The sequence below is a fragment of the Pan paniscus genome, chromosome 7, assembly GCF_029289425.2.
Source record: "Pan paniscus chromosome 7, NHGRI_mPanPan1-v2.0_pri, whole genome shotgun sequence".
NCBI lineage: Eukaryota > Metazoa > Chordata > Mammalia > Primates > Hominidae > Pan > Pan paniscus.
Genome location: NC_073256.2, coordinates 107380903 through 107525081, shown reverse-complemented (window position 1 = coordinate 107525081; position 144179 = coordinate 107380903). Strand labels below are relative to the sequence as shown.

General features: G+C 37.0%; 2 protein-coding genes across 4 annotated transcripts; one reads left to right on the top strand and one right to left on the bottom strand.

The window, feature by feature from the left end:
• Positions 1-46850: 46850 nt before the first annotated feature.
• CALB1 (calbindin 1) lies at positions 46851-70384 on the top strand. The gene is made up of 11 exons (XM_003821142.5): positions 46851-47131; positions 47648-47724; positions 51309-51383; positions 60508-60591; positions 60691-60747; positions 63777-63854; positions 66297-66352; positions 66438-66477; positions 66605-66658; positions 69061-69132; positions 69475-70384. The coding sequence occupies exons 1-11, from the start codon at positions 47053-47055 to the stop codon at positions 69586-69588; spliced, it is 786 nt and encodes a 261-aa protein (XP_003821190.1). The 5' UTR covers positions 46851-47052; the 3' UTR covers positions 69589-70384.
• On the bottom strand, positions 63453-130524 carry DECR1 (2,4-dienoyl-CoA reductase 1). 3 transcript variants are annotated; one of them, XM_034966328.3, is made up of 11 exons: positions 127871-130524; positions 112144-112346; positions 110510-110567; positions 110304-110390; positions 108421-108568; positions 92542-92641; positions 86687-86759; positions 84494-84640; positions 77741-77803; positions 77591-77642; positions 63454-63713 (listed from the first exon to the last, which is right to left on the bottom strand). In XM_034966328.3, the coding sequence occupies exons 1-11, from the start codon at positions 127937-127939 to the stop codon at positions 63664-63666; spliced, it is 1050 nt and encodes a 349-aa protein (XP_034822219.1). In that variant the 5' UTR covers positions 127940-130524; the 3' UTR covers positions 63454-63663. The 3 variants fall into 3 exon arrangements, with proteins under 3 accessions (XP_034822220.1, XP_034822219.1, XP_003821191.1); XM_034966329.3 differs by lacking the exon at positions 77591-77642 and having other exon boundaries at positions 63453-63713; XM_003821143.5 differs by lacking the exon at positions 63454-63713 and having other exon boundaries at positions 77476-77642.
• Between the last annotated feature and the right edge of the window lie 13655 nt (positions 130525-144179).

Genomic DNA, 144179 nt, shown 5'->3' with positions numbered 1-144179 from the left:
ATTTAGTTTTTAGTGACATATTTCTGCAATTCAGAAGATTCTTTCTTTGCATGATTAAAATTAATTGAGAAAGCTTATGTTAATTAAAACTGAATGTTAGCTTATTTTTATAAACTTTGAAAACAGAGAGTGTTTTCTAGAATTCAGTCTCAACTTCAATATCAGAGGGAACGTAGTTTAAGCCATAACTTTCACCTGTGGAAACCACTTCATCAGAAGAATATAAACCAATATTCCTTGTCAGATGGGTTTCCCTAAGATTCAATTTTGCCTAAAATGGGCACATTAAGTCATTTGTAAACACTTGTGAAGGTCATTTCAAGGTATATAGATATATTTTAACATCAACCCAAAAGCCTAAGATGTATCCATTAGTCTCTGAAGATGAAGCAAGGATTTTCCCAAGATGGCATGAGTCAGTCAATTTCTTTCACTCTTAAAAACACAAAAGTCTCTTCAACAGCACAACTAAAGTGGTACAACTGAGTCACTAGTCTCTGCATAATACAACAGAAGACTTACTGAACAGTGCTTCTAGCACATAAAGTAAAACATTGAGTTATCTACATTTCAAGCCACAGAAGTATTTCCAGCTTGAGTGTCACTTACCCCAACCAAGTCAGAGTCTTTTTTTTTTTCCCCACCATTTAGTACAAAGTAATTCCTGGCAAATTGCAATGTATTCCTCCAAAGTTTACCCCCTGAGATTTTTATCCCAGGAGTTTGATGTTAACACAGACTTCCACAGAGGTTCCAGCTAGAGTCACTCCCTGGTATTTCTTGCCCCATCTTCATTAAGCATTGCAAGACTTGTTTCAACAAGTCTTCTGTTTTCTGATGTTGTACCTCTCATGGGCTTTATTTCCAAAAGTTATTAAGTTTCATTTATAACACATATAAATGTATCTAACCAGGTGATACTTGTTTTATCTCGGTTTTCATCAGCTGCAATAAAACATGACACAAATATTTTAACTTCTTCCCTCAACTTATCCATTAGCTTCTTAGCTGTTTCTTCAAGATCTTGAGCTCATATTTCAAGTTGGAATGAGCTTGCCAATCTAAACAATTATTTATGTTTAAGACGCATAATTTTCTGTGTCTTTATACTCTTTGATAAACTCCCCATCTATAAAAGGAGTTTCTGATGCCAAGGTAATTTTTGTAGGTAATACTAGAAAAATTGATAGCAATATGACTCAGATATTTTAAAATTCAGAAGCAAACCAACTAAAAAAAATTTCAGAACCTTTTCTCAAATCATTATGTTTCTCATCAAACAAGGTTTCCATTCATCAATCATATTTCTTATTGTGATTGCTTACATAATAGTATTAAAAGCTGTATTTTTTTTTAAAAAACACATTTTGCATATTAAACAGATAGGAATAATCTTCACTTTTGGAAAGAAATATGCTCTCTGCCATATGCTCTCCTCTTAGATTATTATTTGTTTTCTCTCTTTGATAAGGTATTTGTAAAAGAAATCATCTTTCTTTCTGCAAAAGAACATGACAATACAAATGCAATAATATATGGCAACTGAAATTCAGTCTCTTTATTAGGAGGGCAAAAAGGAAACTACATTCACTCTGCTACTGAATTTGAGCCTAGTGACGTCAGATCTTCTGATTCTCCAATGAAAGGCAAAACCTGAATTTTCTATAAAACCACCCAACTTTTACAGGTTCAGAACAAATTCCTATAATGTTTAAAATATTGTTCAGTCTAAACAAAAGTCAGAACAACATTCTGGCTTATGGTGGGTCATGTTTTTACATCACATAAATTCAGCCCCTTGTCCAACTTCCCTACATCTCACCTCAGATTGGGCTGCAGAGCCTGATTTCATAAATTCTTAAGTACATCAGTTATGTGTGGCCACTATCCATTGAAAGCACTGCTTGACATTCAAAGAAATAGTGAAAAAATGAATTTATCCAATAACTTATCAATGTTACATTAACATACTATCATCAGCATACATTGAAATATTTCAATGTGTTAAAGGAATTTTAATCAAGAACAATATGTCAATCATGGCCTATATAACCTGACTCACAAATTAATAGAATAAAGATCAAAACATTATTCTTATCCATTAAAACAAATAATAATTTTTTCATCACATAGCCAAAAACAGTCTGAAGAGAGCTTGTTTTACAAATCCTACACAATAGTTTTTACAAATCCAGATACATGCACAAAAAATATCAGACTATTTCATTCCATGAGAAACAATGTGCAAGGACTGGCTTTCTGACATTCTTCTCCAAATAGGGAGACAAACTAGCAAATAAATTATTGAATCATAATGAACTATCTGCATGGTCTTCAAATTCAACTATCATTTAACATGTAAACATTCAGGACCAATAAGGCCCAGGCGATAAAGCCTTAAGGAAAGGCCAGGTATTCAGCTTGGAGAACCCAAGTAAGAGTAAAAAAGAGTAAAAAAATAAATTTGATAAAATATTATAAATATATGAAAAATGTTTTACACACATACACACACACACAGTTTGTCTCCAAAAGACAGAACATATTATGTACTGTATTTACAAAAAAAAAAAAAGGTCTTGAAAGTTACATTTTCTGTTAGCTACCAGGATCCAAGAATATCTTCTCTTAAATTCAGAAAGAGCCTTATATATCATTAAACATTTAGTCTCAAGGTCGACATTATGTCATACAAAAAAAACTGACCAAATGTGACCATCCCTTTCTTCTAAGACAAGATTTCATCCTGGGATACATTGACAGACATCCTGAATTCCTGAGGTCCCTGAAAGTATGGATAAAATTTTGTGTGTATGTAAATTTTTCTAAGAACAGAGCTTACAGTTTTCGTGAATTTTTTTTTTTAAATAACTGAAAACATCCCATTGGTTTTAAATCATTATTGTGCTAGGAGCTGTAATGAAAGAAAAAATTTGATCAGTATTTCTGATTAAGAACCTAAGATAGCCAAACCTTATTTAAAAAATAGCTTTCAAGTAAGTCATTAATAATTATTTGGCTGGGTCCTCATTAAATATGCAGTAAAGAATTAGGGCTGTTCAATAAATTCATTAGAAAAAGTAGTGAAGTATTGAAAAAATATATGGATTGAGGAGCCAGACAGACCTATGTTCTATCCAAGTTCTGCCTCTAATTAACTACATGACAAACAAGGTACTTTAACATTCTGAGCCACTATTTCTCCCTCTGTCAAAGGTAATAATTCCTACCTCAACAATGACTACCTTACAGAGTTTCAGAAGAATTAAAAATTCTAACAGTTCCTGTGCCCAGTAGTAATTCAATAACAGTAAGTTTCCTTTCTCCTTTCTTTCCTACTGATTACCTAAAATATCTACTACATTCATTCGTGGTAACTGTGAAGGCCAAATCTAGGTAACTTGTAAAAGTGGCTACAGGATGTAAAAACACCTCAACAATATCCACCAAAATAAACAAAGGGAACCTAATATTCTTTCAACAATGCTAAAGCCAAGAAAGGCCCCGTTCATGTGACAACTCTAAAAACTATTAACAAAGAGCAATAAATATTTGACTGAACCTAGAGAGTAAACTGTCACTTATAAGCCTAAGGCTGAGTCACAAAAGGGAAATGGAAAACATTTTCAAGGGTAGTATTCCCTAGCTGGTGGAAGAGACTGCAGAAAAAAATTATGAAGTCAAGAGAGTACTTTTCCTGACCAAAACTGGCTTTGGGATGCAACTGGAGAGACTAAATTGAAGGATTTCAGGACACCCACCAGGGCCCCTTAGATAAAGGGTGTGGCCACAGTGTTTGCACTCAGGGGTCCCTTGGTATGGACAGACACAAAATAAAGTGGAGTTTTGCCACCTGAAAATATCCACAACTACTCTTGAAGTGGGCAAGTGTAAGATGAGGCCAAGGGCAAAAATTAGACTACATTGTCTCCCAATGCCCGCAAGAGAAAAAGCTGCCATTAATCTGTATGGAAGTGAGAAAATAAAGATCATTGCCCTTACATATGTATACCGCCAGATTTCTATTTAAGACTGTACTTTATATTTTCCTACTTCAGAGAAATTAAGATGTTCTTTCTTTTATAAATCTGTGATAATAGTAGATAGAAGCTTCTCAATTAACTTATACTGCAAATTTAAAAATTGACAATATTATGTCTGCACAATTTTAAAAAATCTTATTCTCTTTGGAAACACACAGTCTATAACTACTAATCCACATAGCTACCAAGGGACAGCATGCCTGCCAACATTTATTATCAATTAATCTAAATTCATCATTTTAATCATTATTAATATGACCAGACAACAGAAGTTTCCCAAAAATGTGGGGGGAAAATACAGAAGGCAAAAAAGAAATTGACCACACTGGGTGATCAGAAGAAATAACTACTAGTGAATATGCTAATTCTGGAAACAGGACAGAACTTTAAAAAAGTTCTAATTAGAATTCTCAATGAGATTTGAAAAAAATAATATTGCTTTTTTGAGAGTAAACTGCTACAAAAGAGCGCAAAAGGAGAACAAACACTTTTTAATAATTAGAAAATTGATTGACAGATTAGATAAATCAATAGAAGCAATGATTAGCAGAAAGAGTATTGCTCTGAACACCAAGTCTATGAATCAAAACTTGAGAAATTCTTCAAGAAAAGGATTATGATCCTAGAATTATGTATGATATGTCAAACTATCACTCCTGAGTGAAAGTGAACATTTACTCAAGAAACGAATGAATGAATTATAGGTATAAAGCATTACAAACCTATTAAAATTGTGAAAGCTGGTAGCAGATGTTTCTCCCCTATGTGGGCCTGACTTCAACTGAAATTAAAAAAAAAAAAAATTAATGCTATCTTTCTCTGCCAGAGCCCATTCAGACTACAGATGAAGCAGGCCCTACCCCTGGTAGCCTACAACAAGTTAAATAATAAGAGAAGGTCCATAAATCCACCAGCTCTCTCATTCTTTGGACAGTATAACTCTGAAATGTGTTTTCTACACTGGCTCCCACAACTGTCCCAGAGTGATTAAGCTGCAGTTGCTCAAAATGACAAATGCTTGCTAACACATCCTTTACTGGCTTTCCTACCTTCTCTTTACCAATTCCCCATGCCTCTACCTACACTTCCTAGAAATGACTTGCCCTTGAAATCCTGCAAGCCAAGCTGAGATTACACTTCTGCTCCAAACAATTAGTCAAAATTTATAAGAAAAAACTATAATCAATGCAAGAAAGAAAACCACAAGCACAAGTGGAAATTTTGGCAGACCTCCCTGAGAATTTGATAGAAAAAGGAGACGTGAGTAACAAATGGCAAGTTTGATATAATGAGTTGAATAAAGGAGAATATTATCAAAGATCTGCCCTTCCCATACAGCAGCAAACCAAGAAGACTTGCAGAAAAATTCAAAGAACAGATCATTTCTACCTTATTTAAACCATTACAGAGAAGAAGGAAGTTTTCACTATGAATTTTATGAAGCTACTATAACCTTAGTTCTAAAAACTAGTCAAATTTGCATGTCTACCTGTAAGCATGCACTCACACACTAACTATAAAGTGATATCATTTGAGAGTGCAATGAAAAACATTCTAATGAAAATGCTAGAAAATCAAATCCAAAATTATATCAAAAACCTATTACCACATGATCAAGCTGACTTTATTCCAAGAAAACAAGGATTACACAATTTAGGAAATCTAATACTGTAGTTTGTTATATTGATATGTCAATAGATTAAAACCGTACATTTGTTTCTATAGATGATAGAAAGTCATAAAATATATCTATCCCTGTATTATGAATAGAGCTTCCTTAATGTGATTCAGACTAACAGAAAAAAGAAAGCATCATCATCTCTAATGGTGAAAATGAGGCACTTCTATTCAAGTCAAAGAGAAAACGAGAATATTTGCTGTCACTTCCATTACCTGACATTGCTCTGAAGTTTCCAGTCAACACAATGAATCAAGAAAAAGAAGAGAGGTAAATATAGGAAAGCAAGCAAGCAAATTATCAGGATTTGCAAATGATATAATTATCTATCCAAGAAAATTGAGAGCACCAAATGAAGAACTTAGCAATAATAAAGCGTAGTAGATGACTAAATTACAATATTAGTACACAAAATTAGTAAATCCTGCTAGCAATAATCAGATGTTTGAATGGAACAGCCCTATTCATAGTCCTATAAAAAATAAAAACATTATTCCTAAACATGAACCTAAAAAAAAACTATACCACTATAAAATCTCTGTGAAGAACACTATAAAAGTTTACTGAAGGGCATAAAAAGACTTTCTAAATAACGTTCATGACATACGGATTCTTAGATGGGAAGACTCAATTTTGTAAAGATGTCAGTTTTTTCCAACATAATTTATAAATTTAATGCACTGTAGTTCCCTATAGAAATAATGGGGAGAATGGAACTTACCAAACTGATTATTAATTTCCTAAGGAAGAATGTATTTGTGAGAATGACCAAGACACTGTAGACAAAGAAAAATAAGTGAGAATTTGTTCTACTGAACAGCAAGATTTATAAAAAGCTATAGTGATTAAAACAATATGTCACTGGCACAGAAAAAGACAAATAGATGTAAAAGATAAAATAGAGATCCATAAATGTATGAAAACTTTTGTATTATAAATGTGGCACTTCAAATCAGTGGGGAAAAAGGATAGATACATATAACAATTTTGAAACAGCTGGCTGAACACTTGGAATTAAAGTTTTGTGTGTCTCAGATAAAATCCAGGTATATGAAAACTTAAATAATTTTAAAAATAAAATTATTATAATAAAACAAAGGGGAATCATATTTTAATATTGAAGAAGAAAAGCAAAAAGTTATTTCTTAGGTAATAAAAAATACAGAAACCATAAAGTAATGTAACTATGTATTTAAACTTTTATAAGACAAAAACATTATGAATAAAATTTAAAAACAAGTAAACAGAAAAATATCACAATATATACAATAGACAAACAACATTCATAGTATATAATGAATGAATAATGTCCTATAACAAAACCCTAATATTATATTATTTAGTAATATGATCATAATATATAATACCCTATTAGGAAATTAGGCACAGATTAAAAACAAGCAATTTACCGAATAAGGAAAACAAATGACTGCAGGAAAAATTTTTCATTAGTTATTATAAAAATATCAAAATTCTGTTGTCTTTCAACCTGACAAATTTGCAGTTTTAAAAAGTTTTAAAATGTTTTAAAATATTTTAAGGTAAAGTGCTAGCAAGGATGCAAGAAAACAGACACATATATTTTTTATGGAAATGTAGTGTGAAAATAACTTTCAGGACAGCCATCTCAATATCTTTCCAAATTACATACTATTTAATTTAGCAGTTTATTTCTGAAAATATATTACAAAAATAATAGGACAAAGGTATATGCACAAAGATGTTTATTGAGACATAATAGCAAAGAACATTAACTGGGATGTTGCTTGTGGAAAAACATGAAATAAGTTCTCAAAAAGATCAAGCACCCTTTTGTTTTAACACGGTAAGCAGTCTACGAAATGCCTTTAGTCGAAGAAGCATCTTATATTCATTTTGTAACATTGTGATTATATACACATAAAAAATACGAATAATTTTAAAGGATGGAAGTACCCTAAAAAATTAACAGTAAATAACATTATGAAGTGGAATTACAGGGGGATTTTATTTTTTTCTGTTTTTAATATTTACCATAATTTGTATTACAAAAATATTCCATTTTTAAACAAAAATGAATAAGAAATTCCAAATTTTATGTATTTTTTCTTTTTCTTTTCTTTTCTTTTTTTTTTTTTTTTTTTTTGAGACAGAGGCTCACTCTGTCACCCAAGCTGGAGTGCAGTGGTGCAATCTGGGCTCACTGCAGCCTCCGCCTCCCAAGTACAAGCGATTCTCGTTCCTTAGCCTCCTGAGTAGCTGAGACTACAGGTGACCACCACCACACCCATCTAATTTTTGTGTTTTCTTAGTAAAGTTGGGGTTTTGCCATATTGGCCAGGATGGTCTCGAATTCCTGGCCTCAAGTCATCTGCCCCCTCGGCCTCCCAAAGTGCTGGGGTTACAGGCTTAAGCCACCACACTAGGCCTAAAATTGTAATATTTTTTAAAAAGCCATCTGACTGGCATCTTTATTCCTAACTGCTCTTCCAATGAAATCGCTGCTCTGCATAAATGTTTACATTATCCATAAGCAGTGTAAAATAGGGGATTTTTTTAGAGCTTGTGAATACAGTTGTGACTTAAAAGAAAGCACATATTTGATACTGATCCAGTCTATAGCTGAGTTTTAACAGTTTTGAGAAACAATATCTACCAACAAAACATCTATAGTTCCAAGATATTTGAAATTCTTAGCAAACAGACTATGCATACAACAGAAAAAAATAATCAAGGGTTTTTTTTTTCATTTTTAAACGTTAATGTTGAGTAAAAGTCAGCAGATGATACAATAAATGACAATATTTTGTAGATAAGAGAATGACTGATTTTAATATTAGGCGTTTCAACCAGTTTGGACACAGCAACTCATTTGCCCACTTACATTTCCTAGCTACCCAAGGAGGTCATTTACAAGATCAAAGGATCTGAGTTTCATTAGATTGATCAAAAGATGCCGTATATGTACGTTCTTTCACAGACAGCCATTAGCGTGAATGAAAAGAACATGCTTATGCCAAATAAATATATTTTCTTTGTTAGTCTGATAGAACTAACATGAAAGTACTACAATATTTTTACTTATACTAAAATTTTACTGACACCACAAAAAGACATGCAGAATATTTTTTTCATACACAAAGGAGTACTTCTAACACAGTGTATATTAGCCTAGATACAATGTAATTCTATAAAATCGAATCAGCCAGCCAACCAAGTGAACTTTTGACATAAATACTCTTAAGTCTAGAAGTGTGAAAGCTTTTTATGTTCCAAACATTTATTTACCCCCTCAAATGCAATAGTTTGTAAAAACAGCACTGTCTGCTGTGTAAATAATGTGTATAGTCTTTGAAAGTTCATAGTTACATAATTATCCTTTAAAGCAATCTCAGGTTTTGTCATGGTAGGCTAACAAAGGAGTTTGTATGAAAAATATAAGAAATGTTCATTTAAAACCGTTTATTTATAACAAGTTCTCCAAGAGCAGAAATACTGAGTGGAATATTTTTTTCTGGAAGATACAGGACTCTATGTTTGAATTCATTTTGAATTATAAACAATTTAGTTGTATAAACAAATTCTTTGTTGATGGTTTTCCTCTATTTAGTAAATTAATTTGTGGATGTAACCCAGTCACAATATAATTTTCATAAGCAATATTTTCAGCAACTATGTCTACCAAATAGCCAAAGTGTCCATCTATTATTCTGATTAAATGATGAAAAAAGCAGCCAATTTGATTTTTATAAAATAGGTTAAACATGTATTTGATTTTAAAAGCAAAAGCAAGAGGGTTATTGAGTACATTTCCACTGTCAACTTCTCTGACATTGGTTAACTCTGTCTAATCGTTTCAAGATAAAGTTGTTACTTAGGTTGGGTGTATTTAAAGGTATTGTGGAAGAGTAGATGCACACAATAAATGTGAGGTTAGTCAATTACGACAAAGCATATAGCCGAAGAAGCAAGAGAATACCAAGAGAGCACATGCACCGTTTCATTTAAGTCTTTCAACAATGTAGATAAGTCTTACTATTCTGTACTTCGAAGGAGGAAACCAGCATATGAAAAACGGAATAATCTTTCCAAAGTCACAAACGTGATAAATGTTAGATTCAATTTTAAAACCACGACCCCAAACCTCTTCATGCTGCCTCCACAAAGCTCAAAGCAGTAGGTAATGTAGATGTTTTTGACAATATGAATTTATTTTATCTTTATATTTATTTGACTGTTACATATGAATAATTATATTTACAAACTAGTACAAGTAGGTGGAGCCCAAGTTTCCTTGGTTAACAAGCAACAGGGCTCAGACTGGAGTTGAAAATATGAAAATATTAGCCTACTTCTTCCATGCACTTGGCTAATAATCTTTTAAATTCTGTACAGTGACGGAAAAATAACAAAATATTAAGAGAATGAAACCCTCTTTCCAGGGTCAGGTAGTTTATTCAAATTCAGAGTACCCTGGAGAGAATTGCTTTGCCTATCTCAGACTCAGTTTCCTAAACAGGAAAGGATGCTAGATAATGAATATTTTATTGCTATCTCTGTTTTTGCTAAGGAGATAATAAAAGGAAAATTGAATTAATTTAGACATTCAGGAGAAATTATGACATTTTAAATAAAATCTCTTCCTCTCAAGAGTTAAAAAATAAATAAAAATAGCTATTATGTTGCTCCAAAGTTACCATAACTTGATAGAAGAAAAGGAAAGAAGGTACAATGACTGGCTTAACCTACCTGATTCTCTCCTGGGATTTAACAGCTCTTCTGGGATTCTAATCAGTTGCTTCTTTCCCCCTAATATTAATACCCTAGTGGCATACAAGAGTTACTGCATCTTCTTACAGGGAACAATTTTTCCATCAACCTGATTACTCCTTGTACATTGCTTTGTTTTGAACTCTTTGAATGAAGCATGGTATTCTATAGTATTCTAGCTTCCTATTGGTTGTGCTACCCTGCCTAGTTTTTATTAAGCAATGCAATCTCGACTTTTTTCTATCAATAAGAAATCACAGACTGGAGAAACTTACTTGCTAATTTACACTAATGATGATGAGGACTACTGAAAATTATCACATTTTGTGGATTAGAAGGTAAATGAACATGATAAAAATTAAAGATATTGCCCAACTAAATATACATTTTCTCAACAATTGCTTGGTTGGAATTATTTACATAAACATCCTTTGATCTAATCTGTACCAAGATAGTCAAATATCACCAAGTGTTAGTATGTAACACTTTCAACCATTTAATCTTTTCTAAGCAATGGGGTGAGACACTCCAATTTTTCTGAGAAAAAAAAAACAGTCCCCACATTTCTTTTCTCCAGCAGAGCAAAAACAAGAGGAAAGAGGCTTGAATTCTATTAACAAGGAAAAACTCATTTTAAATGGTTGTTAAATGCTGGAATAAGGATAAAGGTAAAAAAAAAAAAAAGATCAAAGATAGGTTTTAAGTAGAGAATAGACTTTCTGTTTCCTAGAAGGATTCAGTTACCATTCAAAGACATCAATTCCTACAAATCTAAAAAGCCTTAGTCTACATTAACACATTAAAAGATGGGCCTTACCTATCTCTTCAATTTATAGGCAAGGAAAAAGACACAGCAGGATGAAATGGCTGCTCAACACCATATCATGAATTTGGGAATCACCAAAATTAGAATTTCAGGAGTCAGACCTATATTTTTCCACCTTGGAAAACATACTTTTCACTATCATCGTTGTCTAACTAAGTAAATAAATGGCGCTTGTGATTTGGGGAACATGGGTAGCAGAGCGGATAAAAACTCAAATCACACTGCTGTACCACTCCAAAAAATATTGGAGCTATGTTTTTGTTTTCACTCTTTTCTCTTTACGTAAATCTTATATCGCTCTAAGACTCTTTACTCTTCAGAGACCTGATTATACAGCCACTGGCACAGCTTGCCTGGATTTGTAAGTTGTACTAAAGAAAAAGGACTTTGAGCTCCAAATGTAAAGACATATGAAAGAAGCACAAGTTTCCAATTTGTACAACATCAAGTATTGAAATTATTAATGACTTTTAAAACTAAGACCAAGGAGTTAATTTTGTCTCCAATTTGATAAACAGATTTCTCAAAGAATTAGCAATCACATTCACCTAATATAAATTTGAATTCCCGCTATTATTTGGAATAAAGATAATTGAAGCTGTTATCAAAGGATTCACCCAAAAAGGACTTTTTTTTTTTTTTTTTTTTTTTTTTGAGGCAGAGTCTCGCTCTGTCGCCTAGGCTGGAGTGCAGTGGCGCACTCTCGGCTCACTGCAAGCTCCACCTCCCGGGTTCACGCCACTCTCCTGCCTCAGCCTCCCGAGTAGCTGGGACTACAGGTGCACGCCGCCACACCTGGCTGATTTTTTGTATTTTTAGTAGAGATGGGATTTCACCGTCTTAGCCAGGATGGTCTTGATCTCCTGACCTTGTGATCCATCCACCTCGGCCTCCCAAAGTGCTGGGATTACAGGCTTGAGCCACCGAGCCTGGCCAGGACTTTTTAAGTAAGTGTTACAGTAAGTTCAGCGTATAGCTGCCTCCTTTCCTATGTTAAGTCCAGCCTGAAGGTTTCACACAGTGAACTGTAACCTAATTGGATGTGTAAACCGTCTGTAATCTATTCTGGTAACAAGTAGCTGAGTCCCAACCAATCACAGCAGTCATGCTTCAACCACTGACAGGCGGCCAACTGTTCAAATTCTATTTAAATAAGGCAAATGCGAAGCTGTAACCAATCCAGCTGTTTCTGTGTCTCACTTCTGTTTTCTGGTCATCACTCTCCTTTTCCTGTCCCTAAGTCCTTCTCAACTATGCAACAGTACTAGAGTTGCTCTGAACCCATCTAGTTCAGCAGGCTGCCCGATTCAGGAATCATTCTTTGCTCATTTTAACTCTGTTAAACTTAATTTGTCTTAAGTTTTTGTTTTAACATAAGTAAAATTCACAGCAATAAAAATGGGAAAATATATAATGGAGAAATACAATCTAAAAACATGCACTTATTTTATGGCAAACTCTAGACAGAGAAACTTAAAGGTATTTTAAGGTGGAAAAGAACAATAATAATCACAGTAATAATAATAATAATAGCAAGGTAAGAAAATAGTGCCTTCACTTAAAAAGAAAGACATTAACAGGAAGTAAATTGGCTAAAAGGTTTATATATACATCAATTCATATATGTATACACACATATGTATGCACGTAGATATATGGGTATACATATATATGTAGACTATATATGTATACATACATATACATAGATACACATGGTTTGTGTGTATGTACGCATACAGACTAAATAGTTAAATAAATCCTCTTCATTCTAATTCTCATCACATGTCAATCCTTTATCACTAAATCCTAAATTTTACATTTTTAAGACTCTATTAGCCAACAAAGTTCCTAACCACCCTATATGACTTTTAGTTACTTAATCTTCGCCTGCATAAAACATTATTTATAAAAATTATATAAGGATCGCAATTTGAACATAAAAGAATATTGAAAAATCTAATCTTCTGGCCATTAACAAACAAAAAGTCCTGCAGCGATATTGCTCAGTAAATCCTTAAAAGTAAAAAAACAAAACAAAACAAAACAAAACAAATACCACTGCTTTGCCAATTCTCTCATTTTGCAATTCATGATAACTGCAAAGGGAAATAATTTTTCCTTCACTGTTTATACTTTACACCCACCAATGTTAATGAAAATGACACTTGAGAACAAATGCCAAATTGGTCTTTAGTGTTGCTGGAGCCCCCAGTGTGGCTAGCTGAAAATATGCATAGCTGATGACATGGCAAATAAGTCTCATTGGGGGTAATTCCACAGCTGAAAAACAACAAATTTGCATTAGCAAATTCTAATTACACTGACTAATTTCCTTATCATCCCCTATGGCAATACAGACCTTTTTCAAGTTCACAGGAATCAAGAGATGAACTAGTTAACCTTTTAAGGGTGTGTACCTTAGTTTTTGGGGTTTTTTCCATATAACACTTTATTGAGATGCCCATCATATAATGTATTTGCTTTTGAATCACATTATATTATTTCCATAATAAAGAGCATTTGGAATTACACAATCCAGAATCTCCAGTATTTAAGAATGCTACTACCTATGGATCTCCCTAGTTCTAACATGTGGCTAAAATGAATATATTCTCAAAGGATAAATATGACTTCTCAGATACAGACAAGTGCATAATGGAATATTGTATTACATACATGTAGGCAAAAATTTATATTTCATTGAGATCCAAATGTTCATAAATCATTCCAAATACTTTGTTATAAATTCACACACACATTTATTTTATATAAAGGCCAATGCTTTCTTTTTTCCTGTCTAGGATACAGATAAATTATGTGGGCTAAATATTAGACACATTTTTATAACTGATCATGAAGTTTTTAGCAGGCCAAACACAATATAAACATCGTGAAAACACAGCCCAGCCTCCTGGGCTCTTATAAGCTACTTCACACTCCTTTACAACCCCACATCCTCCCTCTGCTATTCTTAATCTTCTTAATCTTTACTGTGTAAATAAGAAAACACTGCATAATGGAAGAATCATGGAATACATCTTCAACCTGTGATGCATCAGTGCCACAACTCTCTTCACTAAGGAAGACTTTCTGAAGCTGCTGGTTTCCAAATATCAGATATTTAGAGTTGAAAGAGACCTTTTAAATGTTAGTGCAATCCCTTTTCTGATTTTTTAATTTCATCTACAACAGCTAATGACACAGAATATTCCACTTACTACGAATCCCACTGTCCAGATTCCATTTCTGGACAGTTCTGACTTTCACTCTTTTTCTCAAATTTTGAAATTAAAATCTCTAAATGTTTTATCCATTAGCCTTAAAGATAACTTTTTAATAAAAGGTAAAAAGGCATACAGATTTTTTAGAACATTTTAAGTGCTAAAGAAGCCAACAACTCAGAAAGCCACTTAACGGGTTAAAAAAAAAAAAAAAAAACAAGAACAGCCAACTTTTTGTAGCCAAAGGATCAAAAACAATGGCAGCCTAAGAAAACAGAAGACTTACTACGACCAAACAAAGAGAGAAAACTATGGCACACCCCAGACCTGCCAGCAAAAGCCAAGAAAGGAACATAGACTTCCACTCTTATCCAGCTATAACAAGGCACCCCTCCCGCTGGGGGGTGGGAGGTTAATCAGAGAAGTTGGAGTTGGGGAGCAGGACTTTCATCCCACCTGACAGTAACTCCCACCCCCATGATGTCAGTGGAAGACACATGTGGGCAGTAAACAGCCTCCCCTTCCCTCCCAACCAGAGTGGTGTCAATGCAGCCAGCGAGGATGTTTGATTCCCACCTATATCCACCAACAGAGAGACACTCTACCCCTACTCTAGGGTTTCAGTGGAGGCTGAGGGGAGACTTGCACTTCTACCTTCCAGAGATAGTAATGAGGCTGCAGCCATGTTTGCCCACAGCTGCAGTGTCAGAAAAGACCTACTACATCATAAGATTTAAATCAAATCCACAGTGTCACTACATCATGCCAAAAATATGCAGGATACAATAAAAAATCTCCCATCATACCAAGAATCAGGAAAATCACAACTTGAATGAGAAAATACTATCAACAACACCAACAGAGAGGTGACACAAAGGGTAAAGTTATCTAACAAAGATTTTTAAAGCAGCCATCACAAAAATGCAAAGAAATAGTTCTTGGCAAAGAAATAGGAAGTATAAAATATAATGTATAAAATAGAACCAAGTGAAATCTCATAAGACAAAAAAAAATCAAAAAATCTCAGCAACAGCCATAATATCAGAATGGAGAGGACAGAAGAAAGTATTGGTGAACTTGAAAACAGAATAATTAAAATTATCCAAATTAAGGAATGGAGAGAAAATAGACTGAAAAAAAGTTAAACAGGGTTTCAAATGGTACTATAACAAAAGATTTAACAGTTGTGCCATTGAAGTCCCAGAAGCAGACGAGAAAAAAGGTAGGCCTGCAAAAATAATGAACGAAACAATATTATAGTTGAAAACTTCTCAAATTTGGCAAAAGATATAAACCCACGTATTTAAAAAGCTAAACAAAATCACAAACGAAATAAACCCAAAGTAATTTACGCCAACACATATCATACTTAAGCTTTTAACAACCAAAAGACAAAACAGTTAAGAACATCTACAATGTTAAAATAAGGGAACTCCAAGTCTGAAACCAGCAAAGTATGATCTTGCAGCTTAGTTGAATCATAAATATTTAGATGGGGAGCAAAGAACTAAAATTAAGTGACTGATAGTGTAAAGAAATTGTAGGGTTAGGGAGATTCTGAGGATGGCTAATGGCTGAGGTGGGGAAGGCTGGAAAAGTCGTAGAGGATATAGAGGATATATACCTGGTTCTGCAAATATTAGTTGTAACATGAGCTTCGTTTCCTAAACTCTAAAAGAGTTGTGCTAGAAAATTTCAAAGATCTCTTCTATAATAATACTAAGATTCTAAGTTCTGCTCACACAAGACTGAAAGTATCCCATAGTAAAATGAGCTGCAGATTTTGTGAGTATAAAAGCATGCATTGGAGTTGAGGAGGTAAGGTTCAGTTGCAACCTACAAAAGGAAAGGTTATAAAAAGTATTGCTGGGTTACAATAACCAGTACATCTGCTTGTCTTTTTATCTGTAGTCTCCATCCCAATATCAGATCTATTCTGATCTAGTCTCTAGCAGTGAGTTCTGGGATGAATGGAACCAGCTTGAACTGGCTCTCAAGAGCCACTTGTTAAATATCCAGAAAAAAAAATTTTGCAAGCCAGTTGTTCAATTATTGGTAGCATACAGCCATGGTGGGAGTATTTACACCACAGAAATGGGCAAGTACTACAAAATAGAGCATTTTATTCCAAGAGCAGTTTACTAGCATACCACTGAATGGCAATTCTTCTTCCACAGGCTATAGATTTATTCTTATTTTGGCCCCTGCCTACCTCTCCAACCTCATATCTCACCATCAACTTCCGTCCATTCCCCCACATTAAATTCTCTCAGCAATACTTAAAAGATGCAGGCCCAGAAGCACCTTATGCTCCCTCTAAGCTCTGTGCTTTTGTACATGTTGTTCCCTTTACCACCACCACCATCACTACATCCACCATCAGCACTAACCCCCAAATCTACCTTCGACTCTACTTTTGCCTACATAATTCCTTCTTGTGCTTAGATACCATCACATCCAGGAAACTTTTCCTGCCACGGTTGACTGGATTAGGTACCTTCTGTGTTCTCCCATAGGGCTCTATAGTATCTTTCTATAACACATATCACATGGTGTTGAAATTCCTTGTTTACTTCTTTGTGTTTCTAGCTAAAGAAAAAACCCCTTGAAAACAGGGAGCGCCTGATTTAGTATTGCATCCCCAACTTATATACAGTGGAGGGCACATAGTGATTGCTGAAAAATTGTTGCTGAATAAAAACTTTATTAACAAATTCCAGACCAGTATTTGCTGTTCAGTTTCATTATCACCCATGAAAAACATTTCCAATTATGTAAGTGGAATGGGTTAGAAAATATGATTTGCTTTTGGAAAGTCAGTTGAAATTCAACTTCATTAATGTAAATATATTTCATAAAGTGAAAAATGGCTCTATATATGCTCACATATCTACATATATACTTAGTGCATGTTTATCTACTTATAGATAACTCTGCTTATCTTCAAATAATTTTTAAACAATGCTTATCATCATTAACATTATAATTATTGGTGCTTTAGTTAATTTGCATTTCCATGACACCAAACACCACGGTGCTGAGTGCTGTGCATATAAGAACATTCTAATTGCTTTCCATCTAACTAACAAGATATTTGTTTAGTGCTCATCAAGACTCTCCCTGGGCACATACATGATGTTAAAAAGGAAAAAAAGAAAAAATAATGAAAAACGACACTTTCCTAGAGGAATTAAATCTTTCAATCTGATTCAGCTCTGCGTATACCAAAACTTCATTATTCCCAGAAACAAAATAGAGAAGAATCCAACTTTCCAATGCTCCCTAATGGCCAGGGAACATTCTTAATGTTTTGTTTCCTGAAAATGCAAACACAAAGATCTTAGAATAAAATTTGTTTTGTGTCAGATGGATTTTCAGTGTTTCTTTCTCTCTTTTTTTTTTATTTGTTACTGATTAGCATATTTTACTCTCATTTTTGTTGAGACCTTAAAATACTCCTTTTTCATCTCCCTTGAAGACATTTTTCCCAGGAGATTTATTGATTTTGTGCCATAGCTAATTGAAAGGGGTTTTGATAACCTAAGAGTCACTGAGACTGCACTCAGCTTTGGCAGTCACAAAGTACCTCAAAAATGTACTTATCGCCTATGATCAACAGACCTCACTTTGCTTCACGCTGGCATTGTTTGCAATGTGGAAGTCAAAAGGTCATTCAAAATGGCACCTGTGGTTAATGAATTATGACCCATGAATGGAAATTAACAATAACCATCCAATAATCATGCACCAGTAAAATCACCATGGAATTTTTCTAACATAAAGGGCATGGGAATGGTTGCCCTAGTCAATTATAATGTATCAGGATTAGATGCATCTTAAGATAAGAATCTTGAGTCTAAATTGAGCACTTTAATATGTTAACCTTAATAGATGCTTATTATAACTGCATTAAACACTAGCTACTTGAACTGGCTAGCATCCCACCAAGCACTTTACATATGGTTCTTTTTTAATTCTTACAACAAAATGAGGTAGAAACCACCATTTTTCAGATTTTAGAACTACTCTTGACCAAGGTCACACAATTAGCAAGTAGCAAAATCAAGATTTTAAGTAGGTTTTCCTAACTGCAAAGCCTGTGCTTTTTCGATTACCCTGCAGTGCTTAATCTGGGATAAAAGTTATCTTTTAATGTACAATAGGGTAACATTTAAAAATGCTGAATTGTTTAAACTCCCCAAACTCTCAAAAAGAGATGTAAGTCCACTATTGATATTGTTATGAATTTTACCCATGTATGCTGTTCTATCTCCCTTTCTACATATTCAACTTCAACCCACATCCTCCCTAACACTAGTTAAACCAGAAATAAATGCATCTGGAATCTACTATTTTTCTTTCCCTAAACAAAACAAAAAAAAAGATGACATTTTGGGCTGGATGACTAAAAAATTTATTTTAAAGAAAACTGAAACTAAAAAAATATACAAAATATTTTTTATATTCTGATATCCTAGCTTTCTCATGTACAAGAACAGTTAGTTGGCATACCGGCCTGCTTCATGCCCACATTTACAGATTGTCATCCCTGGTAAAAAAATTTTTAATCATAAAAACAGACGAATTGTCTGTTAGCATAAGTGACAGTAAGACGTCAGCATTTTTTTTCTTTTATTGACACAGCTATAAACTCTTTTTTCTTAGAGGGTTCATTGGAAAAAGTAAAAAGAAGCCAGAGTTAAATGCCCACTACCATGTAAACCAAAAGTACATTCATAAAATACAACAGCATAAATTGGCTCCTTAAATTTTTTTATACAGGAGAATCTGATTGGATGGAGCGACTGGGAAACTTGACTTAAAACTTGACTGAATAGCAAGTAGACTGAGAATTACGTACTAGGGGTTGTTAAAGCCCCAGGAACTTGATTATAGCTACTGAAGAAATTTCAAAGTAAAAACAAAGTTTCCTCTCTTCCAAAATTCTAATGATGGGTTTTCTGGTTTTGCATGTAAGGAGCTTGGAAACGACCACTCCATCCAAACAACAAGTAAAAAAGTTAAATAGATTGAAAAAACAACTCTTTTTGTGTATGTAAGAGCAGTAAGGTCACTAGATTAAACTGCTGATCCCAAAACTGGAGAAACAGACAGGCTAAAAGAGGGAGTCACAAGTTTCTGGAGCAGAGAATGACAAGTGGAAACTGTGGAAAGGCAGGAAAACCTGAACTGTAATTGACAAGTTGCTGGAGACTCAGTGCAGACAAGTCTGAGGGTTAAAAACTCCAGAGAGACACCATCAATGGGCACCCCCTACAACACACACACACACACACACACACACACAATATTGTCAGATTCACCTCTAAGAGCTCCCAGATTTCTAAGTAAATATCGGAGAAAAATCCCCTCTTGCTCTTCGCCGGGGTGGGGGAAATTGAACCATTCTGAAATAAGCCAGAACACTCTGTTCTTCTTAACAAAGCCTGCCCTCAGGGGAAACTAGTTAACCAGACACTAACTTGCTGGGGTATTATCAGAGCCTAGCTGACCTGGGGAAAAACAAATCTCTAACTCCAACACACTCTAGCCTTCTATGTGAAGGAAGAGAAACACCCAACTCCTCCAGCCCACTCTAACCATCCTATCCAACCTAAGGGAGGAGGAAAAAACCTGAGAAACATTTGTGAAGTTCACAGGCCAGAAGCACAGGCTCACTAAAAGACTGAGACATATTCATGGAACTATAGAATGCTTCCCTTCCCCACACACCTTGCCACCACATTATTAAAGGCCTATTTATAGCAGTTTTTTCTACCCAGTACATGATGTCCAACTATCAAAAATAAAAAAATTATAGGGCACACCAAAAGGTAAGAGACAGAGCAAGTACCAAAGCCAGACATGACTGGGATATTGGAATTATCAGACCAGTAATCTAAAACAACATCAATGAATATGTAAAAGTTCTAACGGATAGACGGCTTGCAAAAACTGATGGACAATGTAAGTAGAGAAACAGAACTCCTAAGAAGAAACAAAAAGAAATGCTATAGATCAAAAACACTGTGACAGAATTAAAGTATGCCTTTGGCAGGCTTATCAAATAGATACAACTAAGGAAAGAATCTCTGAGTTTGAGGATATATTAACAGAAACTTTTAAAATTGAAAAGCAAAGAGAAAAAAAGTGAAAAAAAACCAGACTATCCCAGGACTATGGGACGATAATAAAAGATGTAACGTACTCATAATGGGAATACAGAAGAAGAAACAGAGAAAAGAACATAAGAAATATTTGAAACAATAATGTTTGAGAATTTCCTCCAAATTAATGTCAGACATAAAACCACAGATTCAGGAAGATCAGAGAACACTAGGCAGGCTAAATGCCAAAAAACAAGCAAACAAACCAAAAAACAAACTACACCTAGGTAAACCATTTTCAAATTACAGAAAATCAAAGGTAAAGAAAAAAACCCTGAAAGAAGCCACAGGAAAAAAGCAACTTGCCTGTAAAAGGAACAAAAAGAAAACTTGTATTCAGCTTTTCCTCAGACACTGTGCAAGCATGGAAAAATTTGAGTGAAATATTTAAAGTGTTGAGAGAAAAAACACCAACCTAGAATTTTGTATCCTTTGAAATTATCCTTTAAAAGTGAAGGATAAAAGAAGACTTTCTCAGACAACCAAGAATGAGGAAATTTGTTGCCAGTACATCTGCCTTGCAAAAAATGTGAAGTTCTTCAGAGGGAAGGAAAATGATATGTCAGAAACTCAGATCTACATATAGAATAGAAGAGCATTGAGGAAGGAATAAGTAATGTAAAATAAACATGTTATTTTCTTAGTCTAACAAATGTTTGTTCAAAATAACAATAGCAACAATGTGTCTAATTATGTACACTTTTTATATATATACTTATGCATGCTAATATATGTGAACTGAATGACTACAATGAATCTGGGGATCAAATGGAGGAATTAGGATTATTTTGTTACTATAAAGTACTCACACTATCTATAAAGCACTATGGTGTTATTTGAAAGTGGATGTGGATTAGTTGTCAATGTATATTGAAACTGGATGTGGATTTGTTGTCAATGTATATGGAAAACTCTAGGGCAACCACTAAAAACAAAGTTTAAAAAGAAGTATAACTAATATGCTAAGGAAGGAGAGAAAATGAAGTCATATAAAATTCTCAATTAAAACTATAGAAGGCAGAAAAAGAATGGAAGGCAAAGAAAGAACAAATAACAAGGGCAACAAATAGAAAACAATAACAGATATGTAGATATTAATCCAACTATATCAATAATCACTTTAACATCAATGGTTTAAGAGACAGATGTTGTCAGAGTGGATAAAAAAAAAAAGGCCCAACTCTATGTTGTCTGGAAGAAACCCACTTTGAATATAAAGACATATAGATTAAAAGTAAGAGGATGAAGAAAAATATACATGTAACACTAATCACAAGAAATCAGGAGTGGCTGTATTAATTTAAGACAGAGCAAACTTCAAAGCAAGGACAATTATCATGGATAAAGAGCAGTACACAATGATCAAGGGGTCATTCTGCAAGAAAATATAACAATCTTTAATATGTATGTGCCTAACAACACAGCATCAAACCACATGAGGCAAAAAATGATGAAAATGCAAGGAAAGGAAAAATAAATGAATCCACTATTATAGTTGGAAACTTCAACATTCCTCTATTTGAAGTGGACAGATCCAGCAGACAAAAAAATTATTAAGGACATAGTAGAACTCAACACCATCATCAATTAACTGATGTAATCAACATTTATAGACGACTTCATTTAACAATAGCAAAATACACATTCCTTTGAAGCTCACATGAAACATACACAAATAAAAAGCACATTCTGCACCAGGAAACATATCTTAACAAATGTGAAGGAACAGAAATCATGAAATGTCTGCTCTCAGACCACGGTAAAATTAAATTAGAAATCAATAACAGAAAGATAACAGGAAAATAAAAAATGTGTGGAAATTAACATACTCCTCTTTTATTTATTTATTTATTTATTTATTTATTTATTTACTTTTGAGACAGGATCTCACTCAGTGGCCCAGGCTGGAGTGCAGTGGTGCAATCATGGCTCATTGCAGGCTTGACCTTCTGGGTTCAGGCAATTCTCTCACCTCAGCCTCCCAAGTAGTTGGAACTACTGGTGCACACCACCATGCCCAGCCAATTTTTTTGTGTTTTTTGTACAGACAGGGTTTTACCATGTTGCCTAGGCTGGTCCTGAACTCCTGAGTTCAAGCAATCCTTCTGCCTTGGCCTACCAAATTGCTGGGATTACAGGTGTGTGCTACTATGCCTGAGCTACCATAGTTTTTAATAACACATAGGTCACAGATGAAATCTCAAGAAAAATCTAAAAACATTTGGAACTAAATAAAAATGAAAACACAACAAAATTTTTAAGATGCAATGAAAGTAGTGCATAGAGGGAAGTTTATAGCATTCAATGCATATAGTAAAAAGCAAGAAAAATAGAAAATAAATAATCTAAGTTTTCACCCTATGAAATTAGGAAAAGAAGAGCAAATTAGATCTAAAGTGGGAGAAAATAAACAATAAGAATGAGAGCAGAAATCAATGAACTGAAAAGAGGAAATCCATAAAGAAGCTCAACAAAACCAAAAGCTAGTTCTTTGAAAAGATCAATAAGATCAATATGACTCTTGCCAGGTTAACTAAGAAACAAAAAGAGAGAACACAAATTATTAATATCAGAAATAAAAGAGGGGACATGACAACAGATCCTCTGGACATTAAAAGGATAATAAGGGAATTCTTTTTTTTTTTTTTTTTTTTTTCTGAGTCTTCCTCTGTCACCCAGGCTGGAGTGCAGTGGCGTGATCTTGGCTCACTGTAACCTCCACCTCTCGAGTTCACGCCATTCTCCTGCCTCAGCCTCCCGAGTAGCTGGGACTGCAGGTGCCCGCCACCATGCCTGGCTAATTTTTTGTATTTTTAGTGGAGACAGGGTTTCACCATGTTGGCCAGGATGGTCTCAATCTCCTGACCTCGTGATCCGCCCACCTCAGCTTCCCAAAGTGCTGGGATTACAGGCGTGAGCCAACGCGCCTGGCAATAATAAGGGAATTCTATGAACAACTGTATGCTCATAAATTTGTAATCTAGATTGAGCCAATGAACCAATTCCTTAAAAGACACAATTTGACAAAACTCACTCAAGAAAAAGACGATCTGAATAGACTTTTATTTATTAAAGAAATTGTACCAATAATTAATAACCTTCCAGAGCAAAAAGACCAAGACCTGATTAGTTCACTGGTGAATTCTGTGGAATATTAAGGAAAAAAATTGTATGAATTCTCTACAATCTCTTTCAGAGGATTGAAGCAAAAATAATATTTCTTAACTTGTTCTATGAGACCAGCATTACCCTAACACCAAAACCAGAAAACAACATTATAAGAGAAAACCACAGGCCAATATATCTGGTGAACATGGATGCAAACATCCTCAATAAAATACTAACAAACTGAATTTAAGAACACATCAAAAAGATTATACTCCACAACCAAGTGGGATTCATCCCTAAGGTGCAAGTTTGGTTGAACATACACAAATTAATCAAAGTGATACACTGCATTAACATAATGAAACATAAAAAACCCCTTGATTATCTTTATAGGTATAGAAAGCATTTGACAAAGTTGAACACCCATATGTAACAAAAACTCTAAACAAAATATATATGGAAGGAAACTTCTGCAACACAATAAAGGCTATTTATGAAAAGGCCAGAGATGTCATAATCAGTGAGGAAAAACTTAAAAGCTTTTCCTCCAAGATCTGGTAAAAGGCAAGGATGCCTACTATTACCACTTCTAGTCAACATAGTAATGGATTGCAAGAGCAATCAGTGTAGAAAGATAATCCAAATCAGAAAGGAAGAAGTAAAATTACCCATTTGCAAATGATCTTATACGTAGAAAATGCTAAAGACTCTACAAAAAAAATAAAAATCTATAGAAACTAATAAACAAATTCAGTAAAGTGGCAAAATGCAAAATCAATATACAAAAATTAGTTGCTTTTCTTTACACTAATAATGATCTAATCAAAAAAGAAATCCAGAAAACAATCCCACTTAAAATACATCAAAAATAAAATGTTTCAAGATAAATTAAATCAAATAAGTGAAATATCTGTACACTGAAAACTATAAAACCTTGATAAAAGAAATTAAGGAAGGCACAAGTAAATGGAAATATATCCCAGGTTTATGGATTAGAAGAATGAATCTTGTTAAAATGTCCATATAACCCAAAGCAATATACAAATAAAACATAATCTCTATCAAAATTCCAATGGTATTTTTTCACAAAAATAGAAAAAAATTCTAAAATTCATATGAACTGTAAAATACCTTTTTTAGTCAAAATAATCTTGAGAAAGAACTAAGTTAGAATCATTACACTTTCTCATTTCAAATTATATAACAAAGCTTTAAGTAAGCAAAACAATATAGAAACAGACACTTAGATCAATGAAACAGAAAAGAGAGCTAAAAAAAACCCAACCATATGGGTTGATGTATGCAGCAAATAACCAAGGCACACGTTTACCAAGGTAACACAAACCTGCACATCCTGCACATCTACCCCAGAACTTAAAAGTTGAAGGATAAATATTTTTTTAATGGGCAAAAATCTGAATGGACATTTCTCTAAAGAAGGCCAAAGGGTACATAAAAAAGTCATCAACATCACTAATCATCAGGGAAATGCAAATCAAAACCACAATGAGATATCATCTCTTACCTGTTAGAATGGCAATTATCAAAAAAAAAAAAAAAAAAGAATGGCGATTATCAAAAAGTCAAATGATAAGTATTGGTAAGGATGTGAACAAAGGCACACCTTTGTAAACTGGATGGTGAGAATGTGAATTGGCACAGACATTATGGAAAACAGTATGGAATTTTTTCAAAAAACTAAAAATAGAACTACTCCCATATCCAGCAATCCCTGTTCTGGGTATATATCCAAAGAAATTGAAACTGGGATCTGAAAGAGACATCTGCACTCCCAAGTTCATTGCAGCATTATTCACAGTAGCCAAGGTATGGAAACAACCTAAGTGTCCTTCAATGGATGAATGAATAAAGAAAAAGTGACTATTTTTCAGACATAAAAAAGAATGAAATCCCATCATGTGCAGCAACGTGGATGAAACTGGAAGACATTATGCTAAGTGAAATAAATCAGGCACAGAGAGACAAAAAAAAAACAAAATATATATGGTTAGCTAATTTTCAACAAGGGCACCACACATACACGATGGGGAAAGGATAATCTTTCAAAGAATGATGTTGGCTACAGTGGATAGCCACATGCAAAAGAATGAATTTGAACCTTTATTTTATACCATACACAAAAAATTAACTCAAAATGAATTTAAAACTTAAACATAAGACCGAAAACTGTAAAATTTCCAGAAGAAAGCATAGGAATAAAGCTTCCAGACATTGGTCCAGTGATGATTTTTTAGATATCACAAAAAACCCTCAGGCCACAGAAGCAAAAATAAATAAGTGGGGCTATGTCAAACTAAAAATCTTCTGCTTATCAAAGAAAAAAATCGACAAAATGAAAAGGCAACCTACATATTTGAAGAAAATATTTACAAACCATATAACCAGTAAAAGAATAATATCCAGGATAATATAAGGACCTCATACAACTCAACAAAAAATAAAAATAAATAATCCAATTAAAAAATAGACAAAGAATCTGAATAGAGAGAAGAAATACAAATGGCCCAGAGGTGTATGAGAAGATTCCATTCACCACTAATCATGAAGAAAATGCAAATCAAAACCACACTGAGATACCACCTCACACCTATTAGAATGAATATTATCAAACAGGCAAGCGATAAGTGTTAGAAAGGGTGTAAATATATAACCAAAAGAAATGAAATTGTCATTCTGTAGAGATATTTGCACTTGCATGTTTATTGGAGTATTATTCACAATAGCCAGAATATGGAAACAACCTAAATGTCCATTGATGGGTGAATGGATAAATAAATTGTTGAATGTAATAAAATATAATATAATGTATACACACACAATGGAATATTATTCAGATTAAAAAAAAAAGAAGATCCTGCCCTTTGCAACAACATGAGTGAAACTGAAAGACATTATGTTAAGTGACATAAGCCAGACACAGAAAGAAAACTACTGCATGATGTCACTTATATGTGGAAACTAAAAATGCTGAATACATAGAATAGAGTATAATGGTGGTTATAGGTGGAAGGAGATAGGGAGATGTTGGTCAAAGGGTCCAAAGTTACAGTTATGTTGGATAAATAAGTCTAGAAATCTAACGTAAACTATGATTACTGTAATTAATAAATACTGTATTGTGTAATAAAATTTACCAAAGGAGTAAATTTCAGGTGTTCTTAGCACACATATACACACAACAAGGTAATTATGTGAGAAATATGATGTAATTTGTTTCACTATAGTAATCATTTTAGTATATATAGGCATATCTTGTTTTATTGTATTTATTGCATGCCTCAGATCCTGCACTTCTTACTAATTAAACGTTTGTGACAACTTTGCTCCGAGCAAGTCTATTGGCACCATTTTTCTAACAGCATGTGCTAGCTTTGTGTCTCTGTGTCACATTTTGATAACTCTTGCTATGTTTCAAACTTTATTATTACTATGTCTATTATGGTGATCCATGATCTTTACTGTTACTATCATAATTGTTTGGGGGCACCATAAACCACACCACATGCAATGGTAAACTTCACACTTGATCTTAGCCAAAAGGCGGAGAAGCCATTGAGACGACAAACTTAATCAATAAATGTGTGACTTCTGACGGCTCTACCAACCAGCTATTTCTCCAACTGTCTACCTCTCCTCATACTTTCATATTCACTGAGACACAAGAATACTGAGATCAGGCCAATTAAAATACCCCTATAATGGCCTCTAAGTGTTCAAGTGGAAGAAAAAGTTGCACATCTCTTACTTTAAAACATAAGCTAAAAATGGGTAAGCCTAGTGAGGAAGGCACTTCAAAAGCTAAGATAGGACGAAAGCCAGGCCTCTTGTGCCAGGTAGTCTAGTAGTGAGTGCAAAGGAAAAGCCTTTGAAGAACACTGAAAGTGGTACTCCCACAAAAAACACAAACGATGAGAAATCTAAATAGCCTTGTTTCTGGTATGGGAAAAATTTTGTTTGGTGGTCAGGATAAAAAGATCAAACTAGCCACAACATTTCCTCAAGCCAAGGCCTAATCCAGAGCAAAGCCTTCACTCTCTTCATTTCTACGAATTCTGATAGAGGTGAGGAAGCTGCAGAAGAAATGACTGAGGATAACAGAGGTTGGTTCATAAGGTTTAAGGAAAGAAGCTATCATCATAACATAAAAGTATAAGGTGAAGAAGGAAGTGCTGATATAGAAGCTGTAGAATGTTATCCAAAAGATCTGACTAAGATAATTGATAAAGGTGGCTACACTAAGCATACACTAAACACAGAATTTTTTTTTTTTTTTTTTGAGACAGAGTCTTGCTCTGTCACCCAGGCTGGAGTGCAGTGGCACGATCTTGGCTCACTGCAACCTCCACCTCCCTGGTTCAAGCAATTCCCCTGCCTCAGCCTCCCAAGTAGCTGGGATTACAGGTGTACACCACCAAACCTGGCTAACTTTTTTGTATTTTTAGTAGAGATGGGGTTCACCATGTTGGCCAGACTGGTCACGAACTCCTGACCTCAGGCAATCCGCCCACCTCAGCCTCCCAAAGTGCTGGGATTATAGGCGTAAGCCACGGTACCCAGCCAACAACAGATTTTTTTAATGTAGACAAAACGGCCTAGTATTGGGAGAAAATTCCATCTAGGACTTTCATAGCTAGAGAGAAGTCAATGACTGGCTTCAAATCTTTAAAGAACAGTCTGAATCTCTTGTTTAGGGCTAATGCATCTGGTGGCTCTAAATTGAAGTCTACATCTTTTATGATTTCAAAAATTCTAGAGCCCTTAAGAATTGCCCTAAATCTACTCTGCCTATGCTCAATAAATGGAAAACAAAGCCGGATGACAGCACATCTGTTTACAGCATGGTTTACTGGATATTTTAAGCCCACTGTTGAGACCTACTGCTCTGAAAAAAAAAAATGATTCCTTTCAAAATTCCTGCTCATTGGCAATGCATCTGGGCTCTCAAGAGCTCTAATGGAGATGTACATGGAGATTAATTTTGTTTTCATGTCTGCTAACACAACAATTCTATAGCCCATGGATGAAGGAGTAATTTCTAATTTCAAGTCTTATTATTTAAGAAATACATTTCATGATGCTATAGCTCCCAAAGATAATAATTCCTCTGATGAATCTGGACAAAGTAAACCGAAACTTTCTGGAAAGAATTCACCATTCTAAATGCCATTAAAAACATTTGTGATTCATGGTAAAAGGTCAAAATATCCACATTAACAGGGATTTGAAAGAAGTTGATTCCAACCTCTGTGGATGACTTTGATTCAAGACTAGTGCAGGAAGTAACTGCAGACATAATGACAATAACGAGAGAACTAGAATTAGAAATGGAGCCTGGCCAGATGCAGTGGCTCACACCTGTAATCCCAGCACTTTGGGAGGCCTAGGCAGGAGGACTGCTTGAGGGCAAGAGTTCAAGACCATCTTGAGCAACATAGTGAGACCCTATCTCTACAAAAATCAAAAAATGAGGCATGCATAATGGCACATGCCTATGGTGCCAGCTGCTCAGGAGGCTGAGGCAGAAGGATTGTTTGAGCCCAGGAGGCTGAGGCTGCAGTGAGCTGTGTTCATGTAACTGCACTCCAGTCTGGGTGACAGAGTAAGATCTTGTCTCAAAAAAAAAAAAAAAAAATGTGACTGAATTGCTACAATCTCATGATTAAACTGTAATAGATGTGGAGTTGCTTCTTATGGGTGAGCAAAGAAAGTAGTTTCCTGAGATCAGTCTACTCCTGGTAACGATGCTGTGAACACTGTTGAAATGACAACAAAGAATTTAGAAGATTACATCAACTTAGTTGATAAAGCAGTGACAGGGTTTCAGAGGATTGCCTCCAATTTTGATAGAAGTTCTACTGTGCGTAAGATGCTATCAGATAGCATTTCGTGCTATAGAGAAATCTTTTATGAAAGAAACAGTCAATAAATATGGCAAACTTAATTGTTGTCTTATTTTAAGAAATTGCCACAGCCATCCTAAACTTCAGCAACCACCACCCTGATCAGTCAGCAGCCATCAACATCAAGGCAAAACCCCTCCACTGGCAAAAAGGTGATGACTCACTGAAGGCTCAGGTGATCATTGGCATTTTTAGCAATAAAATATTTTTAAATTAAGGCAGGCACACTGGTTTTTTTTTTTTTTGACATAGTGCTATTGCATACAAGAGACTACAGTATATTGGAAATATAATTTTATATGTGCTAGAAAAAAAATTTTGTGTGACTTGCTTTATTGTGAGATTGGCTTTATTGCTGTAGTCTGGAACTGAACTCACATCTCTGATGTATGCCTGTGTATACATATCAAAACATATTATTTACCATATATAAAATAAATATGCTTATAAAAATAACTTAGAGAGATAGAAATTATTTTTAAAAAGAAAAGGATAAAATAGAAATTTGGGGTTGAAAATTACAATAACTAAAATGAAAAATTCACTCAAGAGGCTCAACAGCAAATTTGAGATGACAGAAGGGAGAATCAATGACTTGACAATAGAACTGTAGTTATAATTCAGTCTGAATAGCAGAGAAAAAAGATTGAAGAAAAGTCAACAGAACTTCAAAGGCCTTTGGAACAACATCAACCATACTAAGCATGTGTAATTAGAGTCCAAGGTGGAGAGCAAAAAGAGAAAAAAATAGAAAAAAAAATTAATAATGACCAAAAATTCCAAAGTTTAATGAAAAATATTAATCTACATATTCAAGAAGCTCAATGAACTTTAAGCAGGATAAAGTTTCTACACCCAGATGTGTCATAGTTAAACTGATGAAAGATAAAGACAAAGAAAAAATCTTGAAAGTAGTAAAATTGCTCATCATATGCAGTTAGAAAGAAGAAAAGAAAAGAAAAAAAAGGCAAACCACATATATGATCTGTGTATCTGTGTGTCACTTCAAGTGATACACAGAAAGTGTTTAACAAAATCTGACACCAATTGATAATTTCAAAACTCTTAAACTGGGAAGAGAACCTACCTAAACTGATAAAGGACAGCTATGAAAAAAAACTACAGCTAATATCACACTTAACGAGAACACCAAATGTGATGGCAGTGGCCATCACGCTGGCTGCAGTAAGGAGGCATGGCTCAGGCTGCACGCACCATGGAGCCGGTGGCAGCCCCGCCCCTTCTGAGTTGGAGCTGCAGCTCTTCCCGTGCCACTGCAGCTGCCCAAACCCAGCTGCAGACCCAGGCCTCCTGCTCTATGGAGCAAGCAGAAGCCCCTTCCTCCTGGATGGGACTACAGCTGCCCAAACTGCACCCCTCGATGGGAGCCTCCTTGTGCTCTTGGGGAAGGCCTGGAGCAGGCTGGATCTGCCTTCCCAGGTGCGGCTGCGGCCACCCTCGTAGGCGCAGGACCTGGGCGTCTCTGCAGCCTGCACCCTAGAGGGCTGCAGGAAGGACCCTCCCCCGTCGCAGGTTCGGGGGTGTCTGCTCCCACTGCCTGGCCTCTCTCTGCTTCTGATGCTGGTTCTGATCTTGAAGTCGGGTTGGGGCAGTGACCCGGGGCCTTGAATGGCAGTGGGAGGCAGAAAGAGTCCTGGGTGGAAGGGGGTAGGTCCCCAGTAAGTCTCCACCTTCAGGACAGGGAGGGCCTGAAGGCTGAGGGCCAGGTGGCCAGTCCGCCACCAGAGTGGGAACTCATGGTGCCTCTCTGGGCCCGCCCATGGCCACCCATGGGCCAATCCCCATGCACTTCTTCCCCTCTGAGGTCTATAAGAGCCCTGGGCTCAGCCAGAGCAGTGCAGAGTATGGCCAGAGGACCCAGAGAGTAGAGTTCATGGGACTGGGTGACCAGCTTCAATGAGACGTACCCTCTCTGCTGATAGCTGGAGACAATGGGACGACTAACTGCAGAGAAGAGCACCCTCTCCGCCGAGAGCTGCAGAGACGACCTGCAGGCAGAGAGGAGCTACCCTCTGCGCTGAGAGCTTCACAGACCCGGAGAGACGCCCGCAGAGAGGAGCCACCTCTCCAGGACCTCATCTCTGATGAGAGAGGAGTACCCTCTGGGACAAGAGCTGCAGAAATTACCTGCCGGCAGAGAGGATCTACCCACTCTACTGAGAGCTTCAGAGACCTCTAGAGACACCTGTGGAGAGGAGCCATCCTCTCCAGGGCCTCCTCTCTGCTGAGAGCTGCAGAGACAACCTCTCCAGGGCCTCCTCAGCTGAGAGAGGAGTGCCCTCTCCGCCAAGAGCTGCAGGGACGACTTGCTGGCAGAGAGGAGCTACCCTCTCGGCTGAGAGCTTCAGAGACCTGCAGAGATGCCTGCGGAGAGGAGCCACCCTCTCCAGAACCTCCTCTCTGCTGAGAGCTGAACACTCCACGGGACGACCTGTCCACAGAGAGGAGCTACCCACTCCTCAGAGTTGTTCTAACACTAAGTAAAACTCTTCTTCTTCACTCTTCACTTGTCTGCACACCTCATTCTTCCTGGGTGCAGGACAAGAACTTGGGCAAAGGCGCAGTGGCCACAGAGGTTTCTGGCCAGAAAAATCGACACCCCAGAGATCCCGGAACATTTTCTTCCTAAGAACAAGAACAAGGCAGAGATGTCCCCACCCACGTCTTCTATTCAAATTGTTCCGGAGGAGTCTGAGGAAAACTAGGGGCAGGAAATGGAGGATAAGGAAAAGAAGAGGAAGGGGAATAAGAAGGAGGAGGAGGCAGTAAAGGGTGGGAGGAGGAAGAGGAGGAAAAGAAGAAAAGAAATTCTGGTTTAAAATGAAGAAGTCAAAATGTCTATTGCAGGTAAAATGATCCAATATGTAGAAAATCCTAAGGAAGCCACACACACACACAAAATTACTAAGAACTTGAATGAGTTTTACAATGTCACAGAACATAAGATCAACATAAAAAATCAGTTGTACTTCTACCATACTACCAGTGAACAATCTGAATATGAAATTTAAAAATGATTTTATTTAAAATAGTATCAAATGAATTCAATATTCAGAAATAAATTTAATGAAAGAATGCAAGATTTATAGACTAAAAACTGCAAAATATTTCTGAGAGAAATTAAAGATCTAAGTAAATGAAAAGATAATTCATAATGACATATAGATTAAATATTGTTAACATGGAAATTCTCTAACAAATTGATCTACAGATTCAACACAGTCCCTGTCAAATTATAGCAGGCTTTTGTGTAGAATTGCCAACGTGACCCAAAATTTTAAGGAAATGCAAAGGACCTAACAATGTCAAAGCAATTTTTGAAAAAGAAGAAAAATAATGGAAAATGTACACTACTCAAGGTCAAAATATACAATAAAGTTAATCAGGACAGTGTAGTATCATTATAAGGATAGGCATTAACATTAATAGGACAGGAATGAGTGTCCAGAAATAAATCCTTTTATTTATAATCAATTAATTTTCAACAAATATATCAAGACGAATAAATATAAAGAGAACAATCTTTTCAACAAATGATGGTAGGAAATTTTGAGATCCATATGCAAATGAGTAATCTTAGACCCTTACCTCACATCATACACAAAAATTAACTCCAAACTGATTGTAGATGTAAATGTAAGAACTAGAATGTAAAAACTAAATGATAATTTAGAAAAAAAATTTGTGGCATGGGATTACAATCTCTTAGATGCTACACTAAAACATAAGCCATAAAAAGGAAAAAAAAGATAAATTTTATTAAAACAAAACTTTTGCACTTTAAAAGACACCACTGTTAACAAAATAAAAAGACTAGTAACAGACTGGGGTGAAATATTTGCACATCATATATTTGATGGAATACTTATATACATTATAAATAAAGAGCACTTAATAGTCACAGGAAGAAAAACAACCCAATTTACAAAAGAACCAAGGCTTGAATAGACATTTCACCAAAGTAGGCATCTGATTGACTAATAAGAACATGAAAAGTGCTCAAAATCATTAATCATAAGAGAAATGTTCATTAGAGCCATAATGAGATACCACTACACATCGACTACAATGGCTATACTCAAAAACACAGACAATAACAACTGCTGGTGAGAATGTGGAGAAACTAAAATTTTCAAGAATTGTTAATGGGATTTGTCAGGCCTCTGAGCCCAAGCCAAGCCATCACATCCCCTGTGACTTGCACGTATACACCCAGATGGCCTGAAGTAACTGAAGAATCACAAAAGAAGTGAAAAGGCCCTGCCCCACCTTAACTGATGACATTCCACCATTGTGATTTATTCCTGCCCCACCTTAACTGAGTGATTAACCCTGTGAATTTCCTTCTCCTGGCTCAGAAGCTCCCCAACTGAGCACCTTGTGACCCCCGCGCCTGCCCACCAGAGAACAACCCCCTTTGACTGTAATTTTCCATTACCTTTCCAAATCCTATAAAACGGCCCCACCCCTATCTCCCTTCGCTGACTCTCTTTTTGGACTCAGCCCACCTGCACCCAGGTGAAATAAACAGCCATGTTGCTCACACAAAGCCTGTTTGGTGGTCTCTTCACACGGACGCACATGAAATTTGGTGCCGTGACTCGGATCAGGGGACCTCCCTTGGGAGATAAATCCCCTGTCCTCCTGCTCTTTGCTCTGTGAGAAAGATCCACCTACGCCTTCAGGTCCTCAGACCGACCAGCCCAAGAAACATCTCACCAATTTCAAATCCGGTAAGTGGCCTCTTTTTACTCTCTTCTCCAGCTTCCCTCACTATCCCTCAACCTCTTTCTCCTTTCAATCTTGGCGCCACACTTCAATCTATCCCTTCTCTTAATTTCAATTCCTTTCATTTTCTGGTAGAGAGAGACAAAGGAGACACGTTTTATCCATGGACCCAAAACTCCGGTGCTGGTCACGGACTGGGAAGGCAGCCTTCCCTTGGTGTTTAATCATTGCAGAGACGCCTGATTATTCACCCACGTTTCAAAGGTGCCAGACCACGCAGGGACGCCTGCCTTGGTCCTTCACCCTTAGCAGCAAGTCCCGCTTTTCTGGGGAAGGGGCAAGTACCCCAATCCCTTCTCTCCTTGTCTCTACCCCTTCTCTGCTTTTCTGGGGGAGGGACAAGTACCCCTCAACTGCTTCTCCTTCACCCTTAGCGGCAAGTCCCGCTTTTCTAGGGGGCAAGAACCCCCAATCCCTTATTTCCACACCCCAACCTCTTATCTCTGTGCCCCAATCCCTTATTTCCATGCCCCAACCCTTTCTCTGCTTTTCTGGAGGGCAAGAACCCCCCACCCCTTCTCCGTGTCTCTACTCTTTTCTCTGGGCTTGCCTCCTTCACTATGGGCAAGCTTCCACCTTCCATTCCTCCTTCTTCTCCCTTAGCCTATATTCTTAAGAACTTAAAACCTCTTCAACTCTCATCTGAACTAAAATCTAAGCATCTTATTTTCTTCTGCAATGCGCTTGACCCCAATACAAACTCGACAGTAGTTCCAAATAGCCGGAAAATGGCACTTTCAATTTTTCCATCCTACAAGATCTAAATAATCCTTGTCGTAAAATGGGCAAATGGTCTGAGGTGCCTGACGTCCAGGCATTCTTTTACACATCAGTCCCTTCCTAGTCTCTGTGCCCAGTGCAACTCGTCCCAAATCTTCCTTCTTTCCCCACCCGCCTGTCCCCTCAGTCCCAACCCCAAGCGTCGCTGAGTCTTTCTAATCTTCCTTTTCTACAGACCCATCTGACCTCTCCCCTCCTCGCCAGGCCAAGCTAGGTCCCAATTCTTCCTCAGCCTCCGCTCCTCCACCCTGTAATCTTTTTATCGCCTCCCCTCCTCACACCTGGTCCGGCTTACAGTTTCTTTCTGTGACTAGCCCTCCCCCACCTGCCCAGCAATTTACTCTTAAAAAGGTGGCTGGATCCAAAGGCATAGTCAAGGTTAATGCTCCTTTTTCTTTATCCCAAATCAGAAGCGTTTAGGCTCTTTTTTATCAAATATAAAAACCCAGCCCAGTTCATGGCTCGTTCGGCAGCAACCCTGAGACGTTTTACAGCCCTAGACCCTAAAAGGTCAAAAGGCCGTCTTATTCTCAATATACATTTTATTACCCAATCTGCTCCTGACATTAAATAAAACTCCAAAAATTAGAATCTGGCCCTCAAACCCCACAACAGGACTTAATTAACCTCACCTTCAAGGTGTACAATAATAAAAAAAAAAAAGTTGCAATTCCTTGCCTCCACTGTGAGACAAACCCCAGCCACATCTCCAGCACACAAGAACTTCCAAACGCCTGAACCGCAGCAGCCAGGCATTCCTCCAGAACCTCCTCCCCCAGGAGCTTGCTACAAGTGCCAGAAATCTGACCACCAGGCCAAGGAATGCCTGCAGCCCAGGATTCCTCCTAAGCCGTGTCCCATCTGTGCGGGACCACACTGGAAATCGGACTGTTCAACTCACCTGGCAGCCACTCCCAGAGCCCCTGGAACTCTGGCCCAAGGCTCTCTGACTGACTCCTTCTTGGCTTAGCAGCTGAAGATTGATGCTGCCTGATTGCCTCAGAAGCCCCATAGACCATCACGGACGCCGAGCTTCCGGTAACTCTCACAGTGGAGGGTAAGTCCGTCCCCTTCTTAATCAATACGGAGGCTACCCACTCCACATTACCTTCTTTTCAAGGGCCTGTTTCCCTTGCCTCCGTAACTGTTGTGGGTATTGACGCCAGGCTTCTAAACCTCTTAAAACTCCCCAACTCTGGTGCTAACTTAGACAATACTCTTTTATGCACTCTTTTTTAGTTATCCCCACCTGCCCAGTTCCCTTATTAGGCCGAGATATTTTAACCAAATTATCTTCTTCCCTGACTATTCCTGGACTATAGCCACATCTCATTGCTGCCCTTCTTCTCAATCCAAAAGCCTCCTTTGCTTCCTCCTCTTGTATTCCCCCACCTTAACCCACAAGTATAAGATACCTCTACTCCCTCCTTGGCGACCGATCACCCACCCCTTACCATCTCATTAAAACCTAATCACCCTTACCCCACTCAACGCCAATATCCCATCCCACAGCAAGCTTTAAAAGGATTAAAACCTGTTATCACTTGCCTGCTACAGCATGGGCTTCTAAAACCTATAAACTCTCCTTACCATTCCCCCATTTTACCTGTCCTAAAACCAGACAAGCCTTACAAGTTAGTTCAGAATCTGCGCCTTATCAAACAAATTGTTTTGCCTATCCACTCCATGGTGCCAAACCCATATACTCTCCTATCCTCAATACCTCCCTCTACTACCCATTATTCTGTTCTGGATCTCAAACATGCTTTCTTTACTATTCCTTTGCACCCTTCATCCCAGACTCTCTTTGTCTTCACTTAGACTGACCCTGACACCCATTAGGCTCAGCAAATTACCCGGGCTGTACTGCCGCAAGGCTTCACAGACAGCCCCCAATACTTCAGTCAAGCCTAAATTTCATCCTCATCTGTTACCTATCTCGGCATAATTCTCATAAAAACACACGTGCTCTCCCTGCTGATCGTGTCCGATTAATCTCCCAAACCTCAATCCCTTACTAAAGAACAACTCCTTTCCTTCCTAGGCATGGTTAGTGCGGTCAGAATTCTTACACAAGAGCCAGGACCACACCGTGTAGCCTTTCTGTCCAAACAACTTGACCTTACTGTTTTAGCCTAGCCCTCATGTCTGCGTGCAGCGGCTGCCGCTGCTTTAATACTGTTAGAGGCCCTAAAAATCACAAACTATGTTCAACTCACTCTCTACATTTCTCATAACTTCCAAAATCTATTTTCTTCCTCATACCTGATGCATATACTTTCTGCTCCCCGGCTCCTTCAGCTGTACTCACTCTTTAAGTCCCACAATTACCATTGTTCCTGCCCCGGACTTCAATCTGGCCTCCCACATTATTCCTGATGCCACACCTGACCCCCATGACTGGATCTCTCTGATCCACCTGATATTCACCCCATTTCCGCATATTTCCTTCTTTCTTGTTCCTCACCCTGATCATGCTTGATTTATTGATGGCAGTTCCACCAGGCCTAATTGCCACACACCAGCAAAGGCAGGCTATGCTATAGTACAAGCCACTAGCCCGCCTCTCAGAACCTCTCATTTCCTTTCCATCGTGGAAATCTATCCTCAAGGAAGTAACTTCTCAGTGTTCCATCTGCTATTCTACTACTCCTCAGGCATTATTCAGGCCCCCTCCCTTCCCTATACATCAAGCTCGAGGATTTGCCCCCACCCAGGACTGGCAAATTAGCTTTACTCAACATGTCCTGAGTCAGGAAACTAAAATACCTCTTAGTCTAAATAGACACTTTCACTGAATAAGTAAAGGCCTTTCCTACAGGGTCTGAGAAGGTCACCACAGTCATTTCTTCCCTTCTGTCAGACATAATTCCTCAGTTTAGCCTTCCTACCTCTATACAGTCTGATAACAGACCAGCCTTTATTAGTCAAATCAGCCAAGCAGTTTTTCAAGCTCTTAGTATTCAGTGAAACCTTTATATCCTTTACGGTCCTCCGTCTTCAAGAAAAGTACAACGGACTAAAGGTCTTTTAAAAACACACCTCACCAAGCTCAGCCACCAACTTAAAAAAGACTGGACAATACTTTTATCACTTTTGCTTCCCAGAATTCAGGCCTGTCCTCAGAATGCTACAAGGTACAGCCCATTTAAGCTCCTGTATAGACGCTCCTTTTTATTAGGCCCCAGTCTCATTTGACACCAGACTAACTTAGACTGTGCCCCAAAAAAACTTGTCATCCCTACTATCTTTTGTCTAGTCATACTCCTATTCACCATTCTGAACTACATGCCCTGCTCTTGTTTACACTGCCGGTTTACACTGTTTCTCCAAGCCATCACAGCTGATATCTCCTGGTGCTATCCCCAAACTGCGACTCTAAACTCTTGAAGTAAATAAATAATCTTTGCTGGCAGGACTATGCTGAATCTCCTTAGGCACTCTCTAATCAGATGTCCTAGGTCCTCCCAATTCTTAAGACCTTTTATACCTGTTTTTCTCCTTCTCTTATTCCATTTAGTTTTTTAATTCATAGAAAACCGTATCCAGGCCATCATCAATCATTTTATATGACAAATGTTCCTTCTAACAACCCCACAATATCACCCCTTACCACAAGATCTTCCTTCAGCTTAATCTCTCCCACTCTAGGTTCCCACACTGCCCCTAATCCCGCTTGAAGCAGCCCTGAGAAACATCGCTCATTCTCTCTCCATACCACCCCCAAAAATTTTTGCCACCCCAACACTTTAACACTATTTTGTTTAATTTTTCTTATTAATATAAGAAGGCAGGAATGTCAGGCCTCTGAGCCCAAGCCAAGCCATCACATCCCCTGTGACTTGCACGTATACACCCAGATGGCCTGAAGTAACTGAAGAATCACAAAAGAAGTGAAAAGGCCCTGCCCCGCCTTAACTGATGACATTCCACCATTGTGATTTGTTCCTGCCCCACCTTAACTGAGTGATTAACCCTGTGAATTTCCTTGTCCTGGCTCAGAGGCTCCCCCACTGAGCACCTTGTGACCCCCCGCCCCTGCCCACCAGAGAACAACCCCCTTTGACTGTAATTTTCCATTACCTTTCCAAATCCTATAAAACGGCCCCACCCCTATCTCCCTTCGCTGACTCTCTTTTTGGACTCAACCCACCTGCACCCAGGTGAAATAAACAGCCATGTTGCTCACACAAAGCCTGTTTGGTGGTCTCTTCACACGGACGCACATGAAAGGATTACAAATCATAAAGCCACTTTGGCAAAAAGTTTGAAAAATTTTTTGGAAGTTAAATCTAAATGTATCTTGTGGTTTAACAATTCTATTTCTGATAACCTACCCGGGATAGATTAGAACATTTGCCCACAGTTTTGTATGTGAATGTTCATAGCTGCATTATTTATAATAATGCATAACAGGAAACAATCCAAATGTCTACTAACTGGTAAATGAATAGACAAAATATTCTGTATCTAGAAAATGGAATACTATTGTATAGATACAGCACATAAGTAGTAATAAAAATGTAAGGGATATACAATAGAATAGTGCACAGGCATAAAAAGGAATGTATTAACAGCATTTGCAGTGACTTGGATGAGATTGGAGACTATTATTCTAAGTGAAGTAACTCAGAATGGAAAACCAAACATCATATGTTCTCACTGATATGTGGGAGCTAAGCTATGAGGACGTAAAGACATAAGAATGATACAATGGACTTTAGGGACTTAGGGGGAAAAGTGAGGTGGGGCGGTGAGGGATAGAAAACTACAAATATGGTGCAGTGTCTACTGCTCGGGTGATGGATGCACCAAAAATTCACGAATCACCACTAAAGAACTTACTCATGTAACCAACTACCACCTGTACCCCAATAACTTATGGAAATTTTTTTTTAAAGTAAGGAAATGTTGATACATGTTACAATGTGGATAAACCTTAACAACATTAGAAGCTAAATGCAAAAGACTGCACAATGGATGATTCCATTTGTATAGAATGTCCAGAAAAGTAAAATTTATAGAAACAGAAGTGAATCAGTGGATGCCTGGGGCTGGAGGAGTGTAAGTAGAGATTTACAAGCAGCAGGCCTAATATAAATGCAGGAGGTGAAGGAAAAGTTCTAAAACTGTATTTTGATGGTGGTTTCCCACGCTATAAACTTATTAAAAAATCAATGAATTATACACTTAAAATGGGTGAACTTTCAATAAATCTATTAAAACTACTAAATATTTAAGCAGTGTTCTTCAACGATGCTGGCACATTTGGACCATGTGGATAATTTTAAAATTTATGTCTGTGTCCCATTCTTTGATATTTTGATTTAATATTCTTACAATCGGGCATTGAGTATTTTTTAAGCTGAGTGATTCTAATACGCAGCCATATTGGAGAACCACTGCAATAAAGTATTGTCCTTCCTTGAGGTCATTAATATATGGTATGCTAATCTTACTATTCTAACTCTCAGTTAATTTATTTAACATCTTGTTAAACACTCACTATGTACTAGGCACAATATTTGACACAAAGGAGACAAAAAATTAGGAACACTTCATTTCTGTCTTTATGGACTCATGGACAAGGGAGAAGTACAATCCTAAAGGTATATCAATGTAATAAATTTTATAATAAAAGTAAGTACAAGGTTAGTGGAAGTACAAATAAAGGAATGATCAGTTTTGAGCAACAAAAGAAAAGGTCAAGAAAAGCTTAAGATGTAGTGATTCTTCATCCTGGAAGATTAGAGGGAGAGGAAATGGCAGACAAAAATATTCAAAGAATTGAATATTTGGAGAAAAGCAAGTAATTCAGTACAGCCTTAAAAAAATGAGGTGGGGGGAGAATATTGAGAAAACTGATATCAGAGGACAAAGTGAAATTAGAGGGTATTTCATATGCCATACCATGGGAAACCACTGGATGAAAGGACATGGTCATGTATGTATTTTAGAAAGAGCACACTCACCAGGTGTGTTGGCATGTGCTGGTAGTCCCAGCTACTTGGGAGGCTGAGACAGAGGATCATTTCAGCTCAAGGGTTCTGGGCTACAGTGTGCTATGCAAATTGGATGTCTGCACTAACTTCAGTATCAATATGGTTATCTCCCAGAGCAGGGGACCAACCGGTTGTCTAAGGAGGGATTTAAAGTTGGGCCTTTGAAACCACTTTATAAATAACTGTCCAATAGTTGAGAGTCCAGGCAGGGAAGACAGAGAATAGCAAACTACTCAAAGATACTCTACAGACAGAAGTATTACCCTTGGCGAGAGGCCAAGAGAGAACAAGCTGGCACAGTCTATACCTGGGCAAGGCTGCTGATGGATAATACCCCAAAAGAAAAATGCTGAAGAAGGAAGGAAAGGAAATTTCCCAAAAAAGAGAATAACATGAGCAAAGACATTCTCAAAGTATATAAGATTTTTTAAATTTTGTTTTTTTGTGACTAGAGAGTTGAATATTATAGAACAGTGTTGCAAATAAGGCAGAAAATATATTACAAAGTTCTTTGGAGTCCAGGCTTATGGACTTAAAATCTATTCTTCATGCAAATGGTACCCACTGAAATTTTTGAAGATTAACAAATTTGCTCAAGTTTAAAATACAATCGATTTAAGATGCATGATTATCATATATCAATTTGCCAATTATAGAGCATTGGCTATAAGATGCATCACATATCAGAGATAAAATATGAAAAGTGGAGTTTAAAATTGATGAAAAAATTGGTATCAATGGCAGAAGCCTGATGACTTTAGGTAACTATATAAAAACTTTATAAAATCTGACTCTCATTTTTATATCGTTTTTTCTTTATATATGAGGGGATTCTCTATCTTTGAAGAGCGAAAATATAATTAATGTAAATTAAAATATTTGTAACAGTATTTTCTAGCTTTTGTAATTCAGGTGGTTAGATGAATTTAATGAGGCCAAGGACTTCAAAATTATCCCAAGTGTGCCAGTTAATAACCAGGAAAATCATTTTTGCTCAAGGCCACAGTCTATAATCCTTTCTAGAAATCAATTTTGCAAATGCATACTACTTATCACAAAACTACCAGAGTAGGCACAGTCACAAAATTATAGAATTAAAGAGGTGGAAGAGATCACAGAATTTATAAAGTCCAAACACCCTCAGTGTGTATATCCCCTCCAAGACACTCCCAGTAGAAGCTGGCCATTCAGCTTCTACTTCTACATTCTTCCCTGCAAACTGTAATCCTGTGAGGTCCAAGACTCTGTCTTGCTTACTGTGGTAGCATCCTGAATAATATACTGTAGTCAATAAATATTTCTGAGTAAGTGAATGAGTGTTCTTATGGGGGAATTGTACCATTCATGCAGTAGTACCCATTGCTGTAGAAGAGCTCAAATTTGAGAAGTATTTTTAAAGGGCAGTAAAAGTCCCCTCTGGTGTCTCTGAGAAAATCTGCTACCTCTTCTTATGTAAGCGTTGCAAATACTTGCAGGCAGCAACTCCAAGCCACACTTTCCTATTTCAGTCCACAGTTTGCCACATATCATTGTTTCCAAGACTTTCTACTGTGCCCTATATGAGCTACATTTGGTCAGTTAAAAAAAAAAAAAAAAAAAAAAACTTCTGGCGCCCAGAATGAAATAATTATTTACCTAGCCAGCCCAGGCGACAGACTTCTCTGACCAAATGTATGCAAATCCCTCGCTTTGGGGGAAAAGTTCTTCAAATGGCAGTATCATGCTGATGAGGGATCTTTCAGGGAACACTAATAGGTAAAACTGTGAACTCCCCCAGCAGGCTTCATTCATCTATTAAGGACACCTCCGTGAGGGACTAGGATGCCAAGAGAGAGTGATGCATGATACTCCTCATCCAATTAAACCCATAGTAAAATATTTTGGGGGGTTTTCTTTCCTGAGTGGAGGCTAAGAAAGCATTCATTAAACCTGGGAAGTTCTAAGTCTTCTAATTTGCATAGTGAATTGGAACTGTGGTAGCCTGAATATGAATGGAGATGTGGTGATTCAGTAACATGAAATGGGAAATGCAGTTTAATTACCCCAGAGATTTTTTTTTGGAACATAAATTGCTTCTACTTTTGTAACAATATTGGATTATGAACCCATTCACCTTGATGTTGTGTAATGAAGCCTATAAAGCAAGTCATAAAAATGCTTTGTTTGCAATGCTGTTTTTAGAAACTCCAATCTTATGGAAAAATCTTCTCATTATTGAAAGCATTTGTAGTTCCCCCAGAATCCTAGAAATTAAAAGATTCCTGAGCGCAAGGTCCTTCCTACCTAGTTAATGAACGAGGGAAGAAATATTTCTCAAGTTACCTCAAATCTGTAGATCTGGATCATACAGTTCTTTACTAGTACCATAAAGTATAATTTAATCTAGAAATGGCCCAAATATGCATCTGAAAAGAGATATTGATTTGAAGTGACAGTCCAGGACCAATAACAATTTTAAGGGAAAACACTTTTTATGAAATTACATTTCTGCCATTAGAAAAAATATCTGAAGAATAACAAGTTCACCTTAGAAAACCAAAAGGTAAATTTTAAAAAATTAATATTGAATGAAAATTAAAGGAAGAATAACAATCTACTTTTTACTTATTACATTAGTATAAAGTTTAAAAAGCAATAACATTCATAGTTAATGAGGATAAATCATCCTCAGACTTTGGACATTTGAGTATAAATTGCTACAAATTGAAGCAAATAATTTGGAAATGTGTATTAAAATCTAAAATATGCATTCTATTAACTAAAAATACTGCTTTTGGGACTCTGCCCTGTTGTATTCAGAAACATGTATAGCTAATATAAATGTATAAAGGTGTTTATTGCAGCATTGTGTGTCACAGTGTACTACTAGAAATAGATCCGTATATCTGTAATTATAGTTAATTAATAAAATATTAAACTGTAAAAAGTATACATTAGATGTTGATGTTAATACTGGAGGGATGCCCTTGAATTAATAATAAAAAGTTGAAGGATAATATACAAAACATAGTCCCTTTTCTGTAAAACCAAATAACAACAACAACAAAAAAACCTTTAGATATGGATTTGTATATTTCCATAAGCCTGGATCTTTTAGTGTTGATTACCTCATGGTAGGGGCAGCACTAAACTGCTTTAGAGCTCCATAATCTACATTAGTTCCCTCAAAAGCCACTTCATATAAACATAAAAAGAACACACACAAAAAGTGTGCTTGCTGTTTGGACATAGTTCCAAGGAAGTCTCCCATTTATTTCTCACTCTCTCTCAAGTCACAGCACCTATACATTTCTAAATGGAAATTTGGAAGTTGCCATAGCTTCAGGAAAGTGAATAAGAAAAAAGATTACTTTCATATAAATATTTTTAACTTTTACAAATTGTCTTGTAATACTTTTGGAAGTTAAGATAAAATTCTAAAAAACCAACAAACAGATTATGGTGAAAATGTTTAGGAATTTTTACCACAGTGTGTGGTCTCTTTTTAGGAAGAAAATTAATTTTAATTACTTTTTAAAATAGTAGAAATGTTGTTCTTTTTTCATCAGTTTGTTCAGTCCATATTCCTACATACTTTTTCTAGCATTTTTCTTTGTCTCAGAACTGTATCCAAAGTCTAGACATTGTTAGCTCTGTCAAGACTAGCAAGGGTCAGAGTGATTCTTCAAGTCATTCCTTAGTCACTGCATTCTCACTCTCTCTTCAAAGTTTATTCTCTAGCACTGGTCTCCAAGTTCACACACTATATTTTTCACACAGCAACCCTGGCCACTAATATAGTGACCAATAGGACCATCAGTGAGAATCAGATGAGGTATCATAAGTAAAAATAATGTATGAACTGGAAAGTACTATGGAAGTGAGGATTCCATTAAGAAGATTATTGAAATAGGCTAGCTTCAAATTGATGGGTCTCTGAAAAGGATACTTACAAAAAAACTCCACAAATATAGTACTGGATAGAGCCCTAATCTCAAAAACATAAATTTGAGGGGTCCCAAACTCAATTACACAAGGTTAAGAATATAGAGCTTGGTAAATTCTCTCTCTCTCTTTTTTTTTTTTTTGGAGACAAAGTCTTGCTCTGTCACCAGGCTGGAGTGCAGTGGCGTGATCTTGGCTCACTGCAACCTCCGCCTCCCAGGTTCAAGCCATTCTCCTGCCTCAGCCTCCCAAGTAGTTCAGATTACAGGTGCCCACCCCCATGCCCAGCTAATTTTTGTATTTTTAGTAGAGACGGGATTTCACCATGTTGGCCAGGATGGTCTCGATCTCCTGACCTCGTGATCTGCCTGCCTCGGCCTTCCAAAGTGCTGGGATTACAGGCGTGAGCCACCGCGCCCGGCCGGTAAATTCATTTTAATTCACTTTAAGCTTATATTGGCTATGTGTAGATTTTCTCTTGTTCCTTCATTTTGTTTTAGTACAATTGTAATTAGACATTTGGGATACATTTTTAGTGGACTTCAAGGTCCAAAAGACTCAAAGCCAAATACTCCAGAAGTACTTATGTAAATAAGAAATAATCCAAGTATATAATTAATTATATTAAAATACATAACACATATACATATGTATATATAATACAGAACATATATACATATGTGTGTATACATACATATATATTACATATATATATATACACATAACATAGCATACATTTAGTTAGATAGCTTTTCCAACTCTGATGGTGACTTCCAATTTCTGAAAAATTCTCCAGTAGGGGTTGCTTGAAACAGAAAGAAGGAGACGTGTGTGTTAAGGCGACTGAATGGGGCTGTGGTGGTAGCACTAAGGTACCTACTTATGAACCTGGGTCAGATCCTTCCTTTCTCTTTGTTTTAGCTTACTCACTCCTTCTAAACTGAAAGGCAGTAAACTCTAGTATCTGTAAGATGACTTCCTTATCTAAGATTTTAAGGTTTTATAATTTAACTGTATTACTTTCCAATTATAATTCTACTTCATGCTGAAAAGAAATCCATAATCTAGCTTTTTTCGTGTTGGCAAGGTTAGTTCATAGAAACCATCTTAAGAAACATTGACATGATGGCACAAAATAGAGTGATTATTGATAGCAATCAACTCATTGTATACATTAATCAAATTATTCTAATGCATGCCAAGGTTTCACATGCTTTTTTTTTTTTCAAACAAATACTGAAAAGTCTTGGAGAAATCACACAAGAATATAATAATCATTTATGTGATTTTACCCGTCATCAGCTTTCCCCTTCTATCTGAACATTAAAACCTCTCTAGATAACAAGAGTTTTACTATAATATTCAGGAATAAGATTCTTCCTGGACTAGGAGGATGTAGGGGGAAATGAGCCTCTGTTTTCAGCATCTAATCTCTGAGCAAAGGATCTCCCACCACCTGCTGCTTCCAGCAAGCCCAAACTCTCGCTCCAGCTAGCTTTCCTGGGAACAGAGCAGAAAACTGGAAGGGAGGGGAAGAAGGTTGGTGAGAGCAAGAGGCGGGGAGTGAGGAATGGGAGGCTGGAGGAGGCGTGGCCCGGCTTGGGGCCGTCAGGATAAATACTGAGAACTGGGTGCGGGGTGTAGGGAGAGAACTCTGGAGGAACGCTGAGCTGAGCAGCACCGAGGACAGCGCCCGGCAGCGCCCGCGCCCAGGTCTCCCTCCGCAGCCCTGACTCGCGCACACGCTGAGCTTTTGCTCACTCCCCCTCGCGCGGACACAGACACACGCATATTCACACACCCAGACACACACCCCGCTGTACAATGGCAGAATCCCACCTGCAGTCATCCCTCATCACAGCCTCACAGTTTTTCGAGATCTGGCTCCATTTCGACGCTGACGGTGATTATCTTCTCTTTTTAACTGTTTCAAGACCCGTTTCCATGTCCCTTCCCATTCTTTGCCCTTTTCTGAGCCTCCTGATCCCATTATCCCTCCTTTCTATTCTTTACTTCTTCCCCCTTCTGCCTAATCTTATCTTCTTATCTCCCCGACTGGCCGCCAAACTGTCAACCTGAAAGTTTATATTGTTTCCACCGTAATCCCAAAACCTTAAACTTTTGTCTTTCCAGGAACGGTAATGGTAGGAGAGAGAGAGCAGGGATTGGGGAATGCTGCCCCCCCAAAGTTTCTGTGGCTGCGCTTAGCACCCCAACCATCCTCCTTTGTCCTCAGTGGATCTAAAGTTTGATACCCCAGGAGGGGAGCGCTTCACCGTCTGTACACTTTGCTGGTTAATCAACGTCCAGGCAAGAGAGAGCCTCTCGGGTCGCCAGAAAGATAACTGTCTTGGAAAGTGAACGGGAAAGACACTTGGAATGAGATATCTGACACCGGGGTGCCTCTTTGTCTTTGCAGGAAGTGGTTACCTGGAAGGAAAGGAGCTGCAGAACTTGATCCAGGAGCTCCAGCAGGCGCGAAAGAAGGCTGGATTGGTAGGTTCAAGTTTGCGAAAAAGAAAAAAAGACTTTTAACCCCCAAATTAAAACATTCTTGTGTTTTCACAAAAAGCCAGCAGCGTAAAGCGCTTTCTGGGTAATGTAAACGTTTATTGACTGCGAAAGGCAAGAAAAAACACTTTTCCAACTCGAATACAGAGAAAGGGGAAAGGGGAAAGAGACTGAGAAAGAGAGAGGGGGAGAGAGAGAGAAAGAGAAGGGAGGGACAGAGAAGGGAGGGAAGAAGGGAGAAAGGGAGACAGACAGAGAGAGACAGATTTTCTAAAGGGAAAAACCTTGCTATCTGAAATTGGAGCTTTAAATATATATATATATTCTATACTAGTACTTGCATTAATAGGTCTTAAAAGGGAACTGTGGGTGCATGAGATTCTTTAGCGGATCACCACCTCTACCACTGAGTTTGATTAGGTAATTTTTAAATTCTCTTTTACTGTGTGAGAAATAAGGGGGTGGAAATGCATTTCTGCCCCTTGGTGGTCAAGAAACAGATCTGCAGATTATGGATCTCTTACTCTATCACCAATTATTATTGTTGTGATGTTGATGTAGTTGGGGAGATGAGAAAACATCTTGTCCTCACTAAGGGAAAGTTGCCCAACTTGCAACCTAACAGTGAGAAAGAATTTAGCAAGAAAAGATCTTCATTTCTGTTGAAAGCAAGAAACCCAAAAGGTAGAGAAGTAAAAAGTAAAACAATTTTAAGAATTTCATGTATTGTAAAAAAAGCAAAGTGATACTCTGATGGGCAGCAATCGATGGTGTTTTGAAAATGGCTATGTTCGTTATTTAAGCCATTAGTTAATTAAACAAATAACCATTCTTATTAATTATAAATGACTCCCTTTGGGCATAAATTAACCTGTTAAGAAAATATGTTGTCAGCATAAATATAAAATACAGTCAGCTTTTAAACATAGATGAGATGGTTGTCCAGAGGAAAATGGGTTAAAAATTGTACTACTCTATTGAGGTTTATGTAACACTGCCTTTCAGAAGGCAGTGTTGAATTGGGATGAGTTACACGTTAATGGTCTTTGGCCTTTTTGACTACGTTTAGAAAGAGATTTTACACTACAAATGATGTATATATTATATAGCAGATCACCACCTCTAATATTGAGTGATATATATAAAGTTTAGTAATAGAACTTTTTGCCCTATCTAAATTGAAAATTGTGTAATATACATTTCTGTACAGCATATTCAAAAGAATCCCAGAGGGCTCTAAATGTATTATAATGCACTACAGAACTATCAGTTACAAAAATCATTGACCAAATTGATTTTAAACCAGATTGTGCTCTAGGGATTGTTTTACCCAGATTTAATATTTTATATAATCTAAAAGTATAATAGAATGGAATAAAATAGCATAAAAATGTTTTATATACTTTCCACCCTCCCCATATCTTATATATTGCCATGTAAATAAATTTATGCAATACTGTCATTATAGCTTTATATATCTTTGGCTAATCTAATAAAAGCAATTATCTTCCTCATTTAAAAATACATATTTTAAAATCCGGTTGGAAAAGTCTTACTTTCCATAAAATTTAGAATTAAAACCTTGGAAGATGCTTCCAGCAGGTAATGATTATATTTTATTTTGTGCAGAAGTAATTTTAATATTGAAATCTATTTTCAGCTTAGAAATTTAAATATTCATGAACTTTAAAAAAATATTTTTCTTCCTCTGATTTTAATATTTGTACCTTTTTGTAAGCAATATCTTCATGTTGGAGATTTAGAATTTAATTATTTTTCTCTGTTTTGGAATATTCAAAGCTCCAATTATTAGACTATAATGTAATGATACTAAACAAGCATAGTTATAGGATTATATCAAGTTGCTTAATACCTTGATTCTTGAGCATTTTTCTGGAATGTAAATACAATCTGGATTTTTCTGAATTTAGTATTTTTCTTGATTTGGGTAGTTAAAATCTAAATCAAGATCTGGATTCAGAGTTTCATATAGTAGATACATGTTTCACTATACTACTAACTTCATTGCATTAAACCTACTTGTATATATTTCTTCTCTTTCTTTAGAACATAAAAATTGCCCTTATAAACCAGGCTTTTTGCATTTTTAGCCATAGGATAACAGATTTCATTGCATTAATGGAAACATTGTTTGGCTTTTCATATTAATAACATGAAATTTCAAAATTTTCACTAGGTGAATATAACATTAATGAAATATAACAATGCAATATATTTTCAGAAACTATCCTTTTACACTAAACATAGTGTTTGGTCTTTGTAGTTGCACTCATTTTTATACATTTTTAATTGGTGGTGATTATATGTTTTGCACTGTTTAAAAAATAGATTTTGACATACTTGTCAGAAACTTCACAAAGTAAATGTCAAGTCTGCTCGTGAAAGTAGTGGTATTACACCATTTTAAAATTTAAGGACAGATGCTTTGGTTTTTGTTTACGTTAAGGTGTATGTAAAAATAAAAAAACTGTAGGACCTGATATTCCCACTATTGCCACGGTTGAACACTTTCATTTTCTTACAATTGTTTCTATAACAAAATTAAATAAATACAAATTGTAATTTATCCATAGTAAGTTTTATAAAGACTAAAATATAATTATATTGCTTTGTTATTATTTATTATCTTAGTTCTACTAAAGATGTCTACATTGGTTCCAAACGGCTTTTATAAATACTAGTAATAATGATATTTAGTCTCAATATAGCCCTTTAATTATATTAACCTATCTATCCCCAAAGCAAACTTGTGTGGTAGATAATACCACCAGCTTGTTAGCTATGATGAAAACTGAGACCTTAATTTGCTTTCCCAAGGACGTAGAATAGAACATTAGTAAGGGCTGACCTATTTTAAATAGGCTTCAGCTAATGCAACAGGGCTATTTTAAATGGGCTATGTTGGAGACCCAAGGGTAAAAATTAAACCTCCTGAATACCAGTTCTATGTTCAGATCACTAGTTTATAGTTCATAGCTCTCTAATCTATTTAATTTTTAAATTTATTTAATTGATGAATGCCTCTTTTATGCTTAAAACAATCTTTGCTTACAAAGTGAGTTAATCTTTAACATTCACATTTTTTGCTTGTTCAAAATGAAAACATATATTACTCTCCATAAATAAAACATTATGTTAGAATGAGAAAAATGTTGTAAGACAAGATAGTGTAGCAATATAAGGTAATCTTTAATGAAGCAAGCATTGTTTAAAATATATTGATGGTGATGATTATGTTAAAATTCACTAAAAGTTATGAATGGAATGATTCTGACTACACTTTCAAAGGATAGCATAGTCTCAAAATTAATAATAGAAGATAAATCATATTAATTGAGAAATAATCATGATTACAACTCTTTCATTTGGAACTAATAAATACTGTGTATCAGTTATGCCTTTAATTTTTTTGAGAATAGTTAATCATTATGCATATTTCTAAATGGTTCTAACTTTGGTTTTTCTTTGCAGTAAGTTATTAACACCATCACAAGCATAACTGGGTATTTTTTTTAACAAACCTCCTACCTGCTTTTATATAATTTTAGGAGTTATCACCTGAAATGAAAACTTTTGTGGATCAGTATGGGCAAAGAGATGATGGAAAAATAGGAATTGTAGAGGTAAGGAATTTATGCATTTTTCTGATTTAATTTTAATAAATGAGTTTCAATTTTGAAGTTGTCTTCAAGTCAAGTAAGATATAGCAAGACCCATTCAGTGCAGTTTATTTTACCTAAGTAATACATTATCTTCTGTTCAGAAGTATAAAGTTAAAAAATGTTCACAAATGAAAAACATCTAAGAGTATTCCTAACCCAGGGCCTAAATTTCATATATTACAAAATTGAGACCATGGAAAAATAAAATTGTTTGCCTCTGGTCATACAGCTATTTGCTGGCACAGGTGCAGTTAGAGGAACAAGTCCCTGACTTCTACATGAGTATCAATCACATTCCATTACCCAGCCCCACTTCCATACAGTGTCTAAGCACATGGTCCATCAGTATTTCTTATCACTTAACAGTGTAGACTTGACTTTTAAAATATAAAATAAAATGTTTGCAGTCCCTGTGAAATATTTACAGTCCTTATTTTTCATGGCAAAAAGCTGCATCCTGGTTTGACAGTTGGCCTTCGTAAAAACAGAAGAATTTAACTAGAGTGAGTGAATATTTTATGATCTGTTATAGGTACAGATTTCATGTGAATCTCTGAAAGTTAAAACTGTGGGTGTCACATCTTATCCTTTCACAATGACTTTTCCTATTAAGGGCAACTTATTTTTGTCTGTGAATCAAGGAAGCAAAACCGATTATGCATCAATTCTTCTGCATTCTCAGATTTGTGAAAGAGCTGTTGCTTTCCTTATGTCTACGTTTCCAGCCTGTGGTGTCTTAGCCTCTTTCTTTATCTCAGCAGCCTATTAGAGAAATTGGGTGGAAGCCTTTGTCCAGAAAAATTAATTAGGTCATAATTTAAAATATGCCAAATCATAACATAATTATGTTATTTATATAGTGTTTCTCAGTGTATTAGATTGTGAAGTATTCTGGATCTCAACAACATTTAGTAATAATTTACCTTTGATTCAGAAAAATAACCTGGTTTTCAAATAATTGATCTTATAGGACACTTGTGATGCCAGTGTGAAATACACTTATTTTTAAACAGCTGATACAAATAGAGTTAAGAGAGGACATACTATTATTATCTTTGTAATTGAAAATTTTCCCTGGAGTACATACTTTCCCCTTTACCCGTGTGTAACTCATTACTATATAAATAGATAATAGTAATGGGACTTACAGATAGACATATAGGCCAATTAATCAAGGTATGAAACCATCAAGGATAAGAAAATAACTTTTAAATTAAACATAAATGAGATGAGGTAAATCTAATTATTCAAAACTAGTTTGGAAATATGACATCAGTGAAATTACGGATTGGCTCTTTTAGAGTTTGACATACTTTATAATCCTAGTTAAGGAAAACCTGTCACCTTACATTTAACATACTTCACCTTGAAGGACTCCAGTGGACTCAGCTATTTATTCAATTTCATTTCTTCAGTGATGCTAGATTGTGCAGTAAAAGGCATTGATCTGATTCACATGGATTTTACATTTTTATAAGGATAAAATGGATGAGCATGTTTTGAATCCCAGTTTTACTTTATGTGATACAGTCTAATCATGTATGACTTATTATTTGAGCACTATTTTGAATGAGAGGTTAGAGGCCATTTAGCAGACGCATTGTCCTGGAGGTTTAATGAAGGAAATTTCCTCAGAAGTTTTAGATAAGAAACTGTTACAGGAAAGAAAAGGCTTTCTGTGGAAGGAAAGATACAGAAATATAGGTAACAGAAGAGGACAGAGAAGGCAATGAAGTCTGAAATAAAGAAGTGAGAAGCTTTTATAGCAATAAAAATAATAAAATAATTCACATTTGTATAAAATAAAATTGACAAAGGGTTTTCAAATATGTTATCTCATTTGATCATCATAACTAGAAAATTAAGTAAATTTAAATATAAAATGAAGATCTATTTTATAGTTATAGCATGTGAAGCTTCAATAGGATTTGCCTAAGGTCACAGAAAAAGTAAGAAATAAACGGTAGAACAGTCAGAACCCAGCCATGTTCCCCCAAACTATTCTGCCTTTTTTAAAATAATAAATAATCTGTACATTTTCTGCATTAAAAGGAAAACTTTTCAAGCTTCAGTTGGTTGATTACTTATGGCAAGTTTCTAAGTTTAGCTGGGATGAATAGGGATGCACAAAGTGTTCTGCAGAGAAGTTATTTGGGCAAAGCACTCGAAACATAATTTCAGCAGAACTTTTGATCAGCTGAAGCAGAAATAATTTAAAGGGAGACAAATGAGATACATATAAATGGATTGGAAGGTTTTAGTGTTCCAGGACATGGAACTTTTTGCTAGATGGGACTCTTGGGAAGAACTAGCCAACATTCCTTATTTTAAGGATGAAGAAACTGAAGCCCGAAAAGGTCGAATGATGTATCCAAGGTCCCACTTGCAGGGAGTGACAAATTCTATATACAGACTTAGATCTCATTCCGATTTTAGAACTCTTTTCATTAATCTTAGTTATCAGCCAAGACATAGGAGTAAGGGGTCTGGAAGAGGGCATTAGTTTGAGAGAAGAGAAATGGAGAATAGGAGGAAAAATAGGAGATGGCTTCAATAGTTCATATGCATGTTGGTTCACTGTGTGATGGTTAAGAGTGAAGAAAAGAGAAATTCTGAAAATAATTGGGAAATAGAAATTAAAAGTTACAGATTACATGTAGAAAATGTGGAAAGGGAGAGTAGGAAATGTCTGAACTTATATTTTGCTCTCTACTGTAACCAGAAAGCTGTATTAAATGAAGTTCATCCTTTCTTTTTCCAATTTGACATAAATCACTTGCTTAGAAATCCTATAAATAATATAGAACACAAATACACAAATTCTAGCCAGCTATAAAGGAATGCAAAATCCTATGTTTTCTACAATTTATAATAATCTACCTACTGACATCAAGCACACATTAACTTTGGTGTTCAAAGGGAAAGGAAGATGGATTTACTTATATGTTATGCTCACTTAATAGTTATACTCACAAACTCATCAAAATCTAATCAAAGTAAACCAAATGATACTCATGCAGTGGTCTGCGTCCCTGATGGAACAGGCCAAATTGGTTTGTCTCTGAAAGATGTCATTCAAAAAGATTGGAAAATGTAATGGTTAACTTTCAAAGTTCTAACGTGACAAAGTTAACTGACACTTTCTAACAACATGCATTTGCTATCTAGAAACAAATATGTTTCTTTCTGAACTTTCTAATTTCTTGCCTTTAAATAGATTTAAAAATCCACACAAATACAGTTTAGAAATAACGAGATTGTTAACACAAACTCAAGACAGGAGCATCGAAATTTTGAGATAATTTAACAAATAACGTGATGGTCAAAAAAAATGTTCCAAATTTATTCAGACTAATAGCTCTACTGCAAAGAAGGCTGATTAAAATAATTAAAAAGGAAGACTTAATGATTTAGCAGATAATAGAGCTTTCTTCTCCGGTGTTCACATGAAATATAGGTATTTCTCTTAAATGGGTGTCAAATCTATAAGTTTTTCACCTGATCCTTTTGGCAATGTGTGAGAACCTACCATCCTCTCCATTCTTACTGTTTCTATCTGTCCAGGTCAGTGCATCCATTGAAAAACAGACCTAAAAGCTATTTTAATCCTAAAACTGTAACAACCCTCCCAGGGAAGCAAGCTCTTCTCCAGCCTTTCCCTCTTTTCATCTGCAGTGGGATTTGAGCCTGTGAGTTTAGCCATAGTGAATATAATTTTTCATGGAAGACTACTTTTCCACCACAGAATTTTGGGAAATCACTGACAATGAAATCTGATTTTAAAATTCCCTCTGCATAGATTTTTCTAAGTGATTTATTAGGAATACTTTTTTGATTGAGGATTTTAATGGAGGGTGATGAAGGTAAGGGACAGAGTCTCTAAGCCAAGAAAGTCAGACTCTGCCTTCAAATCTGGCTCCAACTGCAATCTATGTGAGAGCAGGCCATTTACCCTCTTTGAGCCTCTGTTTCCTTGGTAGTGAACAAGGATGACAATGTATTAACTTCATAAGGTTGTTATGATCATCAGTATCAAATAATACATATTGAACAAGTAGATCGACCCTGGCACACTGTAAAAACTCAACAAATGTATTTGCAGTTATTGTTACATATAAAAATAACTTACTACAAAATCGACCCCATCTTCTGAATGCCAAGCCTTTTCCCCCACTTATTATATAATTTGTCAAATTCAAATTATTAAACTGAAAGAGCTTTACATTTTTGATAAAGTTATTTACCTTTCAAATTTCCTGGACTCACTTCTCACTGGCTAGGGAAAACGTTTTTCTGGTTCTCAAGTGAAAAAAAAAAATGAATGCTTGGCTAATACATGTTCAAGAATGTTAACACACCATGACTGTCTTTAAAAGTTAGGAATTCTGCCTCATGTGCACTGTGATATAATTTGTATCACTAATGAAGTTGCCTTTCATGTATACTCTCCTCACAACTAGTACTTAGCTTTATTGTTGTTTTTATCTCCTGCTTTGAAATTGTCAGGGGAAAAGTTGTTTGAAAGTATCTGCCTCCCTATATGGTTCTCACTAGCGGTGACTGTGGTCACCAGCACAGTGCCTAGTATTTAGTAGCCAAATGAGCCACAGCAAGGGATTTCAACTTACTCCAAAACATCAGGCAAAGTCTCTGTATTACGCTAGAAATAAAAGAGAGATGTAAAGACCCCTGTTATGGGTAGAGTTCCCTGGGAAGCAGATCTGAGTGGAAGAGTAGCAATGAGCAGGTTTATTAGGAAGTGCTCTTGGGATCAATACCCCGGGACAGAAGTGAAGAGAATAGATCTGGGCAGAGGGAGAAGCTGGGCTGTGTCACAGTCTCAACGGGGACATCAGCTGACCCTACAGTGAGTTCTGAAGCTGGGATGACCCTTCAGGAATGTCTCTAGTTTTGAGTGAGACCATTGGGCCTTTATATCCCCATGTTGATCAGTCATAGGATGCCACCTCCTTGGGGACACAGCTGTCTTCAGCCCAGGTATTCCTTCAATGGGGCCTCACAGGTGAGGCTGCAGCAACACTCCCAGCACTTGAAGGGAGTTCTGGGTAGCATATCACAATGTCCACCCCAACCCCTATTCACAGCTCAGTAATAAGTTATTGGAATTATCTCCAAAGGAACTTTACCTCCATTTATTTACAGCCTATCCTGATGCTAGACAAATAGTTAATTACCTTTATATATTGCTTCAATAAAATATTTACTAAAATTTGTGCAGTTTCTGGGCCACAAAACAGTAAATAAGACACAGACCCCATCCTCAAGGAGCACGTAGACTAGTAGGGGAGACAAGCAAGTAGAAAGTTGTTGGGTTTTTTTTTCCTACTCTTGATAACAAGCAATCAGTTCTCAGAAATGAAGCTCTGAGGGATTCTACTTATTTCCTTAGCTACCTGCCTTCCACTCATCCCCTTGATATTCTTCACTCTCTTCTCCAACTCATAAAAAAGTTTTGGGAGTTCATAAAAGAGCAGGCAGGCAGCCCAAAGATTACAGAATCACCAATAATATTGTAATAAGAAGTATTGGATACTTCTGTAAACAGCAGTGACTTAGCATATCTGAGAATAAAGCAACTCTACTTAACACCTCCTATATGAAAGACCTTTGGCACATTATAGACATAGTCATAAAGGCTACAGCTGGAGAATTACTGTGCCCAGCTCTGAAACTTGAATATTGATTCATACGCATTGAGAGAAGAACCGAGAGACAACACAGGACCACCACATTGTGAAACATATCTTAAGAAAGATTTCTTTACATTCACTATAGCCACATCCTATATACACATAATAATTTTTATATGCTTAAGACTCCTTTCTAACATTTATAAAATAGGATGGTATCATGTTGAGTGTAACATTAATGGTTCAGTGAAATTAAAACAGATTGAATGTGTTGCACATTGATGTAATCTGTATTTTTAAATAATTTAAGTATAAAACCAAAGCAGTATGGGCAAGAAATACACGTTTATAGTAGACATGAAGAGCATTTTTACTATCTCTGTATCTGACATTCAGGAGACCTCTCAACTTTATGTGAGTTACATGAACTTTTATGTTGAAACAAAGATGGCAATTTCCCTAATTTTACATTTAGTGATGGCTTACTAGTTCATTCATTTGTTTTTTTCTGTTTTTATGTAGTCAGTGAATTTGGAGATGTAAAATATTTAAAGAAAAATTATTCTTTTTTGTTCAAAGCAACACACACTAATTATAAAAATCCAAACAAAATAGAGAATTATGATGAAGATAAGCAAAAAATAACTCAATTCTTTTAAGTAGATGTTTTTAATAAAGTAAAATTACCAACCAATCCACAAGCATTTATTTCAGGCATATAACATGCTAGATACCATGCTGGGCATTCAGGGGATGCAGAAAAGTATTATTCCCTGCCCTCTTGAAATTAATGGTCTAGAGGAAGGTCACGCAAAAATTGTAAGAAGTATCTAACAAGTTGCATACTAATAAATAAAGGACGAGTTGGGGTTAGCTATCTCCTGTTTCCTAAATGAACACTTATATTCATGAAAAAAACATAATAAAATGTGGCTAGACCTTCTATATCATGCAGAACCCTCCAAAATGTATACATAATATCCATTTCCATTGTTCAATCTTTCCCTCAAAATGTCTGCCTCTGATATATTTTCTTCTCTTTGATGTGTTTTATTGTCTTCCATCTTTGTTCCCTCTTCTTTCTTGTGTTACTTTTTCTTCTCTTCCCATCTTCTTTAAAATCCTCAAGGAGATATTCTTCAGAATCCCTCCAGGAAAGTATTATTATAGAAGAGGCCAGGCTCAACAAGACTGGAGGGGTGTGGCTCTCCGTCCTCCAGAGCCCCTCTCCATGCCGAGCCCACCCACTGCCATTCACCCTCCCGTCTCCTCTTCCCCCTTAGCTCTGGGGGGAGACCTACATTCTAGGCCTAACTTACCAGATATCTGGATACTTTATAATGAAAATCATTTATAGCTACTTTCCACTAGGAGCCCACTTACAGATGAGGGAAAAAAAGGGATTTTTATAAGGAAAATGGTGTTCTAGATTTCAATGAGTAGAAACAGCCTGTCATATTTAAACTATCTCATTGTCACGTGTAAAAATCACCAACAAATTCATTATTTGCAGTCCAAGAGCAAAGAAGCAATCAAACCACTCTATTACTGTCTTCAACAAGCATGTTGTTGACTTAATCTACTAATAATCACCAAATTAAAGTGATTTTCAGTCTGCCAATCATCAGGTCATCATTCAATCTCTTTGGGCCTTAGCATCCTCAATTGAAAAATTTGGTCTTTGAATTAAATTAAATTATGTTATTTCTGAGGTATAGAATTTTATGATTCAAGTATTCAAAGGAATTGAAAGAATGCAAAGGTCACAGAAGTATGTCCTGAGTTTAATAAGGGACCTGGATAACACACACAGACACACACACACACACACACTGCAATGATGCAAATGTGTTTATGTACCAAAAGCTAATTACATTTTTTTAAAAGTACTGGCACATTATAAACCCCCATTTTTACTTTTTAGATATATTATCATCTACCTACACTAGTGACCTTTCTTTAAAAATAAATAAGAAAATGTTTTATAACTAGGTCATATTAAACATGTTGATACAAGGTTTGGCCCTTTCCCTTAGTCTCACCCACATGTGTGGTGCGTATAAATCGAGTGGTTTTAATTTGAAATATTATTTCAAAAATCTAAACATAAGATAAGCTAAAGGGCATACACAGGCATAAGAAAAATTAGATTCCTTGCATATAAAGTAGAATAGTGCATTTTATATTAAATATTAAATTTTTAAATGAACCTAAAAGGATGAATTTTTTAAAAAAAGTTATGATAGTATTTTCTATAACTTGGTAGAACTTTTAGAACTGACTCTGACTTTAAGGCTGATCTAGACTACAGGCTGTTGGCCTAAAATCCACGGATGAGAGTCCGTCCATGCCCGTGATCTAGGGAATTCATCAAATCCTGGAAATTAGATGAAATATAGTGTGTGTAGATTCATTCTTTAATGGTGAAAATGCAGTGCTTCCAACAGAAGGCGTTTTGAACCCAATATATTCAAGAAACACTGGCTTCTATTTCAAGTCCTTGTTTTAGTGATGAGGGTACTGAAGTCCAGAAATGGCTCGGGGTTGCTGGGGACCACAGCTAATTAGCTACTGTGCCAGAAATAGATCTCACATCTGTAGTGGAGCCATCAATCCAGCTCCTTCCTTCTCTGTACGCAATAGATTAGTCATAAAATGGGATATGGAATCCTTTTTTCTTCCAAAAAAAAAAAAAAAGAGAGGAGGATTGAAGTTATGAAATGAGATCTAAGGGAAAATGTCATAGAGGCATGCCGTGGAGATCAGAAAATAAACCCCAGCCCTGGATTCAAGCAGTGGATGTCCTTTCAGCAGAAAGCAACAATTTGAGAACTGGCTTTTCCTATTCCTGTTTAACGCCCCACCATTCATGGTGAATTTCTTTTCCATTGCCTTACGATTGTCTTTGGTTTATCTTCTCTTGTATCTCATGGTAGGCTTTCTCCTCGGGCTTGGGAATACATTTTCCCCCTTCACTCCCCTCCCCAACATTTATGTTCCTCATGGTTTCTTTCACTTCACATGAAATTTATGGCCCCCACATGTGCCTTTCTGTGACCCTGTGAGGAGAAAGGAGAGAGGCATAGACCACTAATCTGTGGCATAGAACACCTGAAGGGTTCAAGCCACGAGGATGAATCTGCCTGAATGTCCAGCAGACAAGAAGTGGCCACGCTAGTTCTACCTGAGCACAGGTCTGCTGCGGCCACCTCACTGGCCAAAGAACCAAGCACACAAGGGCACACGAGCGTTGGAGAATCGACAGCGCTCCATAGGAAAGTACCAGAAAGGGAAAGCCGACTCTAATGTTTTTCCTCTCCTACTTTTCTAGCCTGTGAGGGAACACGTTGAAGAAAAACTAAGCAGCAGGTAATGGCAGAGACTTGTTTTTGAGCAACTTACAACACGTTTCTCTCTTCTTAAATCTTTTCCAGTTGGCTCACGTATTACCCACAGAAGAGAATTTCCTGCTGCTCTTCCGATGCCAGCAGCTGAAGTCCTGTGAGGAATTCATGAAGGTATAAGAAAGCTGCCCCTTTAAGAAAGCTGCTTAAAGTAGGAAAATTGTTCCTTTTATTAAAAATGTGTTTGTTTTCCTTATCCAAAATTACTTACAGACATGGAGAAAATATGATACTGACCACAGTGGCTTCATAGAAACTGAGGAGCTTAAGGTAAGCAAATAAAAACTTGTACTAAGTTTTTCCTTTCAGATGCAATTATGAACTAAGAGTTTCCTAGCTTTTTAAAAAACCTCCCACAAAAGAAACTAATGTTGAACAGTGTCACATTTTCACCTACTCTTCGACATTGTTAATGAAGTACCAGATCAAAAAAGCATCTTCAATTGCTTCTGGAAATTCTGTACAGTAATGCAAAAAATTAACATTTTTTGTGGTGTACACAAATATAAGACAGACAGACAGATAGAATTATAGATAAGCCGAATAAGCCATTCTTTTTATTGAAATTTGTAGTTTTAGTTCTCAAAATAAACACACATATGTATAAATTTTCTTACAAAAGAAAGAAGAAAAAGTTACTGAATAGCTACTGTATGCCAACTCCTTTACACATAATGCCTTATTTAATCTTTGCGTAAGTTGTATGACATTGTATTACCCCAGTGAGGAAGAGTTGAGAGAAGTTAAATGATATACTGAAGGCCACACAGAAATCGGACAGAGCCTTGATGTGCAAATCCAGGCTTGTCTGCCTCCAAGGCCTGTAGACATTCTATACAACCTACTGACTCTCAGCAATGATGATAAAAAATAAAAAATCTTCTATAATTAAACTTTTGAAAAACTGCAACTTAGAGAATGAATTTATCACTTCGGATATCACAGAGGAGGATATAAAGGAAAAGGCAGAGATCTGAAATCAAGTCTTACCTCATTAATTACTATATCTTTCCAATTTTCTTTAATCTTTAAAATGAGGGTAATAAATCCTTCCTCTCAGGCTTATTGTGAAGCTCCAGTAAGATTCTGCACATGAAAGCTTTTGTGACATGCAACATAAAATAAATTATATTATTCATGAACTCAATTTACTAGCCTTTCAGGAATATGGAAGTATTCTTCTCATTTCCTCAAGCCGACCCCAAAACATCGCCATCTGAAAGACCCTACTTTTTCTATTTTTAGAACATAGAGTGACTAAAATATAAGTGAGTTAATATTTAGTGACTATCTGTCAGGCAGAGTACAAGGTGCTTGAAGTGTATTTTAAAATTTAATCCTCACAGAAAATATGCAAGGCAGGTATTATCACTCCTAATATAAAAACAGTGAGATTGGAATGCAGAGAGATTTGATGATTTTTCAAGATTACACAGCTGCCTAGGAAGAGAACCTGGATTTGTACCTAGAATATCTGATAATGCTAAGAATGATTCCCCACCCCACCCCCACAGCACTACATGCTTTCAGACTTCATTTATTAAGAGCTGCTCTTTCGCTATGTGGGGAAATATGAATATCAACAGTTCTAGTCATAATTCAACATAGTTTGAGTAGCATACAATTTTAAAGATGGAACGGGGACATTTGGGCCATGGCAAAATGGCTAAAACATACTCAATTTTATCCTCTTGAAAATGTAAACGTTTTTAATGTGAAGTCACTGAAAACAATGTATTTTACAAACTTGCAGCTCAGCAATCCACAAGGTGACAGTTAAGCCACTGTGTTTTTATTTTATTAGTTAGACCAAAAATATTCTTTTAAAGATCCTTTTTAGTTCATAATGAAAACCTTAGCTCATTTCCAATACTGACCTCTAAATATTCTAAAAGCCTCCTTCTTTGTTCTAAATTTTATTCTCAGAAAGAGATTCTAAATAGAAGTCCTCTTCCCTAGGGAATTTTGAAGATAAGTTGGCATTCTTTTTTAATGGATCTTTCAAGAAAGCTAATTTTAAGTTCCATAATAGAGTAAAACATCACTTGCTCTCAGACACGACTTTGAATCTCTGCGTCCCAAGGTTTCTCCGAGGCTATTTTTGTGATCACCATTTTAGTCTCTGATGAGGCTTTTTAACCCAATTAATCTCTGACAAAAGCCCCAGAAGGCTCAAAAATAAAATTCAACCCCAACAGATAACTTTGAATTTTCCATGCTTCACTTTGGATTTGAAGTGGAATATTTGAAGTAAAAAAATTTTATCAAACTAAGAAAAGAGTCTCTTTCCTTTAAAAAAGTGGCATCAAATCAGCCCAGAACTGGAACATTTAGGAGAGAGATAAGTCATTGCTGAATCAAAGAAATCTAATCCTTCAATAATATCTGGGCACAGTATCTGCCTAGTTTTTCCTAATTGCATTAATTCATTTTCTGAGAAAATAAAGGAGTTACGAATGAATAGCACTAAACAAAATGAATGACTATTATATACTTAAGTGCTTACACTGTCACTTATATGGCAAATCTTTGTAAAGCTTTTATTTATGTTTCTGTTAAAAAAGCTTAAATTCATTCCTAAGCTCCAGGTGTCAAGTTAATAATCATCTTTTTTTCATCCTTCCCACATTAATCTCTATTTTAATATGATTCATATATCTTTCAAAGATTCAATGACATCAACTGTGGCCAATTTTGTTAATTTAAATAGTCAGCGGAAGCATTTTAACCAAAGTGCTTTGGACTGCATTAGGCTAAAAACTACCCAACTGGCCCTCTGGAGAAATAAGCATCATGCTGGCTATAAACTAATGTGTAAATACAGCCTGGGGAGCAGAAAATGGGTTTGAAATTAGGGATAGATCTCTATTTGGTTTACTGATATTTTTTCACACATATTCCAAAGGTATAAAGGCCCTTGTGTTTCTTGCAGAACAATCCAATGAGTACTTGTGAAGATATCAGTAAGAAGAAATGCATCCATTGGGCTGGCTGGTTTTAAAAGGTTTTATTCAGGTTAATTGAAATCATAAAGTCATGGTAATGCACAGACAATGATCAATCAAGTCTCAGTAAAAAGCAGGTATTATTCCTGTCAAAGGTAGTTTCATTGCTGGAATGCCAGGAGGACAACCTGGTTTAGTCTTTCTTCTATTATAAGTTCCTCTACTCACCTGCTTCTACCCCTCAAAAGGAGACTTTCTTTGCATTCCTGGTATGTCCTGTTCCAAGGCATTCTGAAATGAAAGTAGACGATATATTATTAATGAAATTAATCTAAGTGTTCTTTGTTTTAACAGAACTTTCTAAAGGACCTGCTAGAAAAAGCAAACAAGACTGTTGATGACACAAAATTAGCCGAGTATACAGACCTAATGGTAAGACTGATCTTGAAAAGATAGATTGTACCCAAGAGCTCATGAAGTAGTACGATGTTCTTGCTAACTCCCAAGGCTACACAGGATGAAATAAATAAACGGTGGTGTGGGCATCATATGCACATAGGTATCATTTCATTTGAAAAGTGAAATACTTAGGGATGCTTACATCTTGTCATTTTGAGTTCTGCAGGCATTGGCTTTAAGACTCAACATATGAGCATTTTCTTCCTTGTAGAGCTGTGTAATTTTTATCTATCAAAAGATGACTTGTTTTGCTTCCAAAGCCAGTGTAATTATATCACTAAATTATATAACTTACACATATATAAGGTACACTATATATATATAAATTATATCACCAAAAACTCACTTATTATAGAGTTCCTAAATCCATTTTTATCATAGTTTGGGAAATCACACTTTGTTGAGTTTAAAGAGACCATCTAGCTACTTTATTAATTAAGCAAGTTAAAATGGGTCTCCTTCTTTCTTTTGATTTTTGTTGTTTTGGGGTTTTGTATTGGTGCTTTGAATGAGGAAATCTAAATATGCCCTAAGGTTGATGCTATGGTAAATAGTGACAAGTAAGGTCAATTATAGAATGTTGATAATAGAGCCAAGAAAACTGCTTTACACATAGGCACTTACTGTTTCAGGAAAAAAAAAAAAGAGCAGATAAATAAGGTTCCAGATAAAATAAACCAATGTCTATGAAGTTAGTTTCTATTGGACGAAGTTTGCTCATTTTGACTCATCACAGAATTAGGATTACCAGGAGATAGATACATTTATACAGCTTTCAGTACTGTGAAGGTACTGTGCATTCTTACTCCATGGATTTACATCAATAAACCATAAACATGGCTCTATACTATAAAAGCTACTGTTATATTAGATTGAAGAAGGAGTTAGACTTTGTAATTACTCTGAGAAACAATCTAATAAAGGGTTTGATTATATTTGATGTAACTGAGGTTTGCTTTCAGCATCTCAGCTTACTTTTATCTGGGTTGGGGGAGGGGGAACTCCTAGAACTTTACTATTGCCTTATTCACTAACTAGTGTTATTTATTATAAGGTGGGGCTAAGCTTTAATTTCAAAACCACCAAAAAGGTTTTCATGGTCATCTTTAATTCCTCATTACATCTCCACTTACAATAGCACTAGCAAACAAATGGGGGAGAGTTTCTTGCTATGTGTCACAATCAACAGGTCTAAGCTCTGAATAACTTTTGGGTAATGGACAATAACCTACATTTATCAATTTTCTATTTTGTTCCAATCTTAAGGGATGCCTATTTAAAGAAAGGCTCCTTTCCAGGTAGAATATTGAAGCAGCCTTTCAAAACCCACTCAGATGGGAGTTTCCCTCTGTTGGATTGGCCTGACATATCTGATTAAATGTCATAAACCAGTTCAAATCCAGGAAGCAAATTAATCAAGAGCTAATTAAAATTTAAATATATATGTTGGGAAATATTTCCCCATGGGCACAAAACTAAGTAATCGAGCTGTCCAGTATCTTGGTAGGTAGTGTGACAATATCAGAATTTATGGTCAATGGATTATAAAATGTTTTGTCAGCATGGGACCCTGAAAAAAATCTGCCTCCTACAAAAGATTCTTAGAATACCTCGAACCACAGAATGCCCTTCCTTTCCTTCTTAAAAAGATGTCACTAAATCTATATCCATTATAACACTGGACACATTCTGTTCTTTAAAAACAAAAATAATGTTAATTTTTCACATATTTAGTGTTCATTTAGTATACACATTTTATATATTTAATGTAATTCATATATACTACTTTGGTATAACATATTATAGCAATAGTTGCTACTATCTAAAAAGGTGAATGCTTCCCAAATACGGGTATGAGTGTGTTTACATCTGGATGTGTCTTTGTGAATGATGTATATATAAGTGCAGTGGAGAGTTGGAGAGCTTTATGGAGTTTCTAATACCCAATAGAAAATAAAACAATTCAAAATTATTCAAAAATTCTGTTCTGTAAGGATTTATTTGTCATCTGTTTTCTGCTTCTGTTTGTGGTATTCTATGCTCTAAAAGGGTGAAATAAATATTTATTTTCTTATTGGAGAGACTCCAGATGTTCAAAAACTGTCAGACACCATCCCTCCCACATCTTGATACACATATGAACGTATTTGCAATAAAAAATGACAGTATTCTAGAAACATAGCTAAAACCACTATTTCTCTGTTTGACTATTCTATATTATTCTGATAAACTCTAGCAATGGACACATTACAGAATTGAAAATTTGCATAGAAAGTTTTAAAAATGCTAGTTTTTAAAATTTTACTGCATATATACAAGTAGTTGATAACTCAAACAGCTTTATTTTGAAGTTCATCTCCTTCATGCAATAAATTATTCCTCAAATAGCTAGAATAATGGCATTCTGTCTTTCAGCTGAAACTATTTGATTCAAATAATGATGGGAAGCTGGAATTAACTGAGATGGCCAGGTGAGTTTAGGAACCATGAAAAATATTGTAAGTGGATCCTTTTCAAAAAATGTAATATATTAATATAATGTTTTTCTCTCAAAAGGTTACTACCAGTGCAGGAGAATTTTCTTCTTAAATTCCAGGTACTTAACTTTTTACTACCTTAAATAATATTTTCCTTGAAAAGCTAGAATGTGGGAGACTTGTCAAGGGAAACATACTGAAACATAGTAATAAAATTTTAGCATTTACTCTCTTCTCTATCTTTAGGGAATCAAAATGTGTGGGAAAGAGTTCAATAAGGCTTTTGAGCTGTATGATCAGGTAAAAGTTTGTTACTTTTTCCTTTCTTTTTTATTGAAGTAAGAACACAACATAAGATCCTCTTAACAAAATTTAAGTATAAAATACAGTACTGCAAACTATAGAGACAATCTTGACAGCAGATCTTTAGAATTTATCCATCTTATATAATTGAGACTTTATGCCCATTGATGAGTAACTCGTCATTTCTCCTTCCCCCAGCCCTGGCAATAACATTCTACTTTATGAGTGTGACTATTTTAGATACCTCATACAAGTGGCATCATGCAGAATTTGTCTTGTGCTGAGATTGATTGATCATATGCAGTTCTATTTTTAATTTTTTGAGGACTCTCCATACTGTTTTTCATAGTGGATGCACCATTTTTGCATTCCCACCAATGTATACAAGAGTTCCAATTTTCTTCATTCTCACTAACACTTGTCTTTTATCTTTTTGATAATAGCCATTCTAATAGGTGTGAGGAGATATCTTATTGTTAATTTTTATTTCTCTGATTAGTGATGTTAAGCATTTTTTCATTACCTGTTGGCCATTTATATACCTTCTTTGGATAAGTGTCTACTCAAGTCATTAACCCATTTTTTAAATTGAATTATTCATTTTTTGCTATTGAGTTACAGGAGTTCTTTATAAATTTTGGAAATTAACCCTTTTTGGGATGTGGTTTACAAATATTTTCTCCCATTCTGTAGGCTGCTTTTGCACTCTGTTGATTGTTTCCTTTGCTGTGCAGCTTTTTAGTTTGATGTAGTCTCGCTTGTCTATTTTTGCTTGTGTTGTCCTTGCTTATGGTTTCATATCCACAATATCATTGCTAAGAACAATGTCATAAAGGTTTCCCTTATGTTTGTTTGCTTCTAGGAGTTTTACAGTTTTAGATCTTATATTTAAGTTTTTAATCTATCTTGAATTTATTTTTTATATGGTGTAAGCTAAGGGTCCAATTTCATTATTTTGCATGTGTCTGTATAGTTTACCTAACACCATTTGTTGAAAAAAGCTATCCTTGTCCCATTTTGTGTTTTTAGCACCCTTATCAAAGATCAGTTGACCATAACGTGTGAAACTGAGAGCTCATTAGTCTATGTTTTGATTTTTGTTTCAGAGCTATACTGTTTTAATCATTGTAGCTTTGTAATATATTTTGAAATCAAGAAGTGTGATGTCTCCAGGTTTATTCTTCTTTCTCAAGATGGTTTTTGGCTATTTGGGATCTTTTGTGGTTCCATATGAATTTTAGGGTTTTTTTATTTCTATAAATATTGCCATTGGGATTTTGGAAGTGATTGCACTGAATCTGTAGATGTGTTTGAGTAATATAGACATTTTAACAATATTAAGCCTTCCAATTCATAAACACAGGACGTCTTTCCATTTGTTTGTGTCTCTGTTAACTTCTTTCATCAGTATTTTATGATTTTTAGTGTCTAAGTTTTTCCTCTCAGTTAACTTTATTCCTAAGTATTTTATTCTTTTGGTGCTCTTGTAAATGGGATTTTCTAATTTCCATTTCAGATAGTTTATCATCATAACTAATTTCTGCTTATTAATTTTGCATCCTACAACTTTATGGAATTTGTTTATTAATTCCAACAGTTTTTGTGAGGTCTTTAGGGTTTTCTCTCTATAAAAATAATATCTGCAAACAGGGATAATTTAACTTCTCTCTTTCCAATTTGGATGCCTTAAAATTTTGTTCTTATCTATAATTTGATTCTTCAGAAGAATTTGGAAAAAACGATTATGAAAATTACACAAATAACTCCTTCTTTTCATAGGAAAGGTAATACGGTATGTCCAAATTACACAAACTCCTGATTCGAATCCCACACTATCATTTACCTGCTTTGAGACTTTGAACAAGATACCAAACTCATGTGAGCCTCAATTTCTTCATTTGTAAACAAGAGATAATAATAACACCACTTTGCAGGATTGAATGAGGATTAAGCTAGGTGAAAATATCCAGCAAAATAAAGGTTATTTGTGATGTCACTAGGTCACATCCTTTGCTTCTAATTTGTTTACTCCTGGACCTGTGGGCTCTAGCAGAACTCTGCCACACCCTGGTGTGACATAGAGCCACATACCTTCCTCAGCCCTCAGTTTCCTCACTTGTCCTAGAAGATATTATTAACATTAAGTGAATTACATGTGTAAGTACTTTGAAAAGTTCAAGATCTTTTACAAATGTAAGGTGTTGAATGAGAAGTAACTAATACCTTGCATATTTTACAGCTTTGGAGCAGCTAAAAACTTGGGTGGCCTGACATAACAGATTATCTGCCAAGTATGCAGTTGGGAGACTTTCTAAGGATTCCAATTATTTGCATTTTACTTTATTTCCCACTACTGTAGATGGAGTTGGTTGTATACTATTTTATTTCTCCTCCCCCAGGACGGCAATGGATACATAGATGAAAATGAACTGGATGCTTTACTGAAGGATCTGTGCGAGAAGAATAAACAGGTAACTTAGTTACCATGGCACTTACTTCTTTAAGCAGACTCTGTGGATCCATCCAAAACCAACCGCACATCCATTTTGGAAATCTACTTTAACAATTTATAGAGGAGCAGAAATAGAATTCAATTCTTAACTCAATTTGGTTCTGGCCTAAATCAGGGTAACTGTGATAAATAGATTTTAAAAACAACCTTGTGATTATTCACATTTGTATAAGAATTTAATCCAGCTCTTTTGTTAATGGATTGATGTAACAAGTAGTTTCATCTCACATTTTATCACTTGACAGTGGTTAATTAACTTCCATATTTAACTGGATTACAATGCCATTTATATTCTATACAGGATCTGGATATTAATAATATTACAACATACAAGAAGAACATAATGGCTTTGTCGGATGGAGGGAAGCTGTACCGAACGGATCTTGCTCTTATTCTCTGTGCTGGGGATAACTAGAGTTGGTGGCCACAACCACTTGCTAGTGATACACTGTATCTAAAAAATAACTGTGCACTATAAGGGAGTAGGCTGTATTTTCTTTTATATCTGTAAATTTAACTGCATATAGATAATTATCCAGGATGTGTGGCTCATTCTTTTCAGCTTGTTTCTATACTGTTTGTAATATACAGTTTTTGTAACCATATGATTGAAAAGAAGAAAGTCTATGCTATGCTTAGGCCAGTCAGTACACCCAATTTTAAAAAATAACATATTCTTGCTTTCACAAATACAGTTGAACAAGATTTCCCTAAAAATTCCACCAGGATTAATCTCTAAAATTCTAGTCTCTGATTTGCAAATGCACATTTGTCACTGAATAATGGAATTATGTATAACAAGCCAAACATTCTTATTTTAGACAACCATAGAACTGTCCCACAAAATATTTCTAAGCTTATTTCTATTAGGAGGAATGTGCTTTTCCATCTAAAATACTCACCAAAATATAGTTAATTGTGGCTTTATGAAGTTAACAGTCTCATTACAGATTTAGTTTACCAATCAACAGCATGTCTACTGCTTGGATCCATACAAAACTATCGGTTCAAGTTGATGTGACAAGGGAAGGGAGCACCAGATGACACATAAATCTGTCTGATTCTATGCCTGTATTTCCAACAAACTTGCTGTCAGAGAATATGACCTAAATCCATTTTCTAAACTGTTTTCATGTGTTGCAAATTATTCTAGTCAACTGCTGTTTTATGTCATACTCTGTGTAATCTTTGATTAAATTTAATATACTGCATATCCTGGTGTCTAGTTTGCATACTTCCTGGATTTTCTTTCTATGTAGAACTGTTCATTTCCACCAAGGGTATCTGCTGCCTCTGAAAATATTTTTTTCTAGCTATAACAACTCTATTTTTTACTACATAATTAAATTTTAATGTAAAATTCATAGCATCCTGATTATTGAATGTTATATCATCAATACTTTTGTGTATTCTGTGGATTCTATATTTCATATTGAGATCAGCATTCAAAATAGTTCTATTTCTATCTGCAAATAGTTTCAAATGAGTTTAAAAAAATAACATCTGAAAAGAAATGCTAATGTAATCATTTATCTTATCTAGCAAGAAGATTCTAAAACATTCTTTAACATACATCTAAGTCAGTTTCACATATTTGTAGCTAGAATATCCTATACTGGTTATAGTTGATATGTAACAGTTGGTGATTTTAGATTTCTTTGATTGTGAAACAGGGAGCTATGAGAGATGTGTCCATGTGAAATTTACAGTTACTGCCTAGGAGTTAATGATCGTTCTGGGTCAGCTTGAATGTCCCCATTCTATAAATTCAACACTTATTTTCTGAATTCATAAAAATAACCAAAAAATGTGAGCTATAATGTTTCCCTCAAGAACAAACAGAAACGAGATTTGCCAAAAACTAAAATTCAACAAATGATGTTGAGTGGGAGATCAGCTTTGCCTTTAGCGTGTAAATGGAAGCACTGCCATTAGACTGAATTTAACTACTAAGAATAAATAAAGAAGAAAATAACCTTAATCTCTTGTATTTGTTTTTTCTTCAAAATGTCAGCTGACATGCAATCCATGATGGATCCAGGTGGAAATGTAGGATGAAATTATTATGGCCTAAGGAATCTAAATAAATGTAAATGTGACTCAGTGAACTACTGGATACTTTGTTGAATTTAGGGGTGTCTCTAACATTAAAATTTACAAAGAAATCTCAAAGTATCCAAATATTTGAAGTTTTCTGCCCAACTGACATAGTCAAATATTTCTTTTAATTTTCCTTTTTTTTTTTTTTTTTTTTTCAAGACGGAATTTCACTCTGTTGCCCAGGCTGGAGTGCAATGGCATGGTCTCGGCTCACTGCAACTTCTGCCTCCCAGGTTCAAGCGATTCTTCTGCCTCAGCCTTCCGAGTAGCTGGGACTACAGGTGCCCGCCACCAGGCCCAGCTAATTTTTTATTTTTAGTAGAGACAGGGTTTAACCATCTTGGCCAGGCTGGTCTCGAACTCCTGACCTCATGATCTACCTGCCTTCCCCTCCCAAAGTGCTGGGATTACAGGCGTAAGCCACTGCGCCTGGCCCATAGTCAAATATTTCTTCATGAAAGATATCCAAAGGAATAACAGGAACATACAGAATTTTCCTATATTTAATTCATAGAAAAATAACTGTTCACTACCAAGTATGCGCCAAAACTCTACCAGGTTTGGCATTCTTACAGTAACAGCATGAGCAAAGAAAGAAAAACAACAACAACAACAACAAATTATGATAGGGAAATTTCTGAAGAGACTTCCTAGAGGGCTGTCAGGAATAACTGTCATGAATCTAGCACCAGGACTATCATGGTAGACTTTAATTCCTGAGCACTATCAGACAAAGAAATTCCTACACCTCAGCTACATCAGTCACACTTACCTATAAATGACAGGTCTGCTTCCTTGAGCAGAAAAGAGGGTGAAGAATGAAAAAAATGAATCTAGATAGGCAAATATAAAATTACAGGCACAATGCCTATCTCATACCACAAACAAAATTCATTCCAAGTTTATTATCAACATAAATGTGAAACATATGTAAACAACACAGGAGAATAACTTCAATACCTCATGCACGAAAATACTTCTTCACATCTAATAAGAAGAAACAAATTGAAAAATTGGGCTCTATTAAAATTAAGAATTTCTATTCAGAAAATGACTACAAACTTAAAAAAAAAAACTATTAAGAGAGTGAAAAGTCAAATTTCAGAATGGGAGAAGATATTTGCAACACATATACTTGACAAAGGCACATATCCAAAATATATTGATTACTCCTAGAAACCAACATTTAAAAATATAACCCAATAGAAAAATGTGTAAGAAAGTTGAACAAATATTTCACTAGAGGATACCCAAATGATGTCCAATAACATATGCAAATTAATCAACTTTATTAGTAATCAGGAGAAATGCAAATGGCCAGATGCAGTGGCTCATGCCTGTAATCCCAGCATTTTGAGAGGCTGAGGCAGGAGGATCACTTGAGCCCAGGAGTTTGAGACCAGCCTGGCAACATGGCGAAACGCTGTCTCTACAAAAAGTTAGCTAGCCATGGTAGCATGCACCTGTAGTCCCAGCTACTAGGGAGGCTCAGGTGGGAGAATCACCCAAGCCCAGGAAGTCAAAGCTGTAGTGAACGGAGATCGTGTCACTGCACTCCAGCCTAAGCAACAGGAGTGAGACCCTCTCTCAAAAAAAAAAAAAAAAAAAAAGCAAATTAAAACAAATGAGATGCCACCACATACTCACAGAATGACTCAAAGTAAAGAGAATTTCAGTGCTCACTACTGGTGAGGATGCAGCACAGTGTAAGTTCCCAAACAGCTTGGTGGGATGTTAAATTGTGAATAGTCTTGGAAGCCATTTGACAGTATCTACTAAATTTGAACACAAGCATACCCTAAAACCCAGCAATTTCACTTCTAGGTATTACCAATCTAACAGAGAAAGGTGTATATATTTTCGCCAAAAGAATAGAAGGTTCACGGCAGCTTTATGTTTGGCATAGCCTCAAACTAGAAACAATCCAAATGTCCACTAAGAGCAGAGCTAACAAATAAATTGTGGTATATTCATATATACCTTATATTCTATGGAATATAACAATGAGAACGCATAAGCAATTATTACAAAGAAAGAAAGCCAAAAAACAGAAGAATACATATTGTGTGATTCTATTTATATAAATCTCAAAACAGCTTAACGTTGGGGTTAGAAGTCAAGACAGTGGTTAGTTGTGAGAAGGAGGAAAGGAATCGCGATGGTGGGCAGAAGGGAGGCTTCTGGGTTCCTGGTAATGTTCTGTTTCTTGACCTGGAGAATGGTTACCTGAGTGCATTTGTATTGTAATAATTCATAATTTGTGCATTTTTAGAAGTCATACTTCAACTAACAAGCTAAAAAAATTGATGGGCTTTCTCCTCTTCTAGGCTTTTGTAATGTCTAACGGTTACCTCCTAAAAACCCTGTTATTGGCTCTTGATTTGAGTTATGATCCCAAGAAATATCTAACTGGGTGAGAGACATGAGCTTGACTTACTGTGTGACCTAGGGCAAGTCACATAACTTTCTAGGTCTGCAGTTTCTTCAACTGTAAAATAAAAACATTGAGAATTTGCATTTTCTAAAGCTTTTCTAGCTCTAAAATTCTATTATTCAAAGTCATTAAATTCTCATTGTTTTAGCTTCCACAAGAACAATAAGGAAACAATGGCTGTCACTCTATACCTGAAACATTTCCTGGAGGTGGTTTCACATGTTAATGGTAAGATGAGTGATATTGTTACCAATAATCTTTAATTTACTGAGTATTAACTCTTCCACTAGTACAAGAGAAGCAGGACTCTTACAGAAGGTATTGAGTGACAAAGTAATAATTCTTAAGGTGAACATTGATGTGGTTACAGCCCACATGTGGTCTGTCATAGAATACAGTGATTACCCATAAACAATGTTTGTTTCTCTTTCAGACTCAGGAAAAAATATCTGTTAGTCAATATCTCCATGATCTCTCTTCTCTGATCCTCTCTGCCATGCTGCAAGCTTTGCTTTCTCATCAACCATTTGTAATAACACATAATAATGATGTAATAGATGACTAAGAAACTATTAAAAGAACTATTTTTGTCTTTAACAGAGGAAAAAATTGCATACAAACTCATACAAACCAAAAATTTTACAATACCCCATTAAGATACCAACAGGTAAAAAAGACAAACAGGAAATTCAAAAGTGTAGAAAAGTATTCAATCTCACTAATAATAAAATAAGTTTTTAACGGTACTATCATTCGTTACGTGTAACATTGGTGAATAGTTTTAATTGTTGGCAGCTATTTGTTGAAACGGGCAGTGTCACACATTACTCAGGGGGGTTTAAACTCACACAAATCTTTGGAATAACAATTGGATATGTATATCAAAAAAACTTTAAAAGCTTCATAACTTTGATTAATAATACCACTTCTAGAAATGAGGAAAAAATTCCAAATTCTAAAAATGTGTTATACATAAAAACGTTCATAGTTTTATTTATAATACTGAAAAATAAAAGTAACCTGTGATCTCACTTATGTATGGCATCAAATAAAGTTGAACTCATGGAAGTAGAAAGTAGAATGATGATTGGCCGGGCACGGTGGCTCACGCCTGTAATCCCAGCACTTTGGGAGGCCTAGGCAGGCAGATCACCTGAGGTCAGGAGTTCGAGACCAGCCTGGCTAACATGGTGAAACCTTGTTTCTACTAAAACTACAAAAAATTAGCCGGGCATGGTGATGTGCACCTATAATCCCAGCTACTCAGGAGGCTGAGGCAGGAGAATTGCTTGAACCCGGGAGGTGGAGGCTGCGGTGAGCCAAGATCATGCCACTGCACTCCAGTTTGGGCAACAAGAGTGAGACACCATATCAAAAAAAAAAAAAAAAAGAAAAGAAAGTAGACCGATGGTTTACTAGAGGTTGAGGGAGTGGGAAGAAGGGGGTTTCTGATCAAAGCGTACAAAATTTCAGATAGAAAGAACAGGTTTTAAGATCTACTGCAGGGTGACTATAGTCAATAATAATGTACTGTATATTTAAAAATAACTAATAAAAGTAAATTTCAAATGTCTCTCCATAAAGGCCAATAGGTAAGAGAGGTGATAGATATGTTAATTAGCTTGATTTAATCATTCCACATTGTATACACATATCAAAACATCACACTGTACCCCTTAAATGTACAGGGCACCCCATAAATGAATTCAATTATGATTTGCCAATCAAAAGTAATATTAATAATAATTTTAAAATGCATTGGCAAGGGAGGCGTTAGCATTCTTGAAAAACATTAAAAAACAAAAAATTTTAAACAACAGCCAGGCTCAGTGGCTCATGCCTGTAACCCCAGCACTTTGGGAGGCCAACGCAGGAGGATCACTTGAGATCAGAAGTTCAAGACCAGACTGATAAAGATAGCAAGACATTGTCTCTATAAAAATTTAAAAAGATAAAAACAATAAATATAAATAACCCTATTTCCAATAAATTAAATAATGATACATCAAAACAATAGAACACTAAAAATAATATTTATCTAAAAAATGACCTGATTTATCATGTAATCTGAATTTTTTTTTTTTAAAAGGTTGAGACAACACTGGAAAAAAATAATATTTATTAAGTTATATAAATGTAAACATTTAGTATAAATTTAACCAGAAAGAGAAATATGGCTATACTGGTGGAATCAGTGGAGGGAAAGAGTGTGTCTTTGTGTGTTTGGTGAGAGGTGGGTGGGAAGGTGGGTTTGGAAATGGAGTGAGTGATAAACCATCATTATTGGTGTGTGAACACAATATCAACACAATAGTGTGATAGTGAATAAGTCTCACGAGATCTGATGGTTTTATAAATGGGAGTTCCCCTGCACAAGCTCTCTTGGGTGCCACCACGTAAGACATGACTTTGCTCCTCACTCACCTTCTGCCATGATTGTGAGGCCTCCCTAGCCATGCTGAACTATGAGTCAATGAAACCTCTTTCTTTTATAAATTACCCAGTTTGGGTTATGTCTTTATTAGCAGCATGAGAACAGACTAATACACAGGATTAGTACTAAAGGTAAAATGGAGACTAGGTACCTGTCTGCGTTTTATTTTGAGAGTATTGTATTGCAAGCATGTGGAGAAAAAGTGCAACAGCCTAAAAAAAAGCCCAGTGAAAGTCAGTGTAATTGGAAATGTTGGGCCACTTATTCCAAACCTATAACATTCCCCTATATATACACAATTAAATGTAATAAATGTAATTTATGTACACAATTAACTGTCAATGTTAATTGGGGTTTCCATGGGGCTTGTGGCATATAAATTCAACCAGGAAAACTGAATTCCTTTGCAGATTTATTCAGATGAGGTAAGATGGAAGCTGGTTTCCTCTTGTGTCAACTTGGGCAATGGGGATAGTCAGTCTAGTGAACATGTTATAACTGACTCCTGGGAAAGCAAAATGGACATTTTAAAAATATAGGCTCAAAAGTATAGCTCTGTAGACTTGAGACTTTGGATTCATTATTATTTGATTTTCAGGATGACAAATTAGTCAAACCAAAGATGAAATTTAATCAAATGATATACAAAAATATTTTATAGGCTTTCTTTACCTTTTTTACCCAGAGAAATCTATTCTTCTTTTACAGCTGGGATGGCATGCTATCTCTTAGGCATCACATTCTCCAAACTCTGGAGACAGAATGAATTACTTCCTCCTCTATACTTAAATACTGCTGGAATAATACTTATCACAATGTATCATAAATAATTATCTATAAGTTTGACTATCTTGCTAGATAATGAATTTCAAAAGGGCAAGGGCTATAGCTTATTCAGTACTAAATAAAATGCCTGGCTACAAATAGGTCCTAGCAAAAATTAAAGGTTTGAGTTAATACTGAGTTACCCAAAGAAGATAATTCACAAGTCCAGTGAAAAGAAAGTATACTGGAAAGGCAAAGTCTATTATATTTAGTGTGTATCCTCTAATTTCTTTCTTTTAGGCCCTATCAATATAGGTATAGTATATTATGTAACTCAAATGCTACCCCCACCATTGAGTTTCTCCTGATTTTCCAAGTCACAAAGATCTGTTCTCTCTGCACTTCTAAGCACTTTTTACCTCTATCAGTAGGTAAAGAGGAGCCTTTACCTACTCTCCCCATGCCTCCTTTTTTTTTTTTTAATGTTTTGAAGGACTATATTTCATTTTATTTATCTTTGAATATACAATGGCTATCACTGGCCTGGCACATAATACATATTCAATGAATGTTTGTTAATTAAGAATTTATTAGACTTGAAATAGTCAAAAGATGAGAGATAATTTGTTTCATTTCTATTCCCTTTTCTGTAACCAAGATGAAGGCCAAAGTGGTCTTAGGAACCTTTTGTCTTCCTGATGAGTTCTTCTATGGTGTCCCACTGCTCCTTGGTGACCTAACACAAAAAAGATGTCAATTTAATGTGCTTTTTACATGTTTTTAAAGCTTAGTATCCTAGCTGCTGATATTACATTATACACACAAAAGCATTACCTTTCTCAGGTCGTTGAACTCCCCTGAAATAAGTACTTCCTCTCCACCGTCAAATTTAATGACCTGGAAAAAACAAATTTTTAAACTCTGAAACTAACTCCTTTTAAAAAGTTTCTGAACCACTAGCCATTTTCCCATACTAATTGGATGGAATATCTCTTTGGCACTTTAAATCAAGCCCAAATTTTAAAGATAAAACTCATGATTAAACCTAAATTGATTTACTCAGTTTATAATTCTATTTCTAACATCTCCACAATTTCAAATATCTACCCAATATTGAAGATCATCTTAAAGGTATATCTACCAAGGTAACCTGCATCTATTAATTTATCACTTGATATGGTTTGGCTGTGTCCCCAAAAAAATCTTATCTTGAATTGTAATCCTCAATCTCTCTCTCTCTCTCTCGTCTCCCTTTTTTCTCTCTCTCCCTCTCTTTATCTCTATTGCCTGCCACCATGTTAAGTTATGACTCTTCCCCTTCAGCCATAATTGTAAGTTTCCTGAGCCCTCCTCAGACATGCAGAAGAGTGAATCAATTAAACCTCTTTTCTTTTTTTTTTTTTTTAATTATACTTGAAGTTCTAGGGTGAATGTGCACAATGTGCAGGTTTGTTACATATGTATACATGTGCCATGTTGGTGTGCTGCACGCATTAACTCGTCATTTACATTAGGTATATCTGCTAATACTATCCCTCCCCCCTCCTCCCACCCCACGACAGGCCCCCATGTGTGATGTTCACCACCCTGTGTCCAAGTGTTTTCATTGTTCAATTCCCACTTATGAGTGAGAACCTGCAGTGTTTGGTTTTCTGTCTTTGTGAGAGTTTGCTCAGAATCATGGTTTCCAGCTTCATCCATGTCCCTACAAAGGACATGAACTCATACTTTTTTATGTCTGCATAGTATTCCATGATGTATATGTGCCACATTTTCTTAATCCAGTCTATCATTGATAGACATCTGGGTTGGTTCCAAGTCTTTGCTATTGTGAATAGTACTGCAATAAACATACGTGTGCATGTGTCTTTATAGCACCATGATTTATAATTCTTTCGGTATATACCCAGTAATGGGATGGCTGGGTCAAATGGTATTTCTAGTTCTAGACCCTTGAGGAATCACCACACTGTCTTCCACAATGGTTTAACTAGTTTACAGTCCCACCAACAGTGTAAAAGTGTTCCTATTTCTCCACATCCTCTCCAGCACCTGTTGTTTCCTGAATCTTTAATGAACACCATTCTAACTGGTGTGAGATGGTATCTCACTGTGGTTTTGATTTGCATTTCGATGATGGCCAGTGATGATGAGCATTTTTTCATGTGTCTGTTGGCTGCATAAATATCTTCTTTTGAGAGGTGTCTGTTCATACACTTTGCCCACTTTGTGATGGGGTTGTTTGATTTTTTCTTGTAAATTTAAGTTCTTCATAGATTCTGGATATTAGCCCTTTGTCAGATGGGTAGATTGTAAACATTTTCTCCCATTCTGTAGGTTGCCTGTTCACTCTGATGGTAGTTTCTTTTGCTGTGCAGAAGCTCTTTAGTTTAATTAGATCCCATTTGTCTATTTTGGCTTTTGTGGCCATTGCTTTTGGTGTTTTAGTCATGAAGTCCTTGTCCATGCCTATGTCCTGAATGGCATTGCCTAGGTTTTCTTCTAGGGTGTTTATAGTTTCAGGTCTAACATTTAAGTCTTTAATCCATCTTGAATTAATTTTTGTATAAGGAGTAAGGAAGGCATCCAGTTTCAGCTTTCTACATATGGCTAGCCAGTTTTCCCAGCACCATTTATTAAACAGGGAATCCTTTCCCCATTTCTTATATTTGTCAGGCTTCTCAAAGATCAGATGGTTGTAGATGTGTGGTATTATTTCTGAGGGCTCTGTTCTGTTCCATTGTTCTATATCTCTGTTTTGGTACCAGTACCATGCTGTTTTGGTTACTGTAGCCTTGTAGTATAGTTTGAAGTCAGGTAGTGTGATGATGCCAGCTTTGTTCTTTTGGCTTAGGATTGTCTTGGCAATGCGGGCTCTTTTTTGGTTCCATATGAACTTTAAAAGTAGTTTTTTCCAATTCTGTGAAGAAAGTCATTGGTAGCTTGATGGGGATGGCACTGAATCTATAAATTACCTTGGGCAGTGTGGCCATTTTCACACATTGATTCTTCCTATCCATGAGCATGGAATGTTCTTCCATTTGTTTGTGTCCTCTTTCATTTTACTGAACAGTGGTTTGTAGTTCTCCTTGAAGAGGTACTTCACATCCCTTGTAAGTTGGATTCCTACGTATTTTATTTTCTTTGAAGCAATTGTGAATGGGAGTTCACTCATGATTTGGCTCTCTGCTTGTCTGTTATTGGTGTAAAAAATGCTTATGATTTTTGCACATTGATTTTGTATCCTGAGACTTTGCTGAAGTTGCTTATCAGCTTAAGGAGGTTTTGGGCTGAGATGATGGGGTTTTCTAAATATACAATCATGTCATCTGCAAACAGGTACAATTTGACTTCCTCTTTTCCTAATTGAATACCCTTTATTTATTTCTCCTGCCTGACTGCCCTGACCAGAACTTCCAACACTATGTTGAATAGGAGTGGTGAGAGAGGGCATCCCTGTCTTGTGCCAGTTTTCAAAGGGAATGCTTCCAGATTTTGCCCCCTGGCTGTGGGTTTGTCATAAATAGCTCTTATTATTTTGAGACATGTCCCATCAATACCTAGTTTACTGAGAGTTTTTAGCATGAAGGGCCGTTGAATTTTGTCGAAGGCCTTTTCTGCATCTATTGAGATAATCATGTGGTTTTTGTCTTTGGTTCTGTTTATATGATGGATTATGTGTATTGATTTGGGTATGTTGAACCAGCCTTGCATCCCAGGGATGAAGTCCACTTGATCGTGGTGGATAACCTTTTTGATGTGCTGCTGGATTTGGTTTGCCAGTATTTTACTGAAGTTTTTTGCATCAATGTTCATCAGGAATATTGGTCTAAAATTCTCTTTTTTTGTTGTTGTGTCTCTGCCAGGCTTTCGTATCAGGATGATGCTGGCCTCATAAAATGAGTCAGGGAGGATTACCTCTTTTTCTATTGATTGGAATAGTTTCAGAAGGAATGGTACCAGCTCCTCTTTGTACCTCTGGTAGAATTTGGCTGTGAATCTGTCTGGTCCTTGACTTTTTTTGGTTAGTAGGCTTTTAATTATTGCCTCAATTTCAGAGTGTGTTATTGGTGTATTCAGGGATTCAACTTCTTCCAGGTTTAGTCTTGGGAGGGTGTATGTGTACAGGAATGTATCCATTTCTTCTAGATTTTCTAGTTTATCTGCATAGTGGTGTTTATAGTATTCTCTGATGGGAGTTTGTATCTCTGTGGGATAGGTGGTGATATCCCCTTTATCATTTTTTATTGCATCTATTTGATTCTTCACTCTTTTCTTCTTTATTAGTCTTGCTAGCAGTCTATCAATTTTTTCGGTCTTTTCAAAAAAAACAGCTCCTGGATTCATTGATTTTTTGAAGGGTTTTTTGTGTCTCTACCTCCTTCAGTTCTGCTCTGATCTTAGTACTTTCTTGCCTTCTGCGAGCTTTTGAATGTGTTTGCTCTTGCTTCTCTAGTTCTTTTAATTGTGATGTTAGGGTGCCCATTTTAGATCTTCCCTGCTTTCTCTTGTGGGCATTTAGTGCTATAAATTTCCCTCTACACACTGCTTTAAATGTGTCCCAGAGATTCTGGTATGTCGTGTCTTTGTTCTCATTGGCTTCAAAGAACATCTTTATTTCTGCCTTCATTTCGTTAGGTACCCAGTAGTCATTCAGGAACAGGTTGTTCAGTTTCCATGTAGTTGAGCGGTTTTGAGTGAGTTTCTTAAACCTGAGTTCTAGTTTGATTGCACTGTGGTCTGAGAGACAGTTTGTTATAATTTCTGTTCTTTTACATTTGCTGAGGAGTGCTTTACTTCCACCTATGTGGTCAATTTTGGAATAAGTGAGATGTGGTGCTAAGAAGAATATATATTCTGTTGATTTGAGGTGGAGAGTTCTGTAGATGTCTATTAGGTCTGCTTGGTGCAGAGCTGAGTTCAATTCCTGGATATCCTTGTTAACTTTCTGTCTTCTTGTTCTGTCTAATATTGACAGTGGGGCGTTAAAGTCTCCCATTATTATTGTGTGGGAGTCTAAGTCTCTTTGTAGGTCTCTAAGGACTTGCTTTATGAATCTGGGTGCTCATGTATTGGGTGCAAATATATTTAGGATAGTTAGCTCTTCTTGTTGAATTGATCCCTTTACCATTATGTAATGGTCTTCTTTCTCTCTTCTGATCTTTGTTGGTTTAAAGTCTGTTTTATCAGAGACTAGGATTGCAACCCCTGCTTTTTTTTTTGTTTTCCATTTGCTTGGTAGGGTTTCCTCCATGCCTTTATTTTGAGCCTATGTGTGTCTCTGCATGTGAGATGGGTCTCCTAAATACAGCACACTGATGGGTCTTGACTCTTTATCCAATTTGCCAGTCTGTGTCTTTTAATTGGAGCTTTTAGCCCATTTACATTTAAGGTTAATATTGTTATGTGTGAATTTGATCCTGTCATTATGATGTCAGCTGGTCATTTTGCTCGTTAGTTGATGCAGTTTTTTTGTAGCATTGATGGTCTCTACAATTTGGCCTGTTTTTGCAGTGGCTGGTACCGGTTGTTCCTTTCCATGTTTAGTGCTTCCTTCAGGAGCTCTTGTAAGGCAGGCCTGGTGGTGACAAAATCTCAGCATTTGCTTGTCTGTAAAGTATTTTATTTCTCCTTCACTTATGAAGCTTAGTTTGGCTGGATATGAAATTCTAGGTTGAAAATTATTTTCTTTAAGAATGTTGAATATTGGCCCCCACTTTCTTCTGGCTTGTAGTTTCTGCTGAGAGATCCACTGTTAGTCTGATGGGCTTCCCTTTGTGGGTAACCTGACCTTTCTCTCTGTCTGCCCTTAGCATTTTTTCCTCATTTCAACTTTAGTCAATCTGACAATTACGTGTCTTGGAGTTGCTCTTCTCAGGGAGTATCTTTGTAGCCTTCTCTGTATTTCCTGAATTTGAATGTTGGCCTGCGTTGGTAGGTTGGGGAAATTCTCCTGGATGATATCCTGCAGAGTGTTTTCCAACTTGGTTCCATTCTCCCTGTCACTTTCAGGTACAATCAGACGTAGATTTGGTCTTTTCACATAGTCCCATATTTCTTGGAGGCTTTGTTCATTTCTTTTTACTCTTTTTTCTCTAAACTTCTCTTCTCACTTCATTTCATTCATTTGATCTTCAATCACTGATACCCTTTCCTCCACTTGATCGAATCAGCTACTGAAGCTTGTTCATGCATCACGTATTTCTCATGTCATGGTTTTCAGCTCCATCAGGTCATTTAGGGTCTTCTCTGTGCTGTTTATTCTAGTTAGCCATCGTCTAATCTTTTATCAAGGTTTTTAGCTTTCTGGCGATGGGTTCCAACACCTTCCTTTAGCTCAGAGAAGTCTGTTATTACCAATCATCTGAAGCCTTCTTCTCTCAACTCGTCAAAGTCATTCTCCATCCAGCTTTGTTCCGTTGCTGGCGAGGGGCTGCATTCCTTTGGAAGAGAAGAGGCGCTCTGATTTTCAGAATTTTCAGCTTTTCTGCTCTGGTTTCTCCCCATCTTTGTGGTTTTATCTGCCTTTGGTCTTTCGTGATGGTGACATACAAACGGGGTTTTGGTGTGGATGTCCTTTCTGTTTGCTAGTTTTCCTTCTAACAGTCAGGACCCTGAGCTGCAGGTCTGTTGGAGTTTGCTGGACGTCCACTGCAGACACCGTTTGCCTGGGTATCACCAGCGGAGGCTGCAGAACAGCAAATATTGCAGAATGGCAAATGTTGCTGCCTGATCCTTCCTCTGGAAGCTTCGTCTCAGAGGGGCACCTGGCTGTATGAGGTGTCAGTTGGCCCCTACTGGGAAGTGTCTCCCAGTTAGGCTACTCGGGGGTCAAGGGCCCAGTTGAGGGGCCAGTCTGTCTGTTCTCAGATCTCCAACTCCATGCTGGGAGAACCACTACTCTCTTCAAAGCTGTCAGACAGGGACATTTAAGTCTGCAGAAGTTTCTGCTGCCTTTTGTTCAGCTATGTCCTGCCCCTAGAGGTGGAGTCTATAGAGGCAGGAAGGCAGGCCTCCTTGAGCTGTGGTGGGCTCCACCCAGTTTGAGCTTCCAGGCTACTTTGTTTACCTACTCAAGCCCCAGCACTGGCGGACACCACTCCCCCAGTCTCACTGCCACCCTGCAGTTCTATTTCAGACTGCTGTGCTAGCAGTTAGCGAGGCTCTGTGGGCATGGGACCCTCTGAGCCATGCGCGGGATATAATCTCCTGGTGTGCCGTTTGCTAAGACCGTTGGAAAAGTGCAGTATTAGGGTGGGAGTGTCCTGATTTTCCAGGTACCATCTGTCAGGGCTTCCCTTGGCTAGGAAAGGGAATTCCCCAACCCCCTGCACTTCCCTTAAACCTCTTTTCTTTATAAATTACATAGTCTCAGGTATGTCTTTAGCAGTGTGAGAACAGACTAATACATCACTGAATAAATGTCATAGGCTAAACAATATATATAATATTTTATATTATTTACAACTAAATACGTATTTTAAATCATATTTACATTCATCATTGTCAGGATTGGTTCCACAACAGACCTCCCTGCCCCAAACACACTCCTGAAAAAAAAAGTGAAGAGAAATAAACAACGCTTACTGCTCCATTAATCCAAGAAGCATAATCACTACAAAGGAAAGCAGCAAGATTTGCGAGTTCTTCTACAGTCCCCAGGCGACCACAGGGAATTCTGCCAATCATTTCTTTCTCAAATGTTCCAGTTGGGTCCAGACGGCTAAAGGCACCCTTAGAAATTAAGAAAACAATTAGGTTGTGTCGGGTTTTTCAATCAATTCCTTTCCTACTCAAGAAAAAATGTGTATAAAATGGCATGCTGCCATGCAGCTTAAAACCTTAGGCTTTGTAAGTAAAAAAGAATTTCACCAAATTATTCTTAAAAAAAAATAGATCACTGGAAAATATAACCCTTTTAATCTTAGTTTCTTCTATGTAAAATGAGGATATCTATCTTAGTTACCTCACAAAATTGTTATAAGCATCAAATGAAAAAATGTATATAAAGGTATCCTGAAATATGTACAAGCTTAGGTGGTAAAGGCAGTGGTATTACTGGCTTTTCATTTAATAAACACAGAAAAGTGGCTCATAGGAAATATTTAAGAGGAAATTCCTTTTCTTTCATCCCAAAGTATTGGAAAAGGAAGAAAACAAGTATGTAGAAATTCAATTAGATTCTAGAGAGAGAAAAACTACAACTAAATTGGCCAAACAATTTGTTTTCTGTCAATGTTGTGAAGGAACAGACCAAGATGAATTATAGATGTGCACTGATTAATAAAAACAACTGGATTTTTCTGTACTAGTGCCTTGAAGTTTAGGTGGCAGTTTTCCTCAATAACGCAGCCATAAGACAGAACAAACACTCAGAGGACTCCATGACAGACCTCCAGTTCTTCCCAGGAGGTTATAAAGCCCAGAGACAAGGGGTTGCAACTGGTCCCAGTCCTGGTTCTAAAAAGTGCATGCTAGGGAGTTTCTACGCTTCAGTTTTCTTTTAATCTCTTTAACAGTAAGTAGTTATTATTTGGGTACAACTCCTATCTCAGTGGCTAGACTGTAAACTTCTTAGTGGCAAGCACTTTCTCAGAGATACTTCTGTATCTTTCTCAGTACCCATAGATACAGTGAACAGTCAATAAATATAGGTTAAATAAATAAAATGCAGGTGATTTTTCCCTAGATATTGGGGTCTTGGAGAGAAGCATTTGTATCTATAAGCCTATTTTCAGATATGCTTAGGACAGGGCCACCCTGAATCATGTTTTAATGTATGTTTTTAAGTTTCTTTCCACTAATTTTATTAGACTGTTTAGTATTGAATTGTCAGATAAATAAGATAGTCAACAAGTTTCAATCACTCAGGAAGTTTTTGTTTCTATTTCCCATCCTTTAAACTGCTAAATAAACTAATATGGCCATTTCCAAGTTATTTTTTAATACCCAGAGCTACCTATAACCCAAACGTCCCTTAGTATTATTTTCCAATATGTTTACACAACTGAAACAAGTTACCAAATTTTGCCTGGTCTTTCAACATTACATCTGGTTGGCATTATAAATACTTGCTTTAGGTGAAAACCAAGAGAAGTGTGAGTGAAGTTATTTTGGGATAATGAGAGAGCAGAGAAGGTGTGGATATTCTGAGCAACATCTGTAACAACATTAGAGATAATTACAAGTTGCAATGAGTATCCACAAGGATTATTACTTATAGGTGAAATCTATGCTGTCAGAAGGACTTATAATCAGAGACATGTGGGCGTTAGATGACATGCATAATTGACTGAGAGTGAAAGGGCACAAGCATGAGTCAAGGAAAATGCTACCTACCTATAACAAGACAAAGCCTATATAATAAGTTACCAAAGCATCTCTCAAACTAAAAATATAGTTACATTTCCTTGATTTTTTTTAAAAAAGGATGTCAGACAATGTAAGAGCCTTTAAAATGTCATGAAAGTTAACAAATACAGGACAATAACAGACCACTGAAACAAATCAGACAAAGTGCCAACATTGATGGTATAAAAGATCCCAAAAGATTAAGACACTGAAATTGACATTATGAAGAAATTGCATAGCTGCTACATTCCTGCCCGCCTCCTTATTTCTTATATTCGATAATGAATAAAGGCAAAGGCCTCTTCCCTAGAACCAGGGCTCTAAACCTAGGCATCTCTGGAAAGTCCTTTACACAACAACCAGAATATACCTATCAGCGTTTCATTATTTAATCATTCACAATGTGATAACAAGCAAAATACAACTTACTTTGGTTTTTATAGGCCCTGGTTGAATCACATTGAATCGCATTCCATATTTACCCCATTCAGCTGCAAGAGACCTAAAAATTAAAATCAACAACATACATTCTGAAATATTATACCATATGTTAAAGACAGTAATAACTGAGACTCACTAGATGCTTACTACATGCCAGAGATTACAACCCCAACAGGTAGGTACTATTATTGTTCCCTATATTACAGATAATGTAACTAAGGCACAGAGAGGTTAAATCATTTTCTCTATGTCATATGGCCAATTTGTCAATCTCAAGAGGTCTAGCTTCAGTCTGTACCCTTAGTCACTCTACTGTACAACCTAACCTTTACATTTTAGTGTCCTTAACCACTATGCTACACCACCTACCATTTGTAGTTTAGAATATATACTTTTGTCCAATGTCAATACACATTTTTAGAGTAGGTATTCATTATTCACATAAAAACGTGAGTGCTTCATGCCCTTCCTTCACATTTTCTGGAGTTCAGTCTTGTAGTTACAAAGTTCATTATAACTTTACTCATAGCCCTGTACATTGGATTACAATGTCTGTAATATCACAAGTGCTTTATTTGAGTAAAAGAGTACATCGATAGAAAATATAAACCACATCCATGTCTAACTAGGCTTTAATATAATTGTTGAACCAAACTTGAAAGGAAATAGGAATCTAACAAAATCTTGCTTAATGTCCTGAAGAAAAATATAACACTAATAGCAAACAAAGAACTTCAAAGGAACTTGTTTTAAAAGCTTACTTTACAGGTAGCTCTTTTAAAATCTAAATTCATTTTAGGAATTTACATTCATATGTATATTTGTGTGTATATATACTTAATGTAATTTCAAATAATGACGAGGTAGCTTAAAAGAATTCATATAATGCAAATGAGGAAGACAGGATAATTTGAAAGGAAGAAGGAAAGAAAAAAAGCAAGATAAAGAGAGAGAAAAGCCAGGATAACGAAATATAACGGAGCCAAGAATGAGGCTAATATCTAAATGTACTGAAGTGTGTGATGTTCCATATAACTGCAATAGTCACATCACAAATTTGTATCTATTCTTCCCATGACTCTATACAAAAAAGGTAAGCCTAATCAGTTACACAATCCACAGTACCCATAAAGAAAAAGCAAGCTAATTGCTCAGGAAAAGCACAGTTGTCTCTAATACGAAAAATGCTTTAAGTCTTTCTAGACTTACAAAAGGAAAATTGTACAGTATAACAATCTCCTTAAGACACTGTATCCTTGCAATAGATAAAATGGGCTAAGTTCAAACTTGACAAATGGGATCTAATTAAACTAAAGAACTTCTGCACAGCAAAAGAAACTATCATCAGAGTGCACAGGCAACCTACAGAATGGGAGAAAAGCTTTGCAATCTACCCATCTGATAAATGGCTAATATCCAGAATCTACAAAGAACTTAAAGAACTTAAACAAATTAAACTTAAACACAAACAACCCCATCAAAAAGTGGGGGAAGGATATGAACAGACACTTCTCAAAAGAAGACATTTACGCAGCCAGCAAACTATGAAAAAAAAAGCTCATCATCACTGATCATTAGAGAAATGCAAATCAAAACCACGAGATACCATCTCACGCCAGTTAGAATGGCAATCATTAAAAAGTCAGGAAACAACAGATGCTGGAGAGGATGTGGAGAAATAGGAACACTTTTACACTGTTGGTGGGACTGTAAATTAGTTCAGCCATTGTGGGAGAGAGTGTGGTGATTCCTCAAGGATCTAGAACTAGAAATACCATTTGACCCAGCCATCCCATTACTGGGTATATACTCAAAGGATTATAAATCATTCTACTATAAAGACACATGCACACATATGTTTATTGCAGCACTGTTCTTAATAGCAAAGACTTAGAACCAACCCAAACGCCCATCAATGATAGACTGGATAAAGAAAATGTGGCACATATACACCATGGAATACTGTGCAGCCATAATAAAGGATGAGTTCATGTACTTTGCAGGGACGTGGATGAAGCTGGAAACCGTCATTCTCAGCAAACTAACACAGGAACAGAAAATCAAATACTGCATGTTCTTACTCGTAAGTGGGAGCTGAACAATGAGAACACATGGATACAGGAAGGGGAACATCACACACTGGGTCTGTCAAGGGGTGGAGAGCTAGGGGAGGGATAGCATTAGGAAAAATTCCTAATGTAAATGACGGGTTGGTGGGTGCTGCAAACCACCATGGCACATGTATACCTATGTAACAAACCTGCACATTCTGCACATGTATCCCAGAATTTAAAGTATAATTTAAAAAATGCGCTAAGTTCTATGAAACTATCAGACATCCATTAATAGTCTTATAGCATCATTTCAAAGGCCAATTCAGTAAAACCAGTTCTACAGAATAGGGTACACGTAATCTCAAGATAGCCTGTTAATCTGACTTAATCCATGAATGTATTTTAGAGAAATGGGTGGGCTGTATCTCTTTCAGACAGAACATACATAAAAATTGCTTCTCTGAGTGATGTTTTTGACAAAGTTCATTGCCATAGCTACCCTGGGCATTTATTTATAGTGTATCTACTCTAAATTGCTTCATGTCTTAATAGAATTACTGTACTGAGCAGAGTCTATATTATCCTATGAAAAACTGAGCAACCTGTTAAGAAAATCTGCCTAGAGGAAAAGCCATCCTCTCTGTGCTCAGAGGTGTGCCAGATACATTTGTTCAATTGCTAGCATGATCTTTCAACTGTCATTAAGCTAGCTGATATACTGAAGAACTACTGTAATCTGATAATGAATCCACCTCATACAGTTATCTCTGCATGTTAAGATGCTAAGAACAATATATGCAATATGTTAGCCATTATTATTGCTCATTCAACCAATGTTTATTATATACTTACCATGTGTCAAAACTATAAATATTGCTTAGCCTCAAATAAAGTCAGTGCCTGCTCTCAAATGAGAGTCCCTCCCTCTCAAGAGAGGTGAGCCTGGTTATATAATGAATTAGTTACTAGGCTGGGAATTGTGTGATGTAAGCTATACCTGCTTAAAAGAAGAAGAACCTAAGTGGGAGTGACAAGGAAGGCTTCTCTGAAGAGGTAACATTCTGAGCTGATGGGTGAAGAAGGATTAGGAGTTTGCTGCAAGAGGCAGGGGAAAGGAGGAGCTGAGAGATTAAGAAGGTAGGATGGTGACATGGTTTGGCTCTGTGTCCCCACCCAAATCTCACTCTGAATTGTAATAATCCCCACATGTCAAGGGTGGGACCAGGTAGACATAACTGAATCCTGAAGACAGTTTTCCCCATGCTGTTCTCGTGATAGTGAGTGAGTTCTCACAAGATCTGATAGTTTTATAAGGGGCTTACCCCTTCACTTGGCACACATTCTCTTTCCTGCTGCCCTGTGAAGAGGTGCCTTCCACCATGATTCTAAGTTTCCTGAGGCCTCCCTAGCCATGTGGAAACTGTGAGTCAATTAAACCTCTTTTCTTTATAAATTACCCAGTCTCAGGTATTTCTTCATAGCAGAGTGAGAACGGACTAATACAGATGGAGAAGGAAGACAGCCAAGGCATATGGGTCAGTATGAGTAAAGGACAAGGGCCCAAACAACATGTAGAATTTGGGAACCTATAATGCCTTATTTAGTAAGACTGTGTACTATAAAGTATGAGAAGAAGGTTGATGGGAACTCAAGCTGTAAAGGAAGGCACATGTTTAATGAGCATCTATTATATGCAGGAACACAATAAAAGCAGCACCAAATCAGTTCTTAAAGGACATGAGATAAAAAGCTCTAACAAGACTGAAAAGTCCTCACAAAACAAATATTGACATTGAACAAATGCTGCCAAAATAGTCAAGTTCTCATCCTTTATTTCCAACACTACCTGACCTTAAAAAATGGTAATTATCTCTATTCAGACTAAGATTCAGCTTGTGAATAAATATTTCTTACTATCTCAAACTAATGTGTATTTACTGACTTAAATATTAAAAATGCTCTGGGACTACTAAAAGAAGAGTACCATAATTCAGCTCAACAAGCATGGAGCACCAGCTACGGACCAGACTCTTCTGGTCCAAGTGGGAAGTCAGATTGTTTAATGTTACGTTAATGGAGGAAATCCCATCTCTACTAAAAGTACAAAATTAGCCAGGTGTGGTGGCATATGCCTGTAATCCCAGCTCCTTGGAAGGCTGAGGCAGGAGAATCGCTTGAACCCAGGAGGCACAGGTTGGGTGAGCCAAGATGGCACCATTGCACTCCAGCCTGGGCAACAAGAGCAAAACTCCGTCTCAAAAAAAAAAAAAAAAAAAAGGCCCGCGATGCCCTGCTCTCTCTCTCTGCTACATGGGTATATTACCTTCATTTTAGAATCTATTTATTAGTGTTTGTCCTCTCACTAGATTGGATTAAACAAAGTTTTAAGGCACAGAGAGGAGGAAATGATTACAGAGAAAACATCTCAAAGGAAGTAAGCAAAACATCACAGCAAAATTCCAACAACAATATAACTCAGGCATAGACATATGAAAGATGTATGGTAAGTTTAGGGAAACATGGAACAGTTCAATGGAAATTAAAGCATGGAAATAACAAATGGAATAGTAAAAAAATTTAAGCTCAGCTAACAACGAGGACTGTTCTATTTCCATCACTATCATATCCCTAGGACGAAGCATATATAAGGTACACAGTAAATATTTATTGAATAAATAAATTAATTAACAATGGCCAGAGACAAGTCTGTTTAGAATGCCATAGTGAGTTCTGGCTTTTATTCCAAAGAGTGACAGGAAATGATCTAAGATTTTTAGCTGGGGAGTGTCGTGAGCAGACATATATGTTCTTAGAAAGATAATTCTGGTGAAAACATGAATACAAAATACAAGGGGAAGAGACTGGTAGTAAAGAAATATACCATGATTATAGCAAGCCAGACAAGCAATGAAATGATGAGAAGCCCCATTATAACAAAGACAATGGAAAAGGCCAATGGAGGACAAATTCAAAAAGCAATCATGGCTGGGTGTAGTGGCTCATGCCTGTAATCCCAGCACTTTGGGAGGCTGAGGCAGGAGGATTTCTTGAGGTCAGGAGTTCCAGACCAGCCTGGGCAACATAGCAAGACCTCATCTCTACAAAAAAATTTTAAAAATTAGCCAGGCGCTGTGGCACCTGCCTGTAGTCCCAGCTACTTGGGAGGCTAAGGTGGGAGGATCGCTTGAGTCTGGGAGATTAAGGCTGCAATAAGCTGTGATTGCACCACTGCAATCCAGCTTGGGCAACAGACTGAAGTCCTGTCTCAAAAAAAAAAAAAAGCAGTTATACTCTGCTGAGAAAAGGCCACTGGACTTGGGAAGTGCTCATAGTCTGTGTTAGTCCCATTAATCTTATACAGTATCTACAATAAAAGAATAAACATGTGCTTATGAGAGGGGTTAGGGATGGCACTGATAAAGATCTATGGGAGAGCAAAAAAGCTATAGTCCTATGGTGTCTAATATGTAGCCACTAGCCATATACAGCTACTAATTTTTAAAATTTAGTTTCTCAGTCACAGTGGGATATTCCAAGGGTTCAATATCTACATGTGGCTACTGGATAGTGCATATTTACAGAACATTTACATCACTGCAGAAAGTTCCACAGGACAGCGCTGCTATAGACAAATAGGACTTATCTGGGAGATAAAATGTATGTCTCATGGTGAATCCAAGTCTTTGTTTACTTTTCTCTGGATGGACACCAGAAAGCAGGAATACAGTTCCCTGAGCCACCAACTGTATTAGTTATGTTCAGCAACAGGATTGACAAGGAAGTACTTACTTGCTCATGGCTTCCACACCTGCTTTGGCAGAAGCACTTGGTACTACAAAACCTGAACCAGTCTCAGCATAGATAGTAGTAATAGAAAGAAATGCTGCTCCTGAAATTTTAAAAGAATACAGTTGATTAGCAATATAGATGTATCACTTCACATAAGGAAAACATTATTTATAAAAATGGGATCTGATTAAAGAGGGTATAAGAAAAACTAAAGTATTTTTTAAAACTTCACTCACTCTAAATTAATGAGAGAATAATCTAAGAAAATTGATATGTCTTGCTACTAATCTTATGATTTAGGATGGCCCAATCTGCACTTACTTGGAATGTATGCCTGGTGAGTCAATACGAAAGCCCAAATCTCAGAGGCATGCCCCTATTGCACCTTGTATAATCAGCTGGTCAGGATTCCCATTAACTAAGTACTACTTGAATAAGAATAAATCAGAATTAAACTTAAACTAGCAGGGACTTCTGCCTCCAGCCATAATGAACTTACCCTTCTGCTGTAAACATCAAGAAAACTGAGTAAGACATATGCTACAATTATATACAGATACTGCACAGCAGGCAGGGAAGGACTATGACTCTGATAGAAGGAAAATGACTAAGCCCTGAGATACCCTAGCTTTTTGCCTAAAGATACTATATAGATGGAAGGATGAGGAGGAGGAATCTAAGCAGAAAATGGCATTCACACTGAGTTAAGAAGATAGAGATCGGTTTGGGGAGCCTGAGGAAACTAAGGTTTCTAAGAGTTCCTCCAAGGAGGAAAGTAGGCAGAGATATTAATAGAACTCCATAAAGCTGCATGGAGTCTCAATGAGTCTTTAGACAAATAAGCTGTACATGTTTAGTGTGAGATTCCATTGAGGCCAGGCAAAGAACAACTACTAGGAAGCTGTAAGTGATGCAATTCCCAGAGCTTGCATAGGGCTGGGAGACATGGGAGTTCTCAGCAGCTTCACTGAACATCCAGAGCTTTCAGTAGAGAGCTCAGAAAAAAAAAATGCCTTAGTAGGAGGGTTAAATTAGCCCCAAAGTAAGGACTACTATATACTTGCTGAAATAAAGCTTTAAAATGACCCTTAAAAATGATTAGGCTGATGCATAAGTAATTTAGAAGCTTTCCAAAATAAAAAAACCACACATCTCAAAAGAAAATTAAAATACACACAGACACAAACACAGAACAACAACATAACATTCACAGCATGCAATAAAAAATTACTGCACATAAAAAGACACAGAAACCTAACAAGGAGAAAAATGATTAATAGACAAAGAGTCCCAGAAATGACAGAGAAGACAGATGTAGCAGACAAACAGCCTTTTAAATGCTATTACAAATATTTTAAAAGATTTCACTGAAAATATTTATATGATGAGAAAAATGGAAAATACAAAATAGAAACCAATATGGCTTCTAAAGCAGAAAAATACAGCATCTGAAAGGAAAAATTGAACAAATAAGCTTAGCTGTAGAAGAAAAGATCCATGAATCTGAAGACACAGCAATATAAACTATCCAAAATGAAAGACAAATGGGAAAAAAAAAACTGAGGAAAAACCCAGAACCTCACTGACCTATGGAACAGTATCTAGCATTCTAACAAACGTATAGTTAGAGTCACAGAGGAAGAAAAAGCACTTGAATAAGGACTAAAAAAATTCCGAATTTGGTAAAAACTATAACTTACAATGCAGAAAGCTAAATGAATCCCAAGCAGGATAAACAGGGAAAAAAATCAATACATTATCATAATCAATAACTGAAAACCAATGATATATAGAATCCTAATTGCAGCCAAAGGTAAAAATAAGCAATAAAAATACACAAACACAGACAAAAATTTTCATTGTCTTCTCATTTCTAAAAATAATGTAAGCTAGAAGACAATGGAGTTATATTTTTAAGGTGTTGAAAGATAAAACTTAACTCTGAATTCCATATCCATCAAAAATACCCTTCAAAAATCAAGATGATATGAAAATGATATTATAGAGAAACTGAGATTGTCAAAAGAAAGAAATAGTAAATATGTAGGTAAATATAAAATATTTTTTCTTGTTTTCTAAATTTCTTTTTAAAATGATTGTATAAAAGCTATATTAAAAAGTGATACTGCACATACAGTGGTCAATAGTGTCTAGGACACAGCAGGTTCTCAATAAATTAACTGAATAAGGCCAGGCACAGTGGCTCATGCCTGTAATCCCAGCACTTTGGGAGATCAAGGGGAGCAAATCACCTGAGGTCAGGAGTTCGAGACCAGCCTAGCCAACATAGTGAAATCCTGCCTCTACTAAAAATACAAAAATTAGCCAGGTGTGGTAGGGCATGCCTGTAATTCCAGCTACTCAGGAGGCTGAGGCAGGAGAATCACTTGAACCCAGGAGGCAGAGGATGCAGTGAGCCGAGATGATGCCAGTGCACTCCAGGCTGGGTGACAAGAGTGAGACTCCATCTCAAAAAATAAATAAATAAACAAACAAACAAACAAATAAATAAATAAATAAAGGCTTAAAAGGGTAATCTTTAGGTCCTGAGAAATCAGTGATTTCTCTACTTCTTATTTATTCATAATACGGGATAAGACAATACTTAATATTTGCAAAAGGATCAAAACAAGTTTACATCTTTTACATAACAGCAAATACTTTTAGAAATTTAAATTTGAAGGACTACAAGGAAAGTATTTTGAAGAATATTCAGATAAGTTTTTTCTCTGCTCCATATATTTAGTTTCTCTTTCTCTCAGCATTTTCCAGAGTAGAAAGAAAACTCAGCACATCCTGGGAAACACGGGGGTGGAAGAGGGGGCAGGAGTACCATTTTGAGGATAGGAAAAAATAAGAATGGTTATGTTAGTCATTCTGGTAACTCCTTCTATATATCAAACAGCCTTTCAGATTGCTGAAAATTACTTTGCTTCCAAAATCGTACTCCGTGAAAGAGGAGGGATGTAGAACATTAGTGGGCTCCATTACAGTACATTGACAACAGATGCTAACTGTATCATTCTTATAGCAAAATTACAAAAGAAAAAAAAACTGCTTTAAAAGTGGCAAATACAAAGCAAATGCTCCAATGGAAAGTGCACTATCTTTCAACTAAGACTGAACAAATACATTTCTCCAAGTGTGGGAAAGGAGTTAAGCCATCCTAATACAATTTAGATGCTGAAATGAAAGTTATTTTACTATTCTTTTTATCCCTTTAAGGTTTTATTTTCTCAGCCTAGAAAATTTGGGTAGCCCACCTCTTAGAATGAGATACTGCAGCTTTTAATTCTCATGAGTGTAAAAGGGAGATAAAGGTTTGAAACTGCACTGTTCCAATAGCATTAATGCTGCAAGGTGAAACAATTATCGGCTTCAAAAAAATGAACAGTGGTGCTAAAGTGCAAAGTAAAGAATTCCTAGATCCCCAGGGTTAGTCACATATATTTTCCTTCTTGTACAGAGGCCCATTATTTCAGTTAGAATAACTGCTCATGGAAAAGCTTTATAAAAGTCAAGTTTCTAACAGCTCAGAGCAGACAACAGAAATGAATCTATATTATTAATGAGGTTAAGAAAATAGAGAAGGGAAGCAATAAATGAAATAAATATTATGTTAGTCCATCCTTTGTTATTTTGAAATGGAAAAAAATAGTAATAAAAGAACATCAAAAATCATATTATCTATCAAAAAAGCTATGATATGTGCAAGATTATGATCTAATTTCAAAAGAAGATTCAAAAGTTCTAAAATCTGGTTTAAATACAAACTATGAATTGAAAGAATCACTAAACATATTTAGTTCCAATGACCAACAGAAGGGGAATAGTATAGACACCTGGGCTCAGAAACTGATTCCACTATTTACTAGCTGTGTAGCTATGAGACTGGGAAAGTCACATCCCTGCTCTGGACCCTAGATTTATCACCTGTAAAACAGGAACATAGGGAGTATCCAGCAAATGTCATTAGATTCTAAGGATTACTTGTTAATTTACTGCTGTTGTTGATTCCACCTATTACTCTTCCGCTCTCATGCAAAAAGCCTGCCATTTACTAGCTGTGTATTAATAATTTGGCAAGTTGCGTTAGGAAACATCACCAGAATGGAAGGTAACTCCAACAGGCAACCCAGCCCCCTAGTTTCACAGAGACATCCAAGAATTTGTTGAACCGCTGGTAGGTCAGGGCTGCTACACATGGTTGAGCAGTGCATAAGGGTGCCATATTTAAGGAAGCATGTTTTACATTACAGATATTACATGATTATTTACTTATTTCAAAATATTCTTGTTGTTCTGAGGGTTTCCTTTCTAACAAGATAAGAAATATATGTGGGCAGAATGGCCCCACTTAAAGATCCCATGCCCTAATTCCTAAGAACTGAATTTCTTATTTTACTTGGCAAAATAACTTTGAAGACATTAAGAAAGATTACAGGATTTAAGAGAGGGGCCTTTCTGGGATTATCCAAGTAACACAGTCTAATCATGTGAACTCTTAAAAACAGACAACTTTCTCTGGCTGTAGTCAGAAAGATGAATTTTAAGGAGCAGGCAAGAGAGATGTGGTAGAAGAGAAAGTCAGTCCCTAAGCATGAGAAAGACATATCATGGTATTGCTGGCTCTGAGATGTACCAGTCCCTATGTAAGGATCAGAGAGAGGTCCCTAGGAGACAGGGTGGCCCTAAGCTGACAGTAACCATGAACATATACACTTCAGTCCTACAACCACAAGAAACTTGATTCTTCCAATGACCTAAATGAGCCTGGATATAGACTCTTTCTAGAGGCTCCAAGACATGAGCTCTGCTGGGTGACTCCCTGATATTAGCCTATAAGATCTGAAGCAGAGAAACCAGCCAAGCAACTCTGTGCATTTACTTGAAAAAAAACAGAATTATAAAATTATAAGCATATGATATATTAAGCTGTTAAGTTTGTGGTCATTTGTGGTCCCCACAATGGGGGACTAGTATAGTGTATTATGTCAACTTTCCAACAAACAGAAATAAAGTATCTTAATTTTTTTTTAATCCTTGTTTAACTTTACCTATCACCGAAGGATAAAGACCACATTGCTTGGCCTCATCTCCTACCCCTCCAGGCATTATATGTCACATATAAGCAAAACTGAACTCCTTGTATGCCTAAATACACAACTGAGCTGTTGGTTGCAGTTCTAACTCTTCTACTATTATTGCTAGCAATTAATCTTACTGACAATCATGGTAAGAAGACAAACTTCTCTGTCTTTTTGATGAGGGCACAGAGGATACCTGTCTCCGAGCCATTTTTCAATGAGAGCCCATATGAAAATCTAAAAATCCTTAATTCTCTAAAAGCTACTCAAAATAGGACTATAACATTTAAAAAGTAGAATAACCCTAAATATTATCTACTAAGGAAACACTTTTCTCATTTAAACATTTAATATAAATATGTCCCTCATGTAGGCTGCTATTTTTAAGTTTAATTATAGTAAGAAGGGATATCAGGGCTCTGGTTTTTCTAACCAATTTTAATTATGAGTCAAAACCTAAGTTTCAGATAGTTGATAGTCCCCTTGTAAAAGACGTGGTAAAAATACATTTATCTTGGAGGAAACTTAACATTTTCTTTCATAACTAACATTTATTGAGTACTAGTCTGCCCCGGGAACTATTCTTAACACTTTATAGACACTAGCTCTTATAATCATTACAGCAATCCTAGGAGGAAGGCTTTATTATCAACATTATTTTACAGAAAAGACAGGCACAGCAAGCTAATCTGTCCAAGTTGATAGGACTAATAAGTATTAACCAGGATTGGAACTTGGCAGTTAAGCTCTAGAGCCTGCACTCTTAACTACTATGTAACTACTACTGCCTTGCCAAGAAATTTCTAATTACTACTTAGAAAGAAAAACTAATTTATTTTCAAAATTCTCAAATCGCTTTACCTTTACCTTATCTTCAAAAAACATCAAAATAAGGTACACAGTTGCTCTAAGAAATTTTAACAGATGAGGTTGAACTCTCCCATCAAACGAGATGACTCTAAAAAAAAGTGATTTTAAAAGGATACTAATACCACCTTAATAAATTTCAACTGATAACTAAAAATGTGTTTTCAAATATTCTTTAGATGCACCCACTGTTCTAGAAAAAAACAAAATCTCTGGACACAATACAAAGAAATGTACTTATGTGGTTCTTATATACTCTAAGCAACATACACCTTGCACTCACACTACTGACGAATAAGGAAAGCCTTCTGCTATGCTCTACTCTTCCCACTTCTGAAACAAGGTGCATTTGCTTCCATTCCAACTGATCATGTCAATGACTGGTCATCTTTTCCCTCTAATAGTAAAGTTGAAGGACATAATTGAAAGAAGTGTTAAGTATGTACTCAACTCACCTTCCTTTTGCAGGTCTCCAAAATGTTTCACTGCATAAACAAAGCACTACCTTTGTGTTCAGTGTTGAGTTAGGAAATGGTGGGGAAGGAATGGAAAGGCTTTGCAGGTAGGGCAGAAGTAATGCACCCTGATAAAAGAATTTGTAATGGATGGAGAGTTGATGGAAAAGGAGACTTACAACATGAAACAATAACTAGATGTAGCATGTTTTTAAGTGCTAAAGCAGGGGACCCCCACACCCCAGCCCCATACCAGTCTATGGCCAGTTAGAAACCGGGCCACACAGCAAGAAGTGAGCAGTAGGTGAGCCAGCATTACTGCCTGAGCTCCACCTAATGTCAGATCAGCGGTGACATTAGGTTATCATAGGAGCGCAAACCCTATTGCAAACTACACATGCAAGGAATCTAGCTTGCACATTCCTTATGATACTCTAATGCCTGATGATCTGAGGTGAAACAGTTTCATCCCAAAACCACCCCCTGCACCTTCCCCTGGTGTGTGAAAAAATTTTCTTTCACGAAAATGGTCCCTGGTGCCAAAAGGGCTGGGGACCACTGTGCTAAAGTATGCATGCTAGCCCCTGAACTGGTAATCCTTCACTGAGGAGTGGACTAGAGCTGGGAATGGAGACTCTATGGCTCAGGTAAAGAATGATTCTAATCAGGGCATGTGTACTGGATCAGTCAAACGGGCTAGTATAGAGACTGGACAGGCTGAGGGTGCTGCATTATGCAGGACAAGGAAGAGTAACTGGCCAAGTACAATGTCTATGGGTTGGAAAAAGGAATGTTTTGAAATTTATTCTTGTGTTTACGGTTCACACATCAGGGACTCCAGAAGAACAGCAAGATGGTTAAAAAATCTTGTGTTTTCTGATAATTTAATTGAACTGTAAAAACAGTATAATGTACTTTACTTAGTTCAATGCTTCCAAGGCCTCTGGCCTTGAAAACTGTTTCTTCTTCTCTATTAACTAAAACAGTCCTTTGTTTTTATTCTTTCTTCAGTTGGTGATTTACATTTATTCTCTTCCTCTATCACAAGGCTGCTGGTAAGATTATTCACTTCACTCTTTCCCTTTCCCCAACACAAGCTCCATATGGTTCAAGCTTCCTTGGGTTGCTTCTACTTCTTAGTTTTAAATTCTCTGAGGTTCTTAAAAGTTATTTCCACCAAAGTCTTTATGTTAGCTAGGCTATCGGATGTCCATTCACATGTAAGAAAAAGCGCATGTACATCTGTAAAACAATTTATATTTTTCATGAGGCTTCTACACCTAACACCTTGTTCTGTTACTAAATATTGGAGTAGTAATTTATTATCAAGTCTATTTTATAGATGAAAAAGCTGAATAACAGTAAAATATCGTCACTCACTAACTGTCCAAGTATCAGGTGTAAACTAAGTGACTATGACTACAATAAAAAGTCACCGTTCCTTCTTTTTCTCTACTAGACCACTTACAACAACTAATTTTTTTAATTATGTCAATTGTCGATTTTAATAGTAATAGTTAACACTTAGGTAATTAATAAGCCATAGTTTCTCATCTGTAAATGTGAGTGTTAAAAATTCACTTCCTACATTAAAAAAAGATTGTACCTCAGTTTCCACCCATGTCTATAAATGGGAATAAAAGAGCACTTGCTTGCAAGGTCATTGCAAGTGTTAAATGAGTTAATAAGTATTTAGCACTTAGAACAAAGCCTGATACAAAATAAGCACTCAATAAACATTAGATATGAAAGAAAGAAAGAAAAAAAGAAGGAAGGAAAGAGTTTTATAAGGGAAAAAAAGAAAGGAAGGGAGGAAGGAAGGGAAGGAGGGAGGAAGGAAAGAAGGAAGTAAAAATAAGTGAAAATTTGGTTAAAATTAGGTAATGTCTTTAAAAAGAATATTTCACATTTTGCTTGTTCTGTATTCCAACACCTGTTACATCATATACCTTTATTTAATATACAACTTGTGGGAATCACTATAGAATTCTCATATGTTCTTAGGTATAAGGAATTCTAGCTTTCTGGTATAAAGTAATCCATGTGATTCAACACCAAAGCTAGTCCAAAATCAAGTACAATATCTGAGTAGGCTGTCATATATTTTTTTCAATAAATACATGCAAGAAAACCAAAAAAATTTTTTAAGAAAAATAGTTTTATCTAGATACAATCAAAATGTAATTTTAAGACAATAATAGACATGAGGCCAACGTTTTAACTTGAATGTTAAGTAACTTAAGATTCTAAAAAAAAATCCAAATATGAAGAGTATCACACTATGATGAACACTTATATAATATGCCTCTGATGGTGGCACAAGAGGCTTTTGTTGGATTCAGGTTAAAGTAACAATTTCGCAAAGCAAGGCTGTAGCCAACATATCACCTGTTGGACAAAGCTGCCAGAGCAGGTGCAAAGGACGAGGTAACATCTGCATATAAACTCCCCTCAAATCCTAATCACTAAACTAAGCAAGCACAGAAGCTAAGAAGCTCAATGAAAAGTAACACTTGGAAAATGACAAAGTAAGCATTAAGAAAATTTCAGCAAAACAAATCTAGCAATATATAACTAGGATAATTTACCAAAACGAAGGAAGATTCAGCCTAGGAATGCAATGGTGTTCAATATTCAAAAATTAATTAATGTAATTCACCATATTAACAGGCTTAAAAATATACCCATCTCAATAAATATAGAAAGAAGGCTTATATTAACAAATTCAATACTTATTCACGATTTTTTTTTAAAAAAACTATAATCACAGGATCAAACTCACACATAACAATATAAATCTCAAATGTAAATGGGCTAAATGCTCCAATTAAAAGACATAGACTGGCAAATTGGATAAAGAGTCAAGACCCATCAGTGTGCTGTATTCAGGAGACCCATCTCACCTGCAGAGACACACATAGGCTCAAAATAAAGGGATGGAGGAAGATCTACCAAGCAAATGGAAAACAAAAAAAGCAGGGGTTGTAATCCTAGTCTCTGATAAAACAGACTTTAAACCAACAAAGATCAGAAGAGAGAAAGAAGGCCATTACATAATGGTAAAGGGATCAATTCAACAGGAAGAGCTAACTATCCTAAACATATATGCACCCAATACAGGAGCACCCAGATTCATAAAGCAAGTCCTTAGAGACCTACAAAGAGATGTAGACGCCCACACAATAATAATGGGAGACTTTAACAACCCACTGTCAACATTAGACAGATCAACGAGATGGAAAGTTAACAAGGATATCCAGGAATTGAACTCAGCTCTGCACCAAGCAGACCTAACAGACATCAACAGAACTCTCCACCCCAAATCAACAGACTATATATTCTTCTCAGTACCACATCTCACTTATTCCAAACTTGACCACATAGTTGGAAGTAAAGCACTCCTCAGCAAATGTAAAAGAACAGAAATTATAACAAACTGTCTCTCAGACCACAGTGCAATCAAACTAGAACTCAGGTTTAAGAAACTCACTCAAAACCGCTCAACTACATGGAAACTGAACAATCTGTTCCTGAATGACTACTGGGTACATAACGAAATGAAAGCAGAAATAAAGATGTTCTTTGAAGCCACTGAGAACAAAGACACAACATACCAGAATCTCTGGGACACATTTAAAGCAGTGTGTAGAGGGAAATTTATAGCACTAAATGCCCACAAGAGAAAGCAGGGAAGATCTAAAATGGGCACCCTAACATCACAATTAAAAGAACTAGAGAAGCAAGAGCAAACACATTCAAAAGCTAGCAGAAGGCAAGAAAGTACTAAGATCAGAGCAGAACTGAAGGAGATAGAGACACAAAAAACCCTTCAAAAAATCAACAAATCCAGGAGCTCGTTTTTGGAAAGGTCAACAAAATTGATATACCGCCAGCAAGAGTAATAAAGAAGAAAAGAGAGAAGAATCAAATAGATGCAATAAAAAATGATAAAGGGGATATCACCACCGATCCCACAGAAATACAAACTCCCATCAGAGAATACTATAAACACCTCTACACAAATAAACTAGAAAATCTGGAAGAAATGGATACATTCCTGGACACATACACCCACCCAAGACTAAACCAGGAGGAAGTTGAATCCCTGAATACACCAATAACACACTCTGAAATTGAGGCAATAATTAAAAGCCTACCAACCAAAAAAAGTCCAGGAACAGACAGATTCACAGCCAAATTCTACCAGAGGTACAAAGAGGAGCTGGTACCATTCCTTCTGAAATTATTCCAATCAATAGAAAAAGAGGGAATCCTCCCTGACTCATTTTATGAGGCCAGTATCATCCTGATACCAAAGCCTGACAGAGACACAACAAAAAAAGAGAATTTTAGACCAATATCCCTGATGAACATCCATGCAAAAATCTTCAATAAAATACTGGCAAACCAAATCCAGCAGCACATCAAAAAGCTTATCCACCATGATCAAGTGGGCTTCATCCCTGGGATGCAAGGCTGGTTCAACATTATGCAAATCAATAAACGTAATCCATCATACAAACAGAACAAAAGACAAAAACTACATTATTATCTCAATAGATGCAGAAAAGGCCTTTGACAAAATTCAACCGCCTTTCATGCTAAAAACTCTCAATAAATTAGGTATTGATGGGACGTATCTCAAAATAATAAGAGCTATTTATGACAAACTCAGAGCCAATATCATACTGAATAGGCAAAAACTGGAAGGATTCTCTGTGAAAACTGGCACAAGACAGGGATGCCCTCTCTCACCACTCCTATTCAACATACTGTTGGAAGTTCTGGCCAGGGCAATCAGGCAGGAGAAAGAAATAAAGGATATTCAATTAGGAAAAGAAGAAGTCAAATTGTCCCTGTTTGCAGATGACATGATTGTATATTTAGAAAACCCCATCATCTTAGCCCAAAATCTCCTTAAGCTGATAAGCAAATTCAGCAAAGTCTCAGGATACAAAATCAATGTGCAAAAATCACAAGCATTCCTATACAGCAATAACAGACAAACAGAAAGCCAAATCATGGGTGAACTCCCATTCACAATTGCTTCAAAGAAAATAAAATATGTAGGAATCCAACTCACAAGGGATGTGAAGGACCTCTTCAAGGAGAACTACAAACCACTGCTCAACGAAATAAAAGAGGACACAAACAAATGGAAGAACATTCCATGCTCATGGATAGGAAGAATCAATATCATGAAAATGGCCATACTGCCCAAGGTAATTTGTAGATTCAATGCCATCCCCATCAAGCTACAATGACTTTCTTCACAGAATTGGAAAAAACTACTTTAAAGTTCATATGGAACCAAAAAAGAGCCCGCATTGCCAAGACAATCCTAACCCAAAAGAACAAAGCTGGACGCGTCATACTACCTCACTTCAAACTATACTACAAGGCTACAGTAACCAAAACAGCATGGTACTGGTACCAAAACAGAGATATAGATCAATGGAACAGAACAGAGCCCTCAGAAGTAATACCACACATCTATAACCATCTGTTCTTTGACAAACCTGACAAAAACAAGCAATGGGGAAAGGATTTCCTATTTAATAAATGGTGCTGGGAAAACTGGCTAGCCATATGTAGAAAGCTGAAACTGGATCCCTTCCTTTTACTCCTTATACAAAAATTTATTCATGATGGATTAAAGACTTAAACGTCAGACCTAAAACCATAAAAACCCTAGAAGAAAACCTAGGCATTACCATTCAGGACATAGGCATGGGCAAGGGCTTCATGTCTAAACACCAAAAGCAATGGCAACAAAAGCCAAAATAGACAAATGGGATCTAATTAAACTAAAGAGCTTCTGCACAGCAAAAGAAACTACCATCAGAGTGAACAGGCAACCTACAGAATGGGAGAAAATTTATGCAATCTACCCATCTGACAAAGGACTAATATCCAGAATCTACAAAGAACTTAAACAAATTTACAAGAAAAAAATCAAACAACCCCAACAAAAAGTAGGCGAAGGATTTGAACAGACACTTCTCAAAATAAGACATTTATGCAGCCAACAGACACATGAAAAAATGCTCATCATCACTGGCCATCAGAGAAATGCAAATCAAAACCACGATGAGATACCATCTCACACCAGTTAGAATGGCGATCATTAAAAAGTCAGGAAACAACAGGTGCTGGAGAGGATGTGGAAAAATAGGAACACTTTTACACTGTTGGCGGGACTGTAAACTAGTTCAACCATTGTGGAAGACAGTGTGGCTATTCCTCAAGGATCTAGAACGAGAATTACCATTTGACCCAGCCATCCCATTACTGGGTATATACCCAAAGGATTATAAATCATGCTGCTATAAAGACATATGCACATGTATGCTTATTATGGCACTATTCACAATAGCAAAGATTTGGAACCAACCCAAATGTCCATCAATGATAGACTGGATTAAGAAAATGTGCCACATATACACCATGGAATACTATGCAGCCATAAAAAAGGACGAGTTCATGTCCTTTGTAGGGATATGGATGGAGCTGGAAACCATCATTCTGAGCAAACTATTGCAAAGACAGAAAACCAAACACCACATGTTCTCACTCATAGGTGGGAAGTGAACAATAAGAACACTTGGACACAGGGTGGGGAACACCACATACTGGGGCCTGTCATGGGGTTGGGGGAGAGAGGAGGGATAGCATTAGGAGATATACCTAATGTAAATGATGAGTTAATGAGTGCAGCACACCAACATGCCACATGTATACATATGTAACGAACCTGCACGTTGTGCACATGTACCCTAGAACTTAAAGTATAATAATAAAAAAAAGCTATCAGCAAACTAGATATAGAAGATAACTTCCTAAAGCTGATGAAGGATATTTATGAAAATTTACAGGTAAATCATAACTAATAATGAAAATCTAATTGCTTTCCTTCTGGCATCAGGAGGAAATGTATTTGATTTGTTCTTAATACTAGGAACCAGCAGAATCTAAGTTTTTACCTATTCAATATTTTAGTGAAGGTCCCATCCAATAAAATAAGGCAAGAAAGAAAATAAAAGGCTTATCAGTTGGGAAGGAAAATATAAAAACTGTCTTTTTTTCACCAACAGTATTACCAATGCAGAAAATCCAAAGGAATCTAAACAAAAAAAAACTGTAATAACCATTAAGTGAGTTTAGCAAGCTCCTAGGGAAAACATCAATACACAAAACTAATCCATTGTATTTCTAAATACTACAAGAAAACACCTAGAAAATAACATTTAGAAAACAGTGCCATTTGCAATAACACCAAAAATTTAAATACTTTGGGAGAAAGTTAACAAAACATGTACAATGCCTATGTAAAACACTGCTGATAGGAATTAAAGAAGACCTAAATAAATGGTGAGAGATACCACATTGAGAGACTGGAAGACATGATATTGTTAAAAATGTCACGCTTCAGTTCCTTGACTGTCGATCCAGTACCAGAACAAATCCTTTACCGCGTACTCCCCTCAGCTGAGTGGTCCAAGTTCTCCAAACTCTGTCAGCTTATAGCATCAATAACTGACAGGAATCTTGGAAGAATAAAAACTGGCTTCCATCTTTTAAAAAGATATTTTATCTAATATATTTTTAATGAAGCCCATAGAATTTTAATCCAATGTGATGAACAAAAATAGATCAGAGTCTATGTTAAAACGAAAGACAATAATGAGGAAAGAAGGGAGAGTCAGACAGAAATTGAGGGTCACAGAGATGAGCGAGGGAAGAAATAAGAGACAAAGAGGCAAAGAAGGACAAAGAAACGAAAGAGACAGATGAAGAGAGAAACAGAGAACCAAAAATGAGGAGCTGACAGAGGCAGAGCAGTAGAGAATGAAATGGAGATATCAGCAAGGGGTAGGGCGAGAGAATATCAGACAGAGGCAGAGAGACAGGAGAGATACAGAGATCAAGGTTCCTCGGACAGAGAAGGGAAGAGAGAGGAGTCACACTCTTCCCTGTCCCCCCTTCCCACTCTTATCCATCTTCCCGCCCCTCACCGAAAAAAAAAACATCAAATAAAACACTTATCCAAAATCCAATTATAAATCACATCCATTCTGCCATCATGGAAATGAGTAACCAGGAATTTCAATTTCAATGAGTGCATAGAAAGGATGGAAGCTATTAGTGTATGTGTGTGAGCAGACACACACACACACAGAGCTAGTGCCTCTGTAGCTTCTCTCTGTTCCTACAGCATATCTCAAGCTGGTTCTAGGATCACCTGCGCTGCACAAAAGAAGAAATTGAACCTTATAAGGCAAAGGTTTCTGAACAGAGGGAGGAACCTAGCCAGCTCCATGCCCTCTTTCCTCCCCTCAACCCTCAAAGGACATCCTCTGAGGAGCATGAGAACGCTTCCTCATTTTCCTTGTTTAGAATACTCTCCACCTTCTCTGAGAAAATACCCGCAACCTTCAAGTTCCCCAAATTATTCAGGGACAGGGTCTTGTCCACCTCTGTGCTTTGAGCATGAGTATAGGGCCTGCTACCCAAAAGTCATTAGTAAGTGTCTGTCAGGTGAATAAATGTACGCTGGTTCTAGATATATATGAATATACACACATATATACATTAGACATGTTTGCTATCCATGTACATATGAACTTTTATAAAGTAATTCATTCATAATACTAACAAAAATGTTCTCCTAGTAAGTTCTTTCTAAATCTATTTTCCCTCCAGTGTCCTTAATCTCATTGGTATTATCATCCAGACTCTTCATCCCATCTAAAAATACTCTCATCAAATCAATAAGGCCTGTTGATCTTATTGTCTTCTAAATGTCTTCTACTTTATCTCCCATGCAATCTAGCCACCTGCTAAAAGAAAAATCAAATCCTCCTGAATGGCACTCCTTTTATCATCCATCTTGTTGTCACTAACCTTTCCAATCAAGTCGCATTCTTTGTTCCACCTTCAATGGAAATCTATACAAAAATACTTCCTATTTCTTTCAGAATTAACATTAAACTCCTTATTTTGGTATTGAGAACTCTCCCAATTACACTCCAACCCACCTTCCCAAAATCATTTCCTATTCCTTTCCCCATCTCTAATGACATCAAGGTTTTCATCATTCCCTATGTACTTATGCTCCTCCTCTCCACCAGGCCTCTATCCATTGACATTCACATGTCCTTTCCCTCCTCTTTCTCCACATCTAGATCTTTGAACTTTCAGCTTAAGTTGCATCTTGTTCCTCAACCTGATCACTGACCCTAGGGAGAGTTAGTCATTCCTGTCTCTGGATTGCCAATGCACTTGAAACATATATTTATTACTGCTCAAATTGTAACATATGATAATTATTTAAATATCATTTTTCTCCATTACACTGTGAGTTGTACAAGTGTAGACTGTCTCATTGACTTTTAAAGTATCACAGAGCTTACCACAGAACCTTGCACACATAGAAGCCAAATAAATATGAGAAAAGCAAATAAACATACCTTTCTGTGCTTTAATTAGTTGTTTTCCAATTTCTAGTGTCACGAAGGCTGTGCCATTTAGAACTATGTCAGTTATGGTTTTCCAAGCATTAGGAGAAAGTCTTTCAGTAGGAGAAATAAAATTCCCTGCTGCATTGTTTATCACAATCTAATAAATGAACAAGGCAAGTTACAGAAACTTTAGATGAGGAAAAACATTTTCCCTGCAGGGTTTTTGTTTCTGAAATGTATTAATAGAAATAATACAATAAAGTTGAAGTCCACAGCTACCTACGAAACAATACCATGAGATTTGGTAGTTTGAGTCTGTGAAAACCTATGTTAGTTACCAAATTTCAGAATCCTAAGCCATCTTTAAATTAGGGTAGATTCTCTTATTAAGAAAACTAAGGCTGAGTGCAGTGGCTCATGCCTGTAATCCCAGCACTTTGGGATGAGTTCAAGACCAGCCTGGGCAACAAAGCGAGACGTCATCTCTACAAAAATTTTGTTTTAAAAATTAGCTGGGTGTGGTGGCACGTGCCTGTATTCCCAGCTACTTGGGAGGCTGAGGTGGGAGTATCGCTTGAACCCAGGAGGTCAAGGCTCCACTGAGCCGTGATTGTGCCACTTGCACTCCAACCTGAGTGACAGAGCAAGACTCTGTCTCAAAATAAATGAATAAAAATTTAAAAGTTAAAAAAAAGAAAATTAATACAGATTAAACGTATTTACCATGTGACTGCATTTTATTTCAAAGAATCTCAAGAAATGGCTTTTTGTTTCTGGTGTCATTTTAGTTTAACTTAACCAATGCAGCTTGTGGTTGATGATCTATTTACCATCAGTAAAGATTCTGGCTAGTTCTACAGGAGATTCAGTGTTACTGGTTCTGAAAATACCTTTAACATAGAAAAGTGCTATCTTTGAGACTACTGGAAGAAACGGCTTCTCTCCGATAAATGTACCAAGCAACAGCAAAATATTGATGCGTATTTCAGGTCTTAAAAGGAGAAATTTTGAATTTCTTATAGTTTTTCATGTTTATATCTTTCTCCTCCACTGAGGAAGACAATCAAAAGTTACTAGGAGAAGCAAAAAGCATCAATCATTTAAACTCAATGCTGTACTCTTGGATAACTGCTCTTGTTATTTCATAATCTTATTAAATAAAGTGAAATCAAGTTTGTTTTCTGATCAATCATAAATGGATTCTTTAAGTATTCCTGAAAGGAAGTTGTGTAGCAGTCTTCCTACTCTGTTCTTTGCTTTAGCAGAACTGGCATTTTCCTAGGGATGGAAAATAGGTGCTTCTCAACACAGCACTTGCTCATATTGAGGTAGGAGGCAGGCCTAACTCTGGAGGCAGAGCTCCATCACAGGACCAGAATGAGGACTAGTTAAACCAGGTCCTGGATGAAAGCACCCCCTCTTTAGACATACCCACCAATGCACCATGTTTGTTTACCATTGCCATGGCAATGTCAGCAAGTTACTGCCCTTTCCATGGCAACGAACTGGTAACTCAGAAGCTACCAACCCTTTTCTAGAAATTTCTGCATAAACCTAATTAATTTGCAGGCAATTAAAAGTGGGTATAAATACAACTATAAAACTGCCTCTCAACTGCTATGCCCAGCACATTGACTATGGTGTTGCCCTGCTCTGAAGGAACAGTCACAGATCCATTCCACTGCTGCTGCTTCAATAAAGCTGTTCTCTTCTACCACCGGCTCATCCTTGAATTCTTTCCTGGGTGAAGCCAAGAACCTTCCCAGGCTAAGCCCCAGACTGGGGCTTGCCTGTCCTACATCAGTATCAATATTTTATTTCCTTTGTACACGTTGGTGGGTGTTATCAACATCAAGTGTCTTGCACTTTGGCTTCATCATTGCTACACTTACATTAGGATGTCCTGCAACTTTGATCAGTTCTGACACAGTGTTTTGAACCATATCAGGATCCCTCACATCACACTGAATTGCATGAACCTGCAAAATAACAAAAAGAATATGACATTTTCCAGGTTTCTTAAACCAAACGCATGAACAAATTATTTGAACATGTTATAATTCCTAAATCTAAATTAAATAACTGATTTTTAATGTACCTTATTTCCAGTTTGAGAAGAAATTTGTTCTGCGGTAGCTTTCAAAACATCCATCTTCCTAGAAATAAACACCTTGTATGACTTCATATTATATTTTTCAATTTCATAAATTGAAGAATACAGAGAATCCATAGCTTAAAGAAAAGCATTTCTGAGAAAGTATAGATGTTATTTATATACAAAAATCAATGTGAATTTTTTCTAAAAGTCAAATTTAGATCATTTTTATATATTTGATACTAATTTATTGAATTAGTCACTTTTAAACCAGTTTACTTTAACATTATCTACTCACAGATTTAAATTATTTCCTTGATAAGCCAGGTTTACAAAGAAAATATATTCATGGTATAATGTTAGTAGGTTTTGTACTAAATTTATGGGTTCAAAGAGACTACATTTATTCATGCAGTCTCACATTCTACAAAAAAAACTACGAATAGAAATTATTATTAAAATGAAAATAATATATTTAAACTCTTAAAAACATTACAATGTAAAAACAAAAAATATTCCGGACAATCTGCAATTGCAAATGACACAGTAACTGTTGTTTGGATGACTACTTGGCTTACCTAAAATTTTACACCATTCAAAATGGTGAAGGGGTGGATTTTTAAACCAGTCTCTAAAGCCTCAGACTTTGGAACAGAGTTTATAGGGTACCAGAATATGCCTAATAAGAAGAAATTCCTTCCACATGGTCTTACCCTTCCTATATTCATCACAATAACAGATATTTTGAAATACCTGTTTATTTTATAGAAAATGAAAGTACTGGCTGGGCGCGGTGGCTCACGCCTGTAATCCCAGCTCTTTGGGAGGCCAAGGTGGGTGGATCACCTGAGGTCAGGAGTTCAAGACCAGCCTGGCCAATATGGCAAAACCCAGTCTCTACTAAAAATACAAAAAATTAGCCAGGTGTGGTGGCAGGCGCCTGTAATCCCAGCTACTCGGAAGGCTGAGGCAGGAGAACTGCTTGAACCCGGGAGGCGGAGGTTGCAGTGAGCCGAGATCATGCCACTGCACTCCAGCCTGGGCGACAAGAGCTGGACAAAACTCCACCTCACAAAAAATAAAAAATAAAATGAAAGTACTGCATCAATTATCCTGGTATAAGGTTAATTATTAATTAAAGCAGTAACCATAATCACTCCCACTGAAGACAAAGCAACCTCCATATAGTGCTTAAAAAAAAAATGTTTCTTTTGAGACAAGGTCTCACTATGTTGCCCAGCTGGTCTCAAATTCTGGGCTTCAAGTGATCTTCCTGCCTCAGCTTCCCAGTAGCTGGGATTACAGGCACACACCATCCCACCTGGCTCCATGTCGTACTTTTTAACTTCATCTTCGTGTACAGAAAAAGAAATATTCTACCACTGAATTGGGGAAATTAAAATAATGAAAATTGCGGATGTTTACCCAAACATCAGTTCCACAATTTTCATTGTTTCTTTCATCTCAAATAGTATCTAACTTTTTCCAAAAAGATGTATTTAAATAATCTAAAGAATATTTCTAATATTTCATATAAGATTAAGATGCTAATCAAACAACTCTGGCGAACAGTGTTTTCAATACTATCAACAGTTTCTTCAAAAGCGTCGCCAATAGGCTTGATGTAAGGGACTTACCGGCTGGCTATCACGCACTGAGCACCTAGGCTGGACAGAAGAGTCGTCATTCCTTTACCAAGGCCAGTACCTCCCCCAGTAATGAATGCCACTTTTCCTTGAAAACTATTAGGTGGTAGCATCGCTTTTTGAAGAGGTGAAAAGAATTTAGATTGCAAAGCTTCAGTGTTTTGATATAATATTTTTGTCCCATAACTGAAAAACTAAAAGGGGAAAATGAATTTAAATTTGCATACATATATTTCCAAAAAACAGATGAATTTTTTAAAACATGCTCTTGAATTTAATAGTAATCAAATTCTTGTATTAACACAAACTCACTGCAAACATATTGGTATTGTACTTAATTATTATTCTTTGTTTTCTGATTTAAAAAGCACAGGCTCTGGAGCTGGACTACATAGCACAGAATTTTCTCCCAAGCTATGTAACTTTCAGCAGGTTATTTGACCTCTCTGTGCCTCAGTTCCTTCATCTACAAAATGGGGACAATAAAATAAATTTCTTCATATGGCATTGTGAGGATTATATGAGTTATTACAGGTAAAGCACCTAGAGCAGTGTGTAGCATATAGTAAGCACTACAAATGCTACATTATTAGCTGCAGGTGTTTTGCTTAAATTAAATTGTTGTGTTTTGTTTTGGTTTTTGGTTTTGTTTTGTTTTGTTTGTTTGTTTTTTTGAGATGGAGTCTCGCTCTGTAGCCAGGCTGGAGTGCAGTGGCATGATCTTGGCTGACTACAACCTCCACCTCCCAGGTTCAAGCGATTCTCCTGCCTCAGCCTCCCGAGTAGAGTAGCTGGGATTACAGGCACACACCACCACGCTGTTAAATTTTTGTATTTTTAGTACAGGCAGGGTTTCACCATGTTGGCTAGGATGGTCTCGATCTCCTGACCTCATGATCTGCCCACCTCGGCCTCCCAAAGAGCTGGGATTACAGGCATGAGCCACCACACCCGACCAAATTTAATTTTTAAAAAACTAACATAAAGCATTTTTGTCTTTCAACAAGAATAATCTGGACAAAAATCACTTTCCACCTTTGAATCACTGAAGAAAATTGTTAAAAATTCTCTATAAGGATTATTAAATCAAATGCCTCTTCCCATGCTAGCTTCTGGCCACAAAACATAAAACAGAACATTTCTGTTATTTACTTTAAATGGGAGGAAAATCAATCCATTTTGGAGTAAAAAATATTTGTATTGCCCTATTTTATATGTTAACAGCTTGTACTCACATTACATGCGAACATCACTGCCATTCTCTCGCATTTAATCATAAAACAAACTTTAGGTATCTAATATAATGAACAATAGGAGCTAACATTCATTAAGTAGTTACCACCTGCCAGGATTACATATCAAACTATTTAATCTTCCAAACAACCACATGAAATAGGTATTAGTTTTATCCTATTGTACAGAAAGGGCTCAGAGTGATAAAAAATATATATATTGCCAAAGTTGCAGAACCAAGGTTCAAACTGACTGACAGGCTCCAGAGCCTTCTCTGATAACCAGCTTGCATATTCCTCTGTCTATTCTCTGAGATCCTGCTAAGCTTAATGGTCACACCAGGGAGGTTATGTGATATTCCATTAGGTCATGGTGGCAAGATTAACACTCCAGTTAAAACTCCAGAAGCTACCATTTCCTTCCAGAGTATTCCTGTAGCTAAATAGGCTGTCATCAGTTGGTTCAGGATATCTTGAAATTTATCCTCAGGAAAGAATAAGAAATGTGGTCAATGATTTAGAAGGAGGCTGTTCATCAACTGGAAATTGCACAAGAAAAAGTTTATAATGTGATGTTAAATGAAAAAAAAGAAACAAATATACAGTATGTTTTTAACTACAAATAAAAATATATGCTTAGAAAAAAAGACTAGAAGGAAATAACAACAGTAAGTAGTAGATTCAATATTTACCATACAGTCCTCAAAACAGCTCTATAAGGTAAATTCAATTGTTACTTCTATTTTATAGATGAAAAAAACTGAAGCACAGAAAGGTCAAGTAGCTAGCTTTTAAAGATAAATAATAATAGGGAATAAAGACTTAAATCCAGTATCTGTCTGACTTCAGAGTCCACCCATTACTTTACAGTTATGGTTAAGTGATGAGATTATAGATAATTATTTGTTTTTTTTTGTTTGTTTGTTTGATTGGTTTTTAGTACTTTCCAAATCTATCCAATAAGTATGATTAGATCTTTACAAGCAGAAAAAAAGTTACTGAAAGACAAAATTTGAGATCATGTATAAAATAATTGAAGATACATTTGTAAATCTTGTTATGCTCCACGCCAGTCATCATATTTATTTTAGCTTCATGTTGACAAAGCATTTTCTTTTCATATCCTTTTGCCAAAGCACAGTAATCCAAGCAACTCTACAATAATCTTTTTCTACGTAAGTGGCAGTTTTCCTTAAGGCTGCCACCTGCCTTCAGAACTATTACATTAAGATGATGAATCAAGAAGTTCACTCAAGTAGAATGGTAAATTTGTCATTAAGTAATAATAATGAAAAAAATGTATTCTAATTTTCTGAAGGCTTTCCCATAATTTTTAACTTTTTAATGTTAATGTGTATAGGGGATTTGATGTGGGACTTCATGAAAATAATTAAACAAGATATTTGCATACAAACTTTCTTTTTAAATTTATTTTAAAACATTTCCTCAACCTCCTCACTGGTAGAGAAAAGGATATAAAGGTAAAAATGTCACATGTGGTAAAAATAATTCCTAGTGTCCATAATGTAACAGGTTATTACATAGCACATTTTTATCTTATATCTGATCAATACTAACCTTATGATTCCACTTCCTCACCAAACCAAAGTGAAGAAATTGATAAGCTATTTTAATTCTCATTACCCTCTGACAATACACAGCATATGTGTTAATATAAATTCAAGCCATCTTCTCTGCCTAAAAGGAAGATGTTCATTTCAACCTTAAGACCCATTGAGATGATCAGATCTCACAGGATCACATCATATTCAATCCCGTTTCTACAAGGAAGCATCCTTAATAACCTTAAACAGTATTTTGGTTGGGCTTTTTTGAATTATAAAAAGTAGATACAAAACAGGCTTTTAAAGATTTTCAAGTCTTGCTTTATGGTTTTTAGAGAAATAAGTTTTTTTCAAAAATATAAATAACACCTTTCGTATCAAGATTGATTTCTCTTGAGATCTTTAGTGACTTAAAATTCTTAAAACTTTCTAGAGTCTTCCAACTTTGGCAATACAGAATTATTTTTTAGTTACAAGCTCTAAATCTCTCCCTCAAAAAATTAGCTATCACCTACCTTCCTCACCACACTCATCCCTCTCCCACATCATATAAACAATAGCTTCCTCCTTCATGTATTCCAAAATTACAGCATCTAAACTAATGAGACATGATCATACTTTTAATCTTCAAAATGGCAGTTCTGAGAGTTGACACTGCACCTTCCCCTCAAGGATAAGGACTGTATATCAATGAGATATATACCTAAATTACTTAAGTATATTTTGGCTAGTCTAAAATGTCTAGGGTAAATATCTCAAATAAAAGTAGATTAGTGATTCTAGGCCAAATATGTTTTTAAAACTTGAGCCCAAAGTTTTTAAAACTTGAGCCAACATTTAGATAATGGAAGAATTCACATAAAAGTCAGAAGCTCTACCAACACTTGGGTACACCTTACCACATGATTAAGTACAACTATGACTGCCCCATTGAGACAAGGCCTGAGCTCTGTCCAGCCCCGACTCACACAGGAAAAGTGAGCCCTTTTCACTGGGTGGCCTTTCATAAACAAGGCCTTCAAGGACTTTAGGCCTCTGAGTATGTGACTCCTAGATGCCTATTGTAAGTAACACACAAGAAACCAATACAAAAAAAAAAAACAAAAAACAAAAAAACGAAAGAAGAGGCAAGGCTTTTATTTTGGAACCATAACTAAATTTCATTTAAAACAAATTTCTACAAAAATCATTGTTTAATGTGTGTGCTAGGTACATTATTAAGAAGATCCAGTTTCAAATATATAAAATTCATACAATAATAGTCTCTCATATGGAAGTTGTAAGGCTAAATGAGTTATCTTTTGAGCACTTAGTTTAGCTATTTATCATCGTCGTCGTCATCATCATCACTATGGATGGGTCCTCCACATTAAAATTCCATTCCTCAAAAACATGGATGCCTTCCGAAGTCAAAAAGACAAAAATCAAACTCTTGAGCATGGCATTCAAGCCACTGGACAATATGGTGCCAACGTATTAATACTTTCCTAGCCCCACCTCGGGACTGATCTGCCATGTAGAAGTAAACTCTACACTTACCAAGCCCTCAGCATTCCAAAAACTTGCCAACTACTTTCACCTTCTGGCCTTTGCTCCTGCTTTCTCATTGGCCTGAACCACCCACTGTCTTCCTCAACCCAGCAGAATTGGCCTTCAAAACCAGACAACCTTGTCAATATCTCTGTCAACACTTTAAATTGTACCCTATTAAAAACAGGCAAATGGAAGGCTTCCAAATTGGCCTGCTAAGGAGTTGCCACAATTCATTTCAACATATCAGGATGCTTAGGAAGCCAGGGACACGACCTTATATTCATCACTATAGTACAGTTTCTGGCACCAATTAGGCATTCGGCAAATGCTTGTCTTACTTAATGTAACACTTGGTTGGCCAGACTCCAATTGCATTAGAAAGCACATGGATACAGACATGTAGTCTTATGTGAATATATGATTGAAATCCAGCTTTTGCCACTTGTTTTAAAAAATTAGTCATTTCCAATGACCCTAAATTATGACATCTTAAACATTAGAATAAGCCCAAGAATAGAAAATCTAAATCATCAGGCCGGGCACGGTAGCTAACACCTGTAATCCCAGCACTTTGGGAGGCCAAGGTGGGTGGACCACCTGAGATCAGGAGTTCGAGACCAACCTGGCCAACATGGTGAAACCTCATCTCTACTAAAAATACAAAAATTAGCCAGGCGTGGTGGCATGCGCCTGTAGTCCCAGCTATTCGAGAGGCTGAGGCAGGAGAATTTCTTGAACCCAGATGGCGGAGGTTGCAGTGAGCCAAGATCGTGCCACCACACTCCAGCCTGGGCAACGAAACAAGACTCCCTCTTAAAAAAAAAGAAAAGAAAAGAAAAGAAAAGAAAATCTAAATCAATCTATACAAGTATTGAGTTACTTGCAAATAGAAAAACTAAGCAAAGGGCTTAGAAAGGTACTCCACACAAACAAAAAACAAATATACGACCACATTTATAACTAAATAAGCATATTTAAACAAAAGGAGACATAATTTTTCTCTTACCAGACCAGTAAGGTTCAAAATTTTATCATTTATAATACAAGAAACAGTTGATTAAAGCCACCCTTACAATCTGTTGATAAGAATTCTGGCAACTTCTTAGGAGGCCAATCTGGCAACATTTTTTTAAATGTTAGATACAAATACTCTTTGACCCAGCAAATCCACATGCAGGAATTTATCTAAAAGAAATACTCATTCATTTGGGAAAGAAGCAGGGGGAGAAGGAGCTATGATCAAAGATATACATTAAGATGAAAATGAAATTAAGAAAACAATTCCGTTTATAATCATATTGAAAAGAATACTAATACATTTAATAAAAGAAGTACAAGACTTATAAATTGAAAACTATGAAACATCATTAAGAAATTAAAGACCTAAGTAAATAAAAAGACATTATATGTTCATGGACTGGAAAGCTTAATTTTGTTAAGAGGACAACACTTCCTAAATTGATATACAGATTCAACAAAATCCCTATCAAAATCCTAATCAGCTTTTTGTGAACGTCGACAAGCTTATCCTAAAATTGTTTTGAAAATGCAAGAGACTCAAAATAGCCAAAGAGATTCATTAAAGAATTGTTTGTAATAGAAAGACTACAAAACAATCTATGTGTGTTTCCTTAGGGGACATAGCCAATGAATTAGAGCACGTCTATATTACAAAATACAGTTATATGGATCTATCATCTACCAAAAGAAGGAGCTGGAATGTATATGCTGACTGTAAACATTGCTATAGATGTATTATTTTTTAATTATTCAATAAGTATTTGTTGGATACCAACAATGTGAGACACTATGTGTTAAGTGTAAAACTCAAGGTAGAGAAATACATGTAACATGCTCCCCTTCATGTGGTTTTTTAAAATGAGGATATCTTCATACATATGTTGACATATGCACAAAAACTGTCAGAAGTATCCACAAGAACCTATTCATAGTAATAACCATAGTAATAATAACCTTATTACACTGTCACTGCATATCCTTTTATATTGCTTGAATGTTCAACATGTTCATAAATTTTTTTCTTTAACAATAGCTAACAGAAAACTGAATCATATAGGCAAGCACACAATACAAGAAGTGCGCAGAGGAAAACAGAGCAAGAAAAAAAATGGCCTAGAATCAATTTCATGATAAGGACATATACCTTACTTGAAGCATAACTACTCTATATTAAACACTAAAGTGTGAGCTATATTTATAAAAATAATGAAATATTTCCACATCTATTTTCTTGGAGCTTCTAAGTATCTGTTGGTTCAGGTTGAATCAATATTTTTTAGATCAAATTTACTCCAACTGGAATTCACATAAGAGTTTTGCAGACTGGGCCTTAACTGCCATATTAAAATATCAGCGTGGTAAACACTGGACAACCATATTTTTCAAAGGATGAGTTTCAAAAGTATACATCTTTGCATTCCCAAAACACCTTATGTACTCCCTGAATACAGGAAGCCTTCCATAACTACTTCCCAATTTATTTTGTCCGATTGCTAGAAGGCCATGCGTGCATTCTTTCCAATGGCCACACCACTGCCACTTCAGCACAGTGTATGTGGTCCTTAGCTGGAGGTATCTGGTAATACAAGGGATAGTTAGGTGGGATGTACTACTGGATGTTCCAGTGCAGAAAAGGACAGCCTTGCAGAATGAGGAACTGTCTCACCCCAAATGCCAACAGTTGCCCTGCAGACATTAAAATAACTGAGTACCACACCAAAGGCTTGCCACAGGCCTTGTTAACTCATGCTCCATGACTGTGTAGATTGCTTAAGCACATCTGCCTGCTCCTTAACTTACAGCAGGGCACTGAACAGAGGCCACTGATATTCTCAGCTTCTGCAGAGCACAGATCTTGTTGCCACAGCAACCTGAAGGTAAGGCTGAACAAATATAAAAGAAACTGCCCAGCTGGACTCCAAGCTCCAATGGCTAAGCTGAATTATGCAGTTGCCAGGAGCAAGACAGAAATTACATTTTTGAGGAATGATACATTTTGTATCAGTGAACATGAGTCCTTGAAAATGTCGGTGCTCTATGCCATAGGGTGTACATCTCATTTTATTACAGTGGTTATCTGTCTGCAGTTAGATGCAGACTGAACAGATGCTTCTCCAATACAACAAAATAAAAAGAGATGAAATCACAGACCTAAGAGGCAATTTGAAATTTTCAGCTAGGGTCTTCACTCCTGCCTGCCTCTGATTTGAGTCATCTCTTATTGATCCCCTATCATGTTAACCAAAACTATAATGACAATCTTTTTTAAACCAAAAATTAGAATCTCTGCTCTTGCAAAGAGTTTGTTTTGGGAATTTGCTTACATAAAAAAGTATTAGGGATAAACATGACATTATGATGGATATAGAGTTTATTCATTTATTCATTTTAAGCAAGTGTTTATTGAGCATATATTAAGCCCCAGGCACTGTTCTAGGCATGGCAGTACGGCAGTAAAAAAAAAAAAAACAGACACAATATTCTATTCTCAGCAAGATTATCCTTGGGGGAATGAGGGATAAAGAAATTAAGTTAAATATGTAGTATATTAAAAGTTGATATGTAGTGTGGGGAAAAAATAAGGCAGAGAATAGGGGTAGAGCATTGCTACTTTAAATAGAGTCATCAGCAAAGGCCTCATTGAGAAGGTGACATTGGAGCAAAGACGTGAAGGAGAAGAATGAATCACAGGGTTTTAGGCAAAAGGGATTGGGAGCAAAGGCCCTAAGCAGGGGGCATGCTTATGGATGGGGTAACAGTCAGGAAGCCAGTGTGGCTGGAGAAGAAGGAAGGAGGGAGACAGGGGCAGGAGAAGAGGTCAGTGAGGTAAAGGGGACTGGACCATGCAGGCTGAGTCAGCCACTACGGAGACTTAGGCTTTTACTCTGAGGCAAGTGGGAAACATCTTCTAAGTTTTGAGGAGAGAATGGACATGATCTGCCTTAAGTTTTAAGGGGATTGTTCTGGCTGCCATGGAGTGTAGAGGGCAAGGTTGGAAGCAGGGAAACTATTAGGACACTTGTATAACAAGCCAGGCAAGAGATGGTGATGCTTAGCCCAGGATGCTATCATGTGAACTGGTGGGAAGTTAGCAAATAAAACTACTTGCAAGAGCAAAGGTCCCAAAAAATGAGGACATAATGAGTCACCACTGTACCTAATATCGCCTGGTCCAATTATTTCTTCCTTTTCTTAATGTTTTATTAATACATAACATTTTAATCTATTTATGGGGTACATGTGATATTTTATTCCATGCATAGAATGTGTAATGATCAAGTCAGGATATTTAAGATATCCACTAGATCCATGATTTCTTCTTGCCTCTTGCCCAACAACATGAGCTTGGACTTTTGTTCCTGATCTATTTCATCACATTTTTGCCTGTTTCATTAACAGCATATAAACAGGTCTCCTGTTTACTGAAAAGAACTGAGAGAGATTTTTCTACCTCTCTCATCTTTACCTCAATATCCCTGTTACATCTGCACTGCCTTTGTGTTCTAGAAAAATTAAGATTTAAATGTGAGCCAGAAAAAAGGAAATGGAGACTCATCAGACAGAAGTCATTAAGTGTACATGAGAGATACCGAGGGCAGTAGAAATTAAGAGAAGACAACACATTCCGCACACATTTAACATGTAAATTAGCCTGAACCCAGAACCCAACCAGCCAGACCTGGCAAGTAAGGTGAGAGCTGTGGAAGGTAACTGAGTTCTAGTTTTAAGTGGCTGCATGCAGAGTGATGCTCTGACTGCAATGACTGGGTTGACATGAGAAGACCAAGTTGGAGCATTGAGGATAATGAGTTCTGCATTAGAAATGCTGCACTTGGGATGCTTCTGGAATAGTCAGGTAGAGATATCTAAGCTGCAGTAGGAAATATGGTTTTGAAGCATGAAGAATAAATTAGGGCTAAAGGTAAATGGCAACATCATTTCATCATTCCAGCAATTATGAAAGCCTACAGTTCTATCACTGCTTTTATGTTACAATGCAGTGTGAGGGTTTCCCAGACTGGAAGGGATAAAAGTGCAGTTGACCTTGTATTCTAGACTTACTTATCATTACCCTGGCACTTCAATCTCAGAATGATACATCAACTTAGGAAGAGAAGAGCGCAGGACAGCTGAGAATGCTGATCATTTTCTACCTAGAATTTTCTGCAAAAACTAAAAGTTGCTAAACATCTATTGCATGCTTTCTACCATGGGCTGTAAGAAACTCTGGATAACTTTAAAATTCCCCCCTCTTTTGATGTCATTATCATGACCTTTGGGAGATATCTGAGATCTAGATTATTTTTTGTAATAATATAAAGTTTGCTTTGTAGTTTGGGCAGGAAGTTTGTTTGAAATTTCTTCAAATGCATACTTAAGCTACAAGGCCAAGATTCATCCATTAACCCCACCCCCACCACCTGCCCTGCCCTGCCCCACCTTGGTGACTCCCTCTCCTCTTCACCTGATACATCCCATCCGTCTATAAGCCCCATGCCTTTTACCTCCCCAGTGTCCCTCTATATCCACCACCTGATTTCAAACCCCTATCTCACAACATTCACAAACATTGGGGGACTATTCTGTGTCACCTTTTAACTGATCTTCAGAGGACTGCTAATGGGATCATGTTACTTCTCTTCTTAAGATCTTCTAAGGGCTCCTGGTAGCTGCAGAATATCCAGATTCCTTCGCTCCCCATAGCATATGTCTTCACGACCTAGCTCCTGTCCCTCTCTTCTGCCTCATCTCCCCTGAAATTTACACTCAGGAAAACAAAGTACTCAGGATTCCCCAAACATGAACTCTTTCCTACTTTCCTGTCTTTACACAAATTGCTCCCTATCGTCACCCAACATTCATCATTGAAACCCAGCTGTGAGAGCTCTGGTGCTTTCCCTAACACTCCCAGGGAGAATTAACATTCTCTCCTCTACTTCTGTAGCTTATTTATCTATATACCACTTGAGGAGTCCCAGACCCTACTGACATTTCAGGACTGATGTCACTTACTCCTCTTCTCCCTCCAGCTCCCACTTAATGTCCTCACTCAAGAGAGTGGCACTGTCCTTAGCTCAGGGGCCAAAGACAGAAATCTGGGCTTCATCTTACCCCATACATTCAAACCAAGCCCAGTTCATTTTAGTCCCCAATAGCTCTAATGCTATCCTCAGTTCAGACCCTCATCACTGGTGTTTGGATGTTTGGTCTCCCTACTTCCAGTCTTACCTGATGATATCGTATTTCTGCTCACAATTTTGATGGCAACATGTCACCACTGAGCATAGCCCCATCTCTCATCCTCACCACCAACCAATCACCAAGGCCTCTGATTTTACCTCCTAAATATCACTTGACTTTGAGTGTCTCCAAACCCAATGCATGCCCTCGTTGAGGCCACCATCACCTCTCAACAGATGAGAGGATTACTCAGGGTTTAGCCATTTGTCTCCACTCCCGCCCCTCAGAACAAAGTTCTAACTCTTTAACGCAGCCAACAGGCTGCTCACTAAGCTGTCTCTCACCTCCTGCCTCTCCACTCTCTGTTGATAACCTCTATGCTGGGCCTTCACATAGACTACTCTCCTGTTTAAAACATTCTTACATCTCTCCCTTTGGCTAACTCCTACTCATCTTTCAGGTCTCAGCTTTGATATATACCAAACAACAACACTCTCATAAAACTGGACATACCTCCCCCATGAGCAGGAGATGCTTCTTCCCCAGTCCTGACATCTCCCTACTGTGAGAAGTTCAGGTAGTACAACTCCAGGCTTCTTTCTGTCCCCTTAGTCAACCTGCTAAGGATGTTTGGATGTTTGTCCCTTGAAAACTCATGTTGAAATGTGATCCCCAATGTTGGAGGTGGGGTCTAATGGGAGGTGCCTGGGTTATGGTGGCAGATCCATCATGAATGTCGTAGTACCATCTTCATCCTGGCAGTGGCAAGTGAGTTTGCACTCTATTAGTTCCCACTAAAGCAGGTTGTGAAAGAACCTGGCACCTCCCAACACCCTCTCACTTCCTCTCTTGCCGGCACCTCCCAACACCCCCTCACTTCCATCTCTGCAAACTCCAGCTCCCCTTCACCTTCTGCCACAAGTGCAAGCAGCCTTAGGCCGTCACCAGATGCAGATGCCCAGTCTTGAACTTGTCCAGGCATCAGAATCATGAGTCAAACAAACTCTTTTCTTTATAAATTACCCAGCCTCAGGTATTCCTTTATAGCAACACAGACTGAGGTACAATCTGTCTGTGCAGAGACAGTTGATATGACTGGTAAATTTTGACAGGATCGTTGGGTATGAACAGTTCTCCTTGGTCTTCTTCCTTTTGGGAGCCAGCTGCCTTCAGAGGGCAATGTTCTGCCCTCCTCCAGAGTTATCTAAATCCGCCTACTTCGGGAGATCCAGCTGATAGGCCCAGCTTCCTCTCACAAACCACAATAAAAGTGATACTTTGGCTTCCATCTTTACTCATTTTTCAGACTGGAAAAAACGGATGCTATTTATTTGGGATCCCATCCAAAAGCAAGAACACCCAACCTAACATGCGGCACATCATACCATAATGCCATTGGACTCTATGCTTCTTGACAGCAGGAATCAGCTCTTCTTCTCACCTTCATATCCCTAGTAAGGTGCCTAGCAAATAGTAAATGCTCAATTTTCTACATAAATAAGAAAAGCCCACCATACCCTGTCCCCCAGCAACCTGACTGATCTCATCTCCACACGCTTCTCTCTGTTCCCATACTTCACCAACTCCACAATACCAAACAAACCACTTGAATTGTTATAAATAAGCCACTCTTTCACTTCTTGATACATGCTATTCCTTAGGTCTATATTGCCATTGGGACCACACAAATTCCAACTCCTGGTTTAACAGCAGGCTCCTGGGGCCACCTCCTCCATGAAGCTTTCCTTGCCTCCTCTAGGTATGCACAGTTTGGGTCATATATGCATTATAATACACATCTGCATCTTCACAGTCTATTGATGTCTGCTGGTGACTCACTAGACTATCATTTTTCAGATTTTTCTGACTGTGAACCATAGCAAGAAATGTGATTTATATAGCAACATATACATGTTCATAGCAACACAGTACACATGTTCATTCATGTAACAGATATTTGTTACATGTTTACTCTATGCTAAGCACTGTTCTAGGTATAAACAGTGGACAAAACAGTTGAAAATCTTTGCCTGCATAGAGCTTATATTCCAGAATTTTACACTGAATAAAGAAATACTTAGGCTTCCAGATTTAAAAAAAATAAAGAAAACACATCTAGTTGGTTTTATACTGCTCCAAGACAATATTCATCGTGAGAAAACAATGAAACAATGTTGACTAAGGGAAAATGTGACATCCAAGTAAAATTATGCCTATCCATCCTTTTACCAGAACAGATGCCTGGAATGATATGCACCAAATGCTAACCCAAGTTAATTCTAGGTGGCCAGTTTGAGGTCATATCTTACTTTGTTAACTGTATTGCTGAATATTGGCCAGGAATCATTTTTCTAAAAATAGTGATTTTACTCTTGATAGTTACTATTCTTTTTTTTTTTTCTTTTTGAGATGGAGTCTCACTTTGTTGCCCAGGCTGGAGTGCAATGGCGTGATCTTGGCTCACTGCAACCTCTGCCTCCCAGGTTCAAGTGATTCTCCTGCGTCAGCCTCCTGAGTAGCTCCTGCCTCAGCCTCCTGAGTAGCTGGGATTACAGGCGCGCGCCACCACGCCCGGCTAATTTTTATATTTTCAGTAGAGACAGGGTTTCACCATGTTGATCAGGTTGGATAGTTATTACTCTTGATAAAAACAAAAGGAAAAGAAACATGGCAGTGTGCATGATAGTAATCAAAGAATGAATCAAAAAAGGAAGAATGGTAAATTTTTTTTTTAAGTTTCACAAAATGAACAACCTTACTACATGAGATGAATTTAGATATATCCTATTCTATTCCATTTTTTTTTTTTTTTTTTGAGATGGAGTCTCACTCACTCTATCGCCAGGTTGGACTACAGTGGCGCGACCTCGGCTCACTGCAACCTCCGCCTCCCAGGTTAAAGCGATTCTCCTGCCTCAGCCTCCCAAGTAGCTGGGACTACAGGCGTGTGAAACCACACCCAGTAATTTTTGTATTTTTACTAGAGACAGGGTTTCACCATGTTGGCCAGGATAGTCTTGATCTCTTGATCTAATGATCCACCTGCCTCAGCCTCCCAAAGTGCTGTTTTGCTCCACTAAATTGATTTCAAGGCCTACTCATTGGTTATTATTTGTGGCTTAAAAAACATATATGAGACTATAGTACATTGAAGGCAGGAATGTCTTTCAACCACAAATTGCCAAAGAATGCCCAATACTTAATAGGTAATTAATTAATTAGTGTTTCCTCATAAACAACTGAATGACTGAATGTTTTCCTCAATAGAACTGAGAGCAACTTGAGAGCAGTTGAGAGCAGGGCTCGTATTTTTTAAATTTTGAGTCTCAGGGCATAGCACAGGGCCAGACATAAAGCCAGTCCTCAATAAATATTTATTAAATTGAAATGAGGCCTATTAGCCAGCAGCACAATTTAACACAGCACTTCACAAACAGGTTTTATAACAAATTAAACATTTGCCTTGGTTCTTGGTAACAAAAATATTCAAATTAGGGGTTTTAATTATAACAACTTGTATTTGCCCACAAAAACATGATGTTCCCTGGAACAACCTCCCACATCACAGATGTAAAGACTTTTCTTCTCCCAGGAATTCAAACTTGAGGCTACATGTGCTAGGAAGGGGACAAACCACACTAACAGGTACCTCTCTTGCCTCCCAACCCCGAACCTCAAAACTTCCATATTTTTCTTCAGCAAAGGAATTTCAAAATTGTCAGATTACAATTAATTTTTAAATGAGTTCATTTTCTCCTTCTCAAACTGTATTGTCTAATGGTGTCAGAAGAGCTCGGATAAGGTCTGTATGACCTTATTGCTACAATCCTAATGATGTGTGTTAAAAAATGAAATCTCTGAAGACATCACAGAGCTGTTGTAGATTTCAAATGAGAAATGTCTCTGAAAAGTATCAGAAAATATGGGCTTCCTTTATAATGATCTATAATCCAGTTTTCACAGGGAGAGAAAAAAAATCAGCAAAACCCTAACCCTGAACAAATCTCACTTTTTAAAAGAAAGATACCTTACTTGAGGGAACCACCATACAAATTCTTTGTATTCCTATTTGGAACTACTGCTGCCCATATTTTTTGAAAAACAACACCATGGCTGTCTATTCTATCAAATCAAAACAAGTTTTTTCACAGTTGACATATTAATTTTTCTACCTGGCTAAAGAAAATGTGCTTTTTAGTTTACTTATAACAATTTTGTAATTTAGATGTTGGGAGGGCTTGTCTTGGATATTATTGCTTCTTTTTGTTTTTGTTTCTCTTCTTCCTAGCTGTTTTCACTTCCTAGCTATTTCCACTATGGGTGCAATGGAGATGGTGACAGGAGTGTGGGCCAGAGAGAGGGGGAAGCCAGTGTGAGACGGACCTCTCCCAGCTATACATCTGGGAAGGGGAGTCTATAAACAGCTGGGGTTTTGTTTTTGTTTCATTTTTATGATAAGTTGTTTGTGTTAGTGTTTAATTCCATAACTAACACATAGATGGACTTTCCTCACAACAAAGGACGTCAAAGGTCAGTGCTCGCTCGGCCTGATCCCCTCTCACTCCTTAAGGGGTGGACGGGCGCCGTATCCTTCCCTACCTCTTTCTACCTATTTACACACAAGTTGGAAACTTGCAGAACTGTGAAAACTTCGAAAATCACGTCTCTTCCCTATTCCCCTACACACATCAGGGCTTCATCTGACAGTGGAATACGACCCGGGCCCCGGTGCTCACTCCCGGCGTTGCCCTTCGCTCCGGGACCTGGTCGTCCTCTCTCTCTGCGCCCCAAAACGCCCTGTCCTAGCTCCCTGAGCCCCAGGGACGCCGGGTCCTCTCTTTGTGCCCCAAGACTTCCTGCCCTTTCTCTTGCGCCCCGAGACGTCCTGTCCTCTCTCTCGCTCCCCGGGTTGCTCTGTGCTCTCTTAGCGCTCCAGAACGCCCTGTCCTCTCTCTTTGAGCCCCGGGACACCCTGTCCTCGCTCCCCGAGCCCCCGGGACGCCCTGTCCTCTCTCTGCGCCTCGGGATGCCCTGTCCTCGCTCCCCGAACCCCCGGGACGCCCTGTCCTCTCTCTTTGCGCCCCAGGATGCCTTGTCCTCGCTCCCCGAGCCCCCGTGACGCCCTGTCCTCTCTCTTTGCGCGTCGGGACGCCCTGTCCTCGCTCCCCGCGCCCCCGGCCGCCTTACCCGCCGAGGAGCGAGGCCACAGGGCAGCCGGGACCCCAGAGTAAAGAAAACCCTGGCCGGTAGCTTCATGTTGAGTCTCCAGAACTCGGGCCGGAAGGCGGCGCAGGCGGTTGGGCGCAGGGGGCGGGACAAAAAGAACAAAGTTCTCGGGGCTGGAAACGCTGCCTAGGCCGCCGGGGGATGGGACGGGGACTGGGACCCAGGCGGCATGGACGCCCAGCGGCCCTGACCTTCAGGGTCCGGCCGAGGGCGCCGCCTAGCTGGGCCTAGCTGATGCTCTTTCCTGCTCTCTGGGCCAGGAGTGCTTTGTATGGCAGAGAATGGAGGTTCTTTGCGTACTTGAGCGGGTGGACGAAACCCCTCGCCCTGCAAGGGTTTGCAGATTGCAGCTGCGCGCCCCATACACTGCCTACCAAGGGCGAAACTCTTTTTCAGTCGTATATGTTTATCCCTTAAGTGCGTGTTTAAGTGCAGAGTGCGCGTGGCGCCAAGTCACATATTATCAGAATAATAATATGTTGGATGTAAAACACGGCCTCACTTTCCCTAAGACCAAGAGGCTGAAAAACACTAAGGGCAGCTTCCGGCGTTTTGACTTTTCGCAGGACACACCGCCCCCTGTCGCCGGATGCAGCGTGACTGCGACCGCCCAGCCTTGGCTTTTTTCTCGAAGTTATACACACGTTAAAGGCAAACGCAGCTTCAGTATATCATTCTCCATCTTAGTGTAATATACCTGTTGACACAAGGCATTAGCTCAGATCACATTTCTTTCCTCATTCGTAAAATGAGAATATTCATAGCTAATTCAGAATTTTAGATAAAAGAAGATGGGTGTGAGGCCCCAGGCTGAGGCTGATGGTAGATGATATTGAGTGTTTACTATTTGCCTGGCATGTTCCAAATGCTGATAAAGAAACATTTCTATCTTCAGATGAATGTACACTTACATTTAGACATATAGCTTATAAGGTATATAAACTCTGAAAAACTTTGTAATTTTGAGTTGGTCTGGTGATAATTTCCAGGCCTTCTGCCTGTAACTGGTTACAGAAATAAAAACTTTCTTCATCCCCAGTTCATCGACATCTCATTATTGGCAGCAAGAAATAGCAGCCTGACCCTCAGTTTGGTCCGGGAACAAAACTACCACAGATTGGGTGGCTTAAATGGAAATTTGTTTTCTCACAATTCTGGAGGCCACAAGTCAGCAGAGTTGGTTTCTTGTGGAGCCACTGTGGGACCATCTTCTCCCTGTGTCTTTACATGATCCTCCTGTGTACCTTTCCATATCTAAATTGCTTCTTCTTATGAGGACACCAGTCGTGTTGGATTAAGGCCCACCCTCAATGACCTAATTTAACTGGAATTACCTCCCTAAAGACTCTATCTCCAAATATAGCCACATTCTGACATACTGGGGGTTAAGAGTTCAATGTATATATTTGGCTGGGAGAAGAGGGAAGTACACAATTCAGCCCAGAACACTTGCCCTCTTAAATAACTTTTAGACCAGCTTAGGAGGCATTTTCTGTCCTCCCAAAAAAACCTTGAGAATATATCAATAATAAAACTTTTCCTAAGCTCTTGATATATGTATGGCGCTGTTATTCTTGACTTCCAAACCAAATTGTAAGTGGGATTCATCTTGTTTCTAAAAAGAAGTTGCAACATTAGTGATACGGTTTGGATTTGTGTCCCTACCCAAATCTCATGTTGAATTGTAATCTCCAGTGTTGGAATTGGGGCCTGGTAGGAGGTGATTGGACCATGGGGACAGATTTCTTCCTTTGGTGCTATTCTCCTGATAGAGTTCTCAGGAGATCTGGTTGTTTAAAAGTGTGTGGCACCTCCCACCCTCTCTTCCTCCTGCTCCAGCTGTGTAAGACAGCCTGCTTCCCCTTCATCTTCCACCATGATTGTAAGTTTCCTGAGGCCTCTCAAGTCATGCTTCCTATATAGCCTGCAGAACTGTGAGTCAATTAAACTTCGTTTCTTTATAAATTACTCAGTATGAGGTATTTCTTTATAGCATTGTGAGAATGGAGTAACACAATAAGTAACTTAAAACAATTAATCATTTATTATCTCACAGTTCCCAGGAGTTAGGAGTCTAGGCACAGCTTAGCTGGATCCTTGGCTCTGGGTCTCAGAAGACTGCAATCAAGGTGTCAACTAGGCTGTTTTTATCTGGAGGCTCAGCTGGAGAAGATCTGATCCCAAGCTCATCCAGATTGTTTGCAGAATTATTTTCCTCATAACCATATAACTGACAGCCCCACATTTTTGCTGGATGTTGGCTGGAGTTGCCTTCAGCTTCTAGAAGTCACCTCCATCCCTTCCCATGTGGGCTTCCTCAGCAGACTGCTTACTACATCAAGCCAGCAAGGACAATTCTGTACCTCAGGGAGGCCCCAGCCCATCTTTTAAGGACAATCACCAGATTAAGTGAGGCCCACTGAAAATAGTCTTAACCCCTTTTTGATTAACTAAAATCAACTGACTTGGGACTGCAAACCAAAAAGTGACTGAGGCAGATCTCTGTGGGTTAGCGATCATTTAGCCAAGGTTGAGAACACGTCTGGGAAAAAAATGCAACTCACAAGAGCATCTGTAACCTATGCTTTTTCCAAAGGGGGTTTTGGGAAATTCTTTATTTAAAAAAGAAAGAGCAAGCAGGAGAAAAAAAAAAAGGAAGAGAGGGTAGACACTGAGGCAGATGGTTCCATTCTTTTGAGGCTCTGATTAGCCTCAGTAAATCTACATTTTACATAAGATAAAGTAAACATGTGAAAAGAGGGAATAGAGGAAATGATGCTATGTCTTGGGATTATGAAATTACAGCTATCAGTTTGGGGACAACGACAACAAAAAAGACAGTATTGGTGACTGAGTTTCCAAGCTTAACTTTCCTTATGGCATAGTGAGTTCACAGTCCCTATATTCTGTTTTTCTTTCACAGGATCTTAGTTGCATCTGCACAATTCTTTCACCTTTGCCATATACTGTTAACTAGAAGTGAGTCACAGTTCCTGTCCATACTTAAGGGAAGGGAATTATACAGAGCATGAATTCCAGGGACTGGGACTCATGGGACCATCTTAGAATTCTGTCTACCACAACCATACATTAGACATGAAAAAGAAGTTTGCAAAAGTTTTAGGTAGACCCCCTGTATTAGTCCATTCTTGCATTCCTATAAAGAAATATCAAAGACTGAGTAATTTATAAGAAAAGAGGTTTAATTTGCTCATGGTTCTGCAGGCAGTACCATGGTGGTACCAGCATGGTGGCATCTGCTTCTGGGGAGGCCTCAGGAAGCTTCCACTCATGGAAGGCAAAGGGGCACACTTTTAAATGACTAGATCTCAGGAGAATTCCCTCACTATGGTGAAGATAGTACCAAGTGGAATAGTGTTAAACCATTCATGAGAAACCTGCCCCCATGATCTAATCACATTCTACCAGGCTCCACCTCCAACACCAGGCATTACATTTCAATATATGAGATTTGGGTGGGGACACACATCCAAACTACATCACCCACACTCTACAATCTAGTCAGAGGGAAATAGCTACATAAAACACTTAGGCAGCCTGGACTCTGGGTTCTGTTTTACTGTCATTCCCCAAGCTTGGTACAGAAGCAGAGGGTTGGAACCTCAAAGGAATAAACCAGTTAGGAAAAGTATAACCACTAGGAACTGAAAATCAGAGAGGCCTCCCCTAAAGGCCTGTATAGGACTTGGTGTCCTTCTTATGATACCGAGAGGGAAGAAAGGAGACAGGGCACTAAAGATGACTAAGGTTGAATTTCCCACAATTCCCACAATCATGGAGGAATGGATAGGGCTAGGAATGGAATTTAAATAAAATAAAATAAAATGATATTACCTTCATCCTTGAATATATGGTTGAATATTTATACCACTAGCTTGTCTTGAATATGAACAGAAAAAATGGTTATATTATTTTTAATTTTTAATATTTCCTGAAATCAAAAGGCCTAAAAGTGGGGTTCATCTTGTTTCTAAGAAGAAGTTGCAACATTGGTGATATGGTTTGGATTTGTGTCCCTACCCAAATCTCATGTCGAATTGTAATCCCCAATGTTGGAATTGGGGCCTGGTGGGAGGTGATTGGATCATGAGGACAGATTTTTCCCTTTGGTGCTATTCTTCTGATTTCTTATCTGATGGTTCAGCCTTAGTGCCTGGCAGACTCCTACACTCCAGCAATGGCTGTTCCCCTCACACACATGCCTCCTCTCCCCACTTCCACATCATCACCCTAGTATGGCTGCCTCTGACCCCATAATCAGGGGTCAGCTTTGATTTTGTTTTCTCGGGAAAAGTTACCTTGACTTCTACACTAATTCAGGTCTTCCTACTAGGGAAGCATCCAAGTTTGGTGGTACCTGAAGCTTATAAACTTTGGGAAGCCATCTAAGAAAAAGATTACAAAATTAGATGCAAAAATGAATATTAACTTACAATATAAGAAGAAATTAGAACAAATTACAAATTCCAAAAAATTTACAGTATCCTAAATTTCACACAAATATAAAGTAATGTTTCAAACTACTTAAATGTCTAACACACCTCTAATTGTAATTTCCGTCTACATTTCGGAGCTGCATTCTCTTTGATCACCTCTTCCTTTATTGAAGATTTTATAAGCATATTTTTAATAGAGAGAATAAGGAGTTCAAGTGCTAAATCATACCTCACACACACTTAGATTTGCCACTCATAGGACCACTACAGATTTGTATCTGGCCAAGACAGAATTTCTAAAAATTTCTATTGTATGCAATTATTATCATATTTTAAAAAAGCATGGTGCATTCATAATAGTAAACACTAAATTGTGAATATTCATGATGGGGACAAACTTCTGTTTTGACTATGCATCCATGAAACCATATCCTCTGCTAACACTTTTACATAATTTGATACTAGCTTATGGCTTCATACACTTTAAACAATTCAAACTTTTCTTCTCCTCCAATTCCCATTTACTTCCAGAGCTGAGTACCACTGGACACTTCTACATTTCAATACCACCTCTGGCCCTGCACATAAATGTCACAAGGTGGGCAGAAAGTATAGTCCAGTCTGCTGGAAGACAGCCCCACCAAAGGACAGTATAGAGCATTAACTCTATAGTGAAGTGACAACAAACCACACAAGTATTTCTGAACTGATCTAAGAAATAAATTAATTCCCCAATTCAGTTTAGCAGACACCCCAACTGCTGGTGACCACTCCAACATCATCCAACATGAGAGGAATTTTGACAGAAATAGGAATGGAAAGAGAATTATTTTAACTCCTTTTGTTAAAATAACTTACTTTTGTGAATTTTACTGGAAAAAAAAAAATGGCCCTGGGGCCTTGGAAGAGCTGTGCAAGCAAGAGGCCCTGAAATTTACTAGCTTCAGGTAAATCAGCCCTTGCCTTAGCTGTATGTTTTCATAGGGCACTGAATTTCCCTTTTGGGGGCTCTTGTTACAATTGCAATTGCGTCTTTCTCTTATATATTAGCAGCTGTGGGGCGGGGTGCCTACCTTTTTAAATTTACCATCCTTCTATTCCTCATATCTAGCACAATGTATGGTGCATGGTGAGCCATCAAACACTTTGTTGAATGAGGTACTGAGACTGTTACCATTTTCTAATGAGGTTATTACAAAAGTAATTTAGAGGAGAATGTGCAGCAGTCATAGGCACTACTAAGGAACAGATGAGGGGCATAAAACCAAGAGGCCGTTCGAAATGCAGTAAGTTACACTATTTCCATGAGGGGGAGCCATGGAGCCTGACTTCAGTGTCTGAGGATCTATTTTTCATGAAAGCTAGTGTTTCCCCACTTTTTCTGTGTGTCAGATTCTGCACACAGTCTGTGTACACATTTCACTAATCGTCACAAGCACTTATAAGGCTTATATTATTAGCATTTGGGAAACTGAGGCACAACACAGGTAGGCAAACTGTCCAGCTAGTAAACAACGGTGATGGAATCTGAACCCAGCCTTGTCGCGCTATAGGGCCCCTGTTTTCAGCCACTGTATTTTACTCTGTGCTAGTGGGGTAGAACCTCAGGAGTCAGACTGCTGGGGTTTAAGCCAAGCTACATGTCTCACTAGATGTATAATGTTTAGCCAGTTACAAACTTTCTCATTTGATTCCCTTATCTGTGAGATGCAGATACAATAGTAAGGGTGCCAACTTCACAAGCTTCTACTCAGATTTAAATGAGATAATATATTTAAAGCACTTAGAACAGAACATGACACATACAAAACAGCCAGCAAACGCTCACTATCATCATGCACATGGAGAATGGCCAGTAATTAGCCCAGAATTAGCATAGAATCCCTGATACTACTATGTAATGATTTTTCTTTTCTCACAGAATCACAAGCTATAACTACTAAGCAAATTCAACAGGATTATTACGCATGAAATAAACTACCTTAAGGGAGAAAAAGAAAAACCTACAAAAGGCCTTGCCAAAAGCATTGGTGTCAAGAAATTATGCTTAGTGCAATTATATATATAACGTATTATATATTATATAATATATATTACATGTTGTATATAATATATATTATTTATATTATATATAACATGTAATATATATTATATTAAATATATTATTATATAATATATATTATGTTAAATATAATATATTTATATTAAATATAATATATTTTATTATATTAAATATATACATTAAATATAATATATAATAATTATAATATAATATATGGTATATAATATATTAATAATACATATTATATATAATATATCATATATAACATATAATGTATCATATATGATACATATATAATATATAATGTATCATATATGATATCATATATAATATATGTTATATATATATAATTGCACTAAGCATAATTTCTAGACACCAATGCTTTCGGCAAGGCCTTTTGTAAGTTTTTCTTTTTCTTCCTTAAGGTAGTATATTTTATTTTAAGTATAATATATATAATATATATTAATATATTATATAATAATATATATTATATATATTATATATATTATTAATATATTATATATTATATATTAATAATATATATAATATATATTATGTATAATTATATATTAATAATATATTATATATTATATATAAATAATATATTATATATTAATAATACATTATATATTATTAATATATAATAATATATATTATGTTATTATATATTATGTTATTATAAATTATTATTATATATAAATGTTATATATATATATTAGACGGAGTTTTGCTCTTGTTGCCCTGGCTGGAGTGCAGTGGCATGATCTTGGCTCACTGCAAACTGCGCCTCCCGAGTTCAAGCAATTCTCCTGCCTCAGCCTCCCAAGTAGCTGGGCTTACAGGTACCTACCACCAAGCCCAGCTAATTTTTGTATTTTTAGTAGAGACAAGATTTCACCATGTTGGCCAGGCTAGTCTGGAACTCCTGACCTCAGGTGATCCAGGCGATCCAGGTGATCCACCCGCCTCGGCCTCCCAAAATGCTGGGATTACAGGCATGAGCCACCTGGCCTGGCCAGTGCAGTTTAATATTTTTGTTAGAGTCTAAAAAAAAAAAAAAGACACACAGTATCCAAAATACAGAGTTGTGTTTGAATGAAATTAAGGTTCACAGCTTCTGCCCCAGGAAAACAGGTTGAAGAGGGTGATCAGGCTTAGCCAGCTTGGGAATGTAAGGGCAAACACAAATTAGGAATAAGAGGCTTAATTCTTCCTGTTGAAAATAAAGGAAGAGGTTTCCCTTCCTCCCTTTGCTTAAAGCATTTGCTTTATAAATCTTGTCATTGCAAATTCTTTCGTTGTCTCTTTGAAATGTATGCAAATCTTTTTTTTTTTTTTTAAGGCTAAGTAAGCCTCTTGCCAGCCTTACAATGCAGCAGTGTCTAAGGACCCTACAGCCACTCCTTTGCAAAGTAATAATCAAAGAAGATAGTGGCCCTATCCTATCTCCTATTTCTGTGGGAGAGTAGGAGCCTAACTTAAGCTGTTTACCTGGCTTCAAGTTGAAACCTACCCCCAGTCATAAAGATAAAATAAGTTAATTTTTCCTTTAAATCAACCCAATTAGTTAATAAGGGTGATAACCCTAATTATCAAGTGAATTTGGTATGAACAAGGTGTGACAAAGGGTGCTGTCAAGTCCTCTTACTTGAGGACTAATTATTGTTCCTCTTAAGAACACGTATGAAATGGTTGTATCTGCTTGCCTATATAAAGTGTGAGATTTATTTTTGTCTTCACAATCTCTAGTCAATTGCTTGTGGGTCTACTGGGGTGGCAGGAGATTTTGTTTTTAACTGGACATCCCCAACAGCAGTAAGCTGCAAGCAAACCCCTTGGCACCCAGCCCCAAAGCCATGTTGTTACACCAGCCTGTGCTGCTGTGGTGAGGAAGACCCACACCTTTCAGAAATGGACAGAGGGTTGCTCCACATTATTTTGGAAATAGAATAAATAGACTGAGACACTCTTTGACTGATATCTGACCCACTACTGAAGAATATCAGTAAGGCCCACCTGAAAGGGAGAGTCATGCTTACTTCTGGTGGAAGGTGCCAGACATGTGATTGCTGACGTCCTTAAAGGGCAAGTCTGAGTCGGGGAAAAGGGAGCTACAGTTAATAATGTCCCTCCCTCTGGATTTTTGCTTTTTTTTTTTTTTTTCTAGAGATGGGCTCTCACTATGATGCTCAGGCTGGCCTTAAACTCCTGGGCTCAAGCAATCCTCCTGCCTCAGCCTCCAGAGTAGCTGGGATTACAAATGTCAGCCACTGTGCTAGGCCTCTCTGGTTTTTTATCCTGCCTTCACTCCCCAGATTGCACATCACAGGAATTGCTCAAGAGTTGTGCTGTGCTCCAGGAACTAAGTCCATTCCATTTGGGAGCTGAAGGGATTGAAAGAGAGCTGCACTGAGAAGCAAACCAGCTGATGATACTGTTCTTGTCACAACTCTGTGACAAATTGGCTTTCTGTTACTGGACAAATTAACTTTTATCAGCTTTATTTTCCTCATCCATAAAACTAGGGTGTTTGCATAAATGAGATCAGTATAGAACTATAATATCACTTGTAGGTCTAAAAATCTGTGATTTTGCAAATAAACTAGATTTGGCAGAATTGCTATAGGTAACCTGGTGTGGTACTAAGGAGTTCATTGTGAAATGCTGTTAAAATAAAATAGCTTAAATATATATAACATATTATATATAATATTAGCTCTTATGTATCTCTGGTGTTTGAATATTTCATCTAATTTACACATTTTAGGTAAATATTAAGCTTCAGAGTTTCAAAGTGCTTTGTAATTGTTAATTCGCTTCTTGAATGACTTCTGCAAGGGAGGCTTGCCCATGATCCCATTACATAGACTTATCTGTTCTCATTCAGTAAAGCCAAATCTTATACTCTGCAATTTGGAGTCTTATATTCTTTTATCTTTCAATTAAAAAAAAAAAACTATGATTAAACAGCCAATATGATTCAAGTAATCCATTGATGTTTCCATTAATTCTACTGCTTATGCACAGATTAATCATACATATATTGTTATATCCCCATATAAAGAAGAAACAAGACACATAGAAGTTAAATTATTTATTCTAGTAAAATATATAATTATTATAGCAAAATCATTATAGTAAAGTAGAATGAGCATTGAGACACAAAAATAGAACTCATTGCTCCTTACTATCAGACATATTCAGAATAATAAAGATACACCTTGAATCAACACTTGATCTCCACATGCTTCTCATTCACCCACACTCCACACCCCACCGACCTTCACAGTTGCAATCTAAGTAAAAGTTGGAAAGAGGTTCAATGAGTAGTTAAGTTTAACAAAGAGTTATGCATCTTCCATGTGTTCATCACTATGGTAAATATGAGAAACAAAAGTGATTTAGACAGTAGGAACACAGACATGTCTTAGACACCAGCCCCTCCCTCATGGAACTATAAAGGAAGAAAAGGAAAGTCACATTTGCTTAACAACTACCATATATAATATAGTGTCTTGTGGAAGGAAAATAAAATCACTATGCCAAAAGGGAAAAGTTAAGCTCAGAAACTGAGTCATGAAAAAATATTTTTAAAAACCAAAACTACCTTTCCTTTTGTCTTAAACTGACAGATGGCCACGTATCTCCAAAGGGGACCTCCCTCATCCGATGATGTAAATTAACACGTTATCTTCACAAGTATGGGACAAGAGGAGACTAGAAATCATCCCGTCCCCCCACCCCACCCACCCCAAGACAAATGCATATTTGCTGCTTCCTCTATGTTTACTTTACCTTATGTAAAGTGCAGATTTATTGAGCACGATATGAATACATCAACTGTTCCCTCTCTCCCCTCCTTTTCTTGTGCAATGTGTGGATTCACAAGAGTGTGACCATACCCTCCCTCTTTTTTTTCCCCCCTCTTTCCCTTCCTGACCACTTTTCCCCTTTAAATATTGAAGCTCTTAAAATCCTTGGAAAAAGTACAGGCCACAGATCCTACTGTGGCTTGTGTCTTTTTACCAAGCCTGTCCTCAACCTTGGCAAAATAAACCTCTAAATTGATTGAGACTTGTCTCAGAGACTTTTTGATTTACAATCTCACTTATTCCTAACAATAACACTTCAAGGTAGTTATTATTTAAGATCACTTATAGATAAGAGGAGACTGAGTTACCTTTGTTAGTTACCCATTGTGTGATCTTGAAACAATTAAGTCTAGCACTATTAAACTTATATGTTAGCTGAACATTTGCCGGAAATTAATGGCAGGGTTAATGGAATTTTGGGGGAGAGGACAAGGTAAATATTTTTAGGGTATGGTAAAGGAACCAAAGGGAGAAACTGAAAACAAGTAGGAGAAAGGGATAACTGATAAAGCAAAACCCTGGGGAAATGAGAGGAGATGGGTGTAAGCACATGGAGAAATTGATCCTGAACTGAATGGTAAAATCATATCATGAAACAAGAGATAAGAAGGCAAGGATAAGGCATGGGTACAGATTTTAAAAGGAAAGAGGTTTGTTTTGTGATAAGAACAGCAGCAGTGTAAGGTCAGAAAGTGTAAGGAAGCTCTTGCATCAATTTCTAGTAAGATACGATACCATTTTCTTGGAAGGAAAGCAGGAGATGATCAGATCTGAGGAGTTCAGCAAATGTGTCAAATAGCTCTTCAGAGTTATTGAGAATAGATTTTCTTAAAAGCAGGAAAAGATACTAATCAATTGTATTCTGTAGTTCAACTGATATTAGAGTTTATAGATTGGCATTGGTTCCGTATTTTTGAAGATGGACAGATTTTACCCAGGTGTCTCAGTAGAGAAATTTGCTGTGGGATTGATTGACTCATAGTTCTGAGTTTGTTAGGGCTCTTAGACAAGTGAGCTATGGATCTAAGAGATCTCGGGGTAAAAGTACTTCTGAGAGCTACAGCTCAGTAGTGAGAGCTGACTGACAGCAAAGTTACTGAGCTATCCATCCTGGTGTCCAGCCCGGATATGAAGGAGGATGGAAGGAGACTGACACCTGGGTAAAGTGGAAGGATCATGTGGCTGGAGTCCTGGGTGAGGCTAAAAAGTGAGGCAATGGAAGTGAACATACAAGGAAGTGGGAAGGCCAGGCAGCTCCAGTTATAAAGCAGGAAAATAAGGGTGAAGAAGGTTCTGATGATGTGAAGATCGAAAGTGTGGCCAACTGAGAGGGTGGTATGTGTGGAGTAGAGATGAAAGTCACAGAAGCTGAGACAGTTGAAGAATAGTGAGCCTAGCATGTAGAATGAGTTTTCAGTGTAGTTGAGAGTGATGGCAAGAGTTGGGATGGAGCAAAATCTCTCACATATGTGACAGTGTCCTTAGTGAATATGGGCAAGTGACATGGTCATACCTGCAGTAGGTAATAGAAAAAGAAGGTCTAGAGGGTGGATAGTTACACGAAATGATCCTGACCAAGGAGAGGTTTTGCAAAGTAGGGAAGAGTAATACACTAAAATGGAAAGTAAAGTTTAGGGGGAAGTAGTAACCCTAGTGGCCCACAGCTGTACTGGATATGAGTGGGAGAGGCATTGGAGCAAACTAGCCTAGAACCTGTCATGGGAAGCTGTGGTCTAGGGTGACAGCAAAGTTTCATTTAAGGCAAGATGTAAAGGGAAGACTCTGTCAAGACCCTAAAGATTTAGAAGAGTTTGTTTATACCATGACAGAAGTGAGAGGAGATGCCAGCAAGGTACAAGAAGCAGGGAGCATGGAGCAATAAGCAGACCAATTTGCTACCAAAAGCAAACCCTATTTGCATCATGCTCCTCTTCAATTTTTTTCTGGGCTCTGATTATTAGACCTGTGTTGTTACCAAGCAACAGATAGAAATTGTGGGATCTCAGTTTTCCTTCATCACTCTGCCACTACCATCTTTCATCCTGGCAATCAGACAATAAGTTGGGCTAAGTTATAGTATTTCCCAGCAGGGAAGAACTGGGCCTGATAAAGGAAGGAGGTGGCTTTACCCAGAAGGAGCTGTAGAACCCTGCCAACATGAAGCAGCTGGAACAAGACAGTACTGATGGGACTGCCTTCTGAGGATGCTGAACAAAAGGAGAGTGGAAAGTAAATTTGTATGAGAGAGAGTTTATTGATTTGAGAGCAGTCTCCAGGGAGAGAGGATCGAACATTCCAGCAAGGACTCTGGGAAACATTGCTATCATGCTTCTATGATGGCTTTTAGAAGTTTGTGGAAAAGTGGTGGCCCACACTAAGAGAAGTAAAAATGCCACAGCTGCCATGGCAGATGGTAGAAGTAGGGATGAAACTGCTCAGGGAAATGGGTATGCTAGAGTGGCCATATTATGTAAGGCTGGAAACCCCCCAGATGTCAAAATTCCAGTTCAGATGTGCCATTTATTAAAGAGACATGGAATTCTCTGGTGAGAAGGGCACCAGCATCACTGAGAAGCTCAGTGGTAGGTCTCCTCTGTAGGTCATGGTTGATGATAAAAGATGCTGTTATGGAATTGAGTTCCCAGATAAGACTGGGGATAATAGAATCCTGAAATGATAGAGGCCAGCTGGTGGTACTTAACCATCCGAATGGTATAATTATCTTGAGTGGCAAGATTGAAGTGGCAGCAGAGCTCTCGACCCAGAGTGAGCTTAAAAGATGCTTAATAGAATAAGGCACCCCTGTGGGGAAAGACAGTTAACCAAGAGTAAACTCAATCTGTTCAGTGAACAGGTATCAAGAATGGAAGACACAAGGCTCAGAGCAGCAGCCTCAACAAAAAGTCACAGTCTCTTTCCGAATTTCCTGATTTGAGCCACTTTACCAATCCAGAACCCATTGACTGGTGGAGAGGCAGGACTGCCAGTAAGAAGGACCCTGCAATCCCATAGCAAGAATATATGGTAATGACCTCCCCGCACCCCACCCTACTCTCAGTCTTTCCCTTAAGGGACCTATAGCCATTCGCTTGGAAAATCATACACTGAGAAAAAGAGAATGCCCAAATACTTGGAGGGCTGTGAGACATGATCATTATTGATACCCATGAACCCAAAATATTATGACTCCTGGTTAAAGCAGAGGTATTCAGAAGCCAGAGAGTTAAGGGAGTCCTTGTCCAGGTCTGGCATACAGTGGGTCCACTGAACACATAGACTTACGTGGTGGTCATTTTCCTAGTTCCCAAATATATAATTGAAATGAACATCCTTGGTAGTTCTTACAATACCCACCTCAGCTCCTTGGCCTGTAGGGTAAGAGCTATCAACGCGGGCAAGGCCAACAGGGAGCAGCCTCAAATTCTACAGCCATGACAGTGAGCAAGAACAATATAGGGGAATGATAGATATTAGTGCTTTCTTTTTGGCTCCCTTTTTATCTCCATTTAATTCATCATACTTGACCTACAAAAGCCTGACAGTTCCTGGAGAATAAACAGCTGACTACTGCAATCAACAAAGTAATAACCCCAATTACAGCTGCTGTACCAGATGTGAAATCTTTACAAGAGCAGAACAACATGACCTCAGGCAACAGGTTTGGGGTGATTGATATGATGACATGTGCTTCCCCAACCTTAACAGAAAGTAGAATCCAAAAGTGCTCATATTTAATTAGAAAAAATAATAGAAAATACTTGCAATGTTGACCCAGAGCTAAGCTGTATCTCCTTAACCTCTATCATAATGTATTCCCAAGAGACCTGAAGTGTCTGGACATGCTGCAGAACATCCACTGTTCTACTACAGTGATGGTATTATGCTCACCAGATTGGATGAGCAAGGATTTGGCAAACAGGTTGGAGGCCTTGGTGAGATACGTATACTTCAGAATGTGGAAGAAAATTCCTGCAAAATGTTGATGCTTCACTAAATCAGTGAAATTTAGGGATTCTATGATGCAGGGCATACTTTTGTGTGTCCTACTTAAGAAAGATCTGCCTACTTTGAAATCATGTTTTCTTCCACTAATATTTATTATTTTACTTTCCTATGTAAATAATTATTCATCTGGAATTTAGATGAATTCTAATTCATCTAAATGAATTAGGGGGATCAGTCTTCATTTCCTGTGTTATGTTAACACATTTCTTGTGTCACGTTAATAAGCGGGATCATTTATTTGTGGGGTGGGGTGGGGTCACATGAGACTTTCCTTTGTTGCCCTGTAATCACCTTCGAAAAATCAAATTACCTTATGTGTCCACTTTTTTTAGGTCCCTCTATTCTGACTCATTTGCCTGTTTTCTATCCTTGTACCAAGCAAACACTGACTTAATAACTGTTACTTTATAATAGATCTTGGTATTTCATAATTTAAATGTTCCAGCTTTGTTCTTCCAAATTGCCTTGGCTATTCTAGGCATTTGCATTTCCATATAAATGTTAGAATCTGCTCATCCATTTCCACTCAAAAAAAAGCAGTTGAGATTGCTGAAGTTACACTGAATCTATAGATCAATTTTGGGGGAAATGACATCTTAACAATCTGTGAACATGATCCATTATCCTTGCATTTATTTAGGACTTTTAAAACTTTCTGTCAATAATGTTATGTAGTCAATCATCTTTTGTATTACATAGTTTGATCGATGTATTACCAAGCACTCGATTATTTTGGTGCCATTATAATTAAACATGTAATTTTCTATTTATTTTCTGGAATAAAGGTATACAATTAAATTTTGTATCTAGATATTGTATCTATAACCTTATTAAATTCATTTATTAATTAAAATAGTTTGCCAACAGTCTTTTTGATTTTCAATATAGGCAATCGTGTAATTTGTGAATAATGACTGTTATTTCTTCCTTTCCAATCTGAATGTCTTTTGTCACTCTTTCTCCTTTATTGCATTGGCTAGAGCATCTAAAGCCATGCTGAAAATAAGTGGTAAGAGCATGTACATCCTTGTTTCATTACTGATGTCATGGGGAAATGTTCAATAATTTACCTTAAGAATAACGTAAACTGTAGTTTTTTTTGTAAATGTCCTTTATCAGATCATGGATGTTTTCTCTATTCCTACTTTGCAGAGAGGTTTTTATCCTAAATGGGTGCTTAATTTTATCAATTTCTTTGCTACTATCAAGATAATCATGATTTTTCTCCTATTTAAAATTATTCTGATGAATTACATTTATTTTGTCCCCCAATGTTAACCCACCCTTTTGTTTCTGGATAAATCTCACTTAGTTATGATTATTCTTTTTATACTACTACTTGATTCAATTTGCTAATATTGTGCTTAGGAGTTTGCATCTATGATGGTAAGAGATTGGTAAACCAGCCTTTTTTTTTTTTTTTTTTTTGAGACAGGGTCTTGCTCTATCGCCCAGGCTAGAGTGCAGTGGCATGATCATGGCTCACTGCAGCATCGAACTCCTGGGCTCAAGTGATCCTTCTGCCTCAGCCTCCTGAGTAGCTGGGAATACAGGAGCATGGCACCAAGCCCTGCTAATTTTAAAATTTTTTATAAAGACAGGGTCTTGCCATGTTGCCCATGCTGATCTTGAACTCCTGGCCTCAAGTGATCCTCCCATCTTGGCCTCCCAGACTGCTGGGATTAAAGGAGCGAGCCATGGTGCTGGGCCTAAACAAGCCTTTTTAAAGTGACTTTTCCCCCCTATTACAGAATGCTTTTGAAAGCCAAAATGTATGTGATCAGGAGTGTGCTCTCAGATGTTTATTTGGTAGTGCGCAGGATGTAGACTACATTATGTGGGACGTGGGTGGTGATGGGTTGGGAAGCTAC

Excerpts from the sequence above, each read along its gene's own strand:
- CALB1 (XM_003821142.5), top strand. The coding sequence starts at position 47,053 with ATGGCAGAATCCCACCTGCAGTCATCCCTCATCACAGCCTCACAGTTT. Across the intron at positions 47,132-47,647 it reads GCTCCATTTCGACGCTGACG|GAAGTGGTTACCTGGAAGGA; the intron begins GTGATTATCTTC and ends TTGTCTTTGCAG. Across the intron at positions 69,133-69,474 it reads TGTGCGAGAAGAATAAACAG|GATCTGGATATTAATAATAT; the intron begins GTAACTTAGTTA and ends TATTCTATACAG.
- DECR1 (XM_034966328.3), bottom strand. The coding sequence starts at position 127,939 with ATGAAGCTACCGGCCAGGGTTTTCTTTACTCTGGGGTCCCGGCTGCCC. Across the intron at positions 110,568-112,143 it reads CAGTGCGTGATAGCCAGCCG|GAAGATGGATGTTTTGAAAG; the intron begins GTAAGTCCCTTA and ends GTTTATTTCTAG. Across the intron at positions 63,714-77,590 it reads ACTCATCAGGAAGACAAAAG|AATGCCTTGGAACAGGACAT; the intron begins GTTCCTAAGACC and ends CTTTCATTTCAG.